This window comes from Sceloporus occidentalis, unplaced genomic scaffold, assembly GCF_023333645.1.
Source record: "Sceloporus occidentalis isolate IW3139 unplaced genomic scaffold, rSceOcc1.0.p SCAF_53, whole genome shotgun sequence".
In the NCBI taxonomy this organism is placed as follows: domain Eukaryota; kingdom Metazoa; phylum Chordata; class Lepidosauria; order Squamata; family Phrynosomatidae; genus Sceloporus; species Sceloporus occidentalis.
In genome coordinates this window covers 4,971,932-5,080,671 of record NW_028317033.1, presented here as the reverse complement: position 1 = coordinate 5,080,671, position 108,740 = coordinate 4,971,932, and the positions used below count along the sequence as shown (strand labels likewise).

At 41.4% G+C, this 108,740-nt stretch overlaps 7 protein-coding genes across 7 annotated transcripts; 3 read left to right on the top strand and 4 right to left on the bottom strand.

The window, feature by feature from the left end:
• Positions 1 to 11,106: 11,106 nt before the first annotated feature.
• On the bottom strand, positions 11,107 to 37,043 carry LOC149288272 (diacylglycerol kinase delta-like). Its single transcript, XM_089492009.1, has 30 exons — positions 36,939 to 37,043; positions 33,089 to 33,199; positions 30,304 to 30,384; positions 28,551 to 28,655; positions 27,981 to 28,113; positions 25,033 to 25,139; positions 24,776 to 24,901; positions 24,395 to 24,497; positions 24,101 to 24,263; positions 23,697 to 23,805; positions 23,470 to 23,609; positions 22,917 to 23,001; positions 22,201 to 22,295; positions 21,921 to 22,020; positions 21,524 to 21,776; positions 21,292 to 21,438; positions 19,671 to 19,793; positions 19,467 to 19,563; positions 18,503 to 18,613; positions 18,315 to 18,411; positions 17,347 to 17,454; positions 17,150 to 17,263; positions 16,450 to 16,584; positions 15,939 to 16,105; positions 15,299 to 15,404; positions 14,774 to 14,866; positions 14,184 to 14,303; positions 12,534 to 12,648; positions 12,025 to 12,155; positions 11,107 to 11,193 (listed from the first exon to the last, which is right to left on the bottom strand). The coding sequence occupies exons 4-30, from the start codon at positions 28,602 to 28,604 to the stop codon at positions 11,107 to 11,109; spliced, it is 3,219 nt and encodes a 1,072-aa protein (XP_089348135.1). The 5' UTR covers positions 28,605 to 28,655; positions 30,304 to 30,384; positions 33,089 to 33,199; positions 36,939 to 37,043.
• Positions 37,044 to 41,230: 4,187 nt separating this feature from the next.
• Positions 41,231 to 49,444, bottom strand: LOC149288271 (D-2-hydroxyglutarate dehydrogenase, mitochondrial-like). The gene is made up of 9 exons (XM_089492008.1): positions 49,201 to 49,444; positions 47,172 to 47,229; positions 46,667 to 46,806; positions 46,146 to 46,339; positions 45,884 to 46,052; positions 45,166 to 45,309; positions 44,270 to 44,412; positions 44,001 to 44,166; positions 41,231 to 41,490 (listed from the first exon to the last, which is right to left on the bottom strand). Exons 1-9 carry the CDS (start codon positions 49,442 to 49,444, stop codon positions 41,231 to 41,233), a joined length of 1,518 nt encoding a protein of 505 aa, XP_089348134.1.
• Positions 49,445 to 61,736: 12,292 nt separating this feature from the next.
• LOC149288270 (inhibitor of growth protein 5-like) lies at positions 61,737 to 66,981 on the bottom strand. Its single transcript, XM_089492031.1, has 8 exons — positions 66,945 to 66,981; positions 65,082 to 65,153; positions 64,399 to 64,565; positions 64,098 to 64,209; positions 63,909 to 63,999; positions 62,774 to 62,909; positions 62,078 to 62,139; positions 61,737 to 61,773 (listed from the first exon to the last, which is right to left on the bottom strand). The coding sequence occupies exons 1-8, from the start codon at positions 66,979 to 66,981 to the stop codon at positions 61,737 to 61,739; spliced, it is 714 nt and encodes a 237-aa protein (XP_089348157.1).
• Positions 66,982 to 67,520: 539 nt separating this feature from the next.
• On the top strand, positions 67,521 to 72,254 carry LOC149288269 (thymidylate kinase-like). The gene is made up of 5 exons (XM_089492007.1): positions 67,521 to 67,662; positions 69,350 to 69,458; positions 70,183 to 70,273; positions 70,943 to 71,140; positions 72,138 to 72,254. The coding sequence occupies exons 1-5, from the start codon at positions 67,521 to 67,523 to the stop codon at positions 72,252 to 72,254; spliced, it is 657 nt and encodes a 218-aa protein (XP_089348133.1).
• A 10,562-nt stretch (positions 72,255 to 82,816) lies between these two features.
• On the bottom strand, positions 82,817 to 91,759 carry LOC149288268 (cysteine protease ATG4B). Its single transcript, XM_089492006.1, has 13 exons — positions 91,750 to 91,759; positions 90,588 to 90,689; positions 89,881 to 89,952; positions 89,444 to 89,542; positions 88,560 to 88,661; positions 87,335 to 87,407; positions 87,153 to 87,232; positions 86,751 to 86,917; positions 84,731 to 84,809; positions 83,885 to 84,030; positions 83,749 to 83,805; positions 82,996 to 83,089; positions 82,817 to 82,890 (listed from the first exon to the last, which is right to left on the bottom strand). Exons 1-13 carry the CDS (start codon positions 91,757 to 91,759, stop codon positions 82,817 to 82,819), a joined length of 1,155 nt encoding a protein of 384 aa, XP_089348132.1.
• Positions 91,760 to 92,216: 457 nt separating this feature from the next.
• Positions 92,217 to 93,972, top strand: LOC149288267 (THAP domain-containing protein 1-like). The gene is made up of 3 exons (XM_089492004.1): positions 92,217 to 92,293; positions 93,251 to 93,755; positions 93,955 to 93,972. The coding sequence occupies exons 1-3, from the start codon at positions 92,217 to 92,219 to the stop codon at positions 93,970 to 93,972; spliced, it is 600 nt and encodes a 199-aa protein (XP_089348130.1).
• Positions 93,973 to 95,397: 1,425 nt separating this feature from the next.
• On the top strand, positions 95,398 to 105,599 carry LOC149288266 (peroxynitrite isomerase THAP4-like). Its single transcript, XM_089491938.1, has 5 exons — positions 95,398 to 95,416; positions 101,817 to 101,976; positions 103,450 to 103,559; positions 104,344 to 104,447; positions 105,483 to 105,599. Exons 1-5 carry the CDS (start codon positions 95,404 to 95,406, stop codon positions 105,597 to 105,599), a joined length of 504 nt encoding a protein of 167 aa, XP_089348064.1. The 5' UTR covers positions 95,398 to 95,403.
• Positions 105,600 to 108,740: the final 3,141 nt, after the last annotated feature.

The following is a 108,740-nucleotide window of genomic DNA, read 5'->3' as shown; positions in this document are numbered from 1 at the left end:
TATTATACAGAGTATGAATGCTGTGCATCATACTGTATTTACTTATAAACACATTTGCTATTATCATATACACATAATGCTGCCTTTCAGGGCCCCATGAGACACTCATACCCACTAAGCATTTTGGGCACCGAGGAAAGAAGGGAATTAAGGGAAGAAAATTAAGGGAAGAAAATGGCACAAAGTTATTTGGATACCATTAGGTTATTTTTGTTAGAGTTTTTATGTAAATCTTGGGGTGATAGAGAAGATTCAGAGGGTCACAGTCTAAAGGTCTTATTCTAAATCATGGATATCTGATCAAACTAGTTTGTTTGGAATGCCACAGTTGAATGTATGTCATGTTGGGGTGTCAGTCATAATATATATATATATATATATATATATATATATGACATCATAGCACACAGGCATATTTATAAAATGACATATTTCAGTATATAAAGAAACGAATTTAAAAATCATTACAGATCATACTGCCACATTAAATAATTTTTATGGTACTGATCCAAATTTTAAATAGGACGAGGAAGGTTCACTTACTTTTTTATCCAAGGTAATAGTAAGGGTGATTTAAACCCACAAATCCATATAAATAATGCTTGGGGAAAAAGGGTATCTTCAATTCAGGAGATTGGTTTAATCAAATTAAAGACAAAATTGAAACATTACTTTTATTCCACAATTAAAAATGAATACACTGGCCATGTGCAGAAATAGCCACTGTGTGCCTCATGTTTCATTAATCATAGGGCCTTTTTAATTGTTGAATAAAAGCTGTGTTTAACTTTGTTTCTGAATGGATTGAAGCAAAGCAACATTCTTCAAACCTAGTTAAATCACATACACTAACGTCCCTGTTTGTGTATTTACATGGCTATACAATGGTTTTTCATACTGCACTGGCCTTCCTATCAATTTCAAGTCTGACCAATAAGGAGTAGCTCAGAACTTTATAAATGAATGTCTCCGGTTTGGTTTCACAAAGCATTATTATAGCATTTGAGTGTGTGAATGAGAGCTCCGGTGCACCCAGCTAAAGGCATATTGCGAACATCTACACTGTTTGAAGAACCCTGTTCTAAAGTGGTGGTACTGTTTCTTTATGAAGAGCAGCAACCAACAGTTACAATTGTTTTAGAATAATACATATTGAAGCGCTGCTGAACAGTATAGGTGTAACCAACAGGTAGCTCTCCAATAGCTACACTCTGGGTGATCCTGCAGGATTGAGCTCTAGACTACCCAGTACAGATACTGGGTAGTTTGGAGCTTATTTACAAGTGTTTAGGCTGTGTATGTCTTAGACATACGCAGTTAAAATGCAATGCTGTCTGTGCATAGTGTAATGGACTGTGCATAGGCAGTATTTTTATGCCAGGACAGTTCCAAATTTGATGGGACAGGACCCAAAAAGTGGCACTATCCTGTGAAATTTGGGACTGTTGGCAGGTATGCTCACCTTGTTTCCGTAAGTCCAAACTGTTATGTGATGCATGATGTTTACCGATATTACAGCCATGCAAAATATAACAGTGCTATATAAAACAATAATATTTTCTTTAAAACACTTGGAGGCATTATGGCAAATTTGGATAGTACGGTAATTAAAATGTTGCTTTCTATAAATCTCAAAAGTATTTTAAAAATATGAAACCTTGTGTATGTCAGCAAAGACATTATCTCCAGAAGAATATTACATTGTTCCACAATGCATTAGAATACATTTTCATGAATTCATTCCAAATTAAATATAAAATGGTCACCAGATTACCAATCAAATATTATTATCCTGACTTTAAGTAATCTACAGCTCAAAGACTGGCATATATATATATATATATATATATATATATATATATATATATAGATACTTTTATTTTTTAATCGCTCTCGCCAATACAAGCAGTTGCACTTTACAATGTCGTGCTTGCATCGCCACTTAAAACACGCTTCATTCTTGTCAGCACAGTCATGCATATTAAAAATAACCAACACATTGAATTGAATTCCCATGAGGCTCAGCCAGACATACTACTTTCATGATGCTGGCTGAGAGTCATGGGAAGTGCAGTTACCAGTAGATAAAGCTGCAGATGTTAGCTGTGAACTACAATTCCCATGATGTTCAGCCAGGTGTCCACCATGACTAGGCATTGTGGAGTTGTAATTTACAACTAACACCTGTCACATCATTTGCTGTTAGCTACAGTTCCAATGAGGCTCAGCCAGACATACTGCTTCCGTAATACTGGCTGAGCGTCATGGGAAGTGCAGTCAACAGTAAAGCTGCAGGTGCTAGCTGTGAACTACAATTCCCATGATTCTCAGCCAGCCAGATGTCCACCATAATGCTGGCTGAGCATCATTGGAAGAGTAGTCCACAGCGGAATTTTCTTTTTTAAATATAAAAAGGCTAATGTTAGCCTCCCTCCCAGGACCCTTACACACACCTGATGTCACGTTCTACCCAGGCTGTGGAGCTGCATATCTCAATCCTGGATTTCCTTATGCTCTTTCCTGTATTGTTCCTGAGTTGCAGCCGGCGCCCCACTAGTGGACTCCCAAGTTGAGTGGCCTGCATCGTGACTCCCAGGATGAGTGCTCTGCATCCAGACTCCCAAGCTGAGTGCCCTGCATCCAGACTCCCAAGCTGAGTGCCCTGCATCCAGACTCCCTGGTTGAGTGCCCTGCAAGTGGGCAACCTGCCGTGTGCCCTGCAAGTGGGTTACCTGTTGTATGCACCCCATCAAGGGGGTTACCTGTTGTGTTGGCACTGTCAAGTGGGCTGATCTGCCTTGCCTTCGCCTGGACCTAAAAGTCCGCTAGAGACAGCTTCCTCATTCCCATTCAGATATGCTGATCCCTGTTTCGGAGCAGAGTGCGCAAGAAGCGGCTTCCTCATTCCCGATCAGATATGCTGATTCCTGTTTTGGAGGAGGTTGGTCTGCTAAGCGGTAGTGCTGGTCATCGAAGGACTCCTAAGAGATTTCAGATTCCTGAGTATGCAGGTTCCTGGGTTGCCTTGTTTACGCAGTTCTTCCGTCAGAGAGCAGGCCTTCCTTCTGTTTATGTTCCTGTTTGCGTCCGGAGGCCGCTCGTTCGGAGGGGGATACTGTCACGTTCTACCCAGGCTGTGGAGCTGCATATCTCAATCTTGCTACAGTTACTCTGCTTAGCTTCCACACTCCCAGCCTGCAGCATCCCGCACATGAGTATTGTGCTATGTCTCATGCCTGCTCCAGGGTGCCTGCAGGATTTCTCCAAGTTCTGTTCTGTCATCATCCGCTGCTATGTCAGGGCGCTGGTATGTGGCTGCACAACCCTAGATGCCCACCGTGAGAGGGCTGTCACCCTGCACCATGCCATGTCCAACTCCGCTACTGCACCGTAACTCCTGAACACAATCTTTGGGCGCTCTGGGTCTTTACAGTCGTCTGTATGGACCCGGTTCCTGACACCTGCCCATAAACACACATATACACATACACTGCCTTTACACATGGCTGCCCATACACACCTGCCTGTACACACGCCTGCCCATATACACATACACTGCCCTCACACACGACTGCCCATACACACTGCCTTTACACACACATATACACATATACTGCCCTTACATACACCTGCCTTTACACACACACCTGCCCATAAACACACATATACATATACACTGCCCTTACACATGACTGCCGATACATGCTGCCCTTACACACAGTGTCTTTGCACACACATATACGCATACACTGACTTTACACACACCTGCGTTTACACGCACATATACACACATACACTGCCCTTACACACAAATATATATATATACATTGCCATCACACACACCTGCCTTTACACACACATAAATTCACATACACTGCCCTTACACTGCTTTTCTCACCATCTGTTATCCCATCCTCCATCCAGTTGTGGGACCATGCCGGCTATTGATGCAGAGTGGTGGTGTACAACGTCATATCCGGGCACTCAGCATCATTGGCCGGTGCATAGTGATTAGGGAGCAGTATGAATTCTAATCGTTAGCAGGGTGAGTGTGATAAAAAGGTCTGATTACCGGCAAATTGAAGAATAAAACATTACACATTTAGAACGTTAATGTTTGTACCAATTAAAAACATGTTTTACATACATTTTAAGTTGTAATTTCCATTAAACTTAAAATACTATTTTTTTCTTATGTGTATTTGCGATAAAAGGAAATATAGACTGCGATGGCAGATTACGGCATACCTGCCCACTCCCTACCCATAAAGAACATCAGTCCAAATACAAGCGGTACAGACTGTAAAACATTATCCATCACAAATACAAGTACAATATGTAAATTCCTGCAGATATTATTATATTGGACAATTTATTTCACCCAACCATGCAAAACAGGCATTTATTTAACCCCTTGATGACAATTGCCGGTCCGGGCACGTCGCGGAAAATCAAGGCCTTAACGACAAATGACGTGCCAGGACCGGCACATCTTTAAACGGGTGCAGAAAGCGATCTATTTTCGCTTTCTGCACCGAAACGGCGTTGCTGTAATGCTTCGACCTCGAGGCATTCAGCAACGCCATGATCGGCACAATCGGCCATGATCGGCATCTCTGGCCCCTCCCCGGGGCGTCAACATCCCCGTTTTAAAAGCGTTTAATCGTTAATCAACGATCGCCTCCTAAACTTAAATGGTGTCGCTGGAATGCCTCGATCAGAAGGCATCCAGCGACACCAAACACTTACCTCTCAGCTGCCGGTGATCTTCGCCATCTGCAAGATGGCGGCGGCCCGGGAAAAAAAACAATAAAGGTGAAAAAGTTTGCTAGATGGTCTCCAGACCATGCATGTGGGGTATCACTGCGCTCAGGAGATGTTTCTGAACACATATTGGGGTGTCGTGTGACAGCGGCATAAACCAGGAGCTGTAAATTCATACATAAAGTAGGTGTGTGGGGGAAAATACACACAAAAAAATACTACTGCAAACTTTGAAAAAATTCTGGTGGTAAAATGTGTGCATACAAAGAGTTAAAATACCAGCATTTAAAATACCCTGGGGTATCTAGTTTTCAAAAATATTTATTGGGCACACTGAAATGGCCCGGCTCAAAGATGTACCAAATAGGGTATGGGCAGTGGATCCCCAAATACCAAAGTTCAACATTGAAAAATGCGCATGCCCCAAATGTGGCCCTTTTGCCCCCAAACAGCCAAGCAAAATCATTCATGTGAGGTGAGATGTTGCTGAACACATACTGGGGTGTTTTGTGATAGTGACATATACGAGAACCTTTTAATTCATACCTGAAGTAAAATGTGTGTGGAAAAACAAATGCAAAAAAATGACTACCACAAAGTTTGACAAAGACTGGTGGTAGATATGGTGCATGGAAAGAGTTAAAATACTAGCATTTGAAATACCCTGGGGTGTCTAGCTTTCAAAAATATATAGCTTTATTGGGCACACTGAAATGGCCCGGCTCAAAGATGTACCAAATAGGGCATGGGCAGTGGATCCCCAAATACCAAAGTTCAACATTGAAAAATGCGCATGCCCCAAATGTGGCCCTTTTGCCCCCAAACAGCCAGGCAAAATCATTCATGTGAGGTATCGCTGTACTCAGGAGATGTTGCTGAACACATATTGGGGTGTTTTGTGATAGTGACATATACCAGAACCTTTTAATTCATACCTGAAGTAAAATGTGTGTGGAAAAACAAATGCAAAAAGAATTACTACCATAAAGTTTGACAAAGGCTGATGGTAGAATTAGTGCTTTGAAAGGGTTAAAATACTAGCATTTGGAATACCCTGGGCTGTCTAGTTTTCAAAAATATATGACTTGATGGGGTAAATTGCATTGGCTGGCTTCAAATATACCCGAAATGGCACATGGGGGGAAGAATTACCAGATTCAGAAAAAATGGCTTTGAAATAGCAAAACGCTACCTGTACTTATTGCCCCATAATGTGTAGAAAAAAGCAAAAAAACATAAAAACATTGGGTATTTCTAAACTCAGGACAAATAGTAGAATCTATTTAGCAGGTTTTTTCATTACCTTTTATAGATGAGTGAAAGATTTTTCAACTAAAAGTTAGAAACAGTCATTTTTTTCAAAAATTTTCACCATATTTTATACTTTTTTTTAATAGTAAATAATATGATACAATCAAAACAATGTCATCTAAAGAAAGCCCTTCTTGTCCTGAAAAAAACAATATCTAATGTGTGTGGGTTCAGTAAACGGGAAAGAAGAAAATTACAGCTAAACACGAGCAGCGCAGAAATGTTAAAAAAGGCCATTGTCACGAAGGGTACAACAAGTAAAATCAGCCTTTGTCACGAAGGGGTTAAATCAATGCAGGCATAAAAATAATATCCACAGCGATCTGATGTTTTCAAGACTTGAAGGTGTATTAACAAACAGAATATGGCAAAAAAAAACAATTCTACGTAATCGATAAGACCACAAGCAGGTACTTATAGACCATGAGCTATTCTTTTAACATAATAGTAAATATAAGATGACATATTTTAAAAGAACCCAGAATTCTTGCTTTTACATATGCAGCAAAAAGACAAAGATTTTTAAAATAAGCCGGGTCCCAACAAACCGTCAATATTACTGCTCTGTTGTGTATAAAGCTGACTCTTTATCCTCTTCTGAAAATTATTTTCTACAAACATTTTATACGATATTTAACCAATAGTGCTTATTTCAGCTTCTAGAAGTAAACCTGTGAATGTACATATTATTTATTTTCGTTTCTAATTTGTACACAAGCACGTCACTTGGACATCGTATTCTTGTGCAAAACACTGAAGAAAATGCTTATCTATAATCCCAGAATTTTAATTGAGAAGATGTAGTTTTACCTTTTCACTTGGTGGTCTTTAAGCTCATAAAGTTAGCTTGGGGTCGCCTCTTTTAGTCACAAAAAGTGGAACAGAGTCTGGTTAATCCACAACCTCAAATATTGATTCACTGTGTCCTGTCCCTCTCTGTGCAAACAAGAGGCAGCCTCCAAAATATTGCAATTTCAGTGAAAAGAGGAGGACGCCAAGAGCAGCACATTGTATAGCACTCATTAACTGACCTCTATCCTTGTAACATTGTAACATACATCACATGCAATATAGTGCATATAAACTTGTGAATGGTGCAAATGGCGTGTGTTGCAACAGACGGAAACAAAATGTGGACAACATCCAAAGTATCCTGCAGGGGGTACTCATCCTAGGGTGAGAATCAGTGTTCCACAAGAATCATAATGGAGAACCCAATATTCTTTGGCATGTTTGATTTTAATTTATTACAGCTTATTTGGCCAGACATGCTGCAAGAAGTCATCCTTCTCCAGAACACGTATAGTAAAGCTGTCATGTATAGTGGCCAATAACACAGGTATGTTATAAGCACATATTAACTGCATTTATTTTATTCATGGTTGGTGGTGCTCATAGCGCCCTCTTGTGGTTACATAGACTACATACAATGCAGAGCCCTGCATTGTCATCTTCAATTAGGTGGCTTTAGTACCAGGAGGAGTGAAGAGTTTGCTATTTTCCGTTAATTCAGTAGGCAGCCAGGTCACACAAATGGCCAGGATTATAGACGCCTCGGTGGATGGCACATGTGAATGTCTATTGCCTGCCTGGTAACTGCCTACTTTCTGGTGTCTGGATGGTTACTGCTTACTTGAGAGCTGAATATCAGTAAGCAGGTAATGAACAAGTGTGGATAGAGCGCTTAGGATTCTCTGGAGTAGCTACTTCTCCATTTGTGACACTATCCACCAGCCGCTTCGATTTCATAAAGTTACAGAGTAAGTGTTTTAGGTAAGGAAGGCAATAAGTTCCAAATTTGCAGTCCTTATTGAAAAGTGAAAAGTCACTTTTTATGGATTATCAAAATGTGGAGCTCAACTGTAACCTTGATATGATTACAGACATAATGTAGCAAAAAGCCCGGTTAGTTTGTGTACCCATTGTTCTATTTTTGTTAAGACTCATACTTCAATAGGAACATAGAATTTGACAACAGATAACCATTCGGCCCATCCAGTCTGTTCATTTTACCTGACGTAAAGAGTACTTAATCAGTCGTTACTCCTGCCATAGATTTGGGAAAGCTGTATGTCTATCCTATGTATGTTTAAATTCAATGTTTTAGCCTCCACCACCACAGATGAAAAGCTGTCCCATTTATCTACTACCCTCTCAGTAAAGTAAAATAATGCTATATGTTACCCATGCATTCATGAATAATGAGGTGAACCCATAAGCAAGCAATGAAAAAAAAAAGCCCAAGTGATCACTTTTTTTTTTAGTTTTAGGACCAATGGCTCACACTGGATAAAGGTCTTCTCCAGTGGCTTATTGTGTTTGAAAATGAGTCGTGCTAAATTGGGCACCCGTAAGCATGGTTTACCAACACATTTAAATGCAATATCATCTGTTAGTTGGCAGAAAGCCAAAAAAATGTTTTATTGGTATATTATGCCAGTTCACGAATGTCTACAAAGTTAATGGCATAAACTTTCCTTTTGAACGAATTTAATTCATTTGCCGTTCAGCAAGGAAGTACTGACAGAGTAACGTTACCAACTTACCATTATCTCTTATCCTGTTTCACCTTATCCATAGCCTAGATCAGGGGTGGGCAATTAATTTTCCCATGGGGCCACATGAGAAATTGGAATGGTTTTAGAGGGCCAGACCAACATACGAAGGCTCCATGCACATTGCCGTAATGGGGCCGTATTCCAGCCGCCCGATTTGCGGCCAGAATACGGCCGCCATTGAAAATGAATGGCGCTGTAATACGGCGCGGTGAGCAACCGGTGTTTCACCCCGTTTTACGGCGCGGCCCCCGTGTCTGCCAATGGAGAGGGGAGCGGTAAGGAGCACTCCCATCTCCTCTCCGCAGCAGCACGCCGTAGTTTCGCCTGGGTTACGGCCCGGGCGAAACTACAGCAGTGTGCATGAGCCCTTAACTTCATTCTACCAATACCTGTATACTGCATACATATACTATCCCTTCTTAAAAAAATGGTAAATGACGAGCGTGGAACGATTGTCCTGGCACTCCCCAAGGTCCGCAACGAGCATCCTGGCACTCAGAAGTTACAGTGGCATCACTTACTCAGCATCGGGAAGCAGTGAAACTACAAACTCCGAAGCCTTGTCCATTTTGTTAACTTATGTGCTGTTTAATAAAGTTATTCAAGCCTACGTCATTGGTAGAGGTGCTTGAATAAGTAAGGCCTGAATAACTATTAGCACAGCACAGAAGTGAACAAAATGAACAAGGCTTCGGAGTGCATAGTTTCGCTGCTTCCCGTTGCTGACACCGGACTCATTGGTGAGTCACCAGGACACTCTTTGCGGGCCGGTCCGAGCTATTCAGCGGGCCGGATGTGGCCCGCGGGCCGTGCTTTGCCCAGGTCTGGCCTAGATGATTTAAAGTGTGTTCGTAGACTAATATGGTCACTTAATGTGTTGATTACACCCTAGCAGAAATACTTTTCAAATTCTATATACAGTGAAGGAGTAAAATGCAAATGTGTTATTCTGGATTTTTTTATTGTTATTTTGTCTCGCACTGTTCAAATAAACCTACCATTAAAATTATGGACTGATCATGTCTGTGTCAGTGGGCAAACACAAAAAATCAGCAGGGGATTAATTAGTTTTTTTCCTTCACTGTATGTAGTCCATCAGGCAACTTGGTAGCCGGCAATGAGAATATAATGATGATACAATGTGTACATGAATGGCCTTCATACTCTTCAGAAATAAAGTTGTGAGTCAAATAAGACATACGCTCAAGGTCTTGGAGATGAAAGTACTGGGTTGGCTAGTTTGAGTCTAATATAAGTGAAACAAAACCAAAAAAGACTTCTTCTGGCCATCTTAATTACCCTGACATTTTTATAATAGTGTGTCTTTAATACCCAACTGATTGCTAAAAAAATTAAGAAAATCACCCATCAATTAACACGTAACAAGTCACTCCTAAGACATCATTTACTGTTAAAACAGAAGTTGGTCTTCACAATGCAGTTATTTACAGGCATTAACATTAGGAACAGAGCAGGGGTTGCATTAAGGCACAGGACAATAAATACACACAGATGGGAATTAGGGTTATAAAATGATGAGAGAGAAAAGCCAAAGGAGAAGGGCCTGCCCAGGATCAACAGAAAAGCCGAAAGGACGTGAAATAAGCCTCAGGAAACGTATACTTCATCTGCGGACACCTCGGCTGACAGAGAGCCAGCGCGTTACTGTGTTCTCCGTCCCTTTAGACGTTAAATCATTCTGGTCTGAGTTTGTTTCCTGCTTTATAAATGTACCTAGAGAAATGTAAACAATCTTTTGATCGCAGACCAGACATGCGTCTTCACTTCACAGCAGGGTTTCATAAAAGTCTTTAGCAACCATTATCACTAGAAAATAAAACCTTTTGTACACCACGAAATTTACACAGAGATCCGCACATACGAGCATTAATATTAACTTGGGGTAGCAGGGTCCAGTATCGGGGGAATTGGTGAAAAGATGGGCAGATTGGCTGTTGGGCAAGAATCATCAGTAGAAGTGGTCAGGAGGCTGGGAGTTATGCTGTGGCACCAGAAGGAACGCTTGCAAGGAAAATAGGAATTTTGAGGTGGTGGGATTTGCTCAGCTCACTTCACGACAGAACCGGATGCGTTGGTCCCAGTTACACGAGGTAGCACATGAACGCAAATGGATACTTCAGTCTTTACTGGCTGCAATGTTCTCTGGGTGATTGTCTGCGTGTGGTTTCATTCCCTGATTATCTCAAATAAAAAAAACTAAAAACATCGACGCCTCCATACCTAGGATGCAGAAATTCCCTAGATTCATTTCAATGGATGCGTACTCAGGGTATGTGCCACTGGTTAACATGCCAAGGGTATTGACTATAACGGGAATGGCACAAACGGGATCTACCGCATCTCGAGCAGAGCTCAGCGTTGCAGCAAAACCCTATGGTGGGGTGGTTGACATTTGTGGCAGCGCTGGTTGAACATCATCCGGATTGGGCAACGCAAGCAGTGAAGACAGATGTTAGTCCACATTGACAGCTGGGTGGCTCAGTTCTCGGATGCCGTGGAGTATTCTCTTCATGTGGCCCACCTTTGTCACCCCCAGTTCCTGTAAGAGAGGTAATTGTCATTTATGGAAACCATTTCATCTCTAAGTACACAGAGACATGCCGACGACTGTGGGAGGGGGAAGATAATCTGCCTGACAGTAAGATATCAACGTTCTGGAGAAATCTGAATTACATAGGTGTTTAAATTACCTATGAAAATTAAGTTTTTAAATAGAAATGAATGCAGTTTATACTTTATATGTTGAATGACCCAAAAAAGAATTTCTTTCCTAAGTAAACTACCTAAATAACCCAGTTTGCTGAATGTTAAGCAGTGGGCTACAGGAGGTATGGTATTTTTTTCTTGTATTTTCACCTATATTTTTTTTCTGCAAAAAACTGGGCGAACCAAAACGCATCCATTCATGAAAAAAATCTTTTCACGCCACGGTTATAGCTCTGTGTCAACCCGCTACCTGTAAACTGGTGGGATCGGTTCTTACAAAAGACCGACATCGCTGCTGCTTAAAAAAAAAAAAAATCGGCACTCACTATAAATCTTGAAAAGCAGCGAGGTAACGTTATGGCTGAACAAACAAGATGGGGATGGTCTTTCAACACACTGAATGTAGCTATACAAACCTGCATAACAAACAGGGGGCATGCAGACACTTACACGAAATACAAACAGCAGGCAGACAAGACCAGATCCAAACAACATACACATTCCATAGGCTACAGCGTGGATAAAAGCAGACATGCACTTTGCGATTTTAAGAATATCAACAGAATGAGTTAGAGAGGAAGAAATACAGGGCCAGCAGGATAAAAGCCAGGAAGGACCACACGGTGCTTTCAAGACGGTATGAGCGGACATCTGTGAGAGATACCTTGAGGTCTCGGCGCTCCAGATGTAGGAGCTCACAACCACGGATGTCATGACGAGTAAAGACCTCCTTGTACTCAGACAGACTGAGTCGCTCCAACCACTGAGATACCTCCTCCGTTCCCCAGAGGTGAGCTGTCAGAGAAAGTCCCGCAGTAAGAAACCACATCCCAAGCAGAGACAGACCGCTTCCCATGTAAAGAAGTACCACAACCCAGAAGAGACAGGAAAATGATTGGCACAAGATTATTGTATCTGTAAGTCTGAAGTTCATCTTCCTGAAGAGGAGCTCCATGTCCAGAACACGTTAATTACTTTGGCTGCCCACAGTACCTGTCTAATTATGTTACTTCACACTCAACTATCAGTTGCATAGAAAAACAATCTATTCCTCTAAGGAACATCTACATATCAAAGAGGCGTTACATGAGCCACTTATTTAAGGCTGACGTATGTGTCAGTTTTTTTGTTCAGCCACACACGGTGTCAGACAGACCAGCAGGCATTATTTACCAGACAGTCCCGTGCTGCTTCCAGCCTCTTTGTTCCTACTGTTCTTCTCCTTCTTGAATTTGTTGACAAGTCTAAACCGACTGCTGCGTCTTAATTTAGAAAAGTCCAGTGGTCCCTGTAAGAAACAGACCCATGTTACATTCGGAACTACAAACAAATCTATGTTAAGAATGCTTGCAAGTGGAAGTAACGATTCTCTGTACAGAACTCCATGACATTAAAAAACAAGGGTGAGAAACCATGGATGGGTAGTAACTAGAGGGAAAGAAAGCAACATTATGACACATCTTGCTATTATACGTATATATATATATATATATATATATATATATATATATATATATACACACATATATATACACATACACACACATATCTAGATCTATACGCACACACACGCATAACGTATGTCTATACATATACAAATATAGATATGTTAATAGTTTATTTTTATCATTAAACACTTCATAAAGTGATTGAACAGAAGAAAAATCTAAATCAAATCAATACTTGGTGTGACTATCCATTCTTCCAGGTACACTTGTATACAGTATTTTAAGGAACTCGGCAGTTAGGTTGTTTCAAACATCTTGGAGAACTAACCACCGTTCTTCTGTGGATTTAGGCAGCATCAGTTGCTTCTCTTTCTTCATGTAATTCCAGACAATTATGTTAAAATCAGGGTTCTGTGGGGCCATACCATCACTTCCAGGACTCCTTGTTCTTCTTTACGCAGAACATCGTTTTGAATGACTTTGGCTGTAAGGTTGGGGTCCTTGTCAGAAGAATTTGGGGCCAATCAGATGCCTGCTTGATGGCATTTCATGATGGATAAGTATCTGCCAGTACTTTTCAGCATTGAGGAGACCAATTATTCTGACAAAATCCCCAGCTCAATTTCCAGAAATTCAACCCCAAACTTGCAATGAACCTCCACCATGCTTCACTGTAGCCTGCAGACACTTATTCTTGTACCGCTGTCCAGCCCGCAAACAAACTGCGTTCTGCTACAACCAAATATTGAAATATTTTTTTGACTCCTCAGTTCAGAGCACCGGCTGCCATTTTTGGGCCCAGTTCCTGTGTTTTTGTGAATAGTTGAGTCGATTGGGCTTGCTTACACATCATGGCTTTTTTTACTACAATTCTTCCATGAAGACCATTTCTGACCAGACCTCTCCAGACAGTAGATGGGTAGATGGGTGTAGCAGCACCTGTTTGGTATAATTGTTTAATCCCTGACTTTGTGGAAGTGTACCTACAACAACCGATGCAAAGGATGATCACACCAAATATTGATTTGATTATTGTTCCTCTTCTGTTCACTCACTTTGCATTTTGTCAAATGATGAAAATAAACTTTAAACATTTCTATTTTTTCAAAGCATTCTTTACGCCTGCAAACCTTTGCACAGCACTTTATATATACACACACACAAATATACATACACACACACACACACACACAATATACAACCTAAGACCTATCATAAGATATTTATAAAAAGTCTCATCACTATAGCAAACAATATAATTCAAACTTTGCTCTGGAATCACATTTTAAATATAACTGAGTGTGCTTCTTGTTGGATTCAAATCAAAGGGATATAAAAAAAAAAAAGGGTATCACGGGGTACCCCTGGCTCTCACCTCTTCTTCTCCGGGGTCAGTACTTTGCCACAACCAAGAGATGTCTGCAAGTTTTCGGAATTCTTGTTCTGTGCTGCTGAGGGATATCACAAGCTGCTCCTTCTGAGGAGGGTCCAGCAGCTGGAGAAGATCAGCAAACAATAAAAGGTATCAACCGATTCTTTTTATAGCATGTAGATTTTCCCAAATAATAAAACACCTCAGCTCAAAAGTGTGCAAAACTGGTACAAGTAAATGACAGCCTCAGATATAAAAAGTTTAAACATTCTTATGCTACAGTTCACCAGAAAATATACCACTTGAGCTGAGAATTCACTGGAGACGTGTCTGATCCCCCCTTTCTTTTTCAGAGAAGAGGAGGAAAAAGCAAGGATACGTGTCAGAGAGACACAAAAACACACAGAACATTTAGGTCAGGGATTTAAAACAGTTGCTAGGGTCAAATAAAAAAAACATTTATATGAACAGAAAGACAAGCTACAGACAGGATTCATTTATTTTGACATATATTTATGATGATTGAAGCTTGCTATGGTGATTGGATTTAAATGATGTAATTCAGTTAAAAATAAAATCCATCCCTTACTTACCAGCGCCATCTTCCCTTGAATCAGTAGATCTGTCTCGTTAAGAAGAGCTCGGACATTTGTAACCATGTCCATTACATGAACTCTGTTTAGACCCTGAAAAGAAAAGGGAATCGAAACATGTTAGGGGAAATTGTGATGAAAAAACTCATTGAGACAGAGGAGGACATGAACATGCTAAAGAAAAATGAGCCTGAATATGCATCAAAGATTGGCTATTTTAAAGATAACAACATTACAATAGCTTTGTTGTTTTTTTACAACAGAACACATTCTATGTAAGTCTGCACATGTGCCGTGTACACACTTGGAGCTATGTACACCAGCCATGCCCTTAGGAATTTCAATGACAATTATGCAAGAGTTACAAATGAATATGCTAATCCATTATATTATATTAACATTATCATATTATGAATATGATTCATTATATTCTAAAGAAGTGATGGTGTACAGGTTTGAAATGGTGTCCTCTTATCCTACACCACATGTGGCATTTGACACAAGCACTGTAACAATACATGGTACCTCTGCGTTCTTGCTATAAACCTTCTCCATTGATTTAGAGCTGGCATTGACAGCATGGGCCAACTCCTGCTCTATACTCTGATGGGACACCGCAATATCCTTAATGCTGCAAAACAAAAAGAGGTCATCATGGGATGAGAGTGCATGGGAACACATACACATATATTTTCTCCAAAGAGCATGTCTCGATAGCCCTGCATATCCCTCCAATAAGTACGCAAAGCAGCATACATGATGGTAGTGCAGCTTTCTGACACCTGAGGAACTATTTATATTTCTAAGCAGTCTGCAGACAGCTGCTTTTGGATTCGTAATGTTACATATTAAAGGCAGTACAACAGAGACACTGCAAAACTGGGTCTTGTGGTTTTGGTCCCAAAGGAAGATGTTTTCTAAAATGGGTTAAATACTTTTTTAGTAGACAAACATATTCGCACAACGCAGGCTCTCTGTTTTCACCCGAACAGCACTCTTAGTTCTGGAAAACATACGAGGAAACATCTCATAGATATTCTGCAACTTTTCCAGATGCTAGATTGCCTCGACAAAACCCTCAGCAGCCGTTAGCATCGTTACAGGCATGGAAAAATGATACTTATACTCAGAAGCAGAAGACCCCCATACCCTGCAGCCCTCTCACCTCTTAATGAGGTCACCAGCAGAGCGGCCAAACTGGGACACCTGGGCAGCTTCCTCATCAGAGAGCACCTCGGGGTGAGAGGAGAAGGGAGAGAGAGGAGAAGTTGCTGGACGGGACACTTCACATTTCTGCTTGTCTTCCCACGACTTCAACGTGCTCTCAAAAGCCTGTACAAAATCATAATGAAATTTAATTTGAGTGTTGGTCAAATTAAACATAGGGAACCCTAGTAGAGTTGGGAACTATAGAGATGAAAAATCTACTTTTCTGCAATAAGTCACCCAATGTAATGTGAGTGTGCACAGAGATTTATCTCAGAATTAAAAATGGAATAAAAAAACCAATGAGAAAATAAAAATCCCACATGTATGTTACCATTCAATTATATGTAGTGTCTGTCCACAGTAGGGAAAACCTGCTGTATATATTTAACTGTAGGGGAAATAATGTAATTCCTCCCCATTAGAAACACCCAGCCATCTCCCAATGTACAGGAGCATTGCTGTCTTACCCTATCCCGGGTGAGGGTCTGCGTTCTGTTCTTGTGCACTATCCGGATGAATCCAGGAGGCTGTATCCAGGCCTCTCCATCCACCTGCACGGGAATGCCCTCGTCTCCCAGCACCGTGATCTTTACCATGCGGCACTAACAGGGCACAGAGCACACGTCACACGTCATACATGAGCACCCACCCAGGCCACGGATACAGGATTTCTGTACTACTGTATATAAATACAGCTACACAAGTGCTTCTCCTGAACGTGAAAGTGGTGGACGCGCAGAATCCCTACAGACAGCCCCAGTACTAAGTACAGACTGCCAGCATTTACCATGAGCACGGCGTCATATTAACTAAATAATCACACATAAAATGAACCATTTACCAACAAGCTGTGGATGCAGTAGAAGCTGATGCCTACGACATTTTATCCCTACTTCAGAGAGTCAATATATGCTTTAACCTCTTATAGCCATACAATGCATTTTATGCATTGCTTGTTTCGTAAATTAAAAAGCTAATAGGTTCTTTGCATAAAAGCAGTGGGTTAATATGTCTTGACATTACCTATTCCTTTGTTGTTTCTAATCTCATGTTTTATGACACTATTTTATCATATCGGAAACATTTCCAGCTATCTAGCGGTTATCAGAAATAATGTGCACATTTTATGAAATGGAAGGTCTCCATGTCGACGGTAAACAGAAATACCTGGGCAATTCTATGATGCTGCAGTTTGATGACCCTTGAGACAGCCATTTGCATGCTGCCAAACACAGCAACCACCTCAAGGATCTTATCGTCAAACGAGGGCGCTGCAAACGTCTATGGAAGAGAGAAGGACACGGTGCGGCTGGGTTCTGGTCACGTCTATGTTACTGTATCACCTTCCAATGTATAAAACTTACATCATCTTCCTTGCTGCCTCCCCAGAAGTTGGTCCCCCCGGCGTAGCTTGGAATGTTCAACACAGCGATGCCCTGGAGGCTGGGCAATGGAATGGGGACCCCGTCACACTGCGGGGGACATGGGGGTAAGTGGAAGGAGAAACGCACATCCACTGAGAAAGAAAGAGACAGACATCTAAAAGAAGAAAGACAGACACAACCAGTGTTAAGGACAGACACAGAGAAGTATGCATCCAGACAGGGAAACGCAAGGGGACAGACACACATTTCAGACAGAAACACACAGAACCCAACAAGAGACATGGGGTGGAATACTGGGTATATATATATATATATAGCAGATAACGGCAGTGACTGATCCGCTGTATTTACTCAATGGAGGAGAAACACAGACACTCTGGTGCTGCTCTGTTTACCAGACTTGGGTAAGAGTTAAGTAAACTAAATGTAAAAAAGGCAGACATACGTGGTACGTACGGTTATTTAAACCATATTTTCCTTTTACTAATGCAATGCACAAATACTCAATGACAACTTTTGGGATCTATAAAAATGCAACAGTTGATATACTTGTGCAAAGTAGTAGGCATGAAGGGTCTAAATGCCTACTCTGATCAACACTTTAACTACATTCAATAAGTAAGACTTTATAGTTAGACGAAAGGTTCCTGGTTGACCAGCGTAGGAGTAGCTGGGTTAGCTATAGAGAAGTGATACGGCCACCAACAAGAACCTGCCGTCATCAGTGGTCAACACTAAGTCAATGGAAACTACTGATCTTCCCTTTCAAACCTCAAAGTGATGCAAATAACCTGATGTCTGTGGATCAGACTTAAAAGAATATAAAGCGTGCCTGCAATTGTGGGGAAAACTCTAAAAGGAACACTGTAACACGAAAACACAGAAAGAAACGAAGGAAAGAGACAAGACAGCAGACACCTTAATAACGAAAGCATATTTCTATTCACCTCCAGCAGCACCCTCTGCTCCAGGTTCTTGTACGTTCTCTGTAAGAGCTCCTTGGTCCCCAGCACTCCATACCACATTCTGTTTTTTGTGCGGCTCCTGACATCGAGGGGAGACATGGGTTAAACGGGATGTAAGATTTCACGGGGCTGGGAAGAACATATCCTGCTTCAAGCGTATTTCACTTTACCTGCACTTCTTGGGGTGTTCATCCCTTTTACTGTTAAAATCCAAAGAGATTTTCGCATCCAGTCCAATGCCAAAGTAATTGTTCATCACACATTTTTCTGTGTAACACTCCCTGAGGAGACATAGAATCAGATACATCAGGAACACCGTGCTCTATGCTACTTTCCTCCCTTAAGATCTCGTCTGTTGTAGCTTCATATGATATGAAGTAATTCATATAGTATGATGCTCAATCAAGGTACAAAAACACCAACACTTGGCCCTTGACAGATAAGTTAGCTGACACTTATGATCTAAAATGTAATATATGCAATATACGTCATATCGTCCCGTTTCTAACCAGCCCGGAAGACCTCCAAAAACAACCGCCAACCTGCATGTCCTTAATGGCTGTACGTTTAACGTCATCAACGCATAAGCAATGCTAAACAAACTGGCCACACCGCATAGTTTAAAGGTCCATGCAAAAGGGGAGACAATGCCAATTATAAAATACAGCCACAAGCATTCTAAATGCCCCTTCTCTTATTAGAGTAAGATAGTCGTGCTTTTGAAAAATTTTGTGAAAATATTTTAAAAACTAGGACTGCTATTATTGTACAAAATTCTACATTTCGAGCAGTCATCAATCAAGTAGGTGGTTTGTGAATTGCTCAATGATTATTATCTTGCACTGGAATATGGCCCTTAAAGCATAAAATACTAAATATTGTCAGAACATAGGAACAGCCCATTTATTCTGCCCGTTGGTCAACCTTCAACGAAACCTTTCTCAGCCTTTGGCCTTATATTCAACTTAACCGCCGCTATTTCTGTTAGAAAGCTATACAGCGTTGCCATATCGTACATTTTTTTAACGGGACATATTTTTCACATACAACAAGATCATTCTGGAAAAACTGGCAATATGGGTAACCTAATTGAGTATATTCCTTTTCGTCTCAGTACATGATTCCCACACTTACAGGCTGTCCGGTTCGGAGCTAAAAGGGTCGGCACTAATTAGCAGACGGCTGATAATAGAGTTGCCAGGCAAAGATCCAGACATTCCGGCTCTCATATCTACAAAATATATAAATAAAAATTAAGTTGTACACCAAAAAAATGCCTTTTTAAGTTGCAAACATCTTTCTGTGAAAAGTATATGAAAGTAAGTAAAGGGCACTTGCTGGGATAGAGAATCTTGTAGTTCAGCACCGGTAGATTGTCACGTTGGGTGGAGGGAGCAGGAAGGGACACCGAGGCTCCTGCCACCAGGCTGTTTTTGTTGGTTGCACATTCAGATTTAGCACCTAAAAAAAAAGTTCAATATAAATACAGATCAGCAAGGACTCATCAGGAATAGTAGGCCAGATATATAAAGAGGTGACCTCAGCTTTGGCATCGACCAAAATGTAGTAAAATCAGTTACAATAAACCTCCATTTGGTAAAGATGATCCATTTATTGGCTAACTGCATTGCCTTCAAGCCTACTCAGGTCTCTTTATGTATTACATCCCGATAAAAAAATCTTGTCCAGTTCAAGTGTAGGTGCAATATTTTGAGAAGGTTTTCAGCTTTATTTGTTTGTACACCTTGGTATCATCCGTGTTAGAAGAAGTATAGAATTGTACTATTTTAGCATGAAAAGAGAAAGAGGAAATTTGGGTAGGATAACACCTTTATTGCACTGGATTGAAAACTTTCTGGACTAATTAGATCTCTTCTACGCTTAATGAATTGACCTATTTAGTGCAATTCAGTTAGCCTACAAAGATATCATATTTCCCAATTTTTTTATTTTTTTCCATGGCTAACACAGTACAATTCTATACAGGCATCATATGATATATTATATATCATATGGTACAATACTTGTATTTAATGGGATAAACCTTTGTGTGCCATAGGAGTGGGCATCAGGTTTCCTATCTGGCAGTCAAAAATGGTTGTGACATACGTTTAAATGTTTGGTAGTACTACTATGTTTTCCTAAATCTAAACATGTTCAGGACTTCTCTGGAGTGATCTGGGTTCTGTTAAAACAAATCATCACTAGCAATTTAATCCCTTCTTTGTACACCTGCACTGTCAACGAAGCAACAAATGTTGTCTTGTCAAAGCTGAGACAGATGAACTCTGACTCCGCATCCCGCTCTAATACTCTACCTAATGGAGCTTTCAGTTCAGAGCCAAACTGCCAGAATCCATTAACCCAATGACAAAATTGACACAAGGACAGAACGGAGAGCAGGGGTAAACAGAATAACGTGTCACTTATTCCAATGAGCCATGGTATGGATACATTACATACACCGCTTCATAGAAAGCTGCCATGGTGAACATGCTGGGGATTTCCTAGATAAAACCAGAGCTCTACCAGTGGATGTATAAACTCTGAGTTATGATGATTTGCAATCTGACCTTTATTTATCTTATAAATGGTTCGCTGTCCTTTGCGAAGCTTCAAATTGGTCAGAAAATGGAAGGCCATAATAACACATGATGATAAAACGTACACAAGCATTTTACTTTTACTGACAGTAAAATCAAGTTACAGTAATAATAGGAATACATGTTATAACGTGTAGTGGACAAGCGAGTATCTAGCCACTGAGTGATTATTGTCAAATAAAAGAAGTGCGTCTATGGCTGGCTGAGCATAGTGACAGTTGTAGATCCACAAATGCTAGAGGGTGCTTGGCTACTCATGGGATGCAATGCTCTTTATAGAACGTATCACACATTTTGTGTGGGGTTAAAAGGAAATGTTGTTATACACCTAGTCTATCTGTGTACATGATCAGTACCTCTGCCTGAGCTCCTCAGTCTCGGCAGTGCGTTCCCACTTTGTACGCTCACTGTACTCTCCAATTTCGGCTCCTTGGCATCGTCTTGGGAGAATGGCAGAATGAGATCTTCAGAGCTTGGCGTTTGTGCGTTCTGTTCATCCACAGCTGTGCGGGAAAAGGAGATATATGAATTATCCTTTCAATAACACAACAAGGAAGCGGAATATTCAGCACGGAGGCGTTCAGATACCTTTCTCAGCCTGCTCTATAATCTGACGGATGGCTTTCTTCAAGCTGTTGGCTCTTAGCATGAGTTGTTCACGAGGCCTGAAAGTCTGCGCACGGCCTGGGGAAGGAGATGTTGTTGGGACCGTGACCATTTCTGAGTTTTCCTCCCCTTCTTCGTTAATAGTAGGGGGTGGTTGAGAAAGAACCGACGTGGACTGCGACTCCTCATTCAGAGTTTTTAACAGGGAATCAAGCTTCTCTCTCAGAAGTGAACACTGCAAAAGAAAAGAGTGAGATCTATCAGAGCCACAAGCGAAGGTCTGGGTGTCCGTCTCTTACATGGGCTTATCATTTAAATTATTACAGAAAAAAAATAAATGGTAGATATTGGGATATTTGTAAAATTTAGGAAAAATTACCTTTCCTGCCATGGTTTCGGATTCTTCACAGTTTTCGGTCATTCTCTCGTAAGCTTTCCCAACTCGAGCAACAAAATCCTTCACTGTCTCGCATAGGACCCTGAGGAGGGATGGAACATTACAGATCCACTGATCTATCACAGATACTTGGTATCTTTCCCATGAAGAAACACAGACCCTATTGATGTATAACTATGTGTATATATATTATATGGTATGGATACCACAATTATGTATAAGTAGTATACCGACACTCCCACAAAGTAAGGGAAACACTTACTTGGCTGATGAAATGACCACAGAGTGTTGGTCTGAACTGAGTATCTGTGATAGATGAGCTGCCACTGAGTCTTCATAGCACAGAATCTGCTGCACCTAATGAAGTGAAAGGTCATCAATAGGCTTTTTACAGCCCCAGTCTCCTGCTTTATCTATATGCTGCGTGTAGCCTCCTGACGTTATTTGTCCAACCACTCAACCCAATGATGATGCTTCTGGACCCTCATCTAGAATTCATCAATAACAGGGAGGTTGTGCAGGAGGCACACACTTATTATCTTCTTTTGCTTTTCTGTGGCCATCCCCAGGTAGCCTCAAAAGTTGTTTTAGTCCCTGTCAGCCTGGTCTCATTGCCACTAGATGGAAGACTGGCAAAGTGATCAGAGGAACTTCACTACACAGGTCATATTATATACAGTATATTACATAGGGCTTAAAATAAGTGTATTTTATTTCCATTCAACATTAATTATGGATCATATATGGAGCCCTAACTCTAGGAACCTACTGGATCTTTATCTGAACAGTTATTCGTGACGCTTTAGGGGTTTGGAATATCTGTTGCAGTCCTGTACAGCCCACAGTGAGAAAGCACTCGTGGTGACATTAAGTGTAGTGTTTGGTCCCACTTTGAGTCCGATGACATAGAAAGTTACACCTGGAGAGTATAAATAATACGTTGTTTCATTAAAAAAAAACAGAACACCATCGACATACCTCACAATCTTCACTTGGCTCTGTGGTTGTGCAGGATTCCGGAGTTTGAGATGGAAGCTTAGTTTCATACACCATGATGCTCCATCTATCCGGAGATACACAGCAGCAGGAATGAGTGGAAAACTGAGACAACATAAGAAAGCCGGCCAAACAGAGCTCTTCCTCATTGACATGCAATTATAGTGCTTTAAATATAGTAAATATGTATAGAATATTTAGTATTCTAATACATATAGTTTGTCTGTCTGTTCGCTACAGGTGGGTTCCCGCATCCTACTTTGTAGGTCATCGATGGTTGCAGATATGACATTAATGAGGATGCTGGGTATCTGTCCCAACTCCTATGTGCACAGCTCATCCACCAGCATCTTATTTACCAATGATCAGCACAAACCCAAAACTTTAGAATACGGGTGGAGGTCTTCAAAAGAAATGACTTAAAATGATATGCTTTCCTTTTTATATTAAAACCAAACTGTCTTGATATTCATTGCTGGGTATTTCTCTGTACCCACCAGACAACCCCCTGCCAGAATCCTAACACCCATCTTACCTGTCTAGCATTTTGGTCCCAGCTCTCTCCAGCTTCTCCAGAATTTGGGGAAGCTGAGTGTCATCATCACAAGCGGAACCCCAGCCAAGCACCCGAGCGAGGTCATTCCCAGTGCCTAAAGGGAGAACTCCCAGCTGACACTGAAAGAAAGATTACAGTTAATATTATTATGTGTATAGTTATATCAGAGAGACCCCAGATGAAGCAGTACACTATTGTGTACATACCTGTTTGTGAAGGTTAAGGGTATCTATTTCAGAAAGAACCCAGCCAACACTTCCATCCCCTCCACACACTAGGATCCGGAACGTGTCAAACTTCTGAAACAAACGCAAACTGGACAAAAAGAAATTCTTAGTATTAGTAACATAGCACATAGCATGTGCAATGTCTTCTCTGTTATTTTTAATCCTTACGTTTATCAATCTTTTAAAAGCTGTGCATACCTTTTACAGACCCACGCTTTCCTTACCACCAATTTTCAATCACTCGCCTGATTTTACTACTACTTTGAATGTATACAGTTTCTTATTCAAATATCCCCAATATCAAATTCAATAAATCAGGCACCTACTAATGCCTAGTCTTCCAACCGGCTCACTTGACCGATCCCCATTTAACCCTCTCTCACCCTAGATGAGGTCCGCCGTTCATTAAATCGAATACTTGAGCTGGGTTTAGCAGTTGTTTGAAACGTCGTAAAAACTTCACTCCCTGGTTGTCCCCACTCTTTGAATTAACGAACACAAGCAAGGGACTAGTGCAGGACGGGGGGCAGCTGGCCTTCCAGAACCCTGAAGAGACAAAGTCAGGTAAATCCATAAGAGACGCACAGTGATCATTTAGGCCTCTGAATCCATATCTGATCCAGGAGGAGCCATTGTCTACATCATCATCCCTCCTTATTTGCTGAGTTTCTACATACCATCTGAGTCTATGCTGTTGAGAGCAGTGGGTGGAATAACAGAAACTTTGCATTGCCCCAGCGGACATTTTTGGGGAAGAAGCTCTTTACACGCGGTGTGTACCTGTAGGGAACACAACAAGAAAAACACAAGAAAGTGAATGATATGATGGAGTGGAAAAAGACAACAAAATAGGTAAAAAGAAATGTTCAAAATACAACCTGTTGTCTGCATAAATGTGGTTATAATCTGTAGTTAGATGAAGGAGGGCCCAATAATATCCACAGGCGCAGATTAAACATTGCTAAATCTCTGAAAACGCTCATCTTTTAAAAGTGAAATAAAAGAGCAACAAACATTCATAACAAACAACTACACTACATTAATAGTCAGTGGCTTACCATCGCTTTGCACCATAGGCACTGCCAGTCCTGTAGACGGAGCACACTACCACACGTCTTCTCACACACGGTGCACTTTGCGCTGACATGCAGGTTCCCTTCCAGCCACTGGTGAGGCATCGACACCTAAGAAGAGCCAGCGTTCAGTCATCTAAAACAATACTTTCGGGAACAACATGAAAACAACCTGCTCTGATCCAATTTGGGGAGAGATCCAACAATGTTGCCTTCCGAAGACGGACACACTGATTACTTACACCATCCTCATCCTCTATGATGTCCTTCCCAACCGAGGCCAAAGTTGTCCATTTGCAGTTATTGGTGGCCCGCACAGCGCATCTTCTGTGAGATTTAAATTTGCACACTGCATAAAGAAGAACAATAAACCGCTGTGAACACGTCATACATACAACTCATGGTATCTTCAGCAAAGCAGAGCCCATGTTACACATTACGCTAACTACTCCCCCTCCGAATCCTTGACATCACCTACGCCAGAGGTATTGAAGTCCAGGACTCCAGGGTTTGAACACAAGCAGCACAACCAAAAACAAAGAAATTGATTAAATCTATTGTGTTCAAGGAAGAATATACAGGATATTTGGTCTTTTGCATGTCTACAGGTCCTAGAGGTTGACAAACCTGCTCCACACCCTTGCAAGGTTGAAAAGGTTTCTCTGCTATCTTGACCCCACTTTCTGGTTCTTACTGCCCGCTTGGATTATACGGTAATATTAATTATAATAAACACATTTCCTACTCATTGCTCATGTGTTTCCATATCTTATCCCGTCTCATCCATCTCTTTTAAACCCAATGTGAAGCATAGAACGAGAACCCACTGTAGAAGGATGCAGTAGGCCATTAGCAGCCTACCATGAAAAAACTATTGTGAAGTTTTACATGTAAAAAAAAAGGAAGAAAACCCATTGTTAAAAGCTGCAGCTCTAGAGCTGCATGATACTACCCCTCCCCTCCAGATTTGGCTACAAGACATTTGCGCATGCGCATGTCCTCATGATGTCTGAATTCCTCTATGTATACGGATGTAAACAGCTTACGCAGGTAGCATTAAGGTGTATATGGTGACTGAATGTACCTTTAATGTTACATACACAGTCCTGTGTGTCAGGCACACCTAATATTGCTTAGAACAAGCAGATCATCGCATAGCAACGCAGCGCGTTAAACAACGTTAATCAAGAGAAGCACACTGACGGTAGACAGCCGATCGACTGCTCTTAGCAATGCCATTCACAAAATTCAGCTTATAAATAATTTCTGTTATGTGCACCTGCTACGTTCAAGCTAAAATAGCTTCACTAACTATAGTTAAATGAAGAAGGGTCATGTAAGATCCCCAAAAGCTATATATATATATATATATATATATATATATATATATATACACACACACACACACACACACACATAAAAAAGCTCTACCTACAAAAAAAATTATAAATAATAATAAATAAAATATTTATTTCTTGCTTTATTATAACCTTTATTGATATTTCCTAATTCTGTGTTTTCACCGACACATTTTATGCTCCAAGCCTTCCTTGGACAGTCAAATAAATATCCGGAAGCATTTTCCTTTAACCAGCCACACAAGCTTCATTAATGTACAAGGGACTTTTGGAAGACTTTGTACAAAACCGACACGGCAAGTTCATGCTACATAACGCAGCGTGAATCCCGTGCCAACAAGAGCGCACACGGACAGGGCACCTTTTGTGTGGAGCGTCTCCCTGATACTGAACATAATTCTTAATTGGAACTGTAATCACCCAGCATAATGGTCTCATTGTATGTTGTTAAAAAAAAGAAGTGTTTATTGGCTCTTTTGCAGACACGAGCTGGGAGGGAGGCCGCTGTCAGATAACAAAAATGAGTTAGGTCGGCTGGAAAGAAAACACGTGGTATAGACTGTATGTTCCTTGAGTTCATTTAACCTCATATCAAAAATGATCAACTGTTCAATGACTTGACAGATTTGGTTTTTTTATGTAAAACAACTTGAAAAACAGCATTTCCAAATGAGCACGTGGATATATATATATATATATATATATATATATATATATACTGGTATACACGATTTCTAAAATTAATATTTATCTTTAATCATCCTCCACCCAGCCCCAGATCACTGGAATGGGTTTGATATGTTTTAACCCATATGCATATAAGCATATGATACGCATATTCAGATGGGACTAAACAGATATTTCTCCATTCTAGATTGTAAGCTTGCGAGCCAAGCCCTCTTTACCTAATGTATCGGTTTGTCTCAGTCTGTCAATTATAGTTTTATCAAACCCCTCGAATATTGTTGGGACCATATGAGCCAAATTATTGAATCAATTCAAAATACTGTTGGGTAAAAAGACCTGCCTTTGGTTTCTTGCCTTGGAAGATTTAAAGATCATAAATAGAAATGTTCCAAACGAGCTGACCCTGGGATTCTTTTAAATGCAAATCCTTTAATTTGGAAGATTTCAAAGCTTTGTCGGGATTTAAAGCTATCCCTTCACCTGTTTAAGCTTGGATCGTATGCTTTCGTGATCAGCAGATCAGAGATATGAAGTAATAGCATTGAGAATTACCAGCAATACAGATATTTCCACGCGTTATGTGTGTCACTCACATACTGGGGGAATCAGAATACACACATCTGCTTTAAAGAGCTTTTACCCTCGTCCTTTGGACATATCAGGAGCATTTAAAAAGGTTAGGTTGCATTCAGGTGTGGAACCCTTTAGGTATACACCTGCAGCTTTACATTTGGTAAGCAATTGTTATCTTCAATGGGATCTGTACGCTGTACCTACTCATTATGTCTTGAATGTGTCCCATAAACAATGTTAATGTGATTAGCTGTCTCTGCATATGCTCATATATTCATTACCCATAGCAGCTAATCATGGAATTGAGCTAAAACACAGCGAAAAACACTGAGTTTTCATGTTTCTCTAAATAAAAATGAGATGCGGCATTACGTGGGTGGTCTCATGGAGACATTATCTGCGACGTAGATTGAATGTGATGTGACACTGCAACTGTACCTACATTGTGTGGGTGAAATCAACCATGACATCATATTTGCTTTAATGTCCCATCATGGGACCCTGGAAAATTGGAAAGCATGCATTAAAACCACATAGAATAGCGTGCGTTGCGTTCGTAAAGTTAAGTATACCTTCACAAGAAAGTCCATGGGAGGTAACTCCGGACAGGGCTTCGCGGCAGACATTGCAGTAAGTAGGGCGAGCGTGAGAACAGGCGTACCAGTTGTGCATTCCTGAGAAATGGTCCATGCTGTACTGAGTGGACTAGAAAACATAGAGGAGAGAAATGCAGTTTACCCTCCAGGCAGCGCTCGCATATTCACACTCAACAGGTCGGGGCAGATTAGGAGCCTGAGGATCTGATTACAGTACTTGCTACAGTGACTGTGAGCAAACCCCATGCCTCATTCAGCCGGAGACGAAAAAATGTTCACCGGGAAATAAAAGAAATTCTTTGGTGTTACGCGACGCTGTAGATCATGCAACAATCACGCAACATTCCTCCATGGAGAAAAAAAAATAACTTCCCAAGGCGCCAAAGTTATGGTAGGAAGTAGGTAAGAAAAACCGTGTACTGAGCTCTTCGCAAAAAAAGGGACCTCCTCGGTCGACGTCTCCATGTATGCTTCGTTTCTGGCAGCAGCTCTTACACATTTAACGGAAGCTTGGCAGGCCTGTCCCGGCCGTTCGTACGTCATTACCTCAAACAGCTCGCGGTTCTGCACGGACTTAAGAGCTGCCATCCATTCTTCCATATCTTTCCGGTTGTCTGCGCTGAGGATCAGTTTGCGAAAGGGAGTGAATACCTGTGAGGAGGACAAAGCGTGTCAGAGGGAGGGGGGGACAGGTAGAGGTCCGGTAAGAGCCGCAGTCTTCGGAAAGAGGGAGGAGGCGCGAGAAGAAGGAGCTGTTTGCTAAAGGCATGTCTCCAGTGTGCATGGTGGCTCTGGAAACACAAACAAGGGCTTGCCTGTAAACTTTGGGCAATCAGAGAAGGTGTAAAGGGGAGGGGGAAGGAGAATAGCGATAAGGGAACAGCGGGGAGCCATGATTCACGGGACATGGAAACGCAGACTAATTTCATCCCGAAAAACAAAAAGGTACGATGAAAAGTATTCTACAGAAGAACAAAAGCAGCTAGACAATCAACACCATGCTGTCACCACATGCTTCGGCTTGGGGCGCTCGCATGCAGCCAATGTGCCCCGCAGACCATTAACCCCCATCCTGCCCTGCAAAACATTGCCCCGCCGGGTGATACAGGAGTGTAAATGAGTGCCTTAAAAACATGGCTATAAAACCACTCCCCTGCTGTAAATGCCTGCGGGCTGCTTAACCCTTCAGTATAATGAGGTAATGATGAACAAACGCAGGCTTACGTGCATGTCTTTAGGAGTACATTACATACGTGTGCACACGCATCCCCTATACCTTCTTAACTCACGCACGCACGCATGTGTGTCGCAATCGGGCTATATATATTACATATAAAAGACAGATATATATATCATGTCCCTCCTAAAATCCACATAACCGTCCCCAACCCTGCCACTAATCTCTGTATGAGGTCGTAGCCCCAAGGCCTAGTGATACAGTACTGCCCCGGCACCGGACCTTCAGCTTAGAGTCCACGCGAAGCTCATTGCCCCTTGGCAACTACAAGAAGATGATTACAGAAGCCATACCTGCTACAGATTGTCCGTTTGTATATATAAACTACCGCTTGGCACCAGACGAGAGACTGCAGGGGTGGCTCGTGCCGGGCGTTATCTGCCCCTCTGCAGGCGCTCTGCTACACCACACCGCCTGGCTCTTGGAAGGCTTACTTGCCAGAAACTCTCACTTCTTTAAAGTAAAGTTTTGAATGTTATCCTCTTGCATTCATTATGTATTATCTAGATTAAATCACACGTGCTTATCTGACAGGGTAATCACGGGTGAATGCATTATCCCTCAGGAGGGTCATTTGACCAACATAAACAATAGAAAACCAAAACAAGGAGGACACTCCAAGACAAAGACCAAAACAAAAGAGTTTCAGGATGTGACTGTCAAATACTACCTGATAAAGGGTTAACTCCTGACCTACAGTGAAACACAAGGGCACATCTCTTCAGGCATGCATTAAAATAATAAAATTGTACATAATATCCAGAAGAAAACCAGAAGATATATCTATATATCTATCTATGTGTGGATTCATAAATATGGTTCCCATAAACATAGTAGGACCCTGCCCTTGAGGGTCTCAATCCCCCAGGTTTTCCCACTACTCAAGGACACGCAGTATTTATTTTCTGACTCAATGAATTAGATGAACATGAGAACTCATACACATTTCTGGACTTTGAAGACAAGACTGGACAGCCCTATTTGAAATCAATCATTTGCACTTCCTTGAATAAAAAGAAGGTGGTGGTGGGGGGGTCTCCACATACAGAATGTTAGACATACCGTGAAACTGTTGTTGAGGTTCTTGGTGCTAGACTCGGCGACACTGGCGTCTGTGATGTCCACTTCTTCAAATATGATAGACTGCAAGGAGGCGGTGGAAGAATGAATATTAAAAGCAGAGTTTGCTATCAGACAGAACTGTAGATATGCCACGGCGGTCAAGAGGACTTATAAATGGTAAAACCAATGCACAAAAGTAAAACCCAAAAACAGAAGGCAGGATACAGTGGTGTATAAAGCCCACCAGAACACAGTATGATGATGGTCAGGGAAAGCTCTACACTTACACATACATACATACACATGTGCTCATTCTAACACCTTAATCAATATATAGATATGGGCAAAGGCACACCTATAAAATCTGTGTATATAAGGTAGTTTGGACTATATTCATAGACATTCTCAAACTTACTGAAATCCTTGGGAATGCCTTCTGCACGGGCACAAGGGAGGTCTCCTTAGACCCCCTCCACTGAAGTTGTTTGGTGGTGAGTTTGGCGCACATGGTCGGCAGCGGCCAAGGAGCCGGGGCCAGCAACAATATGCAATTATTATTAATTTAGAAAAAAAAAGATTTTTTTAGAATGGATGCATATTTTGTGTCAGGCAAGTGTTTTATTTTTTTCCTCGTTTTGGAAGAATGCATATTTACGTACTCACGGAGGGTTAGAATTAATCCCAGAGTACTTTAACCCCTTAAGGACAATGGGTTGTCCTTAAACCCATTAAAAACAATGTACATGTACGCGCTTTGTCATGAAAGGGGTCATTGACATTAGACTGTCCCTTTAAGCAGGTCCGGAATTTTAATTCATTTCTCCATAGCTTTAAACACTATCACAAAGCCTTTCCTGACTTCCAAGGCTTGTCCATTCGGGGGGTCACATGACTGCTGGGTAGAATTAATATAATTATTATTACCGATTGTTTTATATAAGCGTCGTCAGAAGATTGATTTGAATTATTATTTTTCCTACTATTAAAATGTAAATCTAGAGGTGTTACATCGCGCCGACGATGCAGCATTTTTTACAGGTACAGATCTGTTTTATTTAGATAGCCGGGCCGGTGTATATTAAAACCTGTCAGACAGACTGAGCCCCGTGATGAGATGTTTTTAGGAAGCAATTAATTAATTATCCCCGACAGCTACAAAACGTCTCCCCGTGCTATTATTTCTCAACTTCTCATTTAAAATGTTGCAATGATGCGTCGGCACTAGTAGGGGGGACGTCATCATCATTCTAAATGAAATTTAAACAAAATTAAACAATTAGGCCTCACACATAATTCTCCAAGTAATACCTAATGGTCAGGGGAGCCACTAATAGGCTGTTGCCATAGAAACGGACAAAGGTTGTTAAAATTCCCTGTGTTGTTTTTTATGTGATTGAACCTTCAAAGAAGAAAAAATAAATAAAAATGACAGATCTGCCAAGTTTATTTGCTGAACGTGTTAGTGAGCTCAGTTGATGCTTTGGCTATGTGCGATAGCACCGTTATCTTTCTGTTTAGCAGTGTTCAGGCACTCCGTTCAGGCAGCAGACGCTTTCTCTTCTAATTGTCATATACAGGGGTCTGGCCACGGTACTATAAGGAACCTTTTCACTCCTTCTAAATTATCGGAGGTGTATGTTCTATGCGGATTGTATAAACAGCATTGATTTTGATGCTTGTAAAACAATAAATATATATATTATTATTATTTGTGTTTCATATAGGGCCGTAATATTCCATAGCGATGAGTATATATATATATATATATATATATATATAAAAGCTGTCCTGTATTAATTGACCTCACCTGCGTAGTTATATAGGTCCAGTGCATTTAAAAAAATGTCTACCTCTAACAACTCGAATCCAAGTTTTTTCGGGGGGGGGGGGGTTTGACAGATGAATGACAAATATCGAATGATTGAAATGACCCCCCCCTTAGGAGCCTGGAGTTCAAGGGATTCAAAGCGCCATTCGAACTGTACAGAGGAGGTATTTGTACAGCGTGTGGCCCCGCACCTCCATGTCTATGTTAAAGAATGTACGTGTGCGTGCTAGGCGCCAACAAAATAACACTTGAAAGAGAATGCTTGTCCGTATAGCTGAATGCAAACACTCCTTTCCGCTCCCGCAGTGCAGCGACAGGTAACAAAGTGAAACATCCGCGTGACGTGTATCATTACGCCAGACATAGGACTTTCCATGGACTGATACCATGGCGGCTCGCACATTCAGAATGCAAAAGGGGACTCACTTGGCTTTATGGTTAAAGGGTCCAGTCATCATACGCACTTTGACACACGGCTCGACAAATTTGGTTTGGATCTAGAAGCCGGCCACCAAAATCTAGCAGCCAGCTTTTTTTTCCCCTCCCCAATCATGTTTTTATTTTCATTTATTACCCCCTGGTGTGCAGTTAAAGGGGCAATAGGACATAAAACACACTTGCTTCAGTGCTGCCCCACTCTGTGGAAGGATAAATTTACTTTTTAAATAATAGGTTCCACAAGATGAACGCTATACAGGTTTATGTCATATAGTGTCTGAAAACAATAAATGTGTGCTTTGCTGTACATCACTGTGTATACCAGGGTGTCCAATATGTGGCCCGCCGGACATTGAGGTGCGGCCCACCGGAGATCTGCAGCAGAGAGCCCCACAGTAGAAGTGTGTCAGCTAGTGTCCTCGGAAAGGTCATTATAGAATGGGATATTTTAAAATGATATTGGATATACACAGCTCTTCTCATCACTTCTTCATGTATAATAATAATAATAATAATAACCTTGGCAGTCTTGGCGTAATACAGTGTCCTTCCACGCAGTTTGAAATAGCGCCGTCTCCATCGTTGAAATGAGCTGGTCTGCTTCTGGAGGTGACCTTCTTTCACAATCGCCTAGAAGAGGCAATAGAAGAGATTTGTTAAATAAAGGCCGTGCTCCCTAAAATCTATGCAATCCGGTACTGAACCACGTAAAGCATATGTAATACTAAACTGTATTTCCAATCATATACAGAGAACTCCACACACATGCTGTTTTGTAATAATGAAGATGTGAAGACACGTTTCTAAACAATGAATCTAATGGTATCCAGACTAAACCACACACAGGTCATCTCCACTGCACCCCAAAAATCCATCAATACCTAGTCTATACGCTGGGCGCTGCACCCCAAAAATCCATCAATACCTATTCTATACGCTGGGCTCTGTACCCCAATCATCCATCAATACCTATTCTATACGCTGGGCTCTGCACCCCAATCATCCATCAATACCTATTCTATACGCTGGGCTCTGCACCCCAATCATCCATCAATACCTATTCTATACGCTGGGCTCTGCATCCCAATCATCCATCAATACCTATTCTATACACTGGGCTCTGCATCCCAATCAATCCTCAATTTCTATATACGCTGGATGCTGCACCCCAATCATGAATCAATACTTCGTCTACACCCTGGGCTCACAAGTAGGGTTGGTTATACAACAATTTCTCTCCTCGCCGTATATACCATTATTTTTAACAAGTCTCTTGACATGATTTCATGCCGTTATAGTCCTTTTTCCATATGAATGAAACACACGTAAGGGTTATTGTTTGTAGCTGTGTTTCCAAGCATGTTTGTCCTTGTATGTCTAGATCTCATGGAATCTAAAACTACTCTCTCTTATCTTTCCCTGGGGAGCCATCAAAGGCCCTTGTGAGAAATAAGTGTACAATTTTAGAAACATAACCAGCTGGCCTTGTATGTTTGCCTCTGTTTCCGTTCTGTAACTCATTTCCTCTTTTCGCTTGTTCTTTGAATCGTAAATGTCCTTGCTTGCCTACGAGAACCTCTAAGTCATTCTTCAAATCTTAATGGACGTTTCAGAGCATGACTCCAGGAAAGCCGTTACTAGAAGCACAAACACTTCTTTGCGCTGCTAACCCCCATTTCTCGAGGTGTTTGTTTGCACTGCTGTAATGCTTTCCTTTTTCTAGAATATCTATCTGCAGAGCCTTCCAAACTCACGTTCTTACGTGTCCAAGCGTTACCAAACTTTGTACAGATGGTTCTGAACTACTACTCCCAGAAGTCTCAGCAGGTCCAGTACTCTCAAGTCAGGAACCAGATTTTTTCTGTACAGGAACACCTGGGCCCAGATCACAGAACCTGCTGTAAGCCCCCGTCCCCCCCCAATATGCCAACTAACAAAGAAAGGGAATTCCCAAAATATAAAGCAACCAATGAGGACTTTTAGCGAAGAAAGGGTTTCCATTTGTGCTTCTCTCTCTCTCCCCTACAAGCAAATCTCTCGTACCTCTTCCTGTCTCTGTATTCTATCTCTCGGTGACACAGAACATTCGCGAAATGAACGTGAGCAGCATATGGCAGGGAACATTTCCCAGGAACATGCTTTAAACAAATCAAGTAAACAAATAAGTCTGAAGTATGTCTCTGTTCTAGTTGCATCTTCCTTCCTCAGCCCCTTTCTTCAAGCTGCCTGTTATTCTAGAACATTATGTGAAAGCTCATAGTGAGGGTACAGCTTCTACGAGGAGGCCATTGAGGATACATCACTGATACGTAAATCTGTTTATAAGCAACAATCAGACGGATAATACACAATTGATATTTTGGCTTTACCAGCGCAATGACGTCCTACCTTCTCGCTGCCACCCCTGACCCACCTACCGACTGCTTTCTATATATGTATCAGATGTTTGCCCGGCAGGTCGCTCGTCAGACAGGACAGTCACCCGTCTAAGATGATTGCAGCTCAGAGCTATCAGAACCATGCCCCTTACACCCAGCTCTGCCTTTCCTCCCATCTCCCCGACATCCTGAGAAGTCAAACTTATAACATCCATGTATGCCCTCAGTCTCCCGATCCGCTAAGACCAGAAAAATCTAAGATAGTTCATACATATAAGCATAGAATCGCTCACTCGCCACTCATCCTGATCCGTCCCATAGACCTCTCCTTCCTTTCATCCTAAGCAGTCTTTCACATCTACCAGATGAATGATTCTCCCTCTGCAGTCTCTCAAATCCACATATAAGGAGTCTCATTCACATGCTTGTCTCATCGGATAATTCTACATTCAGTCATTAGATGTCTCTCCCTCTCAAACTCTTAATGTCACATCCATGTTTTAGATGTCACTGCAATACTAACAGTCTCATCCATACATAATATGTCTCTTCCCATAGGCACTTACTATATCATTAGATGCCTCTATATTAAAGCTACTGCTTTCATGTCTTCTCATTAAATGTCTCTTCTCTCAGTCTCTTACTGTCACATCCACACCTCTGTCTTATCCACGCACATTCATCCATTAAACCTCTCTTACCCCAAACTACCCCAAAGCTCCATCACATCTACTCATTAGACATCTCTTCTCACAGACTGCTACTGTCACATCCACCCATCAGATGTCTATTCTTCCCTTGGATGTCTTTTCTTTTAGTCTCTCACAATCACAAACACTTATTACGGTATTTGCCTCTTCCTTCACTCTTACTGTCACATTCACTTATGAGATGTCTATTCCTTTAGACTGTTAGTGTCACATCCACTCACTAAACGCCTCATTGCCCAGCTCTCTCACATTTAAGCATTACAGGAGTCCCTCACAAACCCTTGCATCGACTCATTAGATGTCTCATAGACTCCTACTGTCAAATATGCCTATTCGAGGTCTCTTCCTTCAAACTGTTAATGTCACACTCATTCATTAAATGTCTCTTCCCCCAGGCTACTAATGTAACACCCGCTCATAAAATGTCTCATTCTCTAGATCTGTCGCGTACACTCCTTAAATGTCTCTTCCTTCAGGCTCATACTGTCACATACACTTATTAGATGTCTCATCAGCAGGCTCTGTGACATCCGCTCATTAGATGTCTCTTTTCTCTGGCTCGGTCACATCCACTCATTAGATGTCTCTTCTCTCTGGCTCTGTCACATCCACTCATTAGATGTCTCCTCTCTCTGGCTCTGTCACATCCACCCATTAGATGTCTCCTCTCTCTGGCTCTGTCACATCCACCCATTAGATGTCTCTTCTCTCTAGCTCTGTCACATCCACTCATTAGATGTCTCTTCTCTCTGGCTCTGTCACATCCACTCATTAGATGTCTCTTCTCTCTGGCTCTGTCACATCCACTCATTAGATGTCTCTTCTCTCTGGCTCTGTCACATCCACTCATTAGATGTCTCTTCTCTCTGGCTCTGTCACATCCACTCATTAGATGTCTCTTCTCTCTGGCTCTGTCACATCCACTCATTAGATGTCTCTTCTCTCTGGCTCTGTCACATCCACTCATTAGATGTCTATTCTCTCTGGCTCTGTCACATCCACTCATTAGATGTCTATTCTCTCTGGCTCTGTCACATCCACTCACTATACGTCCCTTTCCCCTGCATTACGTCTTAATGGTCTCACTCCTATTAACCATAATGTCGCCATCGTCGTCTGTCTCTTGGAGTCTGTTTCGCCTGTGGATCTCTTTGCATGGTGTCTCTTCCATTCCCCCGCCCCTGTACTGCTTTCCCCGGCCTCTCTCTCGATATGCCCCACTCTCTGATACAGACAGTGTCTCTAATGTCACGGACGCAATGCTCCTTGGCTTTCACTCACCTTCCTCCTAATTTGTCCGGATGTTGACACTTTCCTGTGCAGTTTCTGCGGCTCGGGTTCCGGTTCGCTATCGGAGGAATCCTCGGCCGGGGCCCCGGGAACTGCTGCAGCCTGGGAGGCCGCCATCACTGCCCGAGAGCCGGGGACCGGGACACAGCGCCAGCTACAGGGGACCAGGACAACCAGTGAAACAGCGACATCTGCTGGCGGCTCAGCTCGGCGGCCGCTCGTTACACAGCGCCACCTGTTGGTGCAGAGGCAGTGCGCACTCCCAGAATCCTCTGCTCGCTTGTCTTTGGTTCGCGTTCTTCACGAAGAGAGGCGGAAGCCCTCTGTAATTTCGTTACAGCGTTATGGAGACATTCGGTTACTCCAGGGCTAGTTTACTCGTTTCATGCAGAGCGGCGTCCGATTTATAAAACCAGCCCCAGTAATATTGAGCCGAGATCATTTCCACGGAGAAAAATAACATTGAGAATTTGCAATTGAAATGTTTAGCTCAGGCCAGGTTGCTTGTACGGTATATAATTATTGGTATCCAATGCATAGAAAACGGTATCAATCAGACTTGTGCACATGGGCATAAAACGATTAGGACAATGAATTAAATTTCCTGCCTTTTCTGACAAAATTCACAGGGCTTTTTCTATTCAGAAACAAAGTTCATTGTCACTCATACTCTCATACTTTGCACACCCGCTTTAACCCTCTCACAATGTCTTCCTGCCGACCGCTTCTGTGTTCCTGTCAAGTTTCTCACAGCTCCACTTCTTCTCTTGCCTTTTCCTGTTCTTCTGTCTAATTTCTTTGTCCGCCTCTCCCCGGTATCAGCCCCGTTATCCAGGTACTTCGGTGACAGAGCATGCCTTGAACACACACCCTTTCCTCTGATTGGAGGAACGGGGAGAGATTGTCCACATTTTGTGTGCCGTGGCTCCGCCCCCTTGCATACCCCAAAAGGCCAGAAAAATGCAGACAGATCCTTGGAGAAAGAGAAGCAGTTCTGCACCTCTCTTTCTCCACAACTCTGTCTGCATTATTTTGGCATCTTGGAGTACTTTCACAAAAAGGCTGAGCCATGGCGCTCCCCACAGGGACAGCTTCTCCCCTATTCCTCCAATCGAGGGTGAGGTTGTTCCCGTGGTGTGCACAAATGCTCTGTCCTGTTGGGGAAGCGTTCCGGGAGGTCAGGTTAATAGAGCAGATTGCAGGGAGAAGCAGGCCGTGAAAGAACACAGAAAAACAAGAAGAGGCAAGTCAAGAGGCAAAGTTGCGAAAAAGGAGACAGGGACACAGAAGCAGTTGGCGAAGAAGGCAGGGAGACATTAACAGAAAGTGTAAGTAAGAGAGAGTGGGGGTGAAAAAAAATCAACGAAATGCAAGAGAAAATAATGAGCACCGTTTTATATTTTCATATGAATTAACGAAATTGGCAAATTTCTTTAAAATCTGTACTAATCCGAATGCACAAGTCTAGTATTAATATAATTGAGTCAAGGTGATTTCCATACAAAAACTTATTCTGGCATTAATTTTTGTGTCATTTATCTCAGTTGGGGGCATTTATATTCTTCGTATAATAAGACTAGTTTGATGGTAACAATTTCCCAGTATTAAATCCAATTTTGCAGGACTATATACACTGATCAGCCATAACATTATGACCACCTGCCTAATATTTTGTAGGTCCCCCTTTTGCTGCCAAAACATCCCTGACCCGTCGAGGCATGGACTCCACTAGACCTCTGAAGCTGTGCTATCAAGACGTAAGCAGCAGATCCTTTAAGTCCTGTACGTTGTGAGGTGGGGCCTCCATGGATGCATCCTGGTGCCATGTATCCTCCAGGTAAGTGACGCAAACGCACCTGGCTACCCCCGAGATGTGAAAGAAAATTGTTCCGGGGTCCAGTTCTTATGCTCACGTGCCCATTGTAGGCACTTCTGGCAGTACACAGGGGTCAGCATGGGCACCCTGACCGGTCTGCGCAGTCCTATATGCAACAAACTGCAAAGCACTATTTTCACCGGCTGCCAGAGAGGAGGATCCAGGTCTCCTGCAGTGCTGTGGGGAATCCTCCTCTCTGGCAGCCGGTGAACGTCTGTGCGATGCGTGTAGACAACCTCTGCTGGCCGGTCATGTCCGGCTGGAAGGTCATATCATGCTTGCGCTCCGTCGTAGAAGCCCCGGGGGTTGTCTACCCACATCGCGCAGATGTTCACCGGCTGCCAGAGAGGAGGCTCTGGCAGCAGCGCTGTGGGGGATCTGAATATAAGACGATCCAAAGGATAAGACGAGGGGCATTTTTCAGAGCATTTGCTCTGAAAAAAAACCTTATCTTATAATCGAGCAAATACGGTATATACTTGATTTTGTGGCAGAAACACCTAAACAATAATTAGTAGGGGTGTCCACATACTTTGATGATACAGTGTAATTTTGTTTCATATCACAGGATCAATTAAATGTTTAATTTATAAAGTAACTAACCAGCTGTGTAAGAATCTGAGCAAATACAAGGTCACGCAGTACACCACACAAATTTACTGTGTTTGCCTAAAGGCAGTAGGGAGGCAAAAGCCAGCACACTAGAGCCTCTTGCGCTGAAACCAAACAAAAAAACTTTTTTTTATTCTTGGAATTGCCAGAATATTAAATAAACAGATTACATTTATCCTTCACCAATAAGTGTTTACCCCCCCACCTCCTGCAGACTAGTAGCTCTTATAAGCAGAGCCCTTATCTATTTTACATAATTTTCAATTGACTGCTAACAGGGGTGGATGAATTCCAGAAGCCAGGTTGCCATGGTTTCTAACACTACTTCTGGCTACCAATTTTAAACTGATTCCATGGGTACAGCCCATTTTTGCATGTAACATTTTCTGTCTGGCTACTAAATTGCACATTGATTTGAATGCATGAAGAGAAACAAAAAACAACATTTGACTACAGGTTACCATGACCTGGACCTTCTATGTATAATAAAAAAGAACATTGATTCTGTGGTTATGTTGTCATACTTGGGCCTCTTATTGTCAGTGAAATAATAATCTGTTGTAGAAGCATCTGAGCCAAGGGATACTGGAGCAACCATGTGCTCTTTAATGCATATGAAAACTGTGTGGTCCCTTCACGTGTTTGTTGTTTCCTCCTCTGCAGAAAGGGTATTATTATTATTTATTGTTTTATATAACGCCATAAAATTCCCTAGCGCTGTACAATGGGTAGACAGGACATAACAAGTAGTATATAACATAACAAATTGACTTACAGAGACAACAGGTGAGGAGGGCTCTGGTATATATTCAGCGCCTCCCCGCACAGGCTATACTCACCTCTACTCAGCTCCAGAAATGGCTTGATGAAAGGCTGGGGTCTTCTGAGACACTGAGCTCCCATACATTTCAATCCGAATGCAGCCAATCAGTGGCAAGAAATTCCAAAGCGTGGAGGAGGAGGGCAGCTCCTGCTGCAGAACTGCCATGTCTGTGTCACATAAGTGACATTTTTCTGTGGTAGGGCTATCAGGGATATTAAACTGTTCCTGTGACCCTCACATTTTTAATAGTAGAAGGAAACTGTGTGATCGCTTTCATTTGACTTGAAAAAAAATCTCCAGACTGTGAGATGATATAATACTTGCCTGGATCACAACTCCTTTCATTATTTACTGCTCTTACTGATTTTCCAGCTCCAAAAATAAAATGTTTTTTATATGGTACTGGGAAGAGCTACAATGTTTCTTGTTAGCATGTATCCATATTTCTTGTTGTTTGATAAATAAAATATCTACAATAAAAAGTGTTACTAAGGTCACATATGAATCTAAAATAACTGAAGGTGGCAATTGATGTATTTATTAACACAGATACATACATCAAAAATTTAGTGATCGCACGTGCATATAGATTGTAGTATTCTCTCCAGTGTAGTCTCAACTCAGAACAACTCACAAAAGCTGGAAGGGTGATTTTGTTGAGCATTACCATTCACGGGTGTCCTAGGTCTTCCAAGCTCTCGGCATACTGAATGAACCAGCTTTCCAAGGTAAGGTCATTCAGTCCATGATGAGAGTAAAGGCAAATACAACAAGCACCAACCATAGATCTGTAAAAAGTACTTTAAAAGCATATGTGTATCTGTAGACCACACAACCTTTTAGATCTTTTCATAGGATTATTATCGTTTCTCTTTAAATCATGTTTTGATCAACCAAACCATTGCCTTACTTTTTCCTATTGTAAATATAATGAGAATAAGGTATTGTCGAAACAGTTGTGTGCTTTGGTGATTAATCCGAAGATGGAATAGTCTTATAGGGGTTCATGATGCCTTTTGGATCCAGCATGCGTTTGATTTTTTGCATTAAGTGGACCGCTTCAGTTGATTTGCTGTAATGAATGTGATCTCTCTTTTTGAACCCCAAGCCATGTTCTGCACTGATGCTACCCCTGTGCTGGGCTGTCCATTCATATACAAAAGGTTCCAGTGCAGCCAGCAAACTATCAGTGTGTGACTCGGCTGTGACATTTAAATGCAAGTTCCCATCACCTGCAGAAGAAAATACGGTAAATCAAACATTAATAGATATGGTATAGAAAAACATTCAGAGCATACATACATACATTTTGGTATGCACAGACTGGGGTAATATTTAATATTTTTGAGTCGCAGCTCAGACACACTGACTGAATTGTTGCAGTACTTTAACCCCTTTGCAACCAATGACATATGTCATCAAAATATGTCCTTAGAGGACCATTGACGTATCTAGTATGTCATTGGTAAAAAAACGATCCCAACATCACCATGATGGTGTAGTCGCCACTACAGCAGACAGACTGCTACAGCCGATCACACGCAGGTACTGTCAATGGTATATTTTATATACCTGTAAAACGGTGAATGTTTTTTTTTTAAATCTCATTTTTCATTTTTTTCATAAAAAAATCTTACATGTTTAAATGTGTTTTGGTTTTTTTAAAATGCCCCACTTGTCCCCCTCCCCCCCCCAAAAAAAAATCTGCGTGCGTTCACAAAATGAGAAAAAAAGCTTAATGATGGTTAAAGAAAGACATAGCAGTTTCTCTGGCCCTATAGAATAAAAAAGTCCTGGTCCTTAATGGGTTGCAGGTGCTTTATAAATCTAAATATATTGACTATAATGAAATGCTCCTCCCTCGTAGCGGATTTACTGGTTTTTGACAGCCTCTGGATTGTAACATGGTACTATGGGGAGGAAAAGTTCTCTGTTAGCTCTGGAGTTGTCGTAATCAAGAGATAATGAAACAGAGCATGCAGCTGCCACATTCATTGATCCACGGAGTAGGAGAAATAACAGCAGCTCTGTAATGGGTACATAAAAATTCACAGACAGTAATGCTATATCACACTGCATTACGGGAGATCTAATGTTTTCCATCTGCTAAATAAGACATTTTCACTGCAAGGGCTGTCAAAAGACTAGAAACAAAGTGTCAGGAATAGGACATGACAGCTCCCCTGAGCTCCACTGCTTCAACAGGTTGGAGGATCAATCAGCCAAACCAATGGCCAACCAATATGTTCAAAGTAATACAGATGTCTGCCAGATGATGCAAAACAATAAAACGGACCTTATCACCTATAAAGAGTTTACTTATTGCAAGTACTGTTTAGGTGATAAGCAAGCAAAAACATGTGTGTCTACCATACCGCCACAAACTCAGATATTTTAAACGTATTCTTTTTTAAATACAAAATTGCCATTGTCTGAATAAAATAATGCCGGTATCTGCTACACACAAATTTTTTTTAAAAAACATCTATATTCAAAGAGGGTCTATGTTTCAAGATAATAGCTTTGACTATAGAGAAAAAAATGATCTATACATGCACATAAAAGGATTATATACCGTATTGGCTCGAATATAGGCCACACTTTTTTCCCCCACTTTATGTCTTTAAAGTGGGGGTGCGGCCTATATTCGGGGTCTAGCGCCCGACGCCCAGGACATGCAGTCCCGGGCGCCGGGCAGGGTTAGGATACAGATGCCCCGCAGCGGTGCAGGGGACCTGCATCCTACTCCCCGATACGCTCAGACAGCCTCCCCTGCCAGCACTTTCCACGGGGGGGGGGGGGGTGCCGGCACGGGAGGTTGTCTAAGCGCATCGTGCGGATGGTCACCGGCTGCGGAGGTTGTTTACTCGCATCGCCGCAGCCGGTGACCGTCCGCACGATGCGTTTTACCTCTGCCCCAAGACTTACCAGAGGAGACTCCCGGGTGTCTTGCGGGGCCGGTGGGGGACATCTACGCAATACGCGTACACAACTTCCGGTGCCGGCACATCAGCTGAGTGCCGGCACCGGAAGTTGTGTACGCGTATTGCGTAGATGTCCCCCGCCAGACACCCGGGAGTCTCCTCTGGTAAGTCGGGGGGGGGGCAGAGTGGCAGCATATCTCGGAGGGGGGGAGGAGGACAGTGGCAGCATATCTCGGGGAGGGGGGGGGACAGTGGCAGCATATCTCGGGGGGGGGACAGTGGCAGCATATCTCGAGAGGGGAGGAGGACTGTGGCAGCATATCTCGGGGGGGGAGGAGGACAGTGGCAGCATATGTCGGGGGGGAGGACAGTGGCAGCATATCTCGGGGGGGGGAGAGACAGAGTGGCAGCATATCTCGGGGGGGAGACAGAGTGGCAGCATGTTTTTTTAAAGAAAAAAACTTTTTCTTTAAAAAAGCACCAAACTTTTAGGGTGCGGCCTATATACGGGGGCGGCCTATATCCGAGCCAATACGGTACTTACCGAGGCGCTGCCTAAATGTATACCTAAAATCTTAAGCTCTAGATTAACTTTGCTTGGTGCACAGATCAAATGACCTACTCTTAATTACCGGTTGCTGAAAAATGAGATGACACATTCTATATCAATGTATCATGCATCTATCCTAAAAGAAGGCCCAATGTGCCCTGCATAATATGTGGTTACATTGATTTTCTTTGTGTATTGTCTTGTCTGGGTCCAATACAGCAATATCAAAGACAAAAATGTAACTATGTACAGGCAGCAATGTACTCACCTAGGTGTCCATAGCCAACTATGGTTTTAGCAGATTTCCCCAAACGAGCCCTTGTTTCTTCGACCAAAGTGTAGAGCTTGTTTACAGGCATAGAGAGGTCATATTTAAAGACATAGCCATCATGAGCCAGAGCCTCCGTAATCCGCTCCCGGAGGGCCCAGAGACTCTAAAATTGTATATAAATGTATTATTATATAAAGAAGCACAAATGGAATAAATAAGCATTAAATGCTAATTAAAATGTCATTTGTTAGGTGAAAAGCACGTACCAATATTTTGGTTTGGTCTGTGGCGACTGTTCCTGCCGTTACCAGTCCAGTGTCCAGAGCCTGGGCCAAAAACTCATTCAGTTTTTCTTCATCGTGGTGTGCAGAAGAACCAGAGGTCTCTATCAATACGTAGAAGGCAGTTGCTGCAATTTTAAAAGGAAACCATGCTGATTTTTTTTTAATGAATAATACTTTATTTACACTGAGCCAATTATTTGTGCAAGGTTTTTTAAAGACCATAACAAGAGTGGAGCTGGATGGTGCATTCAAATATGATTCAGATCTATGCGTAAGTCCTAGAAAGATCTAGATGATCTGGACGATATTTGCAAGGCTTGGGAACCTAATAAAGGGCGTGTTCAATTGTAATTAGTAATAAAGGTCGGAAAGTATTGGGGTTCAATGTCACTTAGGACTTTGTGTATTGGATTATGAACTTAATTATTGAAGTAATGGCCATTGGTGGGTAGAAGATATGGGACAATAAGCCGAGTTCTGCAGCACCATTTAGACAGGAATCCTACTGTTGGAAGACATTCTTGTTTCGCATAACACAAGGAATGTAAAAATAAGTGTTTCTTTGCTGCTGGTTTTTTTTTTTTATTCACTGAAAACTACGCAGTGTTCCTATAGAAATTAATTTCAAAAACTTCTTAAAATAACCATGCATTCTTCAAAATAAAGCCAGTTGTAAAAATAAAAACAGTTACTTACTTTTGTTCCTTTTAGTTTGGAAACATAGAAATTGCATTTTTTTTTATAGAATGAAAAAAAAGCAGTGAGAAACTTTGAAGAACGAAGCTAAGGTAAAACAAGCTGTTTTATTAACCAATTGTAGCTGTCTGAGCAAGAGCTGAAGCAAAAGAAAGAATATTAAAATGGGTTAGGGGTGTTACCTGGTATTGGGTTGTTGAGCTTCAGGTGGGTCTGAACCACCTTCATAGACGCAGCGTCCATGAACTCGCAAGCAGACAGAATTTCTCCGAGACGATCCCTGCACAGGGTGAAGACCTGCAGCACTCTAGTGAAACTCTCACATCCTGCAACACAACACGCCAATTATGTAAAACTCAGCACTTTCACACTAATACCGCTGTGAAAGTAGTTTACCAACGGGAAATTTACCTTTTTACTCCAGCATAGTTTACTGTGAATCTTGAAGACATTATTTAAATTCCCCATATCCAGAACCAGCCCTAAGCAGGCTAAGCACCTTGGGAAGTTCCCCAGTATGAGGCAAACAGAATGGTGTTACTAATGCCCAGACTGGTGTATTTGGCACAGAATTTATTCTACCCAAACTAACACATTTTTACTAAGACCTAGAATTGTTGTTTTTTTTTCTTAATACTTTCCAAAACTAAAATAAAACAATTGTTATTGCAAATGCCGGTTCTACACAGTCATCAGATACATAAGCAATGAATAAATCATATATATTTTCTGCAAAAACGCTTTTCTGTGTAATACAGTTTTGAAATTATTTTCCTGAAATCACAAAGAAAATAAAAGGTTTCTAAATCTGTTATCAAGATAAATAATAATAAATGAAGGACAGTCAAGAAGAGCGTTGCAAATTATAGTTTAGTTTTTAAAAAGCCAAATATACCTTACCGAGCAGAGCCACGTTCACTGCACCGGGTTTGCGTGGACAGAGAATGGATACAGCTGTTATTAGCCCCAAAGTTCCCTCAGAGCCAATGAACAGCTGCTTTAGATCATAGCCGGTGTTGTCTTTCCGAAGAGAGTTGAGACAGTTCAGGATTGTGCCATCCGGAAGAACCTTAGACAAGAGATTAAGAACTCTATAAACCATAAAATGTACATGGACAATAGATAACAGATGGAAAATGGTCTGTTTCTAGACACCACCTACTGCTTCTAATCCCAGAACCGTCCCTCGGAGAGATCCGTATCTAAGAAGCCTGAGGCCACCAGCGTTAGTGGCCAAGTTGCCTCCTATGTGACAGCTTCCCTTTGCACCAAGATCTAGAGGCATCGTATATCCTCGTCTTTCCAGGTATTTGTCCAGAGCCTCCAGAACACATCCTGCTTGGCATACCAAAGCACCTGAAACACACAAGGGACTAATATTACAAGGTAAATAAATAAAACACCATGAAGAAGTGCTATTAATTTAAGTTTAATTTAATTTTAACTAAATTATGAGTTATATTCTCTCTGGAGTGATTAGGAATGTAAGTACTATCATTTGGTCCATTTGAGGTTTGTAGTAAGAGAGTGCATTAAGCACCCGAGTGTTTATGTCAATGGTCATGTATCTGGCACACACATTTTAACAGGATCATTAATTACTATATGGTTAGTTGCAGTTAATAGCCCCAGATCAACAATGTGTATACATTTAAAAGAGGGATTTAAAATTAAAGTACTTACCAGAGATATCATCAAAACTGATTACTTGGTCCATAAGAGCAGTGGAGATTAGGATCTCATCAAAGACGGGGACGCTGCCCCCAACTAAGCCTGTGTTCCCACCCTGAGGGGTCACAGCCAGGTTCCTCTCATTACAATATCTTTGAAAAAAAAGAAGAAAATAGTGGATCTAAGTGCAGGTTGTGGTGATCTTATAACCCCCAAACACTTTACATTAAATGGCACAGCATAACATCTCTTTATATGCAGCTTGTTTTACAGCAGCGGTAATACTTTATTTTAGTTATCACTCCCATCACGCCTGTGTTCCGATGGCACGTTGTGTTCCCTAATCCAATTTTAACTTTAAAATCGTAATTGCTCATTAGAAAACCCTTCTGCAATTATGTTACAGTTAGAGATTTCCTTGTTTTCAATGAAAACAACAAAGCAACCACAAACGTTTAAAGTGTCTATTTAGGATATATACAAATATGAGAACATCTACCAATTTAAAGGTGGTTACCTTAGGATCTCAGACACTTCATTTGTATTTTGGGGTCTAAGAAGCACCTTGCTGTGACCTAAAATAAATCCAGAGGACCAAGTTACACTAGTGTATGGGAAACATGATAAAACAACTTCCTATATATAAAAACTAGAATGATTGGAATTACATGAAGAAATTAATTATTGCACATCCTGTCCTTCTGTAACTGGAAACATTAGATTCCAAAATGTGAAATGTAATAAAAAGGACATTTTAACAGGTAACATTACACAGCAGGGTCAGCCATATCTACATAGAAATTTTAAGCCAGAAAAATAAATAAATGGCAACTTCCTTGATTTTTCTGGGAGCTAGGAAGACTTGTTAATTGAGAACAATATAAAACAACCCAGTGGGCCGAGCCTGGCTTGGCCCAACTCATGGACATCCCCAGGAACTCATCGGGCTTCCTCTCGGTTAAATTTTATTTATACAGCACCAGCAGATTCTTTAGTGTGGAGAATATAAAGTTACTGTAACAGGCCACGGTCCTGCGATTCATTTGGTTATATCCCTGGTATTCTATTTTCTCTGTTTTGTTCAGGATATCAACATGTTTATTTAGTTGGTTGGTTATAGTTATGATGTTGTGCCCCTGTTTTCAGAATATTATTGGGACTGCATTATACTGACTTGCAGGGTTACATTGTAATACCGTATTGGCTCGGATATAGGCCGCCCCCGTATATAGGCCGCACCCTAAAAGTTTGGTGCTTTTTTAAAGAAAAAGGTTTTTTCTTTAAAAAAGCACCAAAAAAACATGCTGCGACTCTGTCTCCCCCCCCCCGAGATATGCTTCCACTCTCCCCTCCCCGAGATATGCTGCCACTGCCCCCCCCCGAGATATGCTGCCACTGTCCTCCTCCTCCCCCCCCCCAAGATATGCTGCCACTCTGCCCCCCCCGGATTTACCAGAGCAGACTCCCGGGTGTCTTGCGGGGCCGGCGGGGGACATCTACGCAATACGCGTATACAACTTCCGGTGCCGGCACTCAGCGGATGTGCCGGCACCAGAAGTTGTATACGCGTATTGCGTAGATGTCCCCCGCCGGCCCCGCAAGACACCCGGGAGTCTGCTCTGGTAAGTCTTGGGGGCAGAGGTAAAACGCATCGTGCGCTTAGACAATCTCCCGTGCCGGCACTCCCCCCGTGGGAAGTGCTGGCAGGGGAGGCTGTCTGAGCGTATCAGAGAGTAGGATGCAGGTCCCCTGCACCGCTGCGGGGGATCTGTATCCTAACCCTGCTGCCTGCCCGGCGCCCGGAACTGCATGTCCCGGGCGTCGGGCGCTAGACCCCGAATATAGGCCGCACCCCCACTTTAAAGACTTAAAGTGGGGGGGGGAAGTGCGGCCTATATTCGAGCCAATACGGTATTTTGTGTTTCCACCCTGTATGTGTATTGGGAATGACTTACTGTCTAGTCTGTTTAAGCTTTACTTCCCTAATCCCTTTACCTCTGCTGTGCATTTGCCATTGTTGTATGTGTGATGAGATTAGCCCTAGCGCCGACATTCTTTGTGTCATTGTGTTTTGTGTTATGTTAATCTTTTCCTGTTTCCTGTGTCTGTCAATTTCTCCATGTAAAATGGTTATATGAACCATGCCTAGTCCTTGCTTCACGACTGGTGTGACATGTTGTGAAGACCCTCTTTCCCTGAAGGAGCACGTTTACTTTGTGAATCGGAACCGATACCCATCTTGTAGCTAGCTTTTGCTATGAGGAAGGGGCAGCGACGGCCAGGTACGTCCCGGTAGACCCCTGGTTCTCGTTACAATTACAGTAAAAAAGGACAATATGTTAAATTAGTAAAAACACGAGCACAGCTTAAGGCACACTGACACAAAAGGAGAAGAGTATCCTGCTTCTGTGAGGTTACAGGCGAGCTCACCCACCTTTAATGTTCAGCACTGTACCCAATTCTCTAGTAATTTAACAAACACAGCTTTGCCAACAAATAAATACACAAGACCCACACTTCTTGTTGCTTCATTGCATACATCTTACCACGTACTGTGCGAAGCCAGTCAATGTTATGACTTCTCAGATCGTCTTCCTCCGTGACTACTCTTCCTGGAACCAGTTGCTGGAAGCAGTTCAGGTCCTGAGCTGTGACTTGGGAAAATGGTAGACGGGACACCTTATAACGCTCCGACGTGAGAGGAGGGTCCACAGGCTTTACACTCAGTAGTCTACATCCTGAAGCTAACTGCCCCCTGCATGGCTTAGCCATTTGGATGATCTTTGTCATTGTCCATGTCCTGGAACACCACCTGAAGGGCACTCCGAGTTCAGAAAAAGTCATAACTACCCTACAATACATAAAGATGAGTCAGTATATAGAGGTTCGGTAAAAAAGTGGTGTATAGGTTACAGAATGTTTAGCTGTTAGCATGTACATAATCCCATAAAACGGATCTCAGGTTCGCCGTGGAAATGAGAGAATTTGTTGTCACCCACCTGATCCCTTACAGACTGATTGTGGTTAGTATTGTTAAATATTTGTGACATGTTTTAGAAGTACAGCTTACAACTTGAGATGTGTTATTTTTTAAAAAGGTAAACAGTAATTAGAATTCTGTCACAGATTTAACTAAAATATTTTCATGATATGGTGGAAAATAACCATTTGCTATAAACAATGCGGCAAATTCCATGAACTTGTGTGTAAACCTATAGATTCACGCCGATGCCTATACTGAAGTAATGGAGTCTGGTGCAACAGTGATTAATCGGAAGTGGATAGCCCAAAAGTTGCATTAGAGAAATTAGTTATTGCCAATTGCAAGAAAGGCTACAATAACATTTTCACCAAATTTGAAGATGGCAGACCTAAAAAATTGTCTTAACAGAGCAAGGACACACATACCAAGTGGTTGTTTCCCACTCCGTACAATATACCGTAATATTGCTTATTTTAGAATGGATTAGACAGACTGAAGATAATTGCTGGCTGGAACTCTGTTAGAGTGGAAGTAAGGCATTCGGGATTTTCTTGGGGGGGGGGTCACACTATTTTGTTTATTAACTATAAATAGAAGAACAGAATAATATTTATACAAAAAACAGCAATATACAGTTAGGGAGCATACACTTTATGTCCTGTTACACTTTTTTGTTTATGGATATGTTTATTTAAGTTAGGAATGGCACCAAATTTTGCTTTATTCGTTGACTTAAAATGAAATTGTTAACATGTGTACAAATGCAGGAGCCAGCCATAAAACACGGGAGCTGCTGCGCTACTACAGCAGGGTGACATGATTTCACATTACATGACCCGCTGAAAGATCACCTCGTGGTGGTGCTGGACAGAGGAATCAGTCTGTAATAAGGCAGATAGTGTGTCCAGCTGGTGAGACCCTTGGAGCCAGGAGGCTACTCCTAGTAGACATTGTCAGTTTGTAAGGACATGACTAATAATGTTACCCATGCATAATATATTTATAGAAATAATTTCACACCTAGTGTCAAAGTCTTCATTGGACAGTCGTGATTTCCAGGCAGTGGGGATCATGGGCTAGTTGAGAAGATCCTCTGATCTCCCCCGACCAGCCCAAGGAGCTGTAAGATAAATGGAGGTCTGTGGTGTTCCATGTAGCCACCTCACAGCCATACCTGGGACCTCTCCAGGTTTTCCCTGGATACTCTGGGAGAAGCGCTGCTTCTCTGGTTCTCCAGGTTGACACCCAAATCCTCCAGGTCACAGAAGAGCCATTTCCCCCCTTAAATTGGGGTGTGTCCTGCGACATCAGCCACAACACCCACCAGTGTCAGGGGGATCGCCCACTGACGTCCACATCCCCTAACCCAGGTGTCTAGATAGATGTTAGGGGGTATGCATTAACGATATATTTTAACCCAAACAGTGCTTTTATCACTGGTACATCAAAATCCTTACTTCAATGCTACAACAGAATGTTTTTGATGGACCATTAAAGGGTTCATATTTAAGTAATATATATTATTATATATATTAAGTAATCATCCGCTTACAAAAAAGCATAGTTACCGCTAAGTTCCTTTATGATTGGCTTTTTTGCATTCTGTATTCATGAAATTCAAATATATATATATATATATATATATATATATATATATATATATATATATACTGAATTATTCAGTTATTCTGAATTGTCAAAATAGAGACTTGAGGTCCTAAATTGATTGCCTGTCTTATGTACTGTTGCCTTACTTGATCAGCACAACTTAAAACACTTTAAAAAAAAATAAAATCTACATTGGATTCCACAGCTGTCTCTATCACCTAACTGAGTCAGCAAGTGCCCATGGAACATTTTGATCTATATAAGTAAATTACTAGTGTCCTGCCAATTTTTGTAATGGTGCATACAATGGAACACTAAACGGTTTAAATTATACACACTGTATAAGGGAAGTGGGGGTAGAGAAAATGTACCTGAATCCGTGCAAATATGGTGCAAAATGATATGGTGCCGATCAATATTGTATCTGTCTAGCAAATGATTTGCACAATAAACAAAGTAATCGCACTTCAGAGCAATGTCCTGTGAGTGGTTACTCCCTTCCATCCTGGGATCATGTTCCAGACTATTCCAAATTTAAAAGCCACTGTATTCATTAATATGTGAATGTGCTTGTGTGCAGTTACATATGTGTGCTGTGTGCTTTTCTTTGCCTTCCAGTTGTTTGCTTTGCCAGATCTCCTGTTCACCAATGCGCATGCATAGATACTCACCGCAAGACAGCTGTCAGTTTCCAGGGGGTTCCAAGACCCCCTATTCAAATGCATCAATCCCACTGAGTTCTAAGAAAGCACTTCCCTGCCAGCGAATGGCTGCTTCTAGCATCCAAAACTAGCAAGAGGGGGGACGGTTCAGTCTTACTTAGTAAGAACCCTAATGTGCGTTTTTTGTTGGTGAGGCTGTTTGGGGCAGTAGACTGTACCTTTAAATTCAATGTAATCACTGTTAGCATATAGAGCACAAACAACCAATTATAAACCTTGCACTTCCGGAATAAAGCACGAATGGACAAGAGGCTAGATTTCCATTTCTAGAGAAATACTGACTAAGCAAGGGGTCTGCAGGTTACTTGAAGGTTCACGATGAGTTCACGATTATTATTATTATTTGGTTTATATAGCTCCATCAAATCCCGTAGCGCTGTACAATGGACGCAAATTTACTACAGCATGTGACTTCTTGAAAGCCATCCCACCAACTTAAACACAATGTGTACTTATATCATTTAGATGACGTGTGACTAATTCATCTCCTTTTAACCCGAGTAATTTTTAGTACACAGTAGAACATCATTGTTTTGTGGGGTATGGGACATTACTCAGTAGGGTATCGTCCAGCAGCTATTAGGTAAGAGCTACAGCTGAATCTAATGTTGGTGTGTCCAATGAAAAGAGATACACCAGGGGGTACCCCTCAAAAGATTACTATCAGGCCCGGACTGGCCATTGGGCACACCGGGCATTTGCGGCAGGGCCGGATTAATTTAGGGGCTGATGGAGCTGCAGCTCCAGGCTCCTACCTTAAAATAGGCCCAGTCAGGACCGGACTGACTGGGCCTACGCGGCCTGATTAACGCAGAGCATAAGGGGCACCTGCCCCTTAAGCCGCCGCAACTGCGACCGGGGCCGGGAAGCCCCCACCAGGGCCGGCCTTACGGGTGGTGGTGCCGCACAGGGTTTAAGTTAAAACATCGGGTTTTTTGTTTTTTTTTCTTTATTTAGAGGATTTGGAGGATGTTAAATAAAGTTAAACCCCCCCCCCCCGATGTTTTAATTTAAGCCCTGTGCGGCCGCAGACCCCCTAAGGCTGGCCCTGGTGGAGGCTTCCCGGCCCCTTAGAGTGGCGGACCTGGTCGCAGTTGCGGCAGGCTTAAGGGGCCCTGCGTTAATGCGGCCGTGGAGACCGCATAGGGTAGGGGCCTGGAGCTCCAGCTCCATCAGGCCCCTAAATCAATCCGGCCCTGCCGCGGGCCCGGTCGCAGTTGCTGCTTGCTCCGCAACAAGGTAAGTAGGGGGAGGGGGGTGTTAGATAGTGAGAAATTGGGATTGGGGGTACATAGTGAAAAGGGGGAACATAGAAGGGGCAGATAAGATGGGGAGAAGGGATAGTGTGAATGCGTATGAGAATGAATGAATAAATGTGTGGATGAATTGTGTGAATGCGTATGACAATTAATGAATTCATGTGTGGATGAATTGCTTGAATGATTTGTGAGACTGCATTAATGAATGTGTTAATGATTTGTGTGAATGAGTGAGTAAATGCAAAGATGGTACATGAAGGGTGGGCTTTAACAATAAATAAATAAATTAATAAATAAAAATGGGCTGCTCTGGCTTAAATGCCCGGGCCTATTTTTTGTCCCAGTCCAGGCCTGATTACTATTAATGATTCGGCATACGTGATTATAAAAGTTACCTTTTATTCACAAGTAATTAAAACAAAAATCCCCCTCCGCCGTAAATGTACCCCCAAAACCCTGCATATATATAAATTATATATAAACAGAGGAACAATTGTTTCAGACAGGAGGCTAGGGCCGGGGATTTAACATTACATTTTATGTACCTTTGTGACCTATTAATAGTGAATAATACAACTATGCAAGGCACTAAAAATAATCATATATTTATTATACATGGTTCAATGAACAGCTCTCCTGGTATTTCTCTACATATTACTGCGACTGTTGCAGCTACAGAAGACATTCATACTGAGCAAACATTCTGCGCTCCTTGAGAAGCAGGACATTAGCGGAAGAGATGGAGTGAGGGGGAAGGGGGGGGTATGTAACCCAAGTGCCTTCCGCCGCCTCCGCGTACATTACAGGCGCCATGCTACAAAGCTGAATAAACAACTCCCAACCAACCAATCGAGTGACCGCTAGTAACCCCGAGCAACAGACGCGTCACAAAACTCATACCCGCCAGCCTCTGAGCGTTAGCCAATTCCTGAATACGTACCATCTGAAGCCTCCCGATGTCCCAGAGAGCTAATGTTCTATTGGACTATTAGACGCTGAGGCGGAGTAAGACTGGCGCTTGATGGTGCATAGGAGACAAGTGGGTCACTTTCTACTTCCGCCTTACGATGCGCTTTTGCGTTCTAAACTGTATATGATTTGTATAACGCTAAACCTCACCCCGACGTTACGCGCGGATTCGGTGGTTTCTATCGCCACTGACCGCGCATAGTATCTGCACTGCTATAGGCAGCCTCGATAAGCGCCCATTATAATCGTCTACGAAGCCCCCGTGATCACGTTTCTGTGTAATAATGTCTATGGCAGGTGGTGGCCAAGGACACCTCCAACTCTCCGACTGAATAATAAAGTTATCCCACAGATACAAACCTGCGTGGGTCTTCCGGTCCGGTGCTGCCGACAGTATGAAGGACGCAGGCTTCTGGGCCCGCCCATACCCCACAGCCTAGCATAGACCATGCCAAAGGGTATGTCTCAGTGATCAGGTATACAGCTGAGAAGGATCTGTGCAGCTCCAGCCCTTGGGGCCGGGTTAATACGAGAGACAACCAGCCCCGGGCCAGCCATCCATGACAAATCCTTATATGCATCACTGTACTTGCAGTATGCATTGCAGTGACACGCCAAAGACTTCCAAAACCAGAGGTTGGGATTAAAATGCACATAGTGGTAATAATAAGAGAGTGGTAGAAAAGGGGAACAGCCTTCCTGCAGTGTTGGAGGCTAACTGGATAAGAGAATTTAGGCAGGCATGGTACCGTGTGGCTATCCTGACTCTAAGACAAGACCGCAGACTAGGCGGACTGGGTCTTATCTGCTGTGATAGCGCATATTTTATTTGTAATGTTTTGTGAAAGTATTTACGCATATATCTGCAGTGTTATCCCCTTCGCGACCTTTGCCAGTTCAGGACCGTCATGACATGAAGGTCACTAAATGACCTTTGAAGGTCCTGAACCGTCAAAAAGTAAAATAAGCTTAGAAAGTGATCAACGATCACTTTCTTCGCTTAAACGGCGTTACTGTTATGCCTCGATGTCGAGGCATTCAGTAACGCCGAGATCGGCATCGGGGGCCATGTCTGGCCCCTCCCCGAGGCGTCAACAACCGCCATACATTGTATGGCGGCGGACGCCCGTTTTAAAAGCGTTTAGCGATCGCCTCCTAAACTGAAATGGTGTCGCTGGAATGCCTCGATCAGGAGGCATCCAGCGACACCAAACACTTACCTCTGGGTGGGCTGTGACCGCTCCGGAGAGGGGTCACAGCCGCAGCTGCCGGTGTTCTTCGCCATCAACAAGATGGCGGCCGCCCTGTAAAAGAAACGAACAAGTTTTTAAAGTTCGCTAGATGGTCTAGAGAACTCTGGCTCCACTTGCAGGTTGAATACAGGTACTGCATTCAATCATGCAAGTCAATGGAGCCCAGCTTTCTAATCACAATGTGATTAGTAAAATATAAAAAAAAAAAAAATCTGGAAAAAATTAAAAGTGCTAACATTTAAAAATAATTATGCAGTGATGTCACTAGATGAACCATCCAGCAAAATGTGTAAAAAAGTATTAATAAAATAAAAAAATAAAGTTTATTATTTTGAGCAAGTGCTAAAGTTTCTCAAAAATCTCAACAAAGAGTTAAAATAAAAGCACTTCAAATACCCAAGGGGTGTCTAATATAAAAAAAAAATGGCTGATGGGGTAAATTGGAGTGGCTGAGCTCAAAGATAGGGCATAGGTACAGACTTTCCAAAATGGACAAAAAAAGCGCACTTCCCAAATGTGGCATTTTAAATCTCAAACAACACGACAAATCCATGCATGTCGGGTATCACTGCACTCAGGAGATGTTCCTGAACACACATTGGGGTGTTGTTTGACAGTGACATATACCAGAACCTGTATATCTATAACTAAAGTACAATTTGTGTGAAAAAAAATTACTATTACAAAGTTTGACAAAGTGTAGTTGTATAATTGGTGCATGGAAAGGGTTAAAATAACAGCATTTGGAATACCCTGGGGTGTCTAGTTTTCAAAAATATATGGTTTGAATGGGTTAAATTGAGTTAACCGGCTTCAAAGATGTTCCAAAGAGAAGATGGAGGCAGAATGACCAGATTTGTTAAAAAAGATTTGGAAATCATAAAACGTTGCTTGTACTTATTGCCCTATAACTTACAAAAAACAGCAAAAAAACATAAAAACATTGGGTATTTCTAAACTCAGGACAAGTAGTAGAATCTATTTAGCTAGTTTTTTTACTTGCTTTTTTAGGTGAGTAAAAGATTTTTCAAATAAAAGTCATAAAATGTGTTTTTTTTCAATTTTTCACCATGTTTTTTTTATTTTTTTTATAGTAAATAAGATGATACGATCAAAATAATGGTATCTGAAGAAAGCCCATCTTGTCCTGAAAAAAACCAATATATAACTTATGTGGGTACACTAAATGGGTGAGGAGAAAATTACAGCTGAACACAAGCACCACAAAAGTATTAAAACAGCCTCGGTCCCACAGGGTACAAAACGAAAAATGAGCCCGGTCCTTAAGGGGTTATACTATAAACACAATCTTAAGAGTATATACTAAAAATATAACTATATTACACATCATACACTTGCTAGCCTCCCCCGCCCTATGAAATAAATAAAACCATGAAAACTAGGTTTTTTTGAGGAGTCAAAGTTTTTTCTCTTCCTCCCTTCAACATTTACCGCTTTTTTTGCAAATATTCTTTAAAGTTACCTACACAAAGATGGTGCAAAGCAAACGTCCTGGGCAAGAAGTTCCGCTCGGCTTCCCCTTAGGCTCAGTGCATCAGTCCTGAATTGCCTTAAGACCTGAAATAGATCATCGGTCCGCAGAATACATCTTATCAAAATACCAGTTCTCCTTTCTGCTTCTTACAGACATGGACAACCACACAAAGGTCACTCAGATATTCTGGGACGCACTGAACAACAGTGGACTTGGCAGGACCGTAATAAAATGGAGACTTAATAACTCACTCATAATTAAAGGTACTGACTGATCACATGCTTAAAATGCTAAGTTGATCACGTTGAGTCATCGTTCTATTATTACTTGGATTAATGAAGGAATCGACTTGCGCCCTCATTCCACCAGAGAACTCTAAAACCCCTCTACAAAACACTAAGCAGCTTTTTACAGTTCAACAAGTAATACAAGTAGATATACAGATGTATCGGTGCAAGTTCTTAACATCGATGCCCCCGTCCTATAAAATATCACATCGCCTTCAAAATCCTCCTTCACACCTCCATATCTTTGGAACTCCCTACCACCAGACATCTACCAAGCTTCACCATTAGAACTGTAAATAGCTCTCACCTACCCACACTGACTGCATCTGTATGCCCATTCGACGTGGAAATGGGCCAAAAACAATTCGGACACATTTGTCAGTTGATTGTTGGCCAATTAGTTTTCCGTTCCCTGCTCATCCCTTAATCTACGTGCATGAAGGCTGGAGTGCTACTTTAACAAACAGCTGGATACACAAGATGCAAACTGTGTGTCAAATGAATTAACAAGTGTTGCAAACGCAAAAGCTTGCAGGCTATATTAAAGACTTCAATTGTTCATATGTATCGTTGTGTCCTTCACTTTTCAAATCTCTTCATAACATGCGTAAGCATTGCTTTCCAGAATCCGTAAACATCAATGTATGCTTCGGATACGCATACTGCATAATAATCTAATAATGTGCAAACAGATGGATTTTCACACCGGTTATTAATTGCATAATTTCCCTTTTGCAAACTGAGCACCGATTGGCTGTTTGAAGAAGCCAGTGGCTGGAAAGCTCTCCCATTGAAATTGCTGCACACACGTCTGAGTGAACGGACTTGGGATCACATTTAAGGAGATCTGTTCTGCAAGTAAAACAGCTGGGGTGAGATTATGTAGAACCCCCCCCCAAAGCATCTGCAAAAGGGACCTCTCAGCTAGCATGTGCTTGAACGTGCGTACACGTGATGACTGGGGTGTCCCTTTAAATTGATCCTAGAAACTGATTGACCTACATTTTAAAATACCCACGAAGGCCTGCTTTGAGAACCACTGTCTATAAAGCAGGGCTGTGTGTCATTTACAAGCCTATATTATTTTATATAGCACCATCATATGTATACTGATCCTAGTCCATTCCTCGTTCTGCTATTATAAACCAGCTTCTAAATCAAATGAAGCATCTATAAAAGATACAGAAAGGCAATGAGTCATTTCAGTTCCAAAGTATTATATATTTCACAAATGAGAAAACTATTCAACAAGCAGGGAAGATACGGACAGACAAGTAGTGCAGTGCCCTCTTTACAAAGGGAGGTCTTACAATATTAATATTTGACAACATAGCACAAAAATATTTTATTTATGAGTGACAGTTCAATGCAATACTATCCAAAAATACAATATTGTCATTCCAGCATTATTGAATATTTCAATAAACATTTGTAATAAGATATTAACCACATTTTCTGCCATCAGAGTGATCTGTCATAAAAAGTTATTTCTCTTTAATAAACTTTAATTTTTATTTTTTTTAACACCTTTGTGCAAAGTACAAATACTTACGGGACTGCAAACCACTACCGTGCTTACAGTGTGAATGTACAACATATTAAAACTCCAAACTATACTTTATAACAGCAGCCCCCAAATACCTCAACAACTCACCATATACTGATTTATTGATGCTTTTTTATGCAGTATGTTCCTTAAATTGAAGGGAGTTGATGTTAAATTTCTAATGAGTACTAAGGGGATGCTGTTTAGTATTTACATTTATTGCGCAACTACACACACACGATGCGGTGCATTTACTACAGCAGAATTCTGATATCAGCTCCTTGATTGTACAAAACACTACAGGAAGATCATGACTGGCCCGGCGTGTACATATATATATATGAAATATTATATAATATATACACAAGTTAAATCAGAGATCTTTAGTGAATAGCATGGTAAATGTATTTTTATTTTGGCATTTTAAATAAATGCCTATGCTATCATTTTCACAGCGCCTAAAGCTCAATTATGGATGATTGGGTATGATTGGTGGCAACATACACTACAGCATCCAGGTTAGGTTCCAAATTCAATAAAGGGTTCTCAGAAAAAATATCATGTAACAGTATTTTTATCGGGACAGTGTCAGGAACACTCTCCATGTTATTGTAGAATACAATTTAAATGTCAGATTATAATAACTTTTCTAGAGTTATTTTAATTACAAATTGCACTTAAGTTGCTCATTGGGGAAGATCCCTGTAATCAAAAATCTTTGGAGCTTAACATACGACACATTCTATTTAATCTAAAAATATATATGTGGATATTGTATATTTTTTTCCTAAATGAGCAAAATACTAAAACTAGTCATGTTTCTCTTCTGGATCAGTGTTGGAATCTGCATAACTGGAAAGGATTTATTGATAAAAATGATATCCCTGGCCAAAAAAAAAAAAAAAAGTTACTTTGAGATTAAAAACCCTTTTTTCAAACCACTATTTTAAGCTATCGGAAAATGAAACTGGAGATTGCTTATCACTTTTCAAGTAGCAGTCGGCCATTTTTCCTTCTAGGTATCAGTGAATCAAACTGTTTTCCTCATGTAAAATGTTTTAAATCAAACAAGCAGTATTCCACTGGACAGTTACCTTGTTGCTTCCCAACTTCTATCGGACACAGCGGGCAGACACTGCAAGCATGCATTTACCCACTCCAGATGCCTATGATAGAGTCTCCTATCGGTACTCTGCACGGTACTGAACATGGGGGTATTACAACGTGTTTTTCACTGGGACAGCCTTACATTTTAGGATAAGTGAGCAGACGGTGACAAATGGAACTGATGAAACTGTTGCTTCCACTTCAAGCAGGTAAAACGTGAGAAAATAGTTTCTAAGTTAAAAATGCAACAGGTACAATTACATTTAGAGGCTCTTTAAACAGCAGAGACAATAGGTTTCAAGGTGGGGGGCACTAGACAAATCTGTAGAGGCTGTGGCATTTGAGAGTTACCCTTATTTAAGATGTAATAGGACTCATTTTTGTAGTCTAGAACTGCCCAATATTGCCATGTAGGTACAGATCTGGTTTCATATTTACAAAATCACCATCTGGCATAACTGAGCTTTAAGGATATTATCACTAATCAATTCCAAATCTTTAAGATCGGATTTTCTTACAAGTGGTTTGTCCATCATAGTATTGTTTAAGCCAGTAGCGTGCAGCTCCAGTCCTTTGGGTCGCAGAAAACCGAACAGAAATAGTAGTACAGAATAATATATACCGGTCTCAACCTTTCTGCACGGGAGCCGTTCAACTATGCGGTATGCACCAAATCTAAAAGCATGCTGGTACGGCTAGCCATAAAGAAAGCAGAAAACAGTCCGTACATCAAGACATACATCAAGTTTTTAAATCTATCCACTTGGACTGGTGCATTTTAGAACACACACAGTGTAACCGAGAAATAAAGCATACACCGACGTAAAGTCTGGCAGGTCATATGAAATATACAGATGCCGTTAAACATTTTGAATGCATATACTTCAACTGAAAATACATAAAGCGAGAAATGCATGAAATAGAGCAACATTTTTCTTTTGGGAAGTTCTTTGTTATGCAATTATTCATCAGTCTCCCAGAAGTTACAGGGAAAAATATATATGTATTTTATATATAATATATGTGTGTGTGAGTGTGTGTGTGAGTGTGAGTAAGACCTAACCATGCCATTTCTGTCACGAATTTTCAGCCACTAGGTGATCTGCATGTAATAGAATACTTGTAGATATAAACTGATCTCCATATATATCTAGATATCGCTCTCTCTATTTTTTCTTATATATATTTTTATATTTACATGTAGAAAATAAAAACAGGGAGAATGGCAGCATTCTACAGGGACATTCAATCATATGAACGGTTAAATTAATTTTGGCAATCAGCTTAATAGGTATTGTGTGTCTTTATATGAAAATAAAAATAAACTGTACACATTCTTGCTATTCTCCATTTCAAACAAAGCCTGTCGATAAGGTGAAGGATTAAAAAATAACGCTATGGAACACGACGGCTTTTCATTAAACCAGATGCAACTATGGACTTTTCTGATGTAACAAGTCTTTACCATATGGGTAAATCAGTATACTCCAGCTCTTATGTCATCCCTTGCTGTCATTGCACATTTATCAAAGATCTGTTAATGCATTTGCTGCTTACATCTATTCTGTCTTTCTACTTAACATACTCCCATCGTCCGTAATTTTGGTTGTTGTATGAACTTTGGATGGAATCTGAACATGACAAAAAAATTAAAATAAAAACATATACCATTTACAAAGTGCAAACCCTCCTACGGAAGAGATCTACAGTCAGTGCGGTTTCACAGGGAAAGATTGTCTGCTTCTATGAAACCTTCCAAAAAGGACAAAATGTCTGGGATTATACAAAGTGAAACAGTGAACATCGAAGTAGTAAAGACCAATTTAACAGCTCAAGTTGATAGGGCGCTACGATCATTTCTTCCGCTCCTGGGTGCACCGGGGACAGAACCTGGGAAGGAGAAAGAATCTATTCATCAAATGCTCTACAATACAGACTTCTTTATATACTTAAAACTCTTAAAGGGAGGTACATTTTACACCTGCTGTGTTGTGTCAAATGTACTTAAAAATCCGGTTTCAAGCTACAAAAGTTTAGGTTTTTTTTCTTTTTACCTTTATTGAACTAAAAAGCATAATTCTTTCCTTTTGTATCAGAATAAATGTCATAAAAGTCACACTCAGAGCTCTGTTCTCACGAGCCATGTAGAACTTGTCTGTGGAATATTCAGGCGTCAGCGAAGAGAAATACTCACCATTTCCCTTTAGGTTTGGTGGTGAGGTCTACACAAGCAAAATGGAACCACTCAATGGGACACTGAAGATAAAAATACATACGCAATGTCAATTTGAGTTATTATGCCAAACATAAATTTTAAGGCACCAACGTCACTATGAATTTTAAAGGATGTATCCAGGCTTTGCTGGCCGTGTATGATGCAGTTAAATGACACGCAAAGCTCTCCCACTGGTCTCACATGTTAGGACAAAATGCATTGGAAATACGTGAATGCAGTTAGAAAGCAAATGCCATACAACTAAACGAGCAGGTCATTCAAAAGTAAATGGCTCTCGTTAAGTTGAATGGAGATGTTGGCGAGTCCAACAACACAAATACAAAATTAACTGGCAGATTACATGGGCCAGATTAGTCCGCAATTTATTTATGTTTTGCACAAAAGCTACTGAACCCCTACATAAAGATGGAATCTTACTGCTGTTCATACTATACATGTATAAACATGTCATTGTCTTTCTGAGCACCTGAAGACCATTTTGTTCTGATTAACAATGAATCATGTAATAAAATAAAGTCAGTTACCTAGCTGGAAAACCGCTCAAAAATCACCATTTTATTTTAACTATTAAGAAGCTATAGGCAAGTCCCAAAAACTACCCAAAAAGCACTACTGCAAGAAGATTTCCATATAAAGGCACAACTGAAAACGTACGTCTGGATTGTCACAGCCAATCATTTCGCCATAAGAAACTTGGTGACACAAGCAATACGTGGGCTCGTTGGGGTCCACAGGCATATCCAAGACATCCGAGGGGTGCATCGGGAGTACTGTATCAGAATACGATGTCCTACAAGACAAAAAGTACAGTCAGTACAACAATGTTTACAGTGGAAATACCAACATTTTCTTACTAGATTAAGAAATCTTAAAAAATAGTGTTTCTTTTTTAAACAGTTCTAGTTTTGCATAATGTTTTCAGACAGCGACACAACATAATTTTACTAGCCCTGACTTTTTATTATACCGCCTTATGAAAATGAATAGAACTAATTATCTGAATTGCATTTGGTACATTTGCCCAAGTCTATTGTATACAGCATTGTGTTGTATGACCAAGGAGAAACTTTCTATGGCACTTGGGGGGGAAAAGTATGCTTCCTCACGTAAGCAGAATGCATTGGGGCAGAGAATGCATGAATACAGTGCTCCCATGTTGGAGAGATCAAGATATTTAGCTCTCCATAGTACGCCAGAAGTCAATGTCTCACACACACACACACACACACACACACACACACACACACACACACACACACACACACACACACACACACACACACACACACACACAGATAGAAAGGAGTATATTAAACATGGATGAGAGACATAAAGCTATCCTGAATCTAGAACAAGACCAAGGAATGATTACTGCTCGCGTCTCTAGATGGGCTGAATGGGTTTTATCAGCCATGAAACGCTACAATTGGGCAACATTATAGAGCAAAACTGCAAAAAAGCCATTATTTACTCCTATAACGCCACAAGCCCAAAAGGTGTGCTAGTGAACATGGGCATTGTATTCCAACAATAACCCCGCCATCTCATTTGGATATCCAAGCCTGTAGTGACCGGATAGCACTGCACGGTTCCAAAGCCTTGTGATATGCCCAGGGGCTGGTGTGGATGCCAAAGGATAATGTTGAATCTTATCCTTTAGAGACGTTACACATTTTTCCCAGATGGCTGAAACCGTTACAGAAAACGAAACCTTTGGTTTTGTGGTCTAAGCTCGGGTCTACTTCCTACACTTTCGAGAAGCAATGTGCAGTCAGTAAAAGTCTCTTACACTCCTCCTTTCAACTTCTTTTTCTTCACAGTATCTTCCTCAGACACCCTCCGACCTCGTGAACCTCGTTTATCCTTTTGGCTGCGATTCTCTGATGAAGGGAACAACGTGTTTAAATGTGGGCATTTTTTTGATTAACAGCATCCATTTGGCAGTTTGCCCATTACTAAGAACAAATTGGAGGCTCACTCTTTATTCCACGTCCAGACGGGCTGTCAAACTCGGTTCCTTCCACCTTTTCCTTCAGGTCAGCTTCGAAGCGTGCCAGATCCGCATCCAGTCGCCTGATGTGCTTATCCACCTTTTGGGCATAGAAGCAAATGACGTTAGCCAGAACACCTCAAATAAGCTGCTACACATCCGCAATAGATGACAGGAAAATGAATCCACGTCGTCACATAAATAAGCCATGATAAGCTCTGTTGAGATAAATATGGCAAGCAATCGTTACATGGGAGGGACTGTATTCGGGGATGCAGGCGGCACGTACCATCTCATACGTCTGCATGGCCAGCTGCACCTTGTCATCGCTGTACTCTCTGCACTTGCTGTAGGCATTCTGGATGCGCTGAAGATGCTGCACTCTCTGCTCCGGGGAGAAGTCCCGTACCTTGGCAATGTACTCGCTAGCCAGTGCATCTATTTCTTTCTTTTTATCTATTCCAAACAAAGATATATAGATATTTAACTGCAAAGCCAGCAAGAAATGTTTAAACTGTCAAATTTACCCAAATCTAGCGTTTTTACAGCTGCAAATTAACAATTTAAGAATGCCCAGATGCTACAAACATGCCGTATCTGTTTACATACGATATGGAAGCTTATAAGGCATTTGCAATAAAAACGTGTCTGCATGTTCATAAGTAGCATTTTGTTTTTAAAGAATGAAAAAAAATCAAATTCTATAAAAAGATGAGCCCAACATGCAGACAGGATTTCAATGGGAACGCCGCCAATCCGAGAGCGAAAAAGAGAGCGATGTGGAGGGCTTTGCGCTGCAACTTCCCCTAAAGAGAAGTACGATTAGTATTTTGAGCAGAAGAATGCATATAAAAAGTACTTTAATACGTATTCTTTGCTGGCCACCAAACTGGCCATTTAAGTTCGTTTACTCATATTTTTTTTTTCTCTCGATGAAGCCTTTTTATCACTAGTGCTGTTTCAGTCACCAACCTTCTGTCCTCTGGTCCAAGTCACTCATCAACTGGAAATTTCTCTGAAGCTCACATGGCAGATTTTCTATACCTGGAAAAAAAATAATCGTAAGAATGTCATCCAGCAGCTTTTTGTTCTGACGAGCAACTCCTCCGACACCTCGCTACCTGATAAAGATGATTGGCTGCGTCAAGCCGGGCACATTGTCGCCAAACATACAAGCAAACTGTCCTGTTCCTGCTCGAGCTTATGGTTATCTCCCAGTCACCCCTTATTCATATTAACCGCTTGGCACATAAGGACTTAAGACATTATAAAACCGGCCCACAGCCTGGCACAGGAGGCGAGACCTGGTAATGCTGTCGCTCTGTAACCGCCAGCGCCTCTGCACCGCTCTACTGCCGCATAGAAAATTCAGGCTTTCCTCTGGAAACCGTCTCAATAACACAGACAGCAAGGAGACCTCAAAAAACACAACGCCGACTATCCGGGGCATCCCTCCCCTCATAAACCGAGGGCTTATTCAGTAGCAACATACAACGTGCAGAAGAAATCCTAAAGTAAAACAAGTTAAACGGGGGCTTTTTTTGTTTTCTTGTTATATTCTTCACACTGCAAACATATGGTTAACTATAAATGGCTTTTCCTTGGGACTCCAAATACCCCCGGCCACGAACATGTCTGATGTGGGCAGCATCATAATTGCACGTGGCAGCAACCAGCTGCTTGTCGCCGACAACTACGCCCTTGTGGGGGGCATTCAGCCTATCCTGGCCCATATGTCTTCTGGGTATAGATTTGGGGTACCCATGAAATGCTTCAGATGCTGTATCATGCGCATGTATGCGTGTATACTGGGACATTTCACGTGTTCAAATGCGGGCATGTATTAGGGGTGTGGCCTGCATTAGAAGGGGATGTGGCCAGGCATGCAGCTACCAACCCACCTCACCTGAATAGCCTCTTTGCAGTGATCAGCGGCAGAGCATGGCGAGGATACTGTGTGGGGTTTGCAACAGAGCACACTGCTCACTGTTGCTTTTACAGCTTCCTGGGCCAGTAAAGGGATATCCGCCATTCACAAAAGAGGGACAACAGGGAAGTGCATGAAAACTGTGAATGTACTGTAAAAAACAAGACTGTTGGGAGGTATGTATGCGCAGGTACCAACAGCAGGTGCACTAGATTCAGTTGGCTACTTTGGTACTTATTCACTAAAAGGAGAGCTGTGGTTTCAACTCCCTCACTCGAATATTCATTATGAAGGGCGAACACCGGCAGGTTTCTTCATAAGGAAGGACTGAGCTGGCTCTGTATAACGCATAACTCAATAGGCGAGGAGACTGAAGAAATGCCACTGATCTGACTATGCATTATACAGGGTCAGCCAAGCTCTTCCTGCGGAAGCTCTCTGGGGCCGGCCCGCCATAATGTATAGTGAAGTAAAGGAGCTGTAACACTGCTAAAAATGTATTCTAAAGCCCCTCTAATACGCGTTAATAATAAGCGCCAATGGGAGATCTTAATCCTTGGGGCACGTGGACGCCCACTCATCGGGACACAACATACACAAGTAACCCGCAGAGAAAAAGTACTCCGGATTCCCCAAAAAGTTACAGAATCAGTCGTACGCTACTGACGGCTTGTATGCATTGAAAATGATAAATAAAGTTTTGCAGTGGGCGGGGAAGCCCGACGATACGTACTACGCGCTTCACCTCCGTCATTACGCTCTAATGGGAGATACGGGAGTGCGCGCCCGCAAACTGGTGACGCAGTTTTAATTACACCCTATGCCTTCCCTTATTACACTCGTTTCCCATCCCGCCTAACGGCGTTCCCCTCGCTCTTTCCTGTTTTCGCCCCGTGTCCCCTACTCACTGTCTAGATAGTGTTCCAGATACATCGCGGTCGCCATGTTATCAAAGTCCGACCGCTTGCTCCTGCAGCTCTCAACCCCGCTCAGCGGTGTGCTGGATTATTCATGAGTAGTGCTCTTCCGCATCGGCGGGTTGGTTATCGTGTTAATTAATATTCATGAGCAGTAGAATCCCGCGCCGTGTGAACCAGCCTTATCAGCCTTTAGGTCCGCCCATTTAGCTTTCGGATTGGCTAGTCTGTAGCGAAATGGCATTATTTTATTGGTTCGGATTGTAATCCTTTGGCGTCAGAATGTTTCTTTACGAGAGTGCTAAACACATAATACTTAATGCTTCCTAATCGCAAAAGCTAAATGGACTATAGTCAAGTTATTTGGGTTGTTAACAAAGACTACTAATGTTTGCTTGTGTCAGACTCGTAATAGCATTTATGTTTTAATATATATTGTTTCCACTTTAACGGTTAATCCTAGGTCCCGCGGCCTTTGGTGGGTTAAAAGACTCGGCGCGCCGTGATTGGACGTTTATAATGCGCGGGTTATTTCCCTTTGGTTGGATCTCTAGGAGTTGCAGATATATGTGTGTGAGCATGGCTGAGAGTCGTGGAGCTTTGATAGTTCTAGAGGGTGCTGACCGATCCGGGAAGAGCACGCAGGCCCGGCGGCTGGTGGAGACTCTGACAAACCGGGGACACCGGGCTGAGGGGCTGCGTTTCCCAGGTAAGGAGGTTACTGAATTTAAGCGGCCAGATACTCCGCACTGAGATGTCTGTTTGGCCTCTGAAGCCCCTTTTAGGTGTATTTGACTGCAATTGAAAAGCACCCTTTGTACTCATTAAGTGTATTTACCATAGCATCTCTCACCCTCATTGCGACCCCAAAGCCTCTTCTCTCCCTGTTAGAATGCTTGATGAGTATGAGTTTATCGCACTGTTCTACAGCCTGAAAAGCCGCAACAAACAGAAATGTGTGTACAGGTTAGATAGTAAATAAGTCATTATAATAAACGCCTCGGTTCCATAGAGCTCTATGTAAAGAGCACATACAGGTATTCGTAAAGCCACGCCTCCAACCACACCCACTGAAGCAAGCGTCCCTGTAGCTATTGTAGATGCTGGAAGGCATGCCATAGTGAATGGCGTTATTAAAATCACTGGACTGGGGCTGAAGAAGAGTCTGGAAACATTGTAATCAGTATGTATTGATTCTTGATCAATGTATCTGCGATTCAGGCGGTCATTTACCGCAACATACACCATTAGATGACTCTGTACTGTGTTTTGGATGCAGCATAGAGTGTATTTACATACAAATATCTGGAATCATTGAAATTAAGCCAAATTCTGGTCCGTTAATTTCTGACAGCAGCGCCACGGCCTGTGCAGCTTCTTAGTTGGCCTGTTTTGAAGCAGACCGACTGTGGGGCAGGTGTATGATGTCCCAGATGTTGGGTTATTGATGCGTACAGAGATAAAGGAAGTAGTAACCACCTGAGCTCCGTTACCTCTGTGCCTGAGGTGCTGTGTGTTCATTGTTTTTGGCTCCTAGTAGTGACGCCATACGCTAGTGCGTTGTGCAGCTCTGATTACTAATCGCGTGGAAAATTAAACAGTGACACGCAGGACTGAGATAAACCCAAGCAAGGTAACAATTCTAACTACCCGCGGGAGCGCCGTTTGGGAGATCTGTCCCCAGAGTGGAATGGAAGTAACTTTTCTCCTGGACTAACCCACTATTTACGCTTAAGTGCAAAATAAAGCGACAAAAAATAAATAAATAAATAAACTTACACCTTTCCCGTTATCCATCCAAGGACCGCTCAATGAATGCACGCTCCTGTGTGGGCAAGTAGCCCACTCCAGCGTTCTTTTTATATGAAAAACCTAGAATTCTACGGCGGATAAGAACCATTCGGCTATATAGTATCTCCGTTTTCTGTAATGTAAAGACTCAGTCCTTGGTTTCATCTTAGATTTAGGATAGCTGTAACCCTGCCCCATGCATGTTTAATTCCCCCCACTCTATAAGCCTCTTCCACTTCTGATGTGAGGCTATTCAATTTATCTACCACCTTTTCTACGTGGGGGAGTGGTATTGCATATGTGATTATACTCTTGAACCCAACTCCATGTGCAAATTCTTTACTATTTAAAGATTTTTGGGCCATTGCGCATGTAAACCACACACCCCCTGGCTATATCTTTTCTGTGGTCCTCTTATAAGGCTTCTGCTCAGTTCCCAATCCGGGCTTTGTCTATTAGATATGTTTTGGGCTCCTTTACTTGGCCCGCTGGCTGGGCTCGCTTCTTGGCCGGCCACCTGCTGCCCATCTGTCTTAATTTTCTAAATGTAATGAACTTTAGCTGTTTGTAAACCGTGTTGTAAAAATGTTTTTTTGTCTCCACAGAAAGGACAACCGAGATTGGAAAACTAATCAGCTCCTACTTGGAAAAGAAAAATAATATCGAAGATCACACCGTTCATCTGCTGTTTTCTGCCAACCGCTGGGAGCAAGTGTAAGCCAAATGGAGACCCCATGGAGGGTTTGATGGTTGGGTGGGGACATGAGAGAAAACAGATGCTGCGATCTGCTAATTTTATTTCTAACAGTCATGAACTTATTTGAGCATGAGTCTCACCATGACGAATGTTGTAGGGCTGAGAAGTTGGCTTTAACGTAAACAATTTAATGCAGGTTGAAGTTTGCCCTGGGTCCAGGGCCGTACTGGAGATGAAGAAGTGGACGGTATGGGGCGCTGTATGCCAGTGGCTCACAGAGCATTTTCCCAGTGTGCCAGATGGCTCGTGCAGACTACAGAATCTTTGTTCTGACAATTGATTTTTGTTGCCTACCTACTAGATCAATCCGGGGTGACCTTTGAGATGACATTAAACATTTTCCCACTTGTGTGATAGTATGGAAGGTTAACATTTACTTTAGGCCAGTTCTTAATGGGAATTAGAGATATGTATCCAGTTCACCGATATATTCTCTTCTAATGAATGTGGAGGTTTATTTAGAACATCGTACGTTTGCATACACATGAGTAGGCATGCTGATCTGAAGCTGTTAGAGTTTAGAGTTAATTCTGTGTTTTCGGTGAACTTGTTACATGATCTTTATTTCTTCAACATTCCTAGTTCTTGTTTGTTAATGTTGTGGATCTATTTGCTTTCTTTTAACTACTTCTTTTTTTTTTTTTTTTTTTTTTTTATTTATGTATTTATTTTTTGCCATAGTCCAGTGATGCTGGAGAAGTTGAGGAGCGGCGTCACCCTCATAGTGGATAGATACGCGTTTTCTGGTGTAGCTTTCACAAGTTCCAAAGATGTAAGTGTTAATTTTTATATTGCTTCCCTAAAAGCCTTACTCTGCAGGGATTACCTTTACCGAAAAACTAAAGATCCAGAGGCCAAAAAATGATGCAGTGCTGGAAAGGGTTGTGTCGTCAGAGTATTAACCTATGCTATATTCTGTAGTGTACTTGGCTCTGGTGCAGCATCTTTAAGAAACTGAGCAGCAAAACATGATGTCCTATCCCAGTATGCAGTGCCTTTTTAACCCTGTAAGGACCTGAAAAATTATATAATGGAAAAAGTTGCTAAACTGCAACACCCCTTGAGCGACGGGAGCGATCATTGATGCTTTTGAAGCACCTGCCAGGAGAAGGGCAGCACCATATTTAAGTAGCAAGAAAACAGACCTGGTATCGGTATTCTACATTGGTTAAAGGATTAGCATTGGGATATAATCAGGAATGCCTTTTTTTTTTTTTTTTTTTTTTTCTCCCCCCCCTTAAGTGCGCACAGTTACTGCGCATCCTTAAAATTTTCATTAACTGTTTAAATGGTATATACAGAAAATTGAACATTTTAACATTTTTTTTTCTTTTAAATCAAATACTTGGGTTGTGCCTAAGCACTATTCATATTTTAAAGGTTGGTCTTGTTTATTGCCTTACTAAACCACAATAACTAGAACACAACTGTTCTGCCCTAGAACTTCTGTATGAAGTGGTGTAAGCAGCCGGACGTGGGCTTACCAAAGCCAGATCTAGTCCTCTTTCTGAAAGTAAGTCCAGAAGTAGCAGCTGCTCGTGGTGGATTTGGGAATGAACGATACGAAACAAGTGGCTTCCAGATGAAGGTGCAGAAACGTTACGCAGAGCTGATGGAAGACGAAACGATCAATTGGAAGGTATGTTTGTTTTGTTTAATTTTTAAATCCCAGCAGTAAAACAGGACCATTTTTTTTTATTTTATTTTTTTTTAGTATGCACTGGCTCGTAAATAGGATTTCACTATGGATCAATCTTAAAGGGTCAGTTTACTGTCCATGACAGAACCAGTAATGATGCGTTTAACCCCATAAGGGCCAGACTGTTCTTAATTTTTCGTACTCTTTGTGACCAACACTGTTCTAACACTTTAATTTAACTTTTTTGCCCGAACTGGATGGCTCCCCTGATGGTGACTTCACTGCATAATTTTTTAAATAAAGACTACCCTATAAGAAAAGTTCTAGTAAATATTCACATGTAAACATTTTTTTTCATATTTAATAAAAGCTATGATTGAGAAATGATTTTTTTAATTTCCTTTTATTTGCAACTCTGCCCCCAAGATATGACTTATACCCCTTTATATGCCACTGCCCCCAAGATATGCTTTATACACCTCCACATGCCTTTTAACCCCTATTTGCCACTCTGCTCCCAGATATTCCTTATACACACCTATATGCCACTCTGCCTCCATGATATGGCTTTTTTTTTTTTTTTTTTTATTTTAAACTTTCAATTCTCTTTATTGAAAGATAAAAATCGTAAACACAGATGTACAGTGCAAGTGTGACAGCGTAACATCCATGATATGCCTTTTAACCCCCTGTATGGCACTGTGCCTCCAGAAAACCATTATACCACCACCACCCGACTTACCAGTGCATACCTAGACTTGTCCCCCGTGCTCCAGACTCCCTGGTGTCTAGTGGAGGTCTGTACTGGCCGTACTTCCAGCAGCAGCGCCTGGGGCTTCTATGAATGAGCACTGGAAGGTTATGTCACGCTGGTGCTTTGTCTTAGAAGTGCCGGCAGCAGCGGAGAATGTCTCTGCTCCTCGCACAAACGTTCTCCGTGTATATATGTATTTTTTATACTTAGATATATAATATAATATTTATTTATTTTATTCAGGCTGTCGATGCGTCGCAGAGTATGGAGGATGTTCACAAAGAGATTGCAGAGCTCAGCGAGAAAGTCATCCAGGAAGCAAAGACTAAGCCAATTGGGAAGCTCTGGGAGGAAAACTGACATACATTCAGAGACTGATATATTTATTCAGCTGGCAGTTATGCATTTTATCTCACCAACTGCACTGTGCACTCAAGACACTTTTGGGCTTTTAGTTCAACAAAGCAAGCAAACGAGTGTGTGCACATTCGGGGGGAAGCGGATCTTTTGATTTTACTTCGCTGGCGTTAATTTCAGTTTTCTCGGATGTGCACCCGCTCGTTTGCTTTGTTGAACTGTAAGACTGGACTTGAGAGAGTCGTCGTCCTGCCCTATACCACCCGGAGGACCGTTACGTTGGCGTTTGGGGCAACTGGAGCATGGCAGTCCGAAATTTTTGGCTTTTACTCTTCACAGTGTGTTGAATGAATACATATTTAAGGATGAGAAGCTACTTCTGGCTAGTTTAAGATATATATTTACATATGGCAATGATGTAAATCTTGCTGGATAGTGCTATTTAAATTTTACCTTTCTGTGTAATGAGCAGATATGGGAATATCATCATTTTAGCAGTTAAAAATATGTTCTCCTAATTCTGTCTGGTATTCCCAATCAATACACCATGTTTTTGGTGTCTATTTTCATTATCTTTTGTCAGTAAGATACTGAAGTAAAAGGCTAAACAGACATTCCTTAATCTTTTAAAAATACTATACGTGTTGCTCCAATTGTATGTAAAATATAATTGAGGATCAGGCTTTATAGATATATTGATGGGGTTGCCAGCGTTGTGCATTTTAAATACAGGGAGTATGAATCAAAAATAATATTTAGTATAATTCCTAATGAAGAATAATAAATCATATACAGTGTTTGTTTGTTTTTTCTTCTCTATGGGCTTAGGACGCTAAATCTGTTCTTGCATCATACATGTGGGTGGTCAGTACAAAAAGGGTTCTCATTTGGGAAGTGCTGTTAAATCTGGTACTTTTTTTTTTATTTTTTTTGTGTGCTAAAGGCAATATGTTCAGCTACTATCATGAAGTGGTTAAATTTGCATCTTTGTATTGGCTTTACCAAAAAGTTGAAATCATATCTTGCCTAAACAGATGATTAAGAGTTTCCTCGTTTGCAAGGCTGCTAAATCAGTTTCTACACACAATGGTTCTTATTAATGTTTTTCACCACTGGAGGAATTTGGGGTTAATAGAAAATGACCAAAATATATTTGCGGATTAGAACTGTATCCCACAATGAGCAACAACTTTTGTTTCTTATGATCCTCCGTTGTAAAACTATAAATGTATACACACACACATATATATATATATATTAGTAGGGAACAGCTCACGCATGGGGCGGCAATGACAGTATTCACACAGGTTTCAAACGTAAAGCGTGTTTATTTGGATGCTGTAGGCACAGAGCACCTTGTAAACAAAACAAACTCTAAGCCTGTCCGGCTCTAACTAAACATCCGGATACCTCTCTACAAACCTAAGGTCTGGCACAAAGCAAAGTAACAGGTTTTCCATAGGTAAAGCTTCATACCTGGTGGGCTGCAGCGCTGGCTGTAGCTGCTCCTTCACTCAGTTTCCCCCCCCTTCAAACCCAACAGCCCTCTCTTTTAACCCCTTCAGTACCGGGACGTACCTGGTACTTCCTGGTTAACAGTCACCGGTAGACCGGGACGTACCAGGTACGTCTCCTCCAAAAAACGCCCCCACATCACCACAATCGCGGTGATCGTGGGGGCGCTGCTGCTGCTGTCTGCCCAGGACTCCTGGGCAGACAGCACAGCCTGTCTAAGCCCGCCCCCAAGCCCACGATCGCTCCCACGGAGTGATTTTGTAGGCAGAAACAGCGATTGCAGAAAAATCTGCAATCGCGGTTTCAGCTGCCACAGGCAGCTTCAGGGAAGGGGGGGGGGTATTGAATGGGTCCCCACACAAGTGTGGGGACCTGATCCAACACCCCCCTGCTGCCTGATCGCTCCATGAGAGCGTCAGTGCAGCGTTAACCCTTTCAATGCCGCGATCGCGGCATTGAAGGGGTTAATTCCCGTTTTTTAGGGGGTTCTGCTGCTGGTGGTCTGCCTGGAAGCCCAGGCAGACCAGCAACAGCAAAAACGAGCCCCCAGAAGTCCTCTGATCAGTCCTGTAGGACTGATTAGAGAGACTCCTCCCCTACAATCTCCAGTCTATTGGAGATTGTGTCCCAGCTGCCAGAGGCAGCTTCAGGGACAGGGAGACAGGGTTCTTTGGTCTCCACATGAGTGTGGAGACCAGACCCCCCCACCCCCACCCTTCCTCAGTTAACCCCTACCCCCCTCTTCCTCAATTAACCTCTTCAATGCTGCGATTGTGTATGACCCCCATCGCAGCATTGCAGGGGTTAATATTAGTCCCCACAAGCTTGTGGGGACTAAATATCAATCAATGCTGTGCTTCAATGGAGCATCAGCATTGAAAGAGTTAAAAAAAATAATTAATAATAATTAAAAAAAAAAAAATTAAAAAAAATTAATAAAATAATAATAATAATAAAAAAAAAAATAACAGCACTGACCTGAAAGTCCAGGGTGCTTCCAGGTCAAATGCTGGGCTGATCAGATCGCCCCTGGCCAATAGGAGTGATCGGATCATTATGGCAGCCCACGGATGACCCTGCTCTACAAAGGGAGAGGGGTCATCTAGGGTAATTATGAAAAAACACAAATTATTAATAAAATGAAAAAATCATAATTATTACCTGATCACTTGTCGGTGACATTTTAAGTCGCTGATTATTGATCGGTCTCCCTGATTGATGTCAGCGGCCTAAACCTGTCACTTACAAGTAATCTGATGAAAAAAAATATTTAAAAAAATGTAAATGCACATGTTCCAGTTTTGCCCTCATAGCTTCCTCAAAAAATACATGAACCATGCATGTGAGGCCTTGTTGGAACCGGGGGGTGTTGGTGAACAAAATGTGGTGCTTTCTTCCACTGTTGCACATATGCTGTGCAAGAAATAAATTTTAACATTGAAATGTATTTGTTAAAAACGCAATAAAATAAATTTTCCGTGAACTTTGGCAGACATCAGTGAAGATAAGGCTAGCTGAAAACTGTCAAAACTACCCTAGTTGAACACCTTGACTTGTCTACTGTTCATAAATATATACTTTTATGGGGTAATTTACAGCAGGGGGCTTCCAAAATGTCCCAAATGGGATATGGGCCCAGGAAACCAATTTCTGAAAATTCCAAATGTGAAAGCGAAAATGCGCATGTTCCAGTTTTGCCCTCATAGCTTCCTCAAAAAATGCATGAACCATGCATGTGAGGCCTTGTTGGAACCGGGGGATGTTGGTGAACAATTTGGTGTTTTGTTCTGCAGTTGCACATATTCTATACAAAATATAATATAAAATCTAAAGCAACATTGCAACATATGCAAAAAAAACCAAAAAAATATAAAAATACCTCAAAATTTGGCAGCAATTGGCGATAAAATCCCTGTTTGAAAAGTGTCAAAATGACCCTAGTTGTACACCTTGACTTATCTACTGTTCATAAACATATAATTTTGGGGGGGTAATCAGTATCTGTGACAACTATTGCAGTTATTAGACTGCCATGCCAAATTTGAAAAAAATTACATTTCAAAAACGTGATGCATGCCTTGCAATATTTGCCCTATACTGGTCAAAATAGATAAAAATCCTGGCCATGTTGGGTGGTTTCCAAATCAGGACAAGTTAATGAATATATTTGGGATAATTTTTTCCCATTGGTTTAATGTGTGTACAATTTGTATGTATACAAAACTGTAAAAAAAATGCGTTTTTTCATTTTTTCCCCACTTTTTCCAGTTTTTTTCAAACAAAACAATGTACTACCCAGCTTACTATGGTTTCAAATGAAAGCCCTACTTGTGCTGAAAAAAACAATATATGATTTGTGTGGGTGCACCAATTGATAAGAGAGAAATTACAGTTGAAGAAAGACATGGCAAAAACACAAAAACGGCTCCGGTCCTTTAGCGACACCTTAGTATCAAAATCCCGGTCCTGAAGGGGTTAAGGCTTCCTCCCCAGTAATGAGCTTAGGAAGCCTCACCTGAGGGCTCCTGGGTTTGCTACCGTGCCTGGCTGAGGAAACCAAGTGAGATATATACCCCATCAACCACTCTCCCATACACTTTACCACAATATATATATACTATATTTTAGTTTTGGGAGAGGAACTTTTTCTGCTAACTTGATATTTTAATGTCCAAAATTCCCAGATTTTGTAACACTGTATAAGTATGCTTATAACTTTTTTTGTGAAGTATTGATAATTGATTTGTATTTTAAATTATTCCAACTTGGGGATACAGGCATTTTACAATCTGACTAAAGAGAGCTTGGAAGCCATAAGAACATCCATAATTAAGTACAGTATTTAGATGTTTTATTTACTACAAGTAGGTGCAGGTGGAATATAAATCTTTGAATTGTTAAATTCACCAAATTGATTCCAAGATTTCAGTTAACTAACTTTGTTTTATTTAAATGTATAATTTTATTGGTATATAATGCATGTCTGAGCATTGACATGCACCATCAGAAGAAAATCACATATGGATTAACCATTTATAACAAATAAAAATATAAGTAAACAAAACAATTAACCCCTTAAGGACCGGGCTCATTTTTTCTTTTTGTACCCTGTGGGACCGAGGCTGTTTTAATACTTTTGTGGTGCTTGTGTTCAGCTGTAATTTTCTCCTCACCCATTTAGTGTACCCACATAAGTTATATATTGTTTTTCTCAGGACAAGATGGGCTTTCTTCAGATACCATTATTTTGATCGTATCATCTTATTTACTATAAAAAAAATAAAAAAACATGGTGAAAAATTGAAAAAAAACACATTTTATGACTTTTATTTGAAAAATCTTTTACTCACCTAAAAAAACAAGTAAAAAAACTAGCTAAATAGATTCTACTACTTGTCCTGAGTTTAGAAATACCCAATGTTTTTATGGTTTTTTTGCTGTTTTTTGTAAGTTATAGGGCAATAAGTACAAGCAGCGTTTTATGATTTCCAAATCTTTTTTAACAAATCTGGTCAGTCTGCCTCCATCTCCTCTTTGGAACATCTTTGAAGCCGGTTAACTCAATTTAACCCATTCAAACCATATAATTTTGAAAACTAGACACCCCAGGGTATTCCAAATGCGGTTATTTTAACCCTTTCCATGCACCAATTATACAACTACACTTTGTCAAACTTTGTAATAGTAATTTTTTTTTATTTTTTTCACACAAATTGTACTTTAGTTATAGATATACAGGTTCTGGTATATGTCACTGTCAAACAACACCCCAATGTGTGTTCAGGAACATCTCCTGAGTGCAGTGATACCCGACATGCATGGGTTTGTCGTGTTGTTTGAGATTTAAAATGCCACATTTGGGAAGTGCGCTTTTTTTCTCCATTTTGGTCAGTCTGTACCTATGCCCTATCTTTGAGCTCGGCCACTCCAATTTACCGCATCAGCCATTTTTTTTTTATATTAGACACCCCTTGGGTATTTGAAGTGCTTTTATTTTAACTCTTTGTTGATATTTTTGAGAAATCTTAGCACTTTCTCAAAATAATAAACTTTATTTTTTTATTTTACTTTTTTAATACTTTTTTTTATATTTTTTTACACATTTTGCTGGTACTGGATGGTTCATCTAGTGACATCACTGCATAATTATTTTTAAATGTTAGCACATTTTTTTTTCCCATTTTTTTTTTTTTTTTTATATTTTACTAATCACATTGTGATTAGAAAGCTGGGCTCCATTGACTTGCATGGTTGAGTGCAGTACCTGTATTCAACCTGCAAGTGGAGCCAGAGTTCTCTAGAGGGTCTGGAGACCGTCTAGCGAACTCTCTTCTTTATTGTTTTTTTTCCCGGTCCGCCGCCATCTTGCTGATGGCGAAGATCACCGGCAGCTGCGGCTGTGACCGCTCTCCGGAGCGGTCACAGCCCATCCAGAGGTAAGTGTTTGGTGTCGCTGGATGCCTCCTGATCGAGGCATTCCAGCGACACCATTTAAGTTTAGGAGGTGATCGTTGATCGCCTCCTAAACGCTTTTAAAACGGGCGTCCGCCGCCATACAATGTATGGCGGCTGTTGACGCCCCGGGGAGGGGCCAGACATGGCCCCCGATGCCGATCTCGGCCTTGCTGAATGCCTCGACATCGAGGCATTACAGTAACGCCGTTTAAGCGAAGAAAGTGATCGTTGATCACTTTCTAAGCTTATTTAATTTTTTGACGGTTCAGGACCGTCAAAGGTCGTTAAGCGACCGTTTTTCCATGACGGTCCTGAACCGGCAAAGGTCGTTAAGGGGTTAAGCATTATTGTCTTAAGTGTATTGCACACAATAAGTGTCTGTGACATAGAAGCAGCAGTTGTGGAAACCTGTCGTCATAGTGAACACGACCGCACATCAGTTAACTTCTATTGGTGATAATACTATGGGATTTCACTATAAAATGTATTCATTTCTATGAAAAAGGCTAAGGAATGATTCTTGTAGCTGGAATTTTACTGGGAAAGATTTGCCGATGTTGTCTTCCCATGTGATAATCGATCTCAGTTTCCCTTTAATCTTTTGTATCTAGGAGCTTTCCTTTTATATGAAGCATAATCTTTATTCGAAAAGCTGTAGCATTCCTGTGTGTGAAAGCATCTAATGCATACATTAAAAATAAAAAAATAATGCGATATTCCTGAGTCTTTACATTTCTCAGGTTTAAATTTTTAATGAAAAGATTATGTACAACGATAGGGGTTGAGGCTGACGTTTGATTTGTTGTATTAGTAGTTTTTAATCAGATGTAGAGAATACAAAATGTTGTTATTGGATTCTGTATATTTCATCTTTTAAAGATCCAAAGCGTGATCAATGTTTCATTTTCCCCCCCATAAAGTTGCCAGGCAACATCACCTATGTTTCCAGGTTAAATAGTAAAACAGCATTGGAGGCTATATACACTGATCGGCTATATGACATTAGGCCCCCCCTTTTGCAGCCAAAACAGCCCTGATCCTTCGAGGCATGGACTCCACTAGACCTCTGAAGGTGTTCTGTGGTATCTGCACCAAGACGTTAGCAGCAGATCCTTTAAGTCATGTAAGTTGCGAGATGGGTCCCCCATGGATTGGACTTGGTTTTCCAGCACATCCCACAGATGCTCGATTGGATTGAGATCTGGGGTATTTGGAGGCCAAGTGAACACCTTGAACTCGTCGTGTTCCTCAAACCATTCCTGAACCATTTTTGCTTTGTGGCAGGGCACACTATCCTGTGGAAAGAGGCCAATGCCATCAGGGAACACAGTGTCCATGAAAGGGTGTATGTGGTCTGCAACAATGCATATGAATGGCAGGACCCAAGGTATCCCAAAGCATCACACTCCCTCCACCAGCTTGCCTTCTTCCCATTAGTACATCCTGTGCCATGTGTTCTCCAGGTAAACGAAACACACACCTGGCCATCCAGATGATGTAAAAGGAAATGTGATTCATCAGACGAGGCCACCTTCTTCCATTACTCTGTGGTCCAGTTCTTATGCTTATGTGCCCATTATGCTTTTGGTAGTAGACAGGGGTCAGCATTGGCACTCACTGGTCTGAGGCTACACAGCCCCATACGCAACAAACTGTGATGCACTGTGTGTTCTGACACCTTTCTATCAGAACCACCACTAACTTTTTCAGCAATTGAGATACAGTACCTTATCTGCTGGATCTGACCACACGGGTTGTCAGATATTTTATGAGGGAAAACATGTATTCTATATATTCTGTATTTTACATGAGCACAAAATGGAGTTAGAGCCATTTTAGTTTACTTAATCATATAGTGATTATTTCTTTCTGTCTTTGTTCCCTCTATAATTGAGAACAAAGAAGTATTCATGTATATAGATGTTTCGGTATATATGATCCAATTAACGTCATCTCCCATGAGAAAGTTAAGGAGTAGACACTACATATCCTTAGGAATGTAAATTAGAATGGGGGATATGTCGTAAGACCACCAAAACCTAATTTACTACCTAGGAGGCAACGTCTGGAGATATGGGTGACTACAAAGACCTGATTTACTATCTAAGAGGTAACATCTAAAGATAAGGATGACCATGGATAAATTCCAAACACATAAGTAATGGTCTTAAGTTAATTCTTAGACCAGAGCGTCTCTCGGAGGTAAATTAAGAAATTACAACGGTGTAAATATGAGTAGCAGTCCTAATTATAATGGGTAAAACCCACTGTTATGATTGGATAATTCCAATCAAGAGGTGGAGGCTATGATAATAAGCTCTGTCTTTAAAAGCTGATGTCTTTAATAACTAAGGGACTCACCGTAGGACCCACCTTGAAAGACTCACCCTAAAAACAAAGGCACCCTGAAACAGACAGACCCTGACGGACTCATTCACCAAATTTACCCCGGAGAATTGGAATCTTAAGATCCTGGCACCATAATTTTACTCTTAAGAGTTATTTTGAGTCCTAACCTATATAACTTTTAGAAAGTTATATTTCTGCCCACTTAATTTCTTACCACTGAACCTGGATTAATTTCTACAAGGACCAGTTGGACAACAGCAACAAGAGGTGGTAATTATAATTGTTTTATTATTCTGAATAGAGATGAATTTTGTCTTCTTCATATAGAATTCCCCGTTTCTGGGAAATAGCAAGTATTTGGCATTATTGTATATGACGGCTTGTGAGACTGCAGCTTATAACCCGTGATGATGACAATAATGAAAAGGTATTTTTACCTGTAGATGAAGTTTGACATCATTTGCATCTATTAGGAACTTCACTAATACTCCTATTATGTCATATTAGTTGAACTAACATATAAAGAGTTAGTGATCTTTTTATTACCACGATTATTATTTTGGTTGCTGAGTGGACTGGAAATTAATTGTGTGTGTTAGACTCATAAAGTAGTAATTCATATTGATAACTTTCGATTATATACTGTATTTGGAACTGATGTAATTTGACATGTTTTAAGAATTTTCTGTTTTATATCATGCACTGTATGACTCATATATATATTTTATAAATTGCGTTTATAATAAATGATATTTTTATTGACTATCGTGGCGATATCTATCTAATTTGAATTATAATTTTCGGCGATCTGAAAGGATTTAGGATCGGAGATAAAATATAGGGGATCTCCTTAAATTAATATTGTGGATGTGGTCCTACAATATCTGGTAGCGTCGTTATTTTGTGTGTGTGATAAAATATTGGTTTTGCCTATTTTGTCTCATTAATATCCCTAACAGGGTCAGCCTTCACCACCTACGTGCATCAATGAGCCTTGGTTCACTGCTTTTCCTTCCTTGGACCACTTTTGATAGGTACTGACCACTGCAGTTTTGGAGATGCCACTGTGCTTCTGACACATCAACTTTGAGGACACAATTTTCACTTGCTGCCTAATATATCCCACCCACTGACATGCACCATGATAACAAGATAATCAGTGTAATTCACTTCATCTGTCAGTGGTCATAATATTATGGCTGATAAGTTTATATAAGTATATTCCATTCCCTTATGTGCTCTTGATCTGTACGGCCCTTCCAGATTGGCCCTCATTTAGCGCATAGCATGTTTTAGACCTACTGTCCAAAGCAAGAGTTTCATAACTCAGGTTTGCTAACCTTTTGCTACAATAAGCAAAAAGGTGTAAATTGTTAAAATATTAGACAGTTTGATTCCAAAATGTTTTTGAAGACACCACTACTTTAAGGGCACCATTTTTTTTCTTTATTAAATAGTTTTTAATTTAAGACCAAGTAGCAATACTGATCCGCAAGTGCAGATTTTAACAAAGAAAGTAAAACGTGTTCTTAATTATTAAGAGTGTAATATATCTGAAGGGTCACAATTTAAAATAAAAAGGCGCAAAGCATTAGCGGCGTGAACGTCAAACGATTATGCAGTTCCTGTACCGTACGCAGCACAAACCCCGCGTTTCTAGAGGACCCGAGACACTCAATGCTGAGTGCAAAGTATCTTCACCCCAAGGCATAGTCTCAGATATCCCCAGCACTATCTTGTAAAAGGCAGCTGATTCTTCTCACTCATCCTATTAATTCGTTATTATATTTGTCCTGAGCCCCCTTATTTTGTCACCAGCTTTTCCTCTAGAAAACCTTCTCAGCCTGGTATCTACAGCTACAATGTGCTACTACAAATTCCAACTCCAGGCAATGATATTTCCAATATTTTCCTCTTCACTCTCATTTTTATCCATATTTTCATTTTTTTTTTTTAGTAGTGGCATTTTTCCTGTGCATGGAATGTAATAAACCAAAGCATGAAAAAAATTCCCCGCTGAATCCAGAAGCAGTAGCCGTACGCACCATGTGAAGACATGGAGCACTATGATGTGATGCGTGGTACAGGCAAATCCACAACTGGAATCTTCCAACAGTCCCAGAGAGCATAAAATATCCAGCAGTCTCTCGAGAGTCCTTTATACCACAAGGGAGCGTGTCTTGCTTCGGAATAAAGTAAGCATGTTGTTTCCTCTTACAGTCAGTTGTTTTAGGAGTCTATTGACCTCAAAAAGATAAGATTTCAAATTCTTCATCTTCGGAGTCAAAGAATCTGTCAAGTCGATCAGTGTCCGAGGAATCTGCGGCCAAACAGATGAGAGTAAAGCATTAGATCTGCCTCTGCGTGGACTCGCAACAAACTCCACGTGCTTATAAAGCATTGTGTACGGAACGGCTTGTGTTACCTGGCGTGAGGTTCAGCACATCGGGATTGGATAAATGTAGAGGTAGCTGATCCACCACTTCAAACATTGGTAAAGCTCCTCCAGTCAAACAAAGCTGTCAAGATACAAACGTTAATACAAGCTACGGAGCCAGAGGAATCGAGAAAAAAAATACAAGCTACGGAGCAGTCATCCTCAAACATGAAACATTGTGTAGCCATGTGATTAACATACAACATGAAATATCCTCAACTGTATACATTCATTAGCTTTGTACTTTGCAGCAGTGTCTCCAAATACAGTTAATTCCCCCACTCACACAGGCAGGCTCTCAGACTTAAGCTGTATATATATATATATATATATATATATATACATACACATACATATATATATACACACACACACACACATACATACATATATACACATACACACACACACACACACTCAATATGCAATATTTAGTACATGGGGTCCTTATTAGTGCTTTTTTAAATTTTTATTTTACAATGGTAACTTATTTTAAAATAGTGGATTAACATGGACACTAGTTAATGGATAGAACTAGCATAAGGGATGGGGAAGTGTAACAGTAAGAGAGTACTGCTTGGATGGGGATGAGTTGGTCGAGTCAGAATGATCTGTGGAGGTTGTTGGTCTTTTAGACGCATTGATAAGGATGCTGGCTGAGTGTTAGGAGGAAATATATTGTGATTTTGCCATATGCCGACGCGCTATAAAATGTAATGTTTCCTAGGATTCCGCACACACCTTTCTAAAGTGTTGGCACCAGTCATCAAAGTCATCTTGTGTGTTGCAGAAAAAGCCCTAGAAGAAATAAAAACGAGGACTCAATGTAAAGTCTATGGCAGCGGCTGTCTCTTTCGACGAGTACACGCTCACTTACCACTGCTATAGAGGGGTCGATCTCGGAAACGTGCATTCGGCACGGCGGATGCTGGCAGTGGAAGCTCTCGTCTGCTATAAAACTGCAGTCACTGGGCTCCACGGTAGGCTGTGTAGTGTGGGGGTCCAGATAGATCAACTCTTCGCCTGCAAAGTGATAACTGATACCTTGAGTGTTTTATTAAAGGAACTCGCTTTCGCCTGATCTATTCATTTATATGGACTACAGAAAGTTTATTATTAAAGTTTCATAATGAATGGTCACCTTTGTAATTCCCGATTTTGCCTGTTCCTGCCCAGCTGAGACAGCACAGCAGACTCTGGGGTGTACCCACTAACCCAGGAGTCCCCAGGGTCAGTTTTGCCTTCTTGCAGGAGAAGCTGTGGCGGGCCCTTTATAATTATAATGAAGTAAGCAAGCTGAAATGTTCAACCCTCCTGCAAACTGTCAGGTTAGAGAATACACCCTAAAATGTATTACGCAGATAGGAAGTAATGCAAATCTATTTACATGATTGCCTAATAATAGCGAATATGGATCGTGTTACTGCAATCAAGCAAACTTTTAATAATTGACTTTTGCCCAACTGGTTTGTGTACAAAGGTCTGGCTACAGTGATTGAGGACTAACAGAAACCTAGTTTCTGTGCAGCTGGAGGTCCCTGGTGAGCTGTGGCCCTCAGCTGTATATATATTATATATAGATATATAGATATCCATCGTACTGTCATTTTCCTGATTGTGTTAAGTCTTACTAGCATCCAGCCATCCCATATGAGCTTCTCATTAGTATGCACCCCACTACATGTAAGACATGAGCGCAAAGCTGGACCAAAAGATTACTTACCAACATATCCAATGAAGTAATGAGCGCTATTAGGCCTCCCACCAATAACTCCTAATGACTGAGGGAGCATGAAGCATTGCTGTGAGGTGGAAAACACACATTAGAATATATTAATATATACACACACACACACACACACACACACACATATATATATACACACACACACACACACACACAGTTCAGATGAACAACAACACATATTACACCGCGTCATGATTTACTCAACAAAAATAAGGCCAAAAGGGAGAAGCCATGTGTGAAAAGCGAAGTACAAAGGAATTAAGATGCTAAGTAGCAGACAGGTGCTGTTAATCAAATGCCCTTAATTAATTGATCATCAACAAGCATGATCACCTCTATAAAGCCAACATTCCAGCAGTTTACTGGGCTGGAGCATGCAGGTATCTATTTGAAGTCTATCATTCTACAGATCATTTAAAAGTGTAAAACAGTTGCCAATCTTCCCAGGAGTGGACATCCCAGCGAATTCAACCCAATGTCAGACCATGGAATGCACAGTGAAATTGCAAAAAACCCTAGAGTTACATCTCAGACGCTACAGGCCTCAGCATGTTCATGACAAGTACAATTACAAAAAGACTGAACAAGAGATGCCAGGAGGCAGCATGGTTCAGGTTTGCAAAAGTTGTATCCAAACAAACCGCACGCCTTCTGGAACAATGTCCTTTGGACAGACATGACTAAAGTGGAGATGTTTGGCCATCACGCACAGTGCCACTTTGGCGAAAACCAAACACAGCATATCAGCACAAACACACCAATTGCACAGCGGTGGAGGGCTTATTATTTGGGCTTGTCTTGCAGCCACAGGACCTGGGAACCTTGCAGTCATTGAGTGGACCATGAGCCCCTCTGTATACTAAAGTATTCTAGTGTCAAATGTAAGGCCGTTCCTCCGACAGCTAAAGCTTGGCTGAAATTGGGTCATGAAACAGAACAATGATCCCAAGCACACCCGAAAATTTACAACAGAATGGCTGAACAAGAGAAGAATCAAGGTGTTGTAATGGCCGAGTCAAAGTCCAGACCTCAACCTGATCGAAATGCTTTGGTGGGACCTTAACAGAGCTGTGCATAAACATACGTCTGCATACCTCAATGAAATAAAGCAACGTTGTAAAGAAGAGTGGGCTAAAATTCCCCCACAAATATATGAGGGACTGATAAAATCATACAGAAAACTATTACTTCAAGTTATTGCTGCTAAAGGTGGTTCTGTAAGCTATTGAATTATAAGGTGTACTTCGTTTTTAACGCTTGGCTTCTCCATTTTGGCTTAATTTTTATATAAATCATGACATGGTGTAATATGCCATATGTTGTTGTTCATCTGAGGCTGTAGTTACCTCATTTTTAGACCTGATAAGGAACAGATGATTGTTATGTCCTGATATGTAAAACCATAGAATTCTAAGAGGTATACTTTCTTTTTCACACGACTGTATATGTGTATACAATATATCTATGTAACCTAATTATTAGATTTACCCCCTAAGCCTAACCCAAAATGCTTCTCTTATCCCGCTGCCTGTAATAAGTCATCATAGAGATTACAAACATGGAAATTACAAACATGGCTGTCTGCTTATGCAGGTGTGTGCACCCACGGTCCGCCACACCGTATCACGGAATGCTGTGCGCTCATATCACTATAGGGAGCCATATTAGCATGCCTCAAGAACCAGCACCCTGGATGCAAGTATAACTTCTTATATATAATTTAGCAATTTTGTGTGTCACACTTTACACAGTGCACCCTGCCAGCCACTCTTTAAAATGTTAAACAGTGATTATAGTTCTCCTGAAAATCCCTCCAGTACTTACATGATGAGCTTCATCTGAAAATCTACAGGCATATGGTATGGAAACATTACACAGCCCCAATCTAGATGGTAAAATCTCAATCTTTCCTTGTGTCACATGTTGCACTGGTTGTGAACTGTTACAGCGTTGTAACTAAGGTAAACACACAGTGTCACTTAGTAGAACTGATTACCTTCAGTGTTTCAATATACGCTTCATTGATCTCGCTGAGTCCCAGACGTAGAGGTATGAGCAGCACAAGAGGCTTCCACGGCCCGTCTGAATGTGATGCCCCAGAGTGACCGTTACACAGGGGCCCAGCCTCACAGCTCTCTGCGCTCCCCGCTCTGCACAATCTCCCTGCGGACAGCAAGCAGATCAGCGTTCGAGTCATGTTTCACATACTTTTACAATATTTACGGCAGAGGGACAAGCCGATACAGTAATCACGTCCTATTTCCATATGGTAAAACAACTTGTCTCAACCAAAAAGTGGCACTATTCGATAGAACACAACGGGAATTTGGGGATCTCTGGGATATTCATTCCCGGGAACTGTATATGCCATTCTTCACCCTCTCCCAAAACCACTTACGTATCTCTTGTGTTATTACGGTGTTGTCCATTGCTACGTGAACTGCGATGGAGCTCCAACCGTCAAAAGCAGTGAGCTTCCTAAAGTGAAAGCAACAGGAAAGCATTATTGGAAGAAGGAATAAACCATAAAGTACGGTTACAGGATTAGATTAAAATATATTATGGTTGCAAGTTACATACCTTAGCACCTGTGCCACAGTGTTTGGCCCATACCACTGTCCGATATATTTGCCTTCTCCAACTCCCATTTGGGCTGCAGAAACATTAGAACCAAGTAAGTGCTAAAAGGTCTAAACCCATTGTATACGCTGCTGACAAACACAGACCTAGATGTACCAGAGGGAAAAAATCTCTACAGTGAGAAAATACATCCAGATCCAATGTTCTTACTATGAACTTTATACACTAAGAACAAGAGAAATTCCTCTGAAACATACTATTTGCTATATTATATATAATACATTAGTAACACCGTCATAGACTAAAAACGTTTGTCAGTAACACTAATACTGCCTAACAGTGCTAAGGCTCACTTTATGTAGAAATTTAGTACAGGGCTTCACCATAGATGAGGGTTCATGATTGTATTTGTACATCGCTACAACGGTGCTGCTTCTAAAAAGATAAACCATCTTTTTATGGATTTCAAATTTGGGTTTCTTTTTGGTGGCAAACCAAGGAAGCCCATAACACAAGCAGCTCCGCGATGTGCAGCAAAGGTAAGGTCTGATCTCCTGCACTATAGCAATTCAAATATATATATATATATATATATAATTATGCATAACAAAAGGAGTTAGGGCAACATTAGCAGTGGCAAAATGCAGTGGTCACAAGTCCATCCTCTTTGCTGCTTCCAAGACCCCAGCCAAGTCTGGCAAGCTAACACACTGACATATTACACTGCTTGGTTCAGTCTTGGACTGTGCTGAGCTACCCCCCCCCCCAAAAAAAAAGTGGGGCATCAGTGAGCCTTTAAGAGGAAAAATTAGAATTGTGTCTTGATGTGCCAGCTATAGTTATATAATCAGTACTTTACAGTAATTACTAGATTTGTGCCAGTATTTCACACCAGAGCCACTTAAATACTCACATCTACGCAGCAACTTGTTGATCGGGTGTCACACTGGTGTCTTCAGCGCCTCCCTAAAGTCTGTCCCAATTATTTCCGCAGCTCCATGTCACATTCATTATAAGTGCCTTTGTATTGCTATACATCTGACTGACCCTAGCTAAATCAAAACCTATCAAACGCAGCACAGGAGTCCAGTAAGCCAGCCATGAGTTATTGAAACTCCTGTAATAATGGCATTTTCTAACTATCATCCCAAAACAAAAGGACGCAGTGTTTAGCGAGCACCTCCTGTTTTACATACATTTCATTCAGCCACGCACGCTCTCTCACCGATCTGATGGATGGAGTAGTAGCTGTCCTTCTTATCCAGAAAAGCTGTTAGGATGTTAAGGTATTCCCCCTGTGGCTTTTTCTGCCCGTCCCACCTCCAGTCTACATAAGAGAGACATAATGAGAAGGATATAGTTAGCGCCTTCATTTATGAGTTAGCTGAACCGAACTGAAAAGCCTGATCAAGTGATGGATCTCAGATTACAAGTCCAGCTCTTCTATTTAAAAGCCAGTCTATCCAGTCTGAGTAATGCTATACATAAAGCATGACGAATCTTATTAGCAACCCAGCATTATGATGTACGCTAAAAACAAATACAGCAAAGAAGTATGTGGAATACATTAAAGTCTATATTGCAGTCTATAACACTTCATATACACATTATGCCTGAAGAATTACTAGTAATGAAGTATATTATATACAAAATTAGAATTATCTCAATACCTGTGCCAGGTGTTTCCTCACATGGCTGCCCGGGTCTGGCTCACCCAGACAGCATATTGTTTTATCCCAGAACACTATACTTGCGTGCCTATGCCAGCACAGACATACAAGGGGGGCAATTTAAACTTTTAAATAACTCCCCACCTATACAATAGGCTAGCACAATGTATAGATGAAATGTTACGCCCTACAAAGTGCCACAATGTCATTTTCCAATGACTGGTGAACTATAAAAAGCATGGCTATCCCATATTAAGACAAAAAGTAATGTTTATTGCATATAGAAGAATAAGCGGTGTCGTGAGTCATAGGCAGAGTGATCGATGCCTCGATTAAATCATCGTTTGCATGTCATCACATAACAATGCTTCCTGACATTGAAAGAACTAACTGTATCAAACACACAACAAAAGGATGAACAAGATCAACATCATCTTACCTCGTCCTATGTGCCGACAAAGGAGAGCCTGAGCAAAAATCATCTGCCCGCAGCGCAGCATGCAACCCCAGCCTGTGTCAGATGTAGGACCCGTTCCTCCTGAAAACGAAAGGGAAGAAACAGAACGCTATAAATATTCAAAGAGGAAAACCAACAATTCCTTCAAATGGCATTGGCTTGCAGGAAATGTATTTGGCCAAGTTACTTTCCTGATTACTAGTGCCCATGGGCAGCACACCCAATGATGGGTGGTGCATCATTCACAAAAAGTACTCACATTGATTTCAACGGAAGTGCACAATGAAATTAATTGAATAATGCAATAAACTGAGCATTTTACACCACATCAGTCATCAATTATAAACAATAAATGACTGATTTTAACCTCTTTGATTAAGAAACTTGACTGATGTATTCATAAATTCATTCCAACACACCTATTGCTTGAAAGTTTCTTCTGTAAGTGAACCAGAGTCTGGATGTGATATCATTCAGAAGTTCCTCCTTTTCTGCAACAAGAAAACACAGCAGATAATTAGCAAGTGTGCGGTGGACACAAGCAAGCAATAGGTGCAAAAAGCATTGTGCATAAGAATACGAGACGGTCGCTGTGAAAATAACAATATTAGAGGCGAATGAATTAGTTCAGACAAGAGAGGCAGCATGGGCGATACAGAGCAAATGAAGACAGGAGAGGGGCCTGAGATGGACAGCTGGACAGGGCTGATGGAAACATTAGAGGTTGTAGGATGGGAGATGGGAAATGACGACGATGTGAAAGAGAGAAAGCTGGGGCGAGCAGTGAACTAGAGAGGAATTATAAACTGAAAGATGGATAACTGGTCACGGGTTATATGGTCAAACGGGAAGCAGAGGATAAATTAGGGGATCAGACATGGTAAGCTGGGAATGGGCTATAAATCAGATGTGGAAAGCTAGAGGGTAGATATAGACTATATGGTTACAGCTGGAGAGAAGCAATAATGGAGAGGTGAACTGATGAGCAACAGTTAGGGGATCAGATCTTTAAAGGAGAAATGGGATCACATGGAACGATTAGGTGAGGTTGTAGAATCACAGACCAAATTATATATATTTATATATAAAATAAGGAGATAAATATGAAGAGTTAAAGTTCCAGCACCTGTCAATGCACTGTATTTCCTGCCCAGCACCCAGACCGGCTCTGCTGTTTCAGGAAAGTCTGGGGTATCGGCAAATCGCAGGGTATCATATGTCAGGGTTGCTGTAGGAAAAAAAGGGAAAGATCACTATATCTAACAAAATAGTAACATCATGTAAAACGTTATCAATATGTTTAAAGCCGCTGAAAAAATCTCCATTAAACAATGCTTTATAGTAAAAAAACTAATTCTCTCAAAAGTTTGCTGCACTCCTTTTTGGGAAACAGAACGGTCAAACGCTTAAAAGAGGGCGACTGCTGCTGCCTGTGATTAGATGGAGATGAAAAGAAATACCTTAGTAAGGTGTAATCTACCTTTTAACTCTTCATGAACATTTTGGATCTTATTTCCTACTATTATTACTTTCATATCAATATAAATCAGAAATATGGATAGTCACGCATGAGTGAAATGACTCGATCGCCTGTAACACGTGTCAAACTTTGCAGAACGTCATCACATTACAAGACGAAGACAGACTATCGCTGTTCTACGAGTACGAGGAGGCACCTGCACTGTGTGTCCATCCGTTCACACTATTCTGGTTAAATGTAAACGTATTATCAATACACAGCTCAGATCTGTGCAGACGATGGCATTTATTATTTATTTATACAGCACCAACAGTTTACGCAGAGCTTCGTAGAATACATATATTCAGGGCTATGACACATCTGGAACGGACACACCAAGGCAAACTGGTGCAATCTGAGGAAGGATGAGGCGGTTTCCATAGCAATAAGACATCGGTATAAATGTTAATTCATGAAGGTCAATAAAGAAGTTAAAAAATGTCAATTAAATCCACACCAGTGACGTTATTTATTATTAAATTAGAAACACAGCTTTTATTGATGTATCTGATAACCAGCACTAACATGATCAGATTTTACATTTGAAAATAAAGTACAAGTTCTGCCTTGAATGTAACGGAATCTGAAGTCTTCATTTAAAATACTATTTTATCTTCTTGTTAGGCCCACTAGAACGAAAACGGTAACCCCCTAGAAGAGGCGGAATGCATTGCTAGTCATAAGGTAGAGGCACGCACAGTGTGACAGCTAACCCGAACGTGATGGAAATAAACCGATTGACAGCCCGACACATAAAAGCAGGACTCACCTGCGTCCATCATCCCTTTTACTTCACCCACTTATAGTGAAGAATAACAACCAATCCTAATCAATGCTTCTACGGAAGCGGAAGGGCCCAATTACACACAGCTTTACTAAGGTGTAACTAAGAATGTCTGCAAATACGGATGTGCCTCTTATCCACGTAGAGCGCCATGTTGTTGTACGAAATATAATATCGGCATGGTGCGCTTGCAAGTGTTTTATAAATCACGTTAGCCAACGTCCAATATATAAGATGTCACTAGACGCTGTCTCAAACTATAGTTCGGATAGTTTTATATGTAAGAAGCAAACCTACAAAGGGGTCTACTTTAAATGGTATTTCCTGTACGGAGAAACTGCTTCCGGTTAAGAGAGTGGCGCCATCTTTCTGTACGGAAGAACAGCTAGAACGGTCGCTGGTAGACGAGTACCACCATTTTGTTGTACGTCCTAAAGAGTGGGCGGGTGGTCATGGTGATCTGCTGTGCGGCACCGAATTGCACGAATCGGCAAGGCAAGGGAAAGCGGGGGATCGTATCCTTTCACAGGTACCGTAAAGCGCGGAGCTTTGCGGGGTTGGATTGAATGGACCCTACAAGATTACAATAATAGGCGTGACTATTATAGGGCGTGGTCAAAGTATAAGGGCGTGGGCTAGTTATTTGAGGGCGGGGTCATTTCGTAGCTGCAGGAAGTGTCAATTCCCACATGTGGGCGTCGCAGAGCAGTTGTAATGAACTCCGTGTCCTTAAAGGAGAACACCCGCCAATTTGTTTTACTCTAAAAGAAATATTGTATTGCTTTCTGTTTTGAAAGAACTCTAGTTGTCAGATAATACAATATTTAAAGAAAGTTTTTTCTTATGTATATTTTCTAGCTCTGTTACTTCAGCTCAATTTAATAGACAAACATCCTGACTCTTCATAATACTTCTACTTCCTTGGGGTAAACAATAGAATACCTCAGTCTTAATACCCAGCCTGACACTCTTAATAATGAATGTTCATAAAGGAAAGTATTAAGCAGGACTTCATAAGCATTGCCATAAAGAATCAGCAGGCAAAGTCCAAAGTATTATTATTATTAATATTATTATCTTGTATTTATATAGCGCCAACAATTTACGCAGCACTTAATACAATACATGTATTAAAGGGGTATGACAAGACAAGAATTGACGGACTTACACAAACCGATACATTAGGTAGAGAGAGCCCGGCTCACAAGCTTACAGTACTGACATCAGTGGAGATAAAGGAGTAAAACCAAGTTTTCTTCAGCACAAAACCATGCTACTGTATTTAAGCCTCAAAGAAAATGATTTTCCCATAGGACTTACCCTTTAAAATAATACATTTTGCACATTTTTAGAAACTGAGGTAATAATAAGGGTTAAGCAAGATGGCGCTGGAAGGGACTAATGGATGACGCTAAAACGTAGCGATAAAAATCAAAAATTTACAAAACAATATATCACTTCTCATTGTGATTTCTCGTTTTCATAGGTTTCCCCTTAAAGATTCTGCTCGTCTTGCCCTCTGGACAGCAGCTTTACAGCGCAGTAATTGGAGTCCGGGCCCTTACTCTTTCCTTTGCAGTGATCACTTTAGCCTTGACAGCTTTGTGTTGCGAATGCCTGACCAGAGTCCGCTTCTTAAACCCAACGCCGTGCCCTCCCTCTTCCCTAGCAGCAGGGAACGCAGGAAGAAAGTCGTACCTCGGCCACACATTACGGGGCAGGTTAAAAAGGAGGAGGTGGCAAAATGCCCCTTTCCTCCTGTTCAAGAAAAATGCTCTCTTGTGTCCCCAGGTGATGATGTTTTACCTGGAAATAGATACCAGACCAACGTGTTTGCCGGTGATGACCTAAATGCCTCTAGCTGCATCTTTGTCTCATCTAACAGGTCTTCAGCCTGTAAATTTATCTCCTCCTTGCATTCCTATAGCAGGACAGCATGTCCCTCAACCTTACCAAAAGCAGGATCTAATGAGAATAATGCGCTTAATATAGTAGGTTTCAGGGCGACTGAACATCCACGCAGTCAACCCTTCCATTCAGATATTGAAGTCAGTGGTGTGTTCTCATCCGATTTGATGGGTTCCGTTGACCTACAGTGTCACGTAGAGGTGGACGGTGACAAATCATCACCAGTGGATTCCAGGGTGGACGTTCCCCTTCAATTAAATGTGATTCATTGTGAAAATTCAGGCGACACAATCTCGATAAGTGCTGACCGACAAGGACTCCATGCAAAGCGAAGAGACTCCTTCATCAACCTGCAGGATAGCGATGCATCATCTCCTCATGCCATTAATTCCCTTCATTCATACTGCTTTCCATCAAACCTTCTGCCTGGGCAAATACAGCTCAAGAGGGCAACCGGGACAGATTATGAGCAGGACTGCAACCCACCTAACCACACCGACCAATGTATGTATTATAATAGCATTACTTAAGTATGTGTTCAAGAGATGTAACAGTGGCATGACTTATAGTAACTATATACCACACATGTAAAGGTACTCTTCCATGACTCTGCAGACTGTAGCCATTGCATCATAGTTGCTGTTGAATGCTGAAATCCATCCTAGTAGGTAGGCTGTATAAACTATAAACTAAGCTTCCTATAAGTTTCTGTGTTGTTTGTATGTGGTTAAACCTTCAGAGGAAAGATGAAAGTGACAGATCTGCTAAGGTTTAGTTGCTTAACATGGTAGAGAGCTCAAATGTTTTGAAGTGGAACAGTACCTTTACATCTGTGAATATAATGTTGAGTGGATCTTTATTTGCATGTGCATGTAAGGGGACTCTGGTTCTGTATACACCATTTTCTATCTGCCAGGTTGCACATTGTAAAAATTATCTTGGTACTTAAAGGCACAGTCTTATAACCTTGACAAACCCACTATAGAACAATGCATATTAAAGTACTTTAACCCATTTGCAACCGAAGACGTACCATGTACGTTATGAGACAATGTCCCTAGAGGAACAGTGATATGTCTGGTACGTCATGGCTAAAAAATGCCCCTACGCAGCAATCACGAGGGGGGCTGCTGTTGGTCTGCCTGGAAGTCTGAGTAGACCAGCAGCAACAACAACAACAAGACCAAGCCCCCCAAGTCTTTGAGTGCTCCTGATACAGGCTCAACAAACAGAAGTTTTAAGCCCTCCCTGAAAACACACGTTATGATTCATTGATTTATATATCATATATATATATATATATATATATATATATATGCCACAGTTGTGTACAATAAATGAAAATCTCACAATAAAATAATATCCAAAACTCTTAACTATACTTTATGATTCTAAGTGACTTCAAAATCAGATCCCTTTCAGTTCTTATTAAATGACTGATGACATCATATGGTAATAGAAAACATTTTTCCACTTCATATATCCGTCTCCCTGCGATTGTAAGCTTAGACATAGCTAGCTTTGATTTACTTAATTGTCATTTTAGCTGCCTGTAATAGAAAACCATGTAACATCCCCCATGTGTATTATTTAAATAGACAAGTGACATCAGGTGTTTGGCTCCTGTCCATTGTCCACAAACAAGTTTCTCATAGTAATTTGAGACCATGTCCCAGCATGCACTGCTTCCAGTGACTTCATGTGCTTCCCGTTGCAGGAGAAAGAAGGAACATGTCTAGTGCAGGTAATGCAGGCATCCGTCTGCGCTGAAGTTTGCTGTGTTTTTACATGCACATGTATGTAGGCATACGAGTGAAGCATATGTAAAAGATGGCTGCGGACGAGGTGTCACTGCGGGCACTGCTGTTATTGAACAGGACTGTACCGAGATGCCTTCTGTTGAAGGGCACCTTTGCTATTAGAAAATGCAACTTCAGGGAGAGTTCTGGCTGTGCGGCTTCACAAATTTTTGTGGATTGTTGAATGCAACAACTACACCAGGGGCAGAGTGCGCAGCTGCGGATGTTGTAAGAGCCTGGGCAATTTCCAGGCAAACTGTCTCTCGGGGCAAATAAAATCTGAATGTGCTTCAGCCATCAGAATCTGCAGTGTGGGACGTTGCGTATCACGAGAGATTTTGATCGAGACAGGGGTTGTACATGTTGGATATTAAAGTCCATGGCTAGGTGGGAGGTGTTAAGGTTCTTTGGCAGCTCTTATTGAAGTGACAGCCCAGAAATCAGTGCCTGTCTCTGGCCAACAGAGGCAGGCACTCATCTGATCTGCTGCTACGTGAGCCAGGGCCACCCCGTCAGTGCCACCCCGTCAGTGCCACCCCAGAACTGCCAGCAATCATATACACTTTAATGCATATGATAGCTGAGCAGTCCGTTTTGTTTCCCCTTTTGTAAATTCTGAAGAATCCCCTCTGTCCTGCAGCTCCTTGTCGTGCTGTATACATGTCGTGCTGCCTCTGCACCCATGGACCCAATCCGCCCCGTGTAATTTTCACCGATTGATTTTCACTGTACCTTAATATGCCTTCTTTGTTGGTGAGGCTGCATGGGGCACTAAGGGTTTCTATAATTAAACACAGCGTTGGAAACATTGTTCCGAGTACTGATGAAGGTTCAGACAGTTCCCCGAAATAATTCTTTAATCACTTACATTTTTGCCTTTAAAAAGCCCAGAGGTCAGTGGCTCTGATGTGAAAACAAAAATGATAGGTGCCATAATGCCACGGTGGGCACCATGTCCCCTAGCATAAAAAGGTGATGTTTCCTTACCCTACACAAAACCAGTAGCGCAAAGCGCCCAGACCTGAACCAAGGTCTGAATTTAAACAACCTTGGGACTTCATGCTGTCCCGGAATTCTTTGTATTCCGTTTCGGATGGGCTGGGGACCCATATCCGGTAGTCTGGTGGATTCATGACCACTGGATGCTGCCTAATACTCCAATTTATATGACTTCATGCTATCCCTTGAGACCATCGGACCAAGCTTTCCCTCTCAGGTACCCTCCTGATCTTAGCCAAAAGGCCCAGAAGCTCCATGTATCAAAGATGACTGTCTGTACTGGTTAGATTAGTGTGGGACACCCGACCCATCCTTACTTTTTTAACAACCTTTTACATTGTGGAGGAGAAGAGGCCATATTTTAATTAAAGGGAGGGGGCTGATGTTCCAGGTGGGAATATAGTTCTCTTGCCCCTTGAAACGGGTATGCACAGAGCCCACACATGGGTATGAAGTGATATGATCAGTAGAATAGAGTATGTTTTTATCTATACATATGATAGCAATGTCACAAGGTATACGGGAAATTGTGGAAGATAACTTTAATATAGTTACAGCCTCAAGAATTATTGGCATGATCTGTATTTTATATACATTACATTGCTTCATTTTGATCCACACTGCATTATATGCACAGGAAATGGAATAATACTTAGTAAGGATTTTAGAGTAATGATCAAAATAAAAATACTATGGAAATGTAAACAAAAATGTAATGCCCTGCTTCCCAGAGCCACAACATCTTCCGATCACTAGAGGGCAGTGCTGTACAAACCGTTTATAATAAGACAGACTTGGGCACTATGTGATCAAATTGTTTTAAAACAGAAGAGCTCAGTAACAGCTTTTTAAAGATAAATTAACGGCAAAACGCCCACTTACCTTCAAACCACTTACAAAGCAAAATACACCGTTGTATATAATTGATTGCCCTAGAGGCAATATTACTGGCACTTTTTCCTAATGTCCTTGAGCCAATTTTACAGGCATTATACCACGATAAGCACTGTAGGTTGTATGTACATACCATGCATTGCTGCACATGTCAGGTAATGTAAATGATACAGAACCTGTGGCCAGTGACGTTGTTTACAGTAGACTTTGAGTAGGGTTGGAATATATTTGTTCCGTCCTGTATTTATATATGGACAATTGTATGTCAGTTTTTCTAGCACTACAGCTGAAAAGGCAATCAAGGTGAAAATTCTTTATACTCCCCTTTGGGGTTGCTTGGTACCGTCAACGAAACCATTTTATACCCCAAATGTTGTTTACAAAGAGATTTTTGATATTTTAAGGATAATCAATAATACAAAATAATGATAATTTAAGATTTATCCCATCCAGTACCACAGTTTTTATTATAAGTACATGAATAACACAAAGCAGCGAGGGTCAATATGTACCAAGCGCCGGAAAGTCATTACATAAGTATCGGGCATTCTCTTCCGGGAGACGTCACTGCTGACGTCAGCCTACTACTCTGTTCTTGCCCTGCACTACAAATTAATGCTATGCTCCTACTACTCTGCTCTCAACCTTGCCAAGGAAACCTACTTCACCTCCCTTTGTCTCGTAACCCTAAACGTCTCTTCTCTATCTTCAATTCCCTTCTTCACCCTATCACAACTACCCCTTTCACTAACCTTACTGCTTCAGACTTTGCCACATACTTCAATAGTAAAATTGAAACTCTCAGATATGAAATATCAGCACTGTCCCCCACCTGCCCTTCTCCTCTATTTGACTCCTCACCCTCCTATACACAGAACTCATTTCCCTTTTCTACATTTAACCAATTCTGTCCTGTCACAGATACGGTTCATGCTGTTCTTCATTGCTGTTGTCCAACCACATGTCTCCTTGATCCCACCCGTTTCTCACCTTACCCAGTCTCTCTCATCTACCTTGGCCCCTCCACTAGCTCATATCTTCAACCTCTCCCTCTCTACTGGATCTGTCCCGTCCACTTTCGAGCAGGCTACAATAATTCCTATATTGAAAAAGCCCTCCCTGGACCCAACCGATCTATCCAACTACCGTCCCATATCTCTCCTTCCTCTCGCCTCCAAGCTTCTTGAAAGAATTGTCTATACTTAACTAAGTTTCTTGACTCCAACTCCTTACTCGACCCTCTGCAATCTGGATTCCCTTCTGGACATTTTACAGAGACTGCCCTTACTACAGTTACTAATGACTTACGGCTAAATCAAAAGGCCACTACTCAATGCTAATCCTACTTGCCCTTTCTAAAGCCTTTGACAACGTGGACCCCCCTCTTCTCCTTCAAACTCTTCACGATCTTTTGTCTTTGTGACACTGCCCTATCCTGGTTCACATTCTACCTTTCCGATCGTACCTTCAGTGTCTCTGTCTCCAGTAACACGTAAATCTCAGTTCTAGGACCCCTGTTCTCTCTTTACACTACCTCCCTTGGCAAACTCATCTCAACCTTCGTGCAACTAACTGCCTCTTCTCTGTCTCTAACTGGATGTCTAGACGTTTCCTAAAACTTAATCTATTATAAACTAAACACCTCATATTTCCAATGCTAACATTCCCTCATTAATTTCCTTCAATGGTGCAATCATCTCTCCATCTCAAGCTCGCTGCCTTGGTATCATTCTTAACTCTGACTTATCGTTCACTACACACATTCAGTCTGTCTCAAAAAACTGCGGCCTTCATCTTAACATGGCCTGCCTCTGTCCTTTCCTAACACAAGATGCCACTAAGGCTCTTGTCAATGTCTCCCGTCTTGATTATTGTAACCCTGTCTTACCTGATCTCCCTACCCCATCTTACCCCTCTACAATCCACCATGAACGATGTTGTCAGACTTCTCTTCCTCTCACATCGATTTACTAACACTTCTCCCCTCTGTCATTCGCTTCACTGGCTGCCTTTGCGCTTCAGGTTTTATTTCAAAGTCCTGACTCTTACTTTCAAAGCTTTTCATAGCGGTTCCCCTCCCTTAATCTCCTCACTCAGTTCTAAATACCCTCCTAACCGCTCTCTCCACTCATCCAATGATCTCCGTCTGTCCTCTCCTGTGATTTCTAGCGCTCGTGCACGCTTGCTAGATTTCTCAAGCGCTGCCCCTGTGCTCTAGAATCCCACCCCCACGGCCTGTCTGCCATTCACCCTTCCTTTGGTCCCTCAAAAAAAATCCTTTAAGATCCACTTCTTTATGGGTAGGCCTTAACACCATTTAGCTGAACTTTCCTAGTCCCTTTCCTGCAATACTTATACTAGTGTGGCTCATCCATTCTTAACAATGGCACTTTTACCGCTTGTATTACACACCCTAATTCCCATTAGATTGTAAGATCATTTGAACAGGGCTCTCCTCGCCTGTTGTTTCTGTATATCATCTTATTTTGTACAGCTCTGCAGAATCTGATGGCGCTATATAAAACAATAAATAATAATAACTGGAAGGTCATTGAAGGACAGGATATCCCCTGCAGGCTTACTACAGGGAAGAGAGTGAGAAATAATGTTTCTCCCTCTTCCCACAAGTGGAAAAAGTATTTTTTTTTTAAAAATAAGTTATTTTCATTAGCTTAAAAAAAATCACTAAAAATAATACAATAAAAAAATAAACAATAAACTGGGTCATTGTGACATCACTTGCATAATAACATGTTCCAGAAGTCCCTAGAGGGATCTTTGTCAATAACAGCACAAAATAAATAAATAAAAATAACATAAAAATAATTTTTTAAAACCTTACATTCCATTGCCCAAGCCCTAAAGTATAACCCCCTGCCCTCGTTCACTACCCCCAAAACCAATGAAGTCATGACTATTAAAAATACACCCTATAGGGTACTATGTAAGGGATAAAACATAAAAATATATATATGTTGTGTGGTGTATGTCTGTAACCAGGGGGTGTTGCCGAGCCCAAATTCTGTCATTGATCAAAAGGGTCACCTAAAGTTTTTTGTTTTTGTTTGCATACTAGCACTCCCTATTATTTTTTGCATGTTTCCATGGTTTCAAACAAAAGCCCTATGCTGCAGGGTCATGCAGAGTGCGTAAACACGCTCCCTTTAGGACCCCTTTGTCCCAGGATCAGGAAAGAAATGTTGGTTAGTATTATAAGACGACCCCCCAAAATTCAAATATTATTTTGGGAAAAAAAGAAAAAGCCTGAATATAAGACTACCTTATAGGAAAAAAAAGTTTTACTAGTAAATATTAATTCACATGTAAACTATTTTTTCATATTTAATAAAACCTATGAGAAAACAGGTTTTTTTTTGTTTTATTTGCCACTATACCCTCACTTATGCACATCTGCCCCCCAGATATGCCTTATACCCCTATATGCCACTCTGCCTCCCTGATATATCACTCTGACTCCCAGATATGCCTTTTAACCCCTGTTTGTCGGAAGGTCATGTGATGCCGGCGCTCCATCAAAGAAGCCCCAGAGGACGTGCTGGCAGCAGCGGAGGTTGTCTATGCGCATCGCACAGACCTCCACCGGCTGCCGGAGACGAGGATCCGGTTCCCCTGCAGTGCTGCGTGGGACCTTGATCTTATACTTGTAGTCAGACCTCTATTTGAGATCTGATTAGAAGATGACCTCGAATATAAGACGATGGTTATTTTTCAGAGCATTTGCCTTATAATCAAGCAAATACGGTACATAAATATCTTATGTATGTATACATATATATAGATAGATAGATAGATAGATAGATAGATAGATAGATAATATATGTATATACATACACACACACACACACACACACACACACACACACACACACACACTGATCAGCCATAACATTATGACCACTGACAGATGAAGTGAATAACACTGATAATCTTATTATCATGGCACATGTCAGTGGGTGGAATATTTTAGGCAGTAAGTGAACATTTCATCTTCAAAGTTAATGTGTTAGGAGCAGGAAAAAAAGAATCTGAGTGACTTAGACACGGGCCAAATTGTGATGGCTAGACGACTGGGCCAGAGCATCTCTAAAACTGCAGCTCTTGTGGTGAGCCAGTGGCATGATCGGTGAGTGTGTATTCAAATATGTTATGCGGTTCATTGGTTGGATAGATTTATTTGGCACAAAAGTCAGAAATGTGTTTGTATTTTTTCTACTGTAAATTTAGCGCACCCTAAAAAAACATACATTTAAAATTGTGGTCTAAGGCATAAATGTTGGGGATCCTGTCATACTATGGTCATGTTAATATAACATAGGACAAAATTGGGTTACTTTGTTGTAGTACTGGGCTAAGTTATATATGGCCATATAGTGTGTGAACAATTTCCTTTATAGCCTTTTAATGTCTTCATTTTTGCCTCCTGGTTTGCAGGCCAGACACCTTTAAACCCTGCTGTTGTCCCTCTTGCGTGGATGTTGGGATCCTGGGTATCAGAACCAGCTGGCGAAGGAGAGTTTCCCACCATTTCACCATTCCGCTACAAGGAGGAACTGGTGATCTCTCACGTGGGACAGCCTATGCTGAATTTCACGTGAGTGAAGAATAGTTCAAACCAAACACGACTCTGTTATGTATTACAGGACCATCAAAATACGTGCAGTATCTATGAGTCCATTGTAAGATACAATAGAGATGCTTATTTAATTAACCTAAAGCCTGTACTTTTTTATTTCAACTAGAATTTACTATCCTTAACTGTTTAAAGCAGCAGAACTAGAATATACACTCACTGGTCACTTTATTAGGTACACCTGTTCAATTGTTTAACACAAATAGCTAATCAGCCAATCACATGGCAGCAACTCAATGCAGTTAGATGTAGTCAAGACAACGTGCTGCAGTTCAAACCAAGCATCGGAATGGGGAAGAATGGGGAAGAAAGGGGATTTAAGTGACTTTGAACGTGACATGGTTGTTGGTGCCAGGCGGGCTGATCTGAGAAAATTTCAGAAACTGCTGATCTACTGGGATTTTCACACACAACCATCTCTAGGGTTTACAGAGAATGGTCTGAAAAAGAGAAAAATATCCAGTGAGCGGCAGCTTTTTGGACGAAAATGCCTTGTTGATGTCAGAGGTCAGAGGAGAATGGGCAGACTGGTTCGAGATGACAGAAAGGCAACAGTAACTCAAATAACCTCTCGATACAACCAAGGTATGCAGAATACCATCTCTGAACGCACAACATGTGGAATCTTGAGGCAGATGGGCTACAGAAGCAGAAGACCACAGCGGGTGCCACTCCTGTCAGCTAAGAACAGGAAACTGAGGCTACAGTTCGCACAGGCTCACCAAAATTGGACAATGGAAGACTGGAAGAATGTCGCCTGGTCTGATGAGTCTCGATTCAGATGGCAGGGTCAGACTTTAGAGTAAACCATGTGAAAACATGGATCCATCCTGCCTTGTATCAACGGTTCAGGATGGTGGTGTAATGGTCTGGTGGACATTTTATTGGCACACTTTGGGCATCTTATTACCAACTGAATGTTTCCAGCACATTGTAGAAAGTATGCCACGAAGAATAAAGGCAGTTCTGAAGGCAAAAGGGGGTCCAACCCCATACTAGCAAGGTGTACCTAATAAAGTGGCCAGTGAGTGTATATAGTCCATGTCCCGGCCCTGATATTATTCCCCTTCTACTCACGTTTTATGAAAGCCAGGACTAAAGAGGGACAGTAACTTAACAAAAGGGTAACAACCAAATTCTTAGAACAGAAACTAAACATGATCACCAAACTTTGTTACGTAGACGCACATGGATTTGTATTCTTATTATTGTTAACATATGGATTGCAAGCAGCAGCTTTTATTCAGTTTCTTTACTACAAATCCTTGAGTTCACTTTATATGATGCTGGGCTGCTGCATATACTGTTGAGGTCCGTAGAGCAAAGTTAAAGCTTATGAGACTATAAGAAAGTACAGTAAACTATTAATTGGGCCAGTATGAAGTTTACATAGAAGCCACTTTGATTTATGAATTTATTTTACATTTTGTGCAGGTCTTGTGCTTCTGATCCTGAGACAGGGAAGGCATTACACAGAGAATGTGGATTTATCCGAATCAACCCTGGCACCAGCCAAGTTGCTTTTATATGTGCCCAAAATATAGGTAATATAATGTGTCCTGTATATACAAACAAAACAGGCCCAATGAAGGTGTATGTACAATATCATTAAAAAGTTTGGGGTTGCTTAGTTGTTTTCATAGAAAACAAGGAAATCTTGTACCATAATTTCAAAAGGGTGTTCCAATGAACTTAGCAAACACAACATGCCATTAGAACACATGAGTGATGGCTGCTGATAAAGAGTCTCTGTAGGCCTATGGAAATCCTACTTTTATTAACATTTAGTGCATATCTAAATATTTTATATGTACATTGTAGACACATTTTCATTTGGCTGGCCTTAGATGTTGCAAGGTTCAAGATCAAACATATGCATGACTTTAAAGGGAAGCCTCTCTGACACTCGTGGATATATAGCAGTGCTGCTTCTGGAGCAATTCACCATCAATGTAGATCTGGAGGCTACCAACTGTCATGGTCAATGTAATGTGTAATTATTTTTACAGCAGGAAAAAAAATAGCAGACTAGGTGGGCTGAAACATTTCTACTTTGGGTGATATTGTCAACTCGAGGAACTAGAGATCTTTTGTGATGTGTATTGCCTATTCTTGCAATGAATACTCTATTTGTTGATAATCTGCATCCAAAATGCCAATTTGTTTCACACCTCTAAGTTCGAATACTTTTTAATTTGTCTCAGAATATATGGTGATATCTCTATGCCGTTTCTGATCAGTAAAATACTGTACATATTGTACATAAACGAGTGGTTGTAAGGAAGAGGCTGATACAGTAGAGTTACCCTCTGATATGTCTTTACTCAGGTGTTGTGGAGATAGAGGAAGGGGAAGTTCAAGGAGAACAGCTCACCTTGACTTCACTCTCCCTCAACAGGATAAGCTTTGCCAAGGAACCCTATGTCGAGCAGGTAAGTGAACCCAGATCTCCTCATGGGCTGTTTAATGTTACTTACACCTTACATGCCAAATAAAACATACTTTATTATTATTATTTGCTTTGCATTGTTCCAGCATATTCCAGAATGCGGTATAATCATACCCCGGAACATCCAGGCTACCCAGACCCCTCCTTTTTTGGGATGTGGGTAAGCGGTGCTGCTGGTGTCGGTGGGTGGTGCTGCTGGCGTCGTTGGGCGGGGCTAGCCCTACACACAGGAAAATGCCGTGGTGGGTGGGGAGTGGGGCATGCATGGAGTTTCTCAGTGGTGACCTGGAAAAGCAGTGCTTCTCCGTGTTCCCAGGTATTTGTATAATGAGCACAGATGACAACTACTTTGTAATATTAGAAATAACATAATGGAGGTCCTAGTCTTAAAGGAACAGCCATGCCATTTGATGATGGGGATGACTGCTCATTATTTAACAAAATACAGCTCTGCAAGCCTCTTGGATGCTCTGAAATGTCCATATCAAACGCAGTTACCAACAAGTAAGGCTTCTAGTACACAGAAACAGGTTAATGTTCTGTATTAGTTTAAAAAAAAAAAGTGGTATACACATATCATCAGTCTAGCACTGATCTACTGTATATCTTCTATGCTAAAGGGTAGGTACAGAGAGGGCCAGACTGAGGAGGAAAAGGAGACCAGGCAGACCAGCAGCTACTAAATGACATATACAGGGACATAAGCTACAATTTTACACTTGCTCATCGGGCGGCCCGTGTGTCCAGCTCTTGGTCACACATTAAAGTGCTGGGTCTGTTGTGTGAGTGGCAGCAAAAGTAAGAGACCCATGCAATCGAGCACCAGGCCACCAAGCATTTGCCTGGTTGGCCAGATGGCCAGTCGATGCCCATGGTACGTGGGCATGTAATTATTTTGGGGTCAAGTAGACAGTGCTGTGAGACCTGCAAAGTTTTGGAGTTATTTCTTTATTAACATTCACACTTCAATATGATGAGTCCTATAGCACACTCTAAGTCATGTTTTTTTGATTTACAGATCTCTCGGAACTTCCGACTGACTGAAGGAAAGCTGGTCCAAACAGTCTCCATGGCAACCAGCACACAGCCATTGGCTCCTCATCTGCACGTCACATACAGGAGGTTGTCTTCCTAAAAGGCCCCAGCCAAGGTGCAGAAATGATACCTCAACAGTTTACTTGACCTTATTAAATTCACAAGCTGATGACTGTTCAGGCGTGTCTTAATAAAAGCATTTATTTTTCCAGGAACTTGCATACCAATGAATAATTATTAATCCTTTGACGTAACGGCCAGGCTCCTTACAGCAAGCATGCTAAGTACATTGTGTAACTCATTAATTGCCTGTGCACTTAACAATACGTCACAGAATCCTGTTCCTGTGTCTCCACACGTCTATATGCATATATTACATATCAAGGGCGGGTCCAGAGCCTGACGTCGGGAGAGGCACTGACACTAACGCACACCCAGATGCTCGCACCAACGCACACCCAGATGCTCGCACCAACGCACACCCAGATGCTCGCACCAACGCACACCCAGATGCTCGCACCAACGCACACCCAGATGCTCGCACTAACACACAGACACTCACATCAATACAACTCAACACTAACACACCTAGACACTCAACACTAACACACCTAGACACTCAACACTAACACCTAGACACTCAACACTAACACACCTAGACACTTTACAATAACACACATGCACACACACACTAACATATACACCCAGACACCCACACAAACATACCCAGATACTCGAACTAACACAACCAGACACACACATATTAACATACCCAAAGACACATGTTCACTCACTAAAATACCCCCACACACTTGCATGCATTCCCAGACACACACAATAACATAACCAAAGACACATGCTGACATACCCAAACACACATGTTCACATTCTAACATTCCCAGACACCCATTCTAACATACACAGGCAGACACACTAACATAGACACACTGATATACCCAGACAGACACTAATATACCCAGAAAGACAGTAACATACACGCAGGTCGCTTGCCCCACTGTGGGGATGCCGTGCTACCCCTGCAGGGTCACGTAACATTGGAAGAGATAAAGAGGTACGTCCAGGTGTTGTGACTAACCTCTTTATCCCTGCTTCCGGGAACATGCTTTTATGGTTAAATGTAAACGCAAGGCTTCTGGTGCACTCCAACTCTATTTTCAGGTTAAATGCATACTGGAATACCATATGTTTTGCATGGAAATCATTGCGAGTGTTAGAAAATGAGACAGTGTCATTAAACTGCTCCCCAGCTGCCTCTACTGAGTGTGGGGACAGGGGAGTGCTGGCTTGATTGGCACTTTCTCACCCCTGGCACAATCCAGAATGCTTCTTGCATATACTCGGTAGAATTCCCTACACAATGAACTAAAAACTAAAAACACAAAACTACACTGTTTCTTTAATGCATACCCTATTTGGTTGGAACCAAAAGGGTTAACAAAATAAACAAACTATAGCAACATTTTATGTATAGAGCGCCAGCAGATTCTGCTATTTGTGAAAGATGGCATGCTAGGCCACTTTCTGTGATGAAGATGACCCTGGATATATGTTATGTCAAAGTAATTCAGACACTTTTTGTATTTATGGTATTTCATGACTTACTTGCTCAATGTGCATAGAGGGATACCAGCGGCACCTTACCATTGATGGCCCGGGAGAGGACCTCTTCTGCACCGCCTCTGAAATTGTGCTTTGGGCTAAAATCCAGGAGTATCTTGATCTCCGCGTAGAGCGTGCTGTTTCAGTGTTCTCGGCTGAGCTAGTCTCACCCTTTTTGTCGTACCCTGTATGCTTTGATAATGCTTGATAGTCTTGTCCCCTACTGCTTTTCAGTTATCTACCCCAATACCTGTTAACTAGAGTGGACCATTTAGCCCACGTGCATGGCACAAATCTGGCAGAGAAACACCAGTGAGACATATGCTATTTGCCTCTGTGATTCCTGCACATAACCGAACCTTTTAACTGTGTTGGCAGGGGCTTGTTTCAATGTTACTATTTTTTTTTGTTTAATTCTAAACTAAATCCACTTTGACTTAAAGCTTTTTAAGCCAATGACTCCTTTTTATGCTGTGTGATGATTAACAGATTTCCATTAATACTGAAAAGCCCATTGACGATTACCGAGAGCCATAAGCAGCTTAGTGAATTAACATGTTTTGGTTATGGAGATCCCTTTGGCCAAACAACGATTCTGATGAAAAAGGGCCATGTGAGGCTGAATCACAGAAAAGTTATGGAGGACTACTACTTTGGAAACACATACAGGGCCTTATGTATAAATGGCAATTCTGGACAAGTCCGAATATGGGGCACTAGGTCCAGACCAGAGATTTGAAACGGCCCTGGCACTTTAAGGCTAGCAGCAGGAAAAGTATGCGCGGCCGCAATCTATGCTCAGTGTGCGGTAACTTATATAAAGCCCATAGCCACACGGTAAGAACCATATCTGCTGCACTTGTGACATTAACATTAAGTGGCCACTTACCACATGTTTGTTTCCGCTTTCACTCATAGGTTTGAGTTGACAAGTGCCCTAGAATCCACCTTCCCTCAAAGCTCACACTTTTTTGTTTATCCCTCACATATACCGTATATGCCCTGGCCTATAGCTGGTGGTGAGGCTGGATATAGCGTGCCAATCACATGCTCTCTTTTGTTGTGTACGTGTGGATTCGATTTTCATCACAGTTCTTAGTGGTCACATGGTGGGAAGGATGGTTGAGCATTTTGGCAACCATTCCTCCTTGAAGATTTCAGTGGGTCTTCTCTATGGGAGACTACCCTGAGTCCGGCCCTTGACTTTAGCCCAGCTATTGTTCAGAGTGCAGTTTTTTTTTTTACCCTAGCTTCATAAAGAAATAAAAAAAAAAATAATGTTGAATGGCCCATCGGCCATTTGTCTGCTTTGCCAGATGGTTTGTCCTGGCCTATGTGGAACAATCCTCATGGAAACCAGCAGATGTTTCTGTTGACTGCTCTATTTAGCACTTAGCACAGAATACATCTTCTGTGACCTAGAATGCCAAAACATAACCAACTTGATTACAGTAACTATACTGGCCCCACATTTCCATATGTATTGCTCAATATTTTAGTTTGGTCAAACTCTGATGGAAAACCACACAAGTTTGGCTCTTCGATGAATGCTGCCTTTACTGTGTACATTAATGTTTCATTACAATTTCATTACAAAGAACCCATCTTGGACTGTGTTGCT

What these genes read in the sequence shown, in the direction of transcription:
- LOC149288272 (XM_089492009.1), bottom strand. Translation starts at nt 28,604, where the DNA reads ATGGAAGAATGGATGGCAGCTCTTAAGTCCGTGCAGAACCGCGAGCTG. An exon ending in AGCTCCGAACCGGACAGCCT is followed by an intron (nt 18,614 to 19,466) that starts GTAAGTGTGGGA and finishes ATGTCTCCTCAG; the next exon opens with GGAGTGTTACACAGAAAAAT. An exon ending in CTGACCCCGGAGAAGAAGAG is followed by an intron (nt 12,649 to 14,183) that starts GTGAGAGCCAGG and finishes TGTTTCTTACAG; the next exon opens with GGACCACTGGACTTTTCTAA.
- LOC149288271 (XM_089492008.1), bottom strand. Translation starts at nt 49,444, where the DNA reads ATGACAAAGATCATCCAAATGGCTAAGCCATGCAGGGGGCAGTTAGCT. An exon ending in CAGTTTTGATGATATCTCTG is followed by an intron (nt 46,340 to 46,666) that starts GTAAGTACTTTA and finishes TGTGTGTTTCAG; the next exon opens with GTGCTTTGGTATGCCAAGCA. An exon ending in GCTCAACAACCCAATACCAG is followed by an intron (nt 44,413 to 45,165) that starts GTAACACCCCTA and finishes TTAAAATTGCAG; the next exon opens with CAACTGCCTTCTACGTATTG.
- LOC149288270 (XM_089492031.1), bottom strand. Translation starts at nt 66,981, where the DNA reads ATGGCGACCGCGATGTATCTGGAACACTATCTAGACA. An exon ending in CTTGGACCAGAGGACAGAAG is followed by an intron (nt 64,566 to 65,081) that starts GTTGGTGACTGA and finishes TGTTTGGAATAG; the next exon opens with ATAAAAAGAAAGAAATAGAT. An exon ending in GTCTGGACGTGGAATAAAGA is followed by an intron (nt 64,000 to 64,097) that starts GTGAGCCTCCAA and finishes TCCCTTCATCAG; the next exon opens with AGAATCGCAGCCAAAAGGAT.
- LOC149288269 (XM_089492007.1), top strand. Translation starts at nt 67,521, where the DNA reads ATGTGTGTGAGCATGGCTGAGAGTCGTGGAGCTTTGATAGTTCTAGAG. An exon ending in CTTTCACAAGTTCCAAAGAT is followed by an intron (nt 70,274 to 70,942) that starts GTAAGTGTTAAT and finishes GTTCTGCCCTAG; the next exon opens with AACTTCTGTATGAAGTGGTG. An exon ending in ACGAAACGATCAATTGGAAG is followed by an intron (nt 71,141 to 72,137) that starts GTATGTTTGTTT and finishes TATTTTATTCAG; the next exon opens with GCTGTCGATGCGTCGCAGAG.
- LOC149288268 (XM_089492006.1), bottom strand. An exon ending in CGTAATAACACAAGAGATAC is followed by an intron (nt 86,918 to 87,152) that starts GTAAGTGGTTTT and finishes TGCTGTCCGCAG; the next exon opens with GGAGATTGTGCAGAGCGGGG. An exon ending in CGTATATTGAAACACTGAAG is followed by an intron (nt 84,810 to 86,750) that starts GTAATCAGTTCT and finishes TCCACCTCACAG; the next exon opens with CAATGCTTCATGCTCCCTCA.
- LOC149288267 (XM_089492004.1), top strand. Translation starts at nt 92,217, where the DNA reads ATGGTGATCTGCTGTGCGGCACCGAATTGCACGAATCGGCAAGGCAAG. An exon ending in GGGATCGTATCCTTTCACAG is followed by an intron (nt 92,294 to 93,250) that starts GTACCGTAAAGC and finishes TCGTTTTCATAG; the next exon opens with GTTTCCCCTTAAAGATTCTG.
- LOC149288266 (XM_089491938.1), top strand. An exon ending in CAGCCTATGCTGAATTTCAC is followed by an intron (nt 101,977 to 103,449) that starts GTGAGTGAAGAA and finishes CATTTTGTGCAG; the next exon opens with GTCTTGTGCTTCTGATCCTG. An exon ending in AGGAACCCTATGTCGAGCAG is followed by an intron (nt 104,448 to 105,482) that starts GTAAGTGAACCC and finishes TTTGATTTACAG; the next exon opens with ATCTCTCGGAACTTCCGACT.